This window comes from Vitis riparia, chromosome 4, assembly GCF_004353265.1.
Source record: "Vitis riparia cultivar Riparia Gloire de Montpellier isolate 1030 chromosome 4, EGFV_Vit.rip_1.0, whole genome shotgun sequence".
NCBI classification, from domain to species: Eukaryota; Viridiplantae; Streptophyta; class Magnoliopsida; order Vitales; family Vitaceae; genus Vitis; species Vitis riparia.
The window spans coordinates 23,586,686-23,699,913 of NC_048434.1; the positions used below are offsets into that span (position 1 = coordinate 23,586,686).

The window sequence follows — 113,228 nt, forward strand, 5'->3', positions numbered from 1 at the left end:
TCCCCATCTCCATCAATCAATAGTAAAAATGTTCATTATTTCTTGCTAATTAGCTAATAATCAAATATACGATGTCTTTTTCCCCATCTCCATTAATCAACGATAAAGATGCTCATCATTACTTGGTAATTAGCTAATAATCAAAATGTATGATGTTTTTTTCCCCATCTCCATCAATCAACGATAAAGATGCTCATCATTATTTGGTAATTAGTTAATAATCAAATGTACAATGTCTTTTTCCCCATCTCCATCAATCAATGATAAAGATGCTCATCATTACTTGGTAATTAGCTAATAATCAAAATGTACGATGTCTTTTTCCCCATCTCCATCAATCAACGATAAAGATGTTCATCATTACTTTGTAATTAGCTAATAATCAAATGTACGATGTCTTTTTCCCCATCTCCATCAATCAATGGTAAAGATGCTCATCATTACTTGGTAATTAGCTAATAATCAAATGCGAGCTCATCGTTGAGTTTAACCCTAATAACCCTAGTTTGATCATAGTTTAGAAATATGAGTAAAGTTTATACTTGGATTGGGTTTGGGACTTGTAGGAAGTAGTAAAAGTTTTTGATTTCTTTTATATATATTTCCTTATGAATGTGATTTTTCATTTTTGTTTTTGAATTGAACAGAGTAATTTGTCTTACTACTCGATCTTACGAAAAGGGTTGGTGCATAGGGAGGCATTGCTTTTCAAGGAAGCGAATGTTGACATGCTTCGATCGTTTGTAGGCTATTCTAAACTCTTACTCTGATTTGTGATTTTATATTCAATTTATTGTAATTATCATGGATTTTAATTATAAAAAAAATTTGTATCATATTAACAAAATACACCTGCAATTTTTTTCTAGCATAATTGTTCTGAATTTTTTCTAGCTCATGAATCAATCTCTCCAATAGATTTGCCCCTCATTAGTTAGTAGCATATACATTCCCATGATCCCTAAAATGAACATTTGGGGAGTTTGGTTACCCACATATGCTGTGATAGGCTTTAAATCTTGTATTCTATTACAGATAGTGTTTAATTTATTTTAAAACTTTGTAATGATATAACCTAGAATTACTATTTTTTTATTTTTTTTATTCAAGAAAATATATGTGATTAATATCATTAATTTTATGAAAATACAATCATGCCATTGTAAGGAAAATAATACTCTTTTTTCTTATCAACAAGAAATTAGGTATATTAAATTGAAGAAGATTAAAATAATTATGATCGTTGTACTTAAACAATTTTAAAAAAAATGATGGTAGATGCACCAAAAAAATTGTAACAAATCTTAAGGCTATGTTTGAATTCATACTTGTGGTGTGTGATGCCATAGAAAAACTTTAGTTTTAGGCCATGTTTAGTTCTCCGAAAATTTGAGAAAAATATGGAAAAGAAAATAATAAAAAAAAGTAAAAGAAAAGAAAGATTGAAATTTTTTGTAAATAGATTTAAAATCAATAAATTATTTTTATATAATATTTTAAACTCATTTCACTTATTTTAATTTATCATAAAAATTAAATAATTTGAAAATATATAAGTTTCTAATTAATTTAATTATATTTTATTTTCTTTGATATTTTTCATAAAACAATTAAATATGATAAATTCATTTTCTTTGATTTTTTTTTCTTTAATACTTTTTGAGAACCGGACATAATATTAAATATTTAAAAATTATGTATATAGCAAAATAATTTACAAATGAAATTACTATGAAGTAGATAGTGATAAACATTTTTATGCATATCTCTAAACTATGCAATTATTTTGAAATTTTACAATTCAAATTTAATATTTGAAAAAGAAAAAATTGATTGATGGAGTGAAGGTGAGGGTTTATGATTCATGTTGAGGGCCAAGCATGGGGATTCAACATACACGTATACAACATAGTCATGATTCATGGGATGGATGTGGTGAGACACACTTTGACTTCACTTTGAAGGAAGAAGAAAAGAAAAGAAAATTAAAAAATTAAGTAGGAACCAAAAGAAATTTCAAGTCCACAAGTCCACCAACTCTCGCTCTCACTAAATAGTAAATATCCTAGTTAAGTACGGATGGAGAATACACATCAGAAAATCCTATCTTGTTCATATTCAATAGAAATATAATTAATTATTTTTTTCTTAAATTTTAATTTTTTCTACTCTCTCTCTTTCGGTTTTTATATTTTTTTCACTTTTAATATATGTCTATATATACGCATATATATATATTAAAAAAATCAATGATATAATATCAGCAAAAGGTTGAGAATCTGAGTCTGCAACTCTGGTGAGTGTTCTCTCTCTAAAACTTGTCAATTTTCGGATTTTGGGTTGTTTCTCATTTGGGTCTTTGGTTCTCTTATCTGGGTTGTGTTTGGTTTTCTTCTTCCTCTGTTTGGTTGTCGAGAAAAACGACGAAAAGAAAATGATTGGAAAGAAACAAGTTTTGAATTTTTTGTTTTGTGGCTACTCAAGTGAGCCAATTGGTTTCATTGGGCAGTGTTGATTCCAGGTCTTCCAAATGGTGGATTGAGTTTTTTGTTTTTTTTTTAAAGATTCTGTTTGTTTTATTTTGCTCCATCTTCGCAGAAGCCAAACGAGCCCAATTCGGGTGTAAAAGTTCACGTAAGCAAATACTTTCGCTGAATGCTCTTGATCAATGTTCTATTTGTTCAGAGGCCATATTGGTTAAGATTTGTTTATAAATTATTTGATGATGTGCGACAATTTTTTTTCTTTGCTGGTGCTTGTTTCCAATGGTTTGGGACTCAATTGTTGGAGGAATTGATAGGATTTTGCAGGGTTTTTAATTAGAGATTATAATTTTTCAGGAGTAGTATTCATGGCCACAGCTAGTTCCTTTGTTTTGAACTGGTTGATTCATGGTCCGGTGTACTGTAAACCTCAGCTTTGATTGTTCAAAGCACTTTGTGATATGAATCAGTCTCTATGGATGCTATTTAATCAACTGTAGCATATCTTCTGCCACCATATTGATTAAGATTGCTATATGATTGATTTGGTGATGCAGCTCCAATCTATTCTGTGTTTTATTGTTTTACAGAATGGTTTGAGGTTTAATTGATGGGAAAATCAGCAACATTGTCCTGACTTCTGAGTTGTTGATGAGAGATTGTTGTTTTGTAGGAGCAATCAATTTTTAGATTGGTCATAGTCAAAGCTAGTTCCTTTCTTTTGCTTTGATTCTTAGCCCTGTCTATTATATAGATCAGTTTTGGTTTATTCGAATGGTGTTTGCTTTGAATGGTTTGAGTCTCAATCGGTGGAAAAAAAAATTGATAAAATTCTCCTAAGTTGTTGTTTAGGGATCCATATTTTAAAGGAGGAGTGGATTCCTAGAATGTTCTTATGTTTGGGGATCCTTATTTTAAAGGAGGAGTGGATTCCTAGAATGTTCTTACTCAAGGGTATTATACATTTTCTTTTTCATTTTTGTCCCCTGTTGCATTCGGTTAAATTTTTGTATTTGACGAATATCTATGTTTTTGCTTTCAGCAAGATGATGCCATCGGGACCATCAACATCAATTGGTGGTTCCCAGTCTGCCTCGGCTGCACTCCTGAGATCGAACTCAGGGATTTTGGCTCAAGGTGGTCCACAGGGAGCATATTCTTCACTTTCTTCAGTTCGGCCACAGTATGACATGAATTTGGTCGGAAATGCACAAAACATCTCCTCTGGCCTCAGTCAATCTCTTGGAAGTGGGGGTTCGAACTCTGGCCTCTCTCATTCAGGGAGTTTTCAACATGGAGGCCTTGATACAGGGCCTGAGTTTGATGCGCTTTCTATTGCAGCAAATGACATTGCTTTCGCTCCACCAGCTGCATCATTTCAACAACTGAACAGTGGGAATCCTGGCTCATCCAGCCAAGTTCAAAACCAGCATACTCTAAACTCTTCTGGGAATCAGGTATTGCCAGATCAACTGCAATCTCAACTCCAACAGCTTGAGCGGCAGAAATTTCACCACGGACAGCAGTTGCTGCAGCAATTCAGCCAACAGCAGCTACATCAATTGCACCCTCAACAGCAGCCATATCAAGCAACTCAAGGTGGGTCGGGGGGTGTGGGTGTGAATGATCAAAATTGCCCACAGCAACAGTTGCAATTATCACAACAGAACCAGGTTGGCAGAGGTATTCCACCTGTCAAAATTCAACCTAATCGTTTAGACCAACAAATGTTTTTGCAGCAGCAACAGCAACGTCAACAATTTCTTCACATGTCGAGGCAGTCTTCTCACGCTACTGCTGCTCAGTTGAATCTTTTGCAACAGCAGCGTTTGTTGCAGCTGCAACAACAAAAGCAGCAACAACAATTGTTGAAGGCAACTCAGCAGCAACCTCAATTGCAGCCCCAGTTTCAACAGCCAAATCTGCCTGCAAAACTGGTCTATGAACCTGGAATGTGTGCTCAGCGTTTAACTCAGTACATGATTCAGCAGAAGCATAGGCCTGATGTATGTTCTTTTCAACTGTGGAATGAGTATTTCTTATGCATTTGGTGTTATACTGGTCTGATTGTGGTGATGATTTCTTATTCAGGGCAACAATATTGAATTCTGGCAGAAATTTGTTGCTGAATTTTTTGCTCCCAATGCGAAGAAAAGATGGTGTATATCACAATATGGAAATAACCGACAAACAAATAGCCCTTTTCCTCAGGTATGTTGCTAGATAAAACCAGTTGATTAACAATTCAGAAAGGGAAGGATTTCATTGGTGGATGGCCTCTCTTGTGATGTCAAGCTTTACCACAATGAACTATATTCGCTGTCACATAATGTTTTAAGATGCATGTTTTTGGCAATTGAAGTTCCTGCCTTGGTGCGCATAATTTAATCCTCTAAAAGGACATTGCCTTTAAATTCTATCAGGTTTCATACAAACCTTGAGGTCTTTTTTTTTATTTTTTATTTTATGAAGGTTTCTGGTGGATTTAGCTTCCCTTTATGATCCACCTGAGATTTTTGTGGTGATGCAAGTGGAACAAATATTCAACATTTAAATTATTTTTTGTAGGATACTGCTATTCCTTCCTTCCTTCTAATCAAAGTGAGATGACATTATAATCTGGATAAAATATTTTGCAGGATGTCTGGCACTGTGAAATATGCAATCGCAGGCCTGGTCGTGGTTTTGGTATGTCCTTTTTTTTTTCAATATATATATATATATATTCTTCAACCTTTTGCTTTTTGTAATTCCTTAAAGAATACCATTTTATGAATTTTACTGCATCTTCGTTTTTTGGATTTGATGCCCATCACTATGCGACTAGGATGAAAGATCTAAAAATCCAACATATTAGGGTCATTTCTTACAGGGTGGGAATTTGGAAATTTGCATATCTCAATTCGGTTCAGATTGATTCATTTTGCATATGCTGAACTTATGTGGCATATAGTAGAGGAAAGCTCATGCTTTGTTATATTTCAAGGAGCTGATGTTTTTCTATGACTTCTCATCTATTATATTCCTGTTAGCTGCAAAATTCATTCTTGTGCCAATTATCATGATGGCACAATGAAACTATGGATATAGTGTGACAAATTGAAATGGCAGCAACTTTTCTGTACAATCTGTTGTCATCTCTAAGGACCGCCCCTCTCATAATGCTCAAACTTTTCCCCATGCTCTCCTAGATTTTTCCCTTTCTTTCACTCAAGCCCTCACATCCCTCTTCTTTTATGTGTGTGATTGTGTATCTATTTATCTATGGAAATGAAAGAGAAAAAAATGGAATTATTGAGTATCCGTTTGGACACACTTCCTATTTTTTGTTTTTGAAAATAGAAAATAGTAGTAACTTCTATATAAAATACAAAAACTCTTAGAGGCTTACATTGCAATGATACTGATTTTTTTTAAAAAAAGAAGTATTAAAAAATTTTTACTAACTCAAATTTAAAAATGTTTGAAATTAATTTTTAAGGACGTAAGGTAAGTCTATGCTTTTTGTATAAGAGTTTCTACTTTTTATATAGAAGTTAGTATTCCTTTCTAATTTTAAAAACAAAAATAAGGAAGTGTATCCAAACAAGATCTAAGTGAACTCTTCCCCCCCCTTTTTTTTTTTTTTTAATTTTGATTAAAATTTAGAACTTATTAAAATTTTTGTATAGAAATATTAACAAATTCTTAAATTATTAACCGAGTATATACTTGATGAAAAATGAATAAGTTGCATTTTTCTTTTGACATTTTTGAGATTCAAAATCTGATGGAACTTCATACTTTCTTTTTTTGGTTAAATGATTTTGTTATTGCACTTCAGAAACAACTTTTGAAGTTCTCCCCAGGCTATGCAAAATCAAGTATGACAGTGGCACTTTGGAAGAGCTTCTATATTTTGATATGCCCCATGAATATCAGGATGCAGCCGGTCAGATTGTACTAGACTTTGCTAAAGCAGTACAAGAAAGTGTCTTTGAGCAACTGCGTGTAGTTCGTGATGGGCAACTTCGTATTGTTTTCTCCCCAGATCTAAAGGTTGGTAAATGATCTTCTTGTACAAGAGATTTCAGCTTAAAGTAAATCTCTTGTGCTCCTTTTCCTTCTTTTCTTCTTCTTTTTTTTTTTTCTCCCAACTACTTATATTTTTGTTTATATATATATTATTTTTTAATTTTCTAGATCTGCTCTTGGCTGTTTTGTGCTCGGCATCATGAGGAACTTATCCCTCGAAGATCAATCATACCTCAGGTAAAAAATCCAGTGCTTTCACTTTCTTGCATAGAATAATGCTCTTCTGATTAGCAATAAACTTGTGAACTTACTATACATTCTTTGGGGCCTTCATTTAGTGTGGTTAAATGGTTTGATTGAGCCTTTGTATGTATGGTTTTGCTGATATATCTACTCTTTGCTATCCATTGTTGAGTGGGCCTTCCTTTTGATCTTTTATAAATATTGATAGGAATGCAACTCATAGAAAATGAGAGGGAAAAAAATAATAATAATGAGGAGCCGGAGTGATAGTATTTGTCCTTTCTGCAAAAGTGCAAGAAAGCTAACTTAAAGTTGAGAGCTGAGACTTGAAACATAAATGTTTGAACTAGAAAAAAGCATAAATGATTGAACTAAATAAGGTGCTTCTACTTCTGACTTATCAAGTAAATGAGCTTGCCAAAGAATCATAGCCACCCTCGTACTGGAGGTAGAGTTTGTGGACCTGTTGGAGTCAAGTAAGATGCTTTCCTAATAATCAGGAGTCTGGAATGTCTCAGGTAAAGTGATTGCAGCAGTAATCATCAATTTGTGCATCTTATCATGAATCCTTTCCCTAAAATTTTTTTGTGTTACTTATCATACACAGTTAAATCTTGAGAGAATATACAGAAAAACAAGTAAACATGCATGAAATACATTTTATCACAAGTCTGAGGCATAAGCCATATATAGCCCTTTTTTGAAAATATTTTGGGGTTGTTTGATAAAATAGTCCAGTATGAGCACTGAAATTTTCCATGCCAAGTTCTTTAGATAACAGATTACAGTAATCACTGGAATTTCCTTATTCACTGTAAATGAGTTTGAAATTTTCACCTGGAGTGTGCTAGCTTATTGCAAACTGAATATCTTTCCTATGTGGGGTTTTAAACTATCAAATCAACATAAAAAATTTGCTCTTGTTTTATTGGCTTAACAACATATTTGTCATTTCAGCAGTGATAGGGAACTTATTATAATTATTATGGTACATGAATTGAACCTAGAACCTCTCTATCCTCACTCTGCCATTGCCAGTTGAGCTAGGGCTTAGAGGCACTCACTTGTACAAATTCGGCACCCAAGTTTTCCAGTACCAATATTTACTTTTATCAAACTTGTGCATGGCAGCAAGGCTAAAACATGCTTCAATTTGTGCATGTACAGATGTGACACACTAGAGGTTAGATGAAATATGTGTAATTCAATGTGATAATTCATTGACTTAATTTATCACAAAATCAACAAGTAAACTCTTTAAAATTTCATCTATGCTTTAAAGTTTCAACTAGGCTACTACTATCAACTGTCTATTGACCATTATACCAAAGCTTCCAACTATTAGAGACCAACATACCAAAAGTAAACCGTTGACAAGTAAAAATAGACAGACTAGGGATGTTGAAACCACAGAGTTCACAAAATTTGTTGAAAAAATTTGTATCATTGGATTCTTGCTGAGATTAGAAACACAAACAGTTGGAAAGAAAGAAAAAATGTTAAGACACCAATATATATGAAGGCATATATGAAGTTCATGGAAAATGGGAGAAAGTACAAAACAGAGTTAGATGCTAAGTGTCAGAAGAAGAATTTTCTTTTCTTTTCTTTTCTCTTCTTTTTTTTTTTTTAAAAAAAAATATATTTTAAAGAGATTTAAAGAAGGAAAATGATCCTATTACAATGTTTAAAGTACCTTTGAAACCTAGCTGCACCTTGTGCCTAATTCCTTTATGGAAATATCTCTTGGGGGTTTATCTTCAATTTTCCCACTCTTTTTATGGTGATTTTGCTCATGTTACGTTTCTACCGTTTTATGTTTGATTCGTTCTCATCTAGTGGTACTGTTGAGGTGGTATGATGGTTGTGGGGTTATGATAAAATAGTATCATCTCACAGCAAAGGGATGTTGACCAAAGTCAATGTTGTTCCAGGTTAGTCAGCTTGGAGTTGTGGCGCAAAAATACCATGCTGCTGCTCAAAATCCATCAAACGTTTCAATGCAAGAATTAAAAAATAACTGTAATACGTAAGTTACTCTTTTAACATTTGTTACCTTGCTTTTGTAGATTAACTGAACTCTACTTGTTGCTATCTTATTTGTTAAGGTGCTACGTGGCTCTTCAAATATTTCATGTATATATTCAGTTCAGAAAATTTTCCTTTTTCTGAATGGTGTAAAATTTGGAAGCTTGGTTTTTTCTGCATCTAATGCTCTGCTCTCTCTGCTGTGTGTACATGTGCCCATGAGCATCAACACAGATTTGCATCCCAGGGTGCATGCAAACAACGTATACACATTCCTGTATGATGCAGGACAGTTGAAAAACCATCTAGAATAGCATGAATCAAAAACTCTCCTTACTTTTTGTCTCATGAATGTAGAGGTTTATATGTGTATGAGAGTGTACACATTTCTGCTTGTGTTAGCTGATACACAAAAAATGCATGCATTCTCAATTGGTGCTGGACAGTAAAGCCACCAAGGAATGTATGACTAAAAAACTGGATTCTCTTTCTCTGTGAAAAGTGCAAGAACAGTTGTGCAATACATTTTTTGAAAAGCTACTTACAAGTTTATGACTTGAAAAGTAACAATTCTCTCTCTTATGTGACCCATCATGAGTTCTTGCATGGTTATCTACAGCCTGAGAGCCAACAAGGATTGAATAGCTTGAAGACTTAACCTGGCAAAGCCTTTTCTTTCCCTTTATTTCCCCCAATATCTCCACTTGGCTGCAGGAGTCCTATTTTTCCATTCTATTTATTCAGGACTCATTTTCATATGGCTTTGGCAATGGTGTTATGCTGGTTCTCATCTTAGGTTGAACTCCTTTCTCACAAAAATGGGGAAGGGAGAGAAGACAGTAAAAGAAAGGGAAACAGTGGATAACTTGTGGAATTAACTCATGCATTTTAGGCATAGTCAACTTTACCTTCATAATTTGTGCCATCATCTTGGAGATGCAGACTAAGAAAAGGAAAATCTGTTTTAAGTTCCCTTGGGGCATGATTCATAATTCATACAACTTTTTTCGATGGTATCCTTTAGTTTTAAGTATTAAGTCAGTTTTATTTGTTTGGATAACTGTGTGAGTGAGATGGAAACTATATTTGTATAGTTAATGACTGAGTTGTGCAGTTCTTGTTTTTCATCATATTTTTTCTTTCTTCTTTCTTCTTTTGTTTTGTTTACATTGATCTTACCCTTAAGGCAAAGGCAGCATTCAATTTTTCTATGATTCCTGCATTTTATGTTAAGATTGATGAACTTTTCTAATTCTTACATTAAATTTCCCTATTTGTATGTTTACCAATTATTAAATGCAATTTCTCAGGTTTGTCTCATCAGCTCGTCAATTAGCAAAAGCATTGGAAGTGCCATTAGTTAATGATTTAGGATATACAAAGAGATTTGTGCGGTGCCTTCAGGTATTATTTGTTCTTGATGGACTCTGATTTCCAGTTGGTTATAGCCATGATTAGAATTTGAATATAGCTCGTCTCTTCTGCACCCTGCAGTTGCAGGGTCAGAAAACAAATTTATTGTTTTAAGACTATCATGTTCAGAACATTTGGGTTGGGTTAGTTCCCTCAACCCCAACTTGGAAAAACAAGAAAACAGGTGTTGTTTTAAGTCTATCATGTTCAGAACATTTGGGTTGGGTTAGTTCCCTCAACCCCAACTTGGAAAAACAAGAAAACAGGTGGTGATTAGTAGTTGTAAAGAGTGTTGCAGAAAATTAGGAGAAAAAGAACCTTAGATTTTTTATGTGTGAACCTCTTTTAAACATTCAGCTCTACTAAAAACTATTATCCTTTGTTAAATTGCAGATATCAGAGGTTGTGAACTGTATGAAAGATTTGATTGACTATAGCCGAGAAACCGAGAAAGGACCTATAGGTAGGCTTGGCATGTTTTCCTCTTTTGATTGCAATCTTCTTTCGCTTACCCTGAAGATATCAAATCATTGCATACAGGATGTAAATCGTGCATGCTATATAACTGAATCTCTCGTATCCTTCTCTTTTCAGGAGCTAAATAGGCTGTAGAATGTTTTACAATACAGGAACTCCTTTTGTTGAACCTATGATTATACCTTGCTTCTATTGTTGGCCCATGATTCATAAGTGCTGCTTGTTGTTCTTCATAATTCAGTTGGGCTTTCCAATAAAAAAAAATAATAATTCAGTTGGGCTTCAGATAGTAATGCTGAACTTCAGTTCTTTATTTCTTATCTCTTGTTGTTTGTTTTAAATATTTGAATACTTTTAGCTGCTTTTGGAGGTTAGATTTTCAATGTCCTGAATCCGTCTTCTTTTTTTTTTTTCTTTTTTCTTTTTTTTTTTTTTTGTGCTTGCTAATCAAGGTAAATTGTTCTTGTATTGTGGCTGACTAAAATATAAGGGCTTAAAGCTTCATCTCTAGAGTTGCACCCACCCCTCACCCACTCACCAAAAGAAAAAGAAAAAATAAGCGACAAGTAAACCTTTTAAACGAGGACCAAAATTTAGAAAACACTGGCTTTTAAAGTCAAGTTTTGTTAATGAATATGGGGAAGCAACATCAACTAGCCTAAACAACTCCAAAAATATGCAAGAGAAGAAATCTTAATTAAGAGGAAGACTAACTAAAACAGTTAATCCAACAATTGTTTTCCTTTTTTCTTTTTAATAATGTATACAACCTTTTATGCATGTTGGGCACCATCTCCCTGTTACTGCAAAAAGAAAAAGAGAATTAAGAAATAGCTAATTTTCTCGGATGTTATCAGGATTTAGGAAGTGCTGTTTCTTGTAGCACTCACTGTTGATTTCCATTCTATTTACATTGTTGACTTGGGTTGAGGGGAAAAATTTTCTAATTTAATGAACTTGACTAAATCATGCCATGATATGCGTACACCATGTGGATCATAAGGAGTTAGGAATTGTTTTCTTCTAGCATTACTTGTAATATAGGCTGTGTTTGGTTCTTGGAAAGTGCTAAGGAAAGGAAAAAATTTCTTAAGGAAAATTATTTTCTCATGTTTGGTTGACCATAGAAAATACGAAAGAAAATCAAATATAATTTAAATTAGATGGAAACAAATGTATTTTCAAATTATTTATTCTTTATATAGAATAGGAAAAATAAGTCAAATGAGTTTAAAGAAATATGCAAAAATAATTTATTAAATTTAAATTTTCTGCAAACTAAACATAGTGATAGCATTTGGACAACATTCACTGTTGAACTCCAATTGGCATATGAATTTTTTTCTATTTTCCACTTTATTCATGGTGGAACTGGGTATGGGGTGATATTTTCATGGTTTTGCTTCAGTTATTTAATTATATCAGTAAAATGTGCATCCATATATCAGCCATCGTTCTTGCATTTATTATGTACTTGCATTATGCCACATGGTGGGAGTTCCACTGAACTTAGGACAGATGAGTAGCCCATTGAACATGGACCACATGGCCATAGTGGTGGTTGTTGAGACTTAGTAGCCGTAAGTGTCTCAGGCGAGAATCTGGATGTCTATGCCGTGGGAGGTTTTATCTACAATCCTTGTTATGTACTTCCTTGCAATAAAGTGGGTCTCTTCTAATGGCTATTCATATAATTAGTTCTAAGATAAAAATGCATGATGTATAACTGCAATTATTGCAACGTTGAACATGTTTGTTGAAATTTTGTAACTTGAGATGAAAAGAGCCGTGTTACTGAACAATTTATCACTTATCATTGTATGATAATTAGTGACATCTGTTTCTTCTTCAGAATGTTTGACCGAGTTTCCTCGTAGAAGCAGCCGATCATCTGGGATGCATAACCAATTGGAGGAGCAGCAACACCTTCAGCAACAAAATACAAGGCAGAGGATGAATAATGATGATTATGCTTTAAGGGGATCAGCCACTCAGGTTTCTGCCTGTAATGGTGTTCCAAGTGTCAGTAATGGCCACAGCATAACATCTACTTCAACATCTGCCACCGCAATTGTTGGGCTTCTCTGCCAGAATTCCATGAACTCCAGGCATGAAAACCAGATGAATAATCCTAATAGTCCCTTTTCCGCAACTCCAGGTCAGATCCCATCTGCTGGGTCCTCAACTACACCACCATCAACACAACTCAACCCCTCCTCTCCTTTCTCGTGTCTGACACCATCCTCATCTCACAATCCCACTCCACTTTCTCAGACTGTCTTAACAGCAGAAGCCACTGCAAACCACATCACTTCAGAAAATTCACCTACAAATATCCTTTTCCAAAAATCATCTGAGTCAAACGAGGCAGATCCAAATGAACACCTGAGCTCTGTTGAGAGAATAATACAAGAAATTATGAGTTCATCACAGTTTAACAGTGCAGGTAGCATGATCAGTGTAGGTTCCGTTGGAAACAATGTGAAAAATGGTAGTGGGATGACACAAATAAACCACAGTTCTATTGGTGGTGGCGACAGCACAATGGGAAGCAGGATAAATAGCAATTCAAGTGTTGGGGCTGCAGGATTTGGAAACTTTGATGGTGGAATTGGTGTCTCTGCCACAGCTAATAGAATCAGAGCAACCATGGGGAATAACTCTATGACCTCAAGTGTTGAGGTAGGCATGCCATCGATGCCTCAGGATGTTACTATGAACAATAAGCAACAGGATATGAAATCTCTCAATGGGGTTGGAGGAGGATTAAATGATTTCAATAATCTCCGGTTCAACTAGAAATCATCTCCTTAAGGGATTTTTTAGTCTCCTGATCTGTTTGTTTCTCAATAATGAAAGTAACCTGCTCCTACTAATCTGATAAGTTTCTGATGTTGATGAAAGGTCCTCGTCCATGGTGCATTGGTGACTGCTTCGACAACATGTGAGTTTGTAAGTTGTGATCCATAGTGACAGGGGCTTTTTCTCGGGCATGGTACTAATTTCATAGGAAAATGACACACATAGTCTGGCAATTTCCGTTTCAAACTTGATCCTCTTTCAGTTTCTCCTTCTATGCTCAGTTTAGTACCTCGTTTGTGGGGTTTCCTTTCATAATTAGTTGGTGTCTTAAGGTTTCACATAGCAGCTTCTCTCATTGTTTCATAATGGAAGTTCAACTAGAGGGACTACCGTTTTAGGAAGTTTTGAGGTTTCTTTGGTCCTTGTTGACTATGGTATAATAACTCTGCTGAGGTATAAATTCCATGGACTATGTTTGTGTTTCATTTTAGTGAGGAAATCATAATGGAGGTCAGGCATTTGTTACATATCCTTTCCATTTGTTTTCTGTTCCATGCCAGTGGACTTTACTACTACAGTTAAAATAAAAGGATCCTGATTAGAAACTGAATGCTCCAAACCATGGTGACAAATTCAGGTCTCCAACCTGGGTGATGCTCAAGCCATTGGTTGGTACTCTTAAGGAAACATTCAAGAGTATTGGCAGTTGTGATTTTATGAGATTGTAAGGTGCTGAGATGCCCTTAATCATGTGGGTGATATTCTTCCTCCGGATATCACCAATTCTTTTCTTTTCTTTAATTAGAATCTTATGAAATCATCTAAGGAAAAGAAAGAGAAATCTTTAGATTTGATATCAGAGATTGGGTTCAACAGGGTTGTCTGATGGCATATTAATGTGGCAACCTTGCCCGGATATGATGAGAATGCACTTCCCACAAATTGTCAACTATCCATTTTGGTCATCATTTTTTGGGGCTTTTAAAAGATCAAACTGCCTTTGATTATCAACAAAGTTATTAAATAATAATAATGATAGTAATAACAATAATAATAATAATAATAATCTTATATATTTGAATTGCTTGTTATGAATTGGAATGCTTTTAAGAAGCAGTCATCAAGTAACCTTCCAGCAAAGAGAATCTGAAGTCCCATTAGTTGTGAACTCAGCACACTAATAATAGAGACTTTTTAAAATCACTGAACATAACTACTAAAATAGTGCCAAATCTGAACTATCCATAATTTTGCTGTCTTCATCCTGACTTCATCTTCTGATGCCAAATACGCTAGACATGAATGTGCAGCCAAAATGATTAGCAAGTGATGTAAGCCAGTGTGTGTGAGGAGATGTGAGTAGTTGCAAAATGCGGCTAAGGCAAATATGTTGGTAAAAGATCTCCTGCAGGCGCTCTAAGCACCAGTTCTGCATCATCAATTCACAATGGTGCAATCTAAATACCATTTCTGCATCATCAATTCACGATGGCCATAGTAAATCTTTTGGGAAAGAACTGCATAAAAACATTGCTGCAACTTCAAGATAGGACTGTTGAGAAAGAAAGCAGGGGAGAGGAGAGAACATCTGGAGGCCTTGCGACTTTCAGAGACAGGATGTTGCTCTGATGGTTGGCAAAACAGTTGTTTCCCCACTTCCTAGTCATCATGATTCAACTAAAGAACTAGTTGTGTGCCCTTTTTATCAATTCATTTGAACTTTGGACAAATTAAACAACCTACACATTTATATTGACATCATATGCAATGTGGTGAAATACAAATCCATTTCAGATAAAAGATACAAAACCCCTAGGTAGTTAGGTATCAGGATAAGTACAATAAACAACGGGGAATTGCTCTCTCATCCTACAGGAACATAAAGTCAAAGGTGTTTTGCTCTCTTACTTATTATATTCAGGAGTGAAGCTGGTGGATCCGATGGAATTGCAGAGGATTTTGGCATGGTCTTAGTTAGATCAACCCGGACTACTTTGCCCCTGCCTTGTCCTTCACTTGGTGGAGCTGTAACTCTGATAGGGGAAGGTGCTGATGCAGCATTCTTAGTGACTTGGGATGGCCCCTCAATGGAACTGATAACTGATGGAGGTGGGGCTATTGATGATACCACTGCTTCTGATGCTACTGCTGATGGTGATAGCGGAGCCACGTTTGCTGAAATGACCAAAGGTGTTGCTGTGATAGGGGGAGGTGCTAATGCAGCCACCTGAGTAGACCGAGACATCCCCTCAAAGAAATCATCTGAAGGTGATGCTGAGGTAGGGGGAGGTGTAGATGCACTCTTGTCAATGACTTCAGATAGCCCCTCAGTAGGGTTGATGTCTACTGTAGTTGATGATGTCATTGCTTCTGATAATACCATAGGGGGTGATGGTGCTGTGTCTAATGGAGTAGCTAGCGATGCTAATTCAGCAAGAGGTGTTGAAGCAGCCCCCTGGGTGACCTGAGCTAGCCCCTCTAATCTTACAGTTGCTTTTGATGCTACTCTTGGGGATGGTGGTGGTTGTGACGATGACCTGTCTACTGGAATTACTATGGGTGTTCTTACATTTTCTGTTGGACCAGACAAATGACCATTGCTACTACCTCTACCTCGACTTCGCTTTCTAATTGAAGAAACCGTAATTGTTGTAGAGAGAATAGAAGAAGCAACCTCCTGAGCAACCTGTGATGGGCCCTCAATGGAGTCAGGATCTGATGGAGTTTGTGGTTTTGGTGAGGCTGCTGATGCTGTCATTGCTGCCAGAGATGGTGCTAAAAATGGCTTATCATCTCTTGCTTTTACAGAAGCATCAGGTAGTGATATCGCAAGTGTGGCTGGTGAAACTAAGGACGAAACTGCTGCAGGGTGTATTATGCCATGCCTTCCACCATGAGCTCTACCTCGACATTGCTGTCTAACAGGTTCTCTGGCCACACTTGGAGGTGGAGGTGCAAGCTTGTGTGCTACCTCAAGCTGGCGACCTTCACCAATCAAGCGCAAGACATCACTACAAATGGTTTGGATATTTATCAACGCACTATGTGCATCATCACTGTTGAAAGCACTGACTGTCATGCCACACTGTTTATGAATATTAGTCAAGCTCTGAACCTGTAATTTCAAAAACAAATAATCTCATGATTTTGAGTAATAACAAAAACATATACACAAAACAATGGGTTCAAACAAGCCATACAAGTAAGTGTGTGGTCACCGCTGTAGGCTGAAAGCCCGTATTTGATCTGTCAGCAAGAGGAGTAACAAATCGACGAGTAATGCTACGGTACCACTCCATGTATGGATCATAATGAGACATTGGTTGTTGCTCTGGCTCGCCTGACACAATACTCTGTTCACGTGCTGCCCATAGATCAAAGTACTGAGCATGATACTGCCGCCAACAATAGTCATGTCTTCCTCGCCTGTCAATAGAATGGAGTTTTAGATTGGTATCGCAAGGTCTAGGAATCCCCTGGCAAAAACCAAATTGACGAAGAACTCGATCAGGATGATGCCACTCAACAATATCAAAGCAAATAAGTGGTGCCACTGTTCGCCACACATGCTGGTCTGCAGTGCATATTTCTGGTAACTGTGAAAGTATTTCTTGTGTATATGGCTGCCATATCATCTGGTTGTATAGTGATTGAAAAAAAAAAAGTGTGAGCCAATACATGCATTCATAAAATTGATAAAAAAGAGATTAGTCTTTATTGACTGACCTGATCATCCTTTTGCTGATCAAGCTGATCTCTATAGAGCATTAACACACCATGGGGATTCTGGATGCGAGACAAAGGAACCCGCCACCTACATTCAATGCATGTTAGTTATTTTGAATAAATTGTTATATAAGCAGATAAAGTCATAGGATTTCAGCAATATGGTACCATACATGCATCCTAATGGATCCACGGGTAATGTTTGATCATTGATGACTGCCCCATCTGCAACATCCAGAACAGGTGGTTCTGCCCCTACACACTCCCCCCTTGGTATAACCATATGTTGACTCCGGGAAACTCGTTTTTCAGGACGACCAACATGCAATCGCTCCCATGCCCATAGCTATAACAGCTATTAACTTAATAAGAAGACTATGCATATTATTTATGTGTAACCATGCTTTAAGTGTAACACAAATTCATAACATGATTAGAACACATAATATATACCTGTAGAAGTATAAGAGGGCCAGCAATTTCTGATGCCCCTGCCTTACTGGCTCGACAGAGCTCTCGATATAAGTGGGCCAACGTGGCACTACCCCAACTCAGTCGTCCCGCAGCCACAAAATCCCTAAGTAAGGGCAAAAATATTAACTGGACATCTGATCCTGACTTATCTGCAAAGAGGGCACCACCTATCAATGCCAAGATATACGCCCTGGCATACTGTTGCACTATAAGATCGTCTGCATCTGGAGGTGGCTGCAAGAAATGCATCCGTAACCAACTAAGTTTGAGAGCTGACCCCTGAAGAGAATTGCCATCAGGTCTCCTCCCCAACAACTCCTCACACAGGTTAGGCCACTGTACATCAGTGGTGCCGGTAACTGGATCACCATGTACTCGAAGGCCCAATAATACTGCTGTGTCTTGTAGAGTGACAGTGCTCTCACCCACAGCAAGATGGAAGGTGTGGGTCTCCTGTCGCCATCTCTCTACTAAAGCTGTAATTAATGTCCAGTCCAACTGTATAAATCCAACTCTGTATACCCCATAGAATCCAGCTTGGATGATGTATGGACGCACACGATGATCTAGAGGCCACTCCCGCATAAATCTGGCCAACCTCTGTCTACATGTCAAAATGTTGAGATTCTGCAGGGTTATATAAAGTACAGCCATCAATTTAGAGTACATTTTTATAGAATCAATGAAGTAAACAATACACTACTAACTTGTCCTGTCCAAATTGCTCCAGATCTGTGCACATGCTGTAGCACAAGCACAGAACCATCAATAGGCCCTGGATTAAACACGTCCTCCTGTGTTGTATTTGCTTGACTATCAATGCGAATCGGCACTTGTTCCAAATAAATTTCTACACAATGCACTCCAGGATTGCATGGCACTTCCAACATAAGATCTACTGACTGATCATCCTCTATTGGCACAGCTATATATTCCATTAATGTTACTGGATACCTGCACACAATTTTCAGTTCAAACTGCTTTCTGTCAAACCCACTAATAGCGTACATCTTATCCAACAACTCATTGTGGGTTATTCCATGGTTAACCCTGATGGGCCTTGGAGCAGCACCTTCGTAAGCAATGCCATGTTCTCCTTTTGTCTTCTTCCCATTCCAGTAACACAACAGTGTGACACTCCCCCTAGCCATACTCTAGCATTTGCGCTCACAACCACTGAAAAAGTTATTATATCAGCAATGCTTGAAACATTTACACTTGAATGCAATGCAAAGTTTGAGTCATGTGCATGGTGAGATACATATTATTAGATTATGTACAGCATGCAGTAGATGCTGCAAATTGTTAAAGGATAAATCATTGTTGAGCATCCAATTCATGAAAAGAAAACCGAAAAAGAAAAAGTCCATTTCTTTCCATCAGATTAAACAATTTATATGTGTTTACATACCAAACATTAGCTCAATGGCGTTCATTCACTTTCCTAATTCTTTTGCAGCTTCTGTGTGAAATAAAACACAATTGGCATTCCCAGAATAACAAATTTCCCAACTGATATTCACATAGAAAGCATAATTGGAAAAAATTCAATTAACAAAAAAAAAAAAAAAGTAGTCATAGCAAATCAAACATGTGAATGCAAATCTAGGTCCATTTGCCTTAACATGCATTGAGACCCTGGTCCATCCCCATCAACCAAAGCAGAGTCAAAATAAAAAAATCAGAAAATAAAAATAAAAAGAGGAAAAAGAGAAGGAAAAGACAAGACGACAACGACAATAACTGCAAGAAAATCCAAATCAGAGTTTCAGAGTCTGTCAAAATCACCTGTGATCCACAGCCAGGGCAATTCAACTGCAAAACACAAGCAAATCAACGTTCCCAAGCCATTCCACCGCACGCCCATTTCACATCAATCCAATTTTGGCGTGGTGGAAGTGTTTTTCTTGCTTTTAAGAACGAAAAAAAGAAAGAAAGAAAGAGAGCAATTTTTTGCTTTGGGGAGCAAGAAAATCGCTTCCAAAATCCCAACCAAACTCCAGAGGAAGAGAGTACCCTCTGAAATGGTGGACACCCTTTTCCCTGCCTTTTTCCCTCCTTTTCTCCGCTGCTTCAATCAAGACCCGCCACCAGCGCTAGCGCCTATTGAGGTCAATTCAAGAAACCCATTCAAGTAGCGGTTTTAGCTTCATTTAAGGAATGGAAACAGCGGTTTCACATAGTGATGTTTTATGTTTAGGTCTTTGGCCAAGGGCCACATGGGTTATTTTATAGACATATTTAATTAAAAATGATGAAATAATCCCTTAATCAGAAATCTAATCCATCCCATGTTTTTTTTGAAAAAATAACTCATTTTTTACATAAATATCTTTTTCTATTTCAAGTATTTACAGTTGGTTTTAAAAGAAATGATTATTTTTACAAAAATATAATGAGGGTATTTTTGTCCAAATGATACCAAAAAAGGATGGGAGGTTAAATTTCAAAATTTGGGTTTTGAGAAGCCCTTTTAATCAAATAACATTTTTTTATTCCGGCTAACCGTAACTTAACCATGTGTCTAATTCTTGGGGTTTGATCACTTTGAATTTTATTATCATTGATTGACAAGTGTTTGATCAGGTTGAACTATTTGACAGGTGTACACAAATCTAAATTAATTAATTCAATTTCAATCTTTTTAATCTTTGCGTTTGTAAATGAAGTTGTAGAGAAGTTTTTCAACCAAAGTGAAGACCTTGAAACTTGTAAGAGACTAGATTTAGGATTTTTATTTTTTTATTGTTTTTCTTTTAACAACTTTCCATATGAATTTTGAGGAGGAAATCCTTATGTACCTAACCTAAATTGACCTAGGCTTCAAACTACCATGATCATACTTCTCTAAGCCTTGATGAAGTCAAACTTTTTCAAAGGTTTTGATTGGTTTTAACCATGAAATTCACAAAGCAAATTCTTGCTTTAAGAACATGGTTGGACTAAAACCCTAGATAAAAACATGGTTGAAGTTAAAGTTTGTGGCTTAGAATACTACTCTCAAATCTTGAGAAAGAAGAGTTGAAATGTGGTGTATTAAAGAAAATAAGAGGAGAAAGTTCTCTAAATTCTTAGTGATTAAAATGAGCAATCAATTGACTAAAAATTAATCATAGAGAATATTAGAGAATGAGAGAGTTCCTACTTTCATTTTCTTGTTTCCTCATAGTGTAAATGTTGTGACATCTATGATAAATGCCACTAGAAGGGCTTTCGCCATATCAGTCCAAAATATTCATAGGGATATTTGGGTATGGTTATCTAAAGGTTCATTACTCCAGATATCACTCTACCGTCCACCATCTCCTCAAGACATTCTCAAGCACTAGCGGTGTGTGATGATAATAATGGAGAAATTTTTCTCAACTAACCTGAAATTAACCTCAAGAATTGTGGCTCTATAACTTAGACCCAATGAAGAAGGAAATCACTCACTCACCTCACTTAATTCCCTCATTTACTCTATTGCCAGTAAACTTAAGTAAGGGAGAATTTTCCACTTGACATAAAGAACTATGCATCAACTAAAAAATTTAAATTCATATAATCCTAATAGTAACTAAAAATGAAAAGGACTTTGCGTTGAATAGGAAAAAATTTTCAAAACATGACAATTGAACTTTTTTGCATAAAAGAATTAAGTGGTCATTTCGATCAATGAGATGATTGTGCCTTATTGCTAAAAAAAAAAAATTCTAACTAAGCTTCCATTAACCCCGCTTTCTCTTATTTACTTTCTAACTACGTTCATTGCTCCCTTCATGATTGATATTTATAGTAGAAAAAACTAAGGTAGGAAGACAGTCAACTAAGAAGACAACTAGAGTGTCTCTTTACCTTGCTAATCTTCAACAACTAAAACACAAGGTGACCTTCCATGCTTGTCTGATGTCATGCATGCCATGGTAGTTGGAGCTTGTATAGCAACTTTGATTCACCTTCCAATGCATTGACAATTATCTTAGTGAGCTATACTTGAAGAGAAATAAGAGATGAAGGATGGGAATGGGAAGGTGTGGGTGAAATTTAGTGATTTAATGTTCAAATCTCTACTAATGAGAAGAGATGGCGAGTATGGAATGAAGAAAAATAGAGTTAGGAAGGTCAAGAGGCTATTTAGGTTTGAAAATTCGAGAAAAAGCATGGAAAAAATATAGAATTGAAAAAAAGGGTCATCCTAGTTGCTAGGCTCTTAGCCTATCAAAGCATTTTCTTGGTGGTTTTTGAAGCAAAATTAAGGGGGTATTAAGACATCTTCCTTCTAAGATTGCTAATCCTTCCAAAGTGTCACATTTTAGCCATCTTTTGCCCTTATTTTTCTTGCAAAACTTACAAAATGGTTAAGGCACTTTTATTGATAAATCAGGGCAAATGAGTGTTTAACACATGAAATGTTGTGAGTGTGTATAATTTACTATGCTAGTTAATGAACAATTTCAAACTAATCAATGTTGAAAATGGGTTGAGTGCCCAAGTAGGCTCACCCAACTAAACTCGACATAATATAAATGAACAAAAATAAATAAATAAAGAAATAGAGATAATAGATTCCGAAAGTTTTATAACTATCCAAAAACTGCTAATATACTCTCTTCGAAAAAAAAAAAGTAGAATACAATTCTTTTCTCTCCAAACAAGTCTTCTTTTGAAGATTTATGTTTTCTTCGTGAAAATAAAGATCAAGACTCTTGTGCTGTAAAAATAAGAATGGTTATCATATTAATAATTTCATTCACAACTAGAAATAGAAAATTTTTTAATAACTTAATGGAACATTCAATCTAGGTTCTTCTTGTAAACCGAAACTTCTTCTATCAATATGTATTAATGTATTTTGAATAATAAATATATACCATCTTTATGGGTGCCTACAAATAATAGAAAAATAACAAACTAAAGGAATGAAAGAATCGGAATTACATGGAAAAATAGGAAATTTTCTAAATTTGAAAATAAGCTAATAATCAAACTTTGACTTCTCTATCATACAAGGATTCTTAATTGATCTGTCAACACTGCCCCCTAACTTGTAAAAACTAGTGCTTATTTTAGGACAGCTTTTGACCTATTGCATGTCCAAACCTTCATATAGAAGGTAACAGATCTAGTACCCCTTGTGTCACATTGTTGCAAGTCTATCCAACAAAGAAACAACAACAACCTGAATAAAAGCAAGTCTTAAGAATCAGATCATATGAGGTACTGAATTGTTTTCTTTTTTCATATGCTAAGAAATGGGTTAGGAAATGTTATTGATTCTCATGATGAACTTAGAAAAGAACTTGAAAAGTGTATTCAACACCCTATTTCCAGTTTTCCCATGTTTGAAAGAATGGTATAATAGAATGGGTAAGTTCAAAACTTAAACAAGAAATCATGATATGATGCAAGAATAAATATCATTTTTTCACTTTCATAAACTTTACTTTCTAGCTCAAGAATTCCAAAATATATTGTGCCAGTAGATAAGTCCATGAGCTTAAAAATCAAGAACTATATTTTCACATACCCAATTTCTTTTCTTTTAAAAAAAAAAAATAGCGACTGTTGTAAAAGGATAAAGAGTGAATGCATCTTGTTGATCTTCTTCACATCCACCTACATCTGTCAAACCCAAATTTTAGCCTCAACAGTTTTCCTTGCCCCTCCCATTCCCTTCCTTTTCCTTCAGTTCATTTAGACTAAAAAGAGAACTCAAAAGCTGAAACTAAGGGCCAAATCATAATTAACATTCCAAATATTCAAAGCAATTTGTTTAAAATCCATAATCATTCTATCAATTTCTAAAATTATAACTATGCCCCTAACTTTCCATGAGGGCCTTAGAATTTCCCTCTACAAATTCAATACTTAAAGATTTAATAAATATGGTTTGTAATAAAGCTTTTGTCATTTCTTAATTGCCAATTCTATCAAACATCTCCTAACCTCTCTTTAAGAGAAAAAAAAAAGTGAAATACAAACCCTTTTTAAAGAAAATATAATCTTTTTAAAATCCTAAAGGTGTTTGTAAAATGTTCTTGATATATAAAAATGAAATGGTCACTAAAAAAAAAGTATTTATTGAAATTATGAACTTTCTAAACTTGAATCATGAGTTCTACTGGGACATCTTGCAAGATTTATACATCAACATAGAATGCATATACCCAAGTAGATAGGTAGTTGGGGTTGGAGTAGGACCCTGACCCTGGGCATTGCCAATCTGCAGCTGCCTTGAATTGAGACTCCGCAATCGTTTTAAACTCTCTTATAATCTATTATTGTTGGTGAATGTGTTAGGGACTTTGCAGAGGGGATTTCAATAGCAGGCAGGTTTGCCCTATGAGCGTAGTGAAAACATGGTACTGAAGCATTTATTGGCTGCTCTAAGTGACTTCACAGACAAGCAACTGGTATTTTTTTCCCCACACATTACAAGGAGGGTTCCAAGCAGAAGCAGAAGAAACAGGAGGTAGAGAGAAAACACCTATTTGAGCACATATATCACAGTATGCATTCTCCATCTCTGTCATTTGGCTTCAATGTCTCTCTGTGTCTCCTTTAATCAGTCACTTTTTGTCTCTTCTTGCTGGGCTCTATCATCACAGCCTCACTCTGCTAGTTTCATTTGTTCTTCTTCCCACCAGCAAGGATACGTTGGATCTGAAGTCCTCTGCTGAATGCTTGGTTGAATAACAACCTGGTTTGGAACTCTGAGACAAATGGGAACCATGCCAGGATAGCCACTGGTGCAAAGATCGACAGCCCCATCATGTATTCGTATCCTCGTCCTAGAGCTTTTACAGACCCCCACATTCCTAAGGCCTTCACTGCTGGCCTCAATGCTTGTGATATCTGTCATGCAACAGCATATTTAGAGTATAAAACAGTAGAAAATAACACCGAAATTGCAGCTGAATCTAACAATAAAAAATTTTTTAAAAAAAAAGGGTAGTTATTTTTTGAAGTCTGTTAAAGAGATATTAGTATTGTTATTGGATAAGGGCTAGTTTAGTTATTTTGCTTTGTACGGTCCTTGACGAATGAGACACTCTTATTTCCCATATCCAACATGATATGGTATCAGACCTCATTTAGCGGGAGGTCTAGTGTTTGAACCACATCACCGCATGTTTATTTTCTCAATTTATTAAGCTTAAAAGAGACTAATTGTGTTTGTTTGCCTATGGGCTTATGTATCTCTCCAAGTGTGGGTATGGGGCCACAAGTGTGGGAGGGTGTTAAAGGTCATGTTATACATTGTAAACCCAAGTCCCACAAGCTTAAGCTTTTTGGCAAATTGATAGATCAACAGTCATCATGGAAAAATCTATAACTGAAAAAGAACCCTGTCACATGAATTTTACTCTTTTTTTAATTGAATGGAATATAACATTTCATCAAAAAGAAATCTCAAGATTCAGAGATATCTATTAATTACAAAATGGTGAAAAATCAAAGCAAAGTTTAAAAAGTTCATAAAAGATATTTTCAAAATCAAAACAATGCATATGAATGCAAATATGCTGCATATACCATAATACAAAGTTTAGCAGTGTTGCTTAAATGCAGTTTCTTTGAATAATCATGCAATATGCAAAATGAAACATAGAGCATGAGAAATGTACCCCAAGAAGTGCCCATCCAGTTGGTATGAAGGCCAGTAGGCTGGCAAAGATGTCTCCTACTGTGAGACTCAGGAATACAAATAGTATCACCAGGGTGCCTATGAACCCAATGAACAGGATCAGCTTCAAAAGCCTGAACATCAGTTGGAAATCTGCACTGAACTTCTTCCTACCCATGGACACAATCTGCAGTTGCAGGATGCATAAATTAATGAAATAAATTATAGAAAGATGACCAGAAATCAATGAATCAGAGTCTTCTCGTTCAGGATAATCTTTATCACACAGGTTCGCCGTTTGGGATGTGAGTACTGACCTTCAAGATGATAATCACAGCAGCAATGACCAGCCATGAAAGACCATAAACCTGAAATGATAGGGAAATTAGACAAAAACATTATTACTGTATTAATTACATCTTAATCATCACAATAAACAAGCTCAATAATCTTGCAATCTGTGTTAAAGCAATTAACTTTTTAACATCTTAGCCTAGTCAAAGCGCACAGCACCATAAAGGAACTCTATCATGACTGAGTAGTCATCATATCAGAGATTATTTATTAGGCTACTGCAATCACCCTGCTGTTACAATCTCGACCTGACAAGTAACAGATAGTTGTGTGCATCCTTTTTGTGCACCCATAGATCTTAATTGGCAACATAAGGGTTTAATTTTGATTCAATAGCAATATCAATTATTTTTTAAAAAAAAAAAAGTCAAAAAAAGATCACAACTATTTCAATGATAAACCAGGAAGGACAAAATTTTTAAATGGTTGATAATCAAACTGAAATTGTGAAATTTCTGAAAGTCGGTTGAAAGTTTTCTTGGACAGCATATAAAACCAATAAAACCCAATATGCCAATATATAGGTGATATACTTACAACAATGCTTTTATCACCATTGGCCACATGTAGATGATAAACAATTCCATACTGATAGATAAAGAAGCGCAGAGAAAGAACAATCTCCCAGAACCGTCCTAGAAATCCAGTGTACTGAAGATGCTCCTGCTCCTCCTCCCACCAGGACTCCCAGCTCTTGTTTGCCGGAACACCAATACCCCCTCGGCTGTTCATCCACTTTGACCAATCATCCCAATCATCCACTATCTTCTGCCATTCAAATCCTGAAGGGTTAAAAAGAAAAGGAGCAAACAACCAAGAAGCCACAAGGAACCACATTGAGCACGTGAAGAGAATATAAGTAGCAGGATCACTAGCTGCTGACCCATAAACCTCATATGCTATAAGCAATATCATCAGCTCCATTCCTTTCACGAAATGGCTTCTTGAGTACATTCTATAGTTCTCTGCAAACTTCTCATGCCGTACAACAAAACCACGGCCAGTGGCTCTGTACTTAGCCCCACCATGTAAGACTGTGCGCCCAAAATAATGCACCTTCGTTCCAAGTGAGAAGGTGAAGAAGACGGAGGCCAGCTGAAGCTGCATGATAATCATGTCACCTAATGCAGTTCTGAAGCCCCTTTCAAGTCCAATCTCCATGAGCATGGGCAAAGCCATCAGAAGACCTATTTGAACAAGGGATTGTGAAGCCATAACTGTTCTCAGAGCATGATCTCCTTTAGACCTAGCAAACTTAATTATTGCCTCCTCTAATCCACTCAGTGATAGGTACAGTTTGCCGTACAAGAAAACATAGACAGTAATGACAACAATCTGGAAAGCAGAAAGGAGTTTGTGTGAGTTGAAGAAGTGGAAGAGAAGTTATGCCAAACAAAATTGGTAAACTTTCTCATAATCTGTCCATAGTGTTCTGCATAGCATATCATACAGGGGAGGAAAGACACCCCCTCTGTCCAAACTCCTAAAAAAATTTCTAGAAAATGGAGGGTAGTACTAATGAGGGTTTCATGCAAACCTACAGAAATCAAATTTTCAGTTAGAGAAGTGGTTCAAAATTAAATGGTGGTTGCTCATAGAGGCAAAAATGCTATCTAAATAAATATTTGTTTGGGTTCTAAAAATCCCTCAGTCGCCTCTTTGAAACAGGGAAAAGAGAAGAAATGAATTGCAAATGTGCTAACAGTCCATGTATCTTGAATTTGCAAGCATATCTTTTCAAGTGCCAGACAGTAAGTGGGAATGGACAGCGATGAACTATTTCATACAGTCTTCCTTCAGTTCATAAGATACTTCTAAAAGATGCTTCATGGACTTCAATGCAGACCAGTACATAAAATTCAAAATGGCATGACCACATCCAAATTATACGAACATAATAATTGTAAATCTAAGATATAAACAAACTAAAAGAACAGCCTAAATCAAGAATGTGCACATATTAATAAGGAAAGAGACAGCTTTATAGTTACAAGTTTAAATCCCAGTGTTGTTACACTGTGTTTCCAATTTAAACCCTTGCTGTTGTCGTCGGTTCCCTTTGAAGTACAATTTTTATAAATTGTTCCATGGTTACCCTTACAGCCAGCATATCCAAAGCAACTAGAGTGGCAAACATATGCAAAATTAAGAATTCTATCCAAGAGGTGCGAGTTTTTGCAACCTAGCTCAAAAGTATTAAGTGTTTATTTGGGCTTATATGTATACTAATTTAGTAAAAAAAAAAAAAAATGTAACCTATAACATAATTTGGCTTCTAATTCAAATATTCAGAGCAGATGTCCAATTTTCTTCCAGATTATAATGTGTTTGTAAACAGGAGTTACCATTGAGCTGACGTAAAATCCCACTGTTGTAAAATAACATGATAGCATGCGGAAAAAGTCGAAACGGTGACCTAATCGATAGACATCTCGACTGAGTGTCTGCTCCCCATTGCCACAGGCCACTTTTGCTTCAAACAGTGAGATTTGATTGAGCCCAACATCACGTCCCTTCCCCACTTGAATATATTCATGGTGAGTAACATTCCCACGCCTTAGTGTTGAATTGAAACCTATGGAGGAAAAACAGTCATCAATAAGTAAACTAAATTACATTCCTCTAAGACGGGGGATGCATTGAGAATGCTACCAGCAAAGATGTCCTCGCTCAAATTAATGCCCGCAGAAGCCTTGCTAATTCCACCACGAGTAATGTGGAAAAGTCTATCAAACACATCAGGATGACCATAGTGGAATCGAACCCTAAAACCAACCAATACAACTTTGAGAAACAAATAAAATTCTGTGACCCGGATAAAATTAAATGGTTTCATATGAAGGAAAGCAAAGAATATATCAGTCTCCTTCTAAGGCAGGTATTATAGGCTGTTAAAACTCATCTGCAGAGATTGAGGAGGATTTAGCGGTGAAATCAAAATGATGCAGCAGGGAGCACAGATCTTTTTGTTGGAATAATAAGACACATGTTAAAGGGTTTCCAAAAGTTTTTATATGATTCTGGTCGTACATCAACAATCTTCAATATAAGTGTACCATCACACAATGATTGTATAATCTTATTCCATTTATTTTTTGTGGGTAACATCAATGCTGCCATCACATAACTTTCTTGAAATGATTACCAATTGTATAACATGAGAAGGTAAATACAGAAGAAAAACGTACTTCAAAGGTCTTGCAAGCACTCTTTGTCCAATGGTGACAAAGCTTGTTTCTTGATTCGACATGAACCAAGCCAAAGAAGACACACTGCAGTGATGATGTACTAAAATGTCAGAAATAATAGAAAAAAACAGGATCTTACTTCCAAAAAAACAGCTCATAGTTCCAAAACAGGAAATGGCCATCCAACCTTCCAGTAAAGATATGCTCACGAACACCTAGAATTGAAGGTGGACGCACTCCATGATCCTCCTTAAATTCTTCCAGAAGGTTACGCATTTTAAAAGCTTCTTCCAAGTAATTGTCCTATAACAAAAGTAGGCATGGTGAATCATGACCAATTGCCTGAAACATCCATAGTATAACTTTAATGTTATTCACATTTCTAGAATTTTACCTGATTCATGTCAATGGTCTGAAGAGCTTCACCTCGTGTAAAAACTATAGCATGGTTCTGATTTTCAGGCTTCCCTTCTCCTACTTTTGCCGAGCCCGGCAATTTTATACGGTAGATTTCCTATAGGATAGGAAACAGAGGCAATCAGCATTCATGGTAAGTGAACAAGGTGGTTTTGTTATGGTTTTAAGGATAATTACCTGATCAAGTGTATCAACAGCTTTAACCAAGACCGAGTAATATACTTTCTGTACCTTTCCATTTTCTCCTTCTTCAACTTCATCAATGTATGCTACTCGGAGAGCTGGATTGCTGTAGAAAACCACCAGAATCAGGTTCTCAAATAAATGGAACTTATAGAAGAAAATTTTCAACGAAGTTGGTTGCAGGAGAACTTCACTAGATGGACAACATACTTAACCATCAAATTCAGAATGTCTGTGGCACGGCGATCTCCACTCCGCTTCTGATTCCCATAGTTCTGACAGGTAGCCACATATGTGAATTTCATGTCGGCAACAGCCTCTAATTGGGCATATGTGGATCTCTGACTTTTCTTATCTTCTTCTGATGGAACTGTAAAAGCTTTGTAGCCTTCCAGAATCTCTGATCAGTTCACAACATAACGTGTCAGGAACCAATACCTCCAAAAATAACTCAGTGGACACCACAAAGCATAACCTCAGTGATGTAGATTTAAAAGCATACATATACACAAGGCAGACACCACAGGTTGAAAACACTAAAAAGTTATATGCCAATACATGCTATACTTCTTTAGAAACCACAGGTCAAAGCTGTTTACCTTAGATGTTTGACATCAAATCATAAACCTAATTTTGTTTTCACTCTCTAGAATCTCTTAAGCTACTAATTAATTTGCTATGTTTGGTTAAACTAAGATAAGAGGAAGAAAAAAAAAATGGTTCTCTCCTTATACAAGAGACAGTAAAGGGATTTTATGATTGCACAGATTAATGGAAACAGTAACCTCATGATAATAAAATATGTTGATTGCTGTGAGTTCCCTCACTAAAAGCCCAGTTCTCTCCTTGAAACCAGAGGCCCTGATTTTCTGTTTCTTAAAGAATACACCTATTATTTAATTGTTTCAGACAAGTAGGCACATTTCTAGATTTTGGTTGCAAGATACCGTCCAGCTTATTTGTCTTATAATAATTTGATTAGGCTTTAACTGCAAAACATCTCAATCAAATTTTTCTCTTATACCTGTTGCTGAATTTATGGGAAGCTTAGGATCTTGAATTAGGGTGCATGGAATCACAGAGATGCTTCGTACTTGGTATTAACAAGTTGAATCTTTCATTGAAAGACTTTGTATTTCTTTTGGTACTCATCTTATCTCTATTCATTTGTTTATTATAAGAAAAGAAAAAATAAACAAAACCCAAAGGCGCAAGGAGTAGAAAAAATGATGATTCCCCCCTCTCACATGTCAGACATTCTAATATTGTCAGAAAAAGTTTTCCTACTCTCTAACCTTTTTCAGAAGCCATGTCAAGAAAGGCCTGAAGCCTCAGTGCCCTTCGGTAATACATCATCCCTCTAACTGCAAAAACAATATGTATTAATAAGAGACAAATGTGAAAGACAAGCCTGAAGGTGATAATTAAGAATCTACCTGTTCTACAGAGGGTCTGTCCTCTTAAGGACACCCAATGACGTAGATGCAAAATGTTCTCTTCATTTTCCCAGACCTCACTCTCTTTTTTACAATTCAGCCGCTCCATGAAGTTATTCCATTCATCTAAGAAAGTTACAATATATCTGACAAATCAGTAATAGCAACCATATTGAAGCCATTTAAAACAAGAGTTCATCATATGTGAATCAGAGTGCTGCTTCAGAAGTTTATTATATTTGAAACCTGGGAAGATTTTTTGTAGGTAGTATATGATTGATACACCATCTTCATTCTCCATCTCAAGGTCACTTTTAGAATAGACGGTCTCCTCACTATAATATGGAGTCATGACACTGCCAATGGCAAGCAAAATGTTTATAAAGATGTGACAAGTGAAGAATTACAATAGCTGAAAAAATTAACAGCACCAGGATGTGGCCAACAACATAACTGGACAAGTTTTGTTCTAAATCAATAAGTAATTCTAGGTGGCTTTTACAGATTTATGATGGATATGATAGCACTATATGCTACCATTTTTTAATTAAAAAAAAAAAAAAAAAAGAAGAAGAAAATTAATAAAAAGCAACAGAAGCATCAACCATAACTAGCTATACATAGATCTTTTCCTTAGCTCATGCAATCTTTAGGTGCTCCATTATTCTTGAATATGTGCAGGATGGAGAAGATGATTGAGCTCAGAGTAATTTAACAAGCGGGCATATCCATGAAGAAAGAAGCATTTCTGACAACCCATTGTCTTAGAAAACGTAGTCTTACCAAATCAACATATATTATATGCCCATACAAAGGAAACATGATACAGACCTGAATGAAAGCATTTTACGGACTCGAGGAGCTCGGGGCATATCCATGAACAATGAATTAGCAAAGAATGCAACTCTTCTTCTTGCTTCAAGGTTTGTTGGAACATCACTGGCTGATTCTTTTACCGTCAAGAGGAGATAGAGACGTCTAATCTGAAACAATAATAAGCAAACCAATATATAATCTATTAGGGAAAACAAGGGTTCAAGAAATATAGACTGGTTTAAATTATTTTACCTGTTCTTCCCATTGGGCTGTAACGATAGGAGGGAATATTATAGCTGGTTTTGGGTTGGTACCAGCAAAAAGTTGGTTTCTAGAGATAGAATCCTTGTTACCATGACCAAGTTCCGCCAATTCACTGACAAATATTACATATGAAAACGCAAGCATTGTAAAGATGCAATGATATAAAGACTTTGTCCAGATAAAATTCTAAATGCAAATCAAAAGAATAACTGTAATCCAATTATATCAAAGCCAGTTCACCAACCGAATCTCATTCACCATCATATCACGGGTTACTACTTCTAACATGTCTTGTAGCAATAGCACCACAGTGTCTCGCTTGGACGGGTCACCATCTTTCTATAAAATAAAAGAACATGGTAAGCATCTATACATAATAATGAAGATGTTTATATTTATTAATATATAAAGCAGAAAAGAATAGCATTTTTTGAAACACAACACACCAAGATCTCCACAAGTTCCACAAATTTCTTGCAAAGAGTAGGCAAAGGACTCATTCTAAAATTTGCAAGAAACGTGTTCTTTGAAATGTTGCTTTCAATTTCTTTAATAATGATGCCAATCATCCTGTAACATAAAAGAAAGAATTAAAAATACTAATACCTGAACAAGAGAATGAAAATGACAGTATTTATATGAATCAATATGAAATAGACATAATAAAGAAAATCTTCTTTTCAAGTTCTAATCCTGCAGGATGCAATGCTACTCTTCAGAATATCTGGTTCAAGCATCAGATTGTACTCAAGGAGGAGATAAACTATGGCTGTCAGTGACCAAGCAATTCAACTTCAAAAAAACACGATTATGTTGTAACTGTTAAGCCACCAACTGACCTAAAAGCTTGGCCAGCCATGGATCACAAAGAAATAAATGAGGGAATATACAATAGAAACTCAAACGTTGGGACCCCTAGCAAACCAGAGCTCTAATACTATGTTAATCCACCAATTGACCCAAAAGCTTAAGCTATTGGGTAACAAATCAAGAATGCATATCAGACTAACAATAACAAGCAAACAAGTGCATCCAGGCCATCTAACATGGCCAGAGAGGCAAAAAATTTAGAAACCTTTATGATACATTATATTTCTTTTACCAACTTAGGTATAAAAAGAATATACATCTGAAAAACTATAAACATATATTGGGATTATAAGCTGAACCATGGCTCTAAGGATGCCACTAAGTTGAGCATTTAAAGGATGACATAGACCAAAAATGAGATACACTTGAAAATCAGAATTTCTTCAACTCTTGGTATTAATCTAGGAAACAAATCTTATGGAAGACATGTCTTACTAGAAGGATCAAATAATGAACAACACTTCATGCTAGCAAATTGCTTGCAGAGAAAAGTACCAAAGACAACCTTTTCTCATTTTCTCCAACAACCAAAATGTTCAGGAGATATTTGAAAGATTCATAGCATTCAATCACAGCACATTTCATATATTCATCCGCACATATACGCTTCCAAAGATCAGCATCCCTGGATCGAAATTGAGCAGCCATGTCCAGTGCTATAGGGATCTGCAAAGGTGATTGAAACGTTACAGGAGAAGAAAGTAACAAATATCAGAAATTTTAAGAGGACTGTGCCGACCTTGCTAGCAAGTAAAAATGGTGGCCATTGAATTATTTTCAGGCTAGGATCTGATGAATAAGGAACTAACAACATATCCATCTCCCTGGATCAAAACAACACCCAGTTTAATTTCAGCATAATAAACAAAAAAAATTAATAGGCTGAACAGAAAAACCATTCAACCCAATGGAGGCCTTGCCCGTCACTTATGAGGTCTTCTTCACGGAAAGAACATATCACTTCATTCCATATCTGAGCGAATTTTGCAGCTTCACTTCTCCTGCTTGCTGGAACCTGTTCAGATATAAAGACAAAATTATTATATCCAAAAGTTTCTCCTCATCTTAGAATGTGCTTAAATATTAATTTTTTAGGAACAAGAGATTCAACCTCAGCAAAACGTTTTGATAAAGAAAATCCCCTTTTCTTTGTCTTATCAGAGGGCACCAAACATGTGTTGAAAGCACCAGGTAGAGACTGGAACCGAGACCTTAGCATCCCTAGAGTTCGTATCTGCAATAAATACAGCTAGCAACACTGTTAATGTATTAAAATCATCACAAGCATCAACTAGTCAAAGTGTCAATGTCATGCAAATTACATTATTTACCCTTTTTTTTTGGTCGGAAACAAGATATATATTAGAAAGGGAAAAAGTACAAGAGAAGGATGAGAGGTCCTCCCCTCTTACTACAAAAACCACACAAAAGAATAAATACCTATGCTGTACAAGGAAGACTATACATATAGACAACCTCAAATCTCCTCAAGACTCAAAACTCTCTCATAATATCCACCTCTTTTGAATTCCAAACCAAGTACCAGCTGAGTTGAATAACAATGAGTAGAACACCCCTAAAGGTGAGTGTGCAAGAGGCCCACAAGGATAAATAAAAGTGAGCCCAGCTGAGTTTGTTAAAAACACACAAATCTAAAATTTTTGTTTTTAAATTTAAATAAAATGAAATGATATTCATAACCCATCCTTTCCTCGGAAAGCCAACCTAATGGCTCAAGCAAATACTTCGCCATAAAAGTAATTAATAATATGCTTGAATATGAACCAATTCCCATGTCTAACGATTCTATAGCAAGTCTATGACAATTCTGACATTAGAGATGGAAAGGGAAACTATATTGGATAGGAATAAAAAAAATGAAAGATTTTAACAATCAGAAATTGATTATGATAACCTTGGATCTAATACAAGAATACGATCTCTTAATAGATCCCAAAGATGTCATTTCCCATCTAACACCATCTCAAGTAGGATTTTAAACTTATATCACTCCAGCCCCAGCAACTGTGACTCATGTTTTCACAAGTGACAATGGCAGGCAAACAATCCATTCCAAATAAACTAAAAGAATACCTGCCTGTATGGGCTGAGAACAGTTGATAAAGAGTCATAAAAGAATATAGGAAACAACATTCAAAAAGACTACCTCTCCAAGACGATCAAAGGCCCCAACAATACCACCATACAAGGTTGAGTAAATAGCATACCAAATTTGAGTGTCCATAAAATAAACCTGCATAAAACTTGGAAAATCACATGAGATACTTCACCATGGACAAGATATGAATCAAACAGAAGCTGAGCCAAGTAATGAATGTTTGAAATTAAAAAGGAAATGATAAGACACACCAAAACAACTGGTGCCCAGAGAGAGACAACTGCACCATAGTTTTTTTTAGCTGCATCGACAGAGTTATGTCAACATCAAACCACAAACAAATAAAAAGGAAGCCAACAACAACAATGACCAATAACAGATGAATACCTTGAGGGAAAAATTCATGCCAAGCATAATGAACAAGGTTGATACGCATTATAGATTTTGTTGGCTTCACCAAAGGTTTTATCTGGAGAAACAATACATAATGGATTAAAGAGAACCCACCTGCCTCACATATCTCTATTCTCTATGAACCATAACAATAAAAGATCTGACAATTACCTGAATAAAATAGCTAAATGCAAATTTGGAACACAGAAGTAGAGCCCAAAATATAGTATACCTAAAACAGAAAATATATTTAAGTGGAGAAGCAAACCTCAACCAATTAAACCCCAATAATTTATCAATCCAGATCCAAGAAAAGAAGAATTCTTTATTAAACTCACTTTAGAAGTGCAAATTGACTTTCATGCATCCCCCTTCCAACATAAATCCTGGGCTGTAGAAAAGAAACAGATTCATTTATGAGATGAAGCTATACATGTTTATACCTTAAGAAAATGAAATATGAGAGCACAGAACCAGGCAGTGGTTATAATCCTGAAAATGTTATGCGAGGAAGTACCACAAAGTGTTAATAAATGATTGTCTGTTTCAAAAAATATTAGGCTCTCTAATAATTTAACATATAAAGTATACACATTTTATTAAGTACTAGAAAATACTTTTACAAAAGTTATGATGCAGGCTCCATTTCATGCATTCATCTAATCCTGTGAATATCAATTGTAAATTGTAAGCACATTCTACTAAAGCCCCACTGAAGATTAACAAAGATCCATATACTCAATATCTTTTGACATCAAAGGAATAACTGCAAAGCTAACCTTTTTATTGATACAACCGGTTAATTTATTATGCTCAATTTCCCTAAAATGGCCATCTAACAAATCTGCATGTATTTATCTATTGAAAACCTACATTCTTATATTAGTAATATAAAATAAATCTTGCAAACATCATTAAATAGTAAAGAAAAAGACTATTACTTGTAAATCATGGCACCAGGTTGGTTTCATTAAAAAATTATTAGTATATAGAATGTTGTGAAACCTGAATCAGTTAAGAATAAATACTTGATGCAATGAAGAGCAAATTGGAAGCTCCATTTCATAACCATGAGAGAGGCTTGCAGTTCTAGCCAGAAACCACTTCAATTTCATTGAATAGACATTTTAGTTCGTTATGCAATTTCTATATCCATGACTGCAGCAAGCAAGTGGAAATTACTAGCAACTTTGCAACTCAATATTGCATAAATTCTTCAATTACTAAATCATTTATATAAATGAGCTTCTCATGTGAGAAAATTTCTTACTAAGAACAAGGTCTGGTAGCTAAAGGAAAATCTTTAAGTCCTTCCTATATCAGATGTTTGAGTTCAAGACTGCATACTATATAAAGCCCCAGAATTTAATAACTGGAAGATAACTCTGCACATGAACTGCTGCTCAATTATGTACATAATTCGGTCAGAGATGCTTCTTAGAAAATAATATTAATTTTCACTCATAGGGTCTTGGTATGCTTTGATTCCATATTTTAATTAAACAAACCAAACCACAATTCTCTAACAGTTAAACAATCAGACCTTCGATAGATAAAAATGATATATAAATAGATGAAAAATAGAAAAGTAACCCAGAGAAACATGGATATATACCTGTGACCACCACAAAAGAAACCTTATGATATGCCAGTCTGAGTTCTCAATCCAACGTCGGAGCATTGGAAAAATAAACAACACTGCTGCCAGTAAATTTGGAAGCAAATATAAAAACACAGCCACAACATATAAAGTAGGAATGCCCTTTATTTCATGAAGCCGTGACAGCACATCTCTAATTTTGTTAGGGGCCACAAAGGAATGCACATAGAACAGTGGAAGAATGACAGCCCATGCAAGACTAACAACCATCTTGAGAATGTTTCTCAGCACATCAGTGAATTTCCACCTATGATAGCCCGGGAAGTTCAGAATAAGGTCCAAAATACCTAAATTATAAAGACAGAAATAAGAAGAACCAATAAGAACATTTCCTCAATACTTCAAACTCAATGCTTAATCTGAAAATGAAGATCCACAAAAATGGTAGCTTTTTCTTTTTTCAGCATTATCACTAAATGGCACCTTTTCCTTTTTCAGCATAATCACTAAGTGGCATTCTTCAGACAACTAAATATATCCTACATATCTGAAAGAAAAGAAGCAAGCTATGACTCCAGGACATTCCTGATGAAATGATTTAAGAAATTCAAACATATTTAAATTTTCCAGTCATAACTATGTAGATTCTCAAGCCAACTAACAAAACTTTTCATCTTTCTTTGCTTTGTCAAGAATAAAAATCCTATAATAAAAAATAAATTCATAGGTGATAAGCGGGTGCATATGTGTAGTCAAGTTTCCAACAGTACATAAATTTGCAAAGAAACAAGATATTTTAATGGCACTATCACAACCAACAAGAGGAGGAGGTTTAAGGGATAATCTTTGGATGCCCACTCTGCTTCAAGGAAGAGTCATTTTTTATTAGACCACCCCAAAATAGGCTCCCCAACAATTCAGTAATCACTGAATGTGCAAATCACAACAAGATACACAAAAACAAGTCAATAGTAAAGCAATCTGCTTTTTGAAAATGAAGACATGGACCTTTAAATTGAATACTCCTGGAAAAAAAAAAAAAAAAAAAAAAAACAAATGGGGTGTAATTCTGAACATACTTCCAGTAATTAATTTAAATTATAAACTTGAAATTCCTTGATATCTTTTTCTACATAATTTCTTTAAACAAACAAAATCTCTATAGTCATTATATGTTTAAACCAAATGTGTATCCAATAAACCAAAATATTCAGTTTTACAAGGCTTTCAGAAAATTTTCAAGATTTGCCCCTTTTTATAATTTGTCTATAAATATAAAAAGAAATGATGCCAAAACATTGAAAGAAAATTTTCTAAGACATAATCACAGATAAACTAATATCTGTTCCACCACATGATACTGCATCAATCATTTAAGGAACTAGCATTTGAACACAAGTTGAAATATGACAGTATATATTCATTTATTAAATTTTATAGCAGAACTCAACCAAGTTTTTTTATTCAATTTTTTCCTCCTTTTTGCTCGTTTCATCAACACATAGGAATCTGTGTGATTTAAATTATGACTATATTAAATTTTTTGCTTCATTATTATGTTATTCAAACATAAAATATTGAAGGAATTTTAACAAAGAATGCATTGTACTAGAAGTCATGCTACTTAAAATCTTTGGATTTATTATATCTAGCATCAACTGTAACAACATTTATTGGATTCAAAATGCTTCATTATTGATGTTTCAACTTGAGCATAGTAGCAACTAAGTTAGAATATTATACTTTGAAGGAAGCGAAGGAAGGATGCTGGGATGAAAATACTGGAAAGGTTATGCAGCATATCCGTTCGAAAGATGTCCGATAGTGAAAGATTATCATGCCATGCAATAATTATCATTGCCTGCAATAAAACAGTTTCAAATATTTCATTATTAATAAATGTAGCCAAAAGTAAAGAGAAAAGATAGTGTCTCTTAGTATTTATATTCTGCTGCAATTAAATACCTGCAGAGCCAGTATATAAAAGGTCCATAAACGATCAAAACTTCGAAAGATGTGCCAGAATGTCCGTGTCTCAACAAAATATGATTTACCCGTGCTTCCAGATTTTCTATTGGATCCCTTTCTTCCCTGGCAAAGTAGTTATGTTAAGCCGTGAACCAATAGACTAATTTGAATTAAGGGGGAGAAACTTGCAATTATGCGAACAGTGAACTAGCAAACTAACTTGAGTAGAAGAGTGGTGAGAGGGGATTCTGCTTAGAATTTAAGAGTACCTGAGCCACCATGTCACGCGTTGATTTGAAGAAATCACCATCATCGCGCATAGGCCAACCCAGAGAGAAGCAATCAGACGACCTGAGTGATATGTGGAAAAAATCAAATTTTAAAACAAATGAAGATATCAACAATCCAATAGAATTGAAGATTTGCCATTAAATTTTTCCACACCAAAAATACTCATTAAGATCATCATAGTTGCACCAAGATGAGTGAGGAGCTTTTCCATGTTTACTCTTCTTCGCTTCCTGGAATATCATAAGTATTAACCACCTCCACATTATGTCAAGAATAGAAACTTAAAGATTGAAGACATCTAATGTTTCCCTTAACATACCTTTTCAATTACACGATAAAGTGGCGTTATAACCTTCCGCAGGAAAGACTCATCATCTCCACCATAAGAAGGCTTAATGTTTTCTCCAGTAACGATGCTGACATTTCCAGCCAACAAGCCATGGAGCTCATATGCCATCTGAATGTAGATAGGGGTATTGCTAGTAAACAAGTAATACAGAATGATGCTTCACAGAAACGCATAATAGGTTAACAGGCACCGAGAAGACAGACCCAGATAAATGAACAATACTCACATTATGAAAAATGTAGCATAGGCATTCTGGCATGAAGCGCACATTAGCTGCTTCACCCCAGATTAGGAGATACAGACCCATGTAAAGCATCTTTCGTTGCTGAATTTCTTGTTGCCCTTGAGGAAGACTATTAGCAATAACATTTGTATAATTTATTATCACAAATCTCAAATCACACATAAAAAGCTCCAATTCAGCAAATAAGAGCACAATCATGCATCACAAGAACACTAACAAATGTAGGACACAACTCACCGTAGACTGTGTTTACGTCCCAAAAACTTGCACCACGTTTTGTAGTTCTTAAACAGCTTGTCCATGATTGCATCAATAGCTCGCTCATCGAGCTGCACGAGAGAAAGGGGTTAAACCACTGTCCAAGTGTTGAGAAAAATATACAGGAGAAGTTACCAGAAAGATGGAATTCAGAATGCATTACAATAACATATTTGAGAGGAAAAATCAACAAGGAGAATCTAACAAATTTGTCCCGAGGGTGTGAGAAGTAACTACCTAAACATGCAAAAACATAACCCATTTATTTGCATCTAAATCTTTAGTGATGCTATTGTTGTCATCAGTATTTGAGATGAAAAAGCGCAAAAATGTTACAACTTCAAAGGAGAGGTCTGTGCATGCCTTATTAAGAGGCTCAGGCTTGGGATGCAAAGCTGTATGATTATTGGCAAGTAACAAAATCAAATGCTCCCTCTGGTTCCTGACATTGTCTCTCTGCAATCACCAAATTAAAACAAAAGGCCAATAGAATCATTTCTTCATGCTCATATAGAGAGTAAATGATTAACATCTCATCCTTCATGCAAACACCACATGCCTGGAATCCAAACATGGCCCTGAGCCAGTCAAGAAGGTCTAGATCTCCTGCTTTCTGCCTGTGCCGCTCAAATTCAGTAGGCCAGTTCAAGCCACGAGTATTCCATAGTGCACCCACAGCAGCCTTGACCTCTTCAAGCTGCATGATAGACTGTGTGGCCCCAGCAGAATCGAGAGGAAGAATGTTATATGGTGCATAGATTTCCTTCTTTTCTTGGACATCTGTGGCAGCCGCAATAATCTGCTCACAGAATACAAAAACAAAAGGCAAAAGGATTGGCATACAGAAACTCTAGGATAATACCAATTTTGGAAAACAAAGAAAAACAAAAACGTCTTCGAGATGGGACTAACCTCAGGAGCAACTTCTTCAACTTTCTCAGTCTTATTAACTGCACAAAGCACTTCAAAAAGCACCCCTGCTGTCTGGTAAGCTTTGCCCAGTTGGGCTCTGTCCAAAAACGGGAAATCGTATTACAATGGGAAACATTCATTCCATTTGTTGTCACGTGGTAACCGAATTATGCCTCCACATTTGTCCCCCTTTGTTAAACTACGGCATTAACCCAAAAACTTAAACGCTTAGCTAATGGGCAACAATATATATGCAGCCTCTCTCAGGCGTCACGCCCAGTGAGTGGGCTCAATGAATGGAGAAAGAGCTGAAGAGGTTTAAACCCCAGAAACCCAAGAAACCCGTAAATCAAGGCTCTGATAGTGATACCACGACCAAGGCAGGACATATCAATACTAGGCCCTTAACGCCCTTTTTTCTTAATCCAATTCTATTGCACAATACTAAATCGAGATTATCAATGCCATGCATTCACTAGAAAAAAAAGGGATAATTAAGAAGAGGGTATACCTGTCAGCCTGCTCCCCCTTGTCCAGTGCTCTAACATAGTTCTGATAGTATTGCTGGTAAAAGCTCTGGATTTCTCTCGCATCCGACTTTTTAACGCGAGAGGCCAGACTCGACGAATTTTCCTGACCACCAACCACTTTCTCATTCAATCAGGGGATCATTCTTGATCTTGAGGATTCTCATAAAACCTAATTGAAATTTTAAAACTACACATTTCCGCATCTCATAGATTTTTCAGCAAGAGTGCCAAACTGCCAACTACAGAGGCACAGGTGACTACTATCTCATTCCTTCAAGCTTATTTCATACGCATTTCTCTAATTAGGATTAGTGAGGGCTGTGTCATTAATTAATGCTAATTCAAAAAGAGTGCATTTTTCTAACACATTAGGAACCAACCATTTAATAACACGTGTCAAGCTCACATAGGCTGTAGCTTATAGAATCAGCTTTTAAACACGTTTTCGACGCTTGTGAAATATCATCATGCAACGATGCACTGACTGTGTCTTTGTGGTTGGACTCTGCGTAGCCTCCGTTTGGATGCTGAGAATATCGAGGAAAATTAAAGATGGGAAAAACGGTGCATCCTTTTTTCCCATTAGACGCTTTCTCGGCAACCAAACAGAGGTGATAATATCGAAGACGGAAAACCTAATCTTACCCGCTCTAGTCGCTGCAGGAGACCTGTCTTGAACTGCCTGACACCACGACCGCTCGAGTTCGGATCCAAGCGATCCGCCTTCTCGAACGCATAGAACCGACCTTCCAATCCAAATCAGAGAAGAAAAAAAAACACACACAATCAAAAGCCACGTAGAAACAAGGTGGAATAGGCCATTACCACATCCAAGAAATCCTAATGCGCGATGTTCAGCAAGAAATGGAGGAAAAGAAGAAACAGAATCGAGGTAGTGGACTGACAGAGATAGGCGACGCGCGGACGCTCGGGTTCGATCTCCGTTGCGACGCGGAGGATTGGTACGATGGAACCGAGGGAAGAGGGGACGACCTCGTGGTCGAAGACCTCGGTGGAGAAGGTGGTGGTGGCGGAGCTGCGGGAAGGCCGCCTTGTCAGGCCCTGTGGCCCCGAGTCGAGGGATGACATTCTCTTGCCACCTCAAGCTCACAACCTAACCACAAAAACGCCTCCGATCAACACCCAGCATCACAAAACCAACCAAAAGAAAAAACAATCTCCAATCCAGATATAAACAAGAAACCTTTCAATCTCGGGAGCCGCCTTCAGCAAAAATCGCCTTCAGTAAAAATCCAGATCAAGACTCCAAGAAAAACACCATAGTCTTTCACGACACCCAGCTCACACCATATTAATAAACCACAAGAACAGTTCTAGCACACAAGATTGAGTCTGAGAGAGAGAGAGAGAGAGAGAAAGAGAGAGAGGTGGAGAGGTGGGAGAGGGGTGTTGGGTAGGGGGTTGAACTGGAAGGTGTAAAGTGGTGAGAGGGTGCGTTGGTGAAAGAAGTGGAAGCACACGATTCACGGAGACAGTGTGGAATGTATTTGAACGCTTCCACTTCAATTCATTGGTCCTCCGCCTTTCTCTTCTCTCTGTCTCTTTTCTCTCTCTCCCTCTTCTGTTTCTTCTTATCATTTCTTGCCAACTGCTTTTTCCCCTCCGACCGCCCGCTAAAACCACCCCATGCAATTGTCTTTCCACTTTCCAAATATTTCATTATTTAACCTCTCTTAATGATTTTTTTGTCATTTTTAAAAAATAAGTATACAAATAAATTCATTAAAAATAAAGTAATAAATATAAAAATTATCTTTAAAAATATTAAAAATATTTCAAGTTCTCGAACAGATTTTTATTTTACAAAATATCATAACTATTTTATAAAACAATCATCAAATAAAATATTATTCAATTATTTTTACTTATTCTTTAAAAAATATTTTAAAAAACAATTATACCAAAAGAATAATTAAAAATAAAATATTACATATAAAAATTATTTTTAAAATATATTTAAAAGTATTGAAAACAAATTTAAAACATTTTAAGTTTCAAATCAACTTTTCTTTAAAAAAACATCATAAAATAATTTTCAAAAATCTTTTCTAAGTAATGTTTTCCTAATTGTTTTGGAAACACTTTCTAAATAAAGCCTAAATACTTTCAAATCATATTTTTGTTTTCTAGAAAATGAAAACAAAAAACGATATAAACAATTATGGCCTTTTTGTTGGGTACATTCTCTACATGGTTAAGCAAATTACATTGTAAAACAAAAAGTGTTGTTAAATATTTCGTCTTAATTTTACTCCACACCCATTTCATATTCGTTATTTTGAAATAGAAAATGCATTTGAAAGGCCAAATATGCCCTTCTTCTCATTTGCACTAAAAAAATATTATTTTTATATTAAATTAGTTATGGATTAAAAATATATATTTTGGTCTTTAGGTCAAATTTTATTTTTCAATTCATTTAAATAATTATTATTAAAAATAGAAATGATTTAATTTCATATTCTTTTTTCTTTCTACTATAAATAACAAACATTTTAATTTCAAAATTTTATTTATTTTTTTTTTTTCTTTCACTTCCACATTGCTTCTTAATCATTTTTAACTGAATCACGATTATTTTTAATTGATTTGAAATATTAAGGCCAAATAAAATTTTAATTTTCTTATAAGTGATCATATTAATTTTATATATTTAGCTTGTTATAGAAAATTTTTAAAAAGAAGAAATAATTAAAATGTTTAAAACAAATTATGGATTTTATTCAAGTTTTTAAAAAATAAATCTATTAACAATTTTTTTAATTTGAGTTTTTAAAAAGTAAATCAATTATCGATTTCTTTTTTAGTGTATTAAATTTAAAAAAAAAATTAAATATTTTTTAATTAATTTTAGTAGATAAACTTGAAAATTAAAAATATTTATTCTTTAATTTGTATTTTAACCGTAAAAGAAATAAAAATATAGAAAAATAAATTAATTTCTTATTTTATAATTAATTGATGTAAATTAATTTTCAATACAAAATTGAAGACTACGAGAAATAATTTTTCTAATTATTATTCAATTTAAAATAAAATAGTAATTATTTGTATAATAAAAGTTTTTATTTATTAATTACAAATGATAAAGAATAATGTAATTTGCAAAAGAGAAAAAATGGCATGACATCTTCCATGTAGATAAAATAAGTTCTTTTACTCTTTTCTATTTTTAATATTTATTTAAAAATAATATAATACAATGTTGGCTAATCATCTTTTATTAAGAAAAACATCAAGGGAAATAAAATATTTTATTTTCAAATTATCATATATTTTAATTTAATTTTTTTAGTTTTCATTAAGAAAATTTGAGGAAAAAAATATTTCATTTTTTTAGTTATTTAAATTTTTTTATATATGTAAGCCATACCTTGGTTAATCAGTTAGAAAAAGAAAAGAAAAGAAAATAAAAATAAATAGCAGAGAAGGGAATAAGGAACAAAACCGAGTCTTGTGAAGTCACAATTTCCTTAAAACAAATTCACCTTCTCCACTAGTACTTTGAGATTTGTAAGACGTCTATCTCCCATGATAAAACAAATTTCGAGTGGTAGCAATAGCACCTTACAGCCACTCCCTACAAATTGAACTATCTAACTTTATCACAACAGAAGAAGGAAAATAAGGTTTTGATGACTTCAATGCCAAAATTTAGGAATTTAACCTCTTTGACATGTTATTTCAAACCTATGAAATATTATGGTGTCAACCTTAAGTATACTTATATTGGAAAACTCATATCACTCCATTCTTATACCCTGGATCTCATAGGATGCATGCATTTATCATTAGGCATCTCTAAATCTATTGCAATGGAATAAAATGACAATAAAAACCATTATTAACTATAGATCTAGAGATATAATACTCATATTTGGATTTGGATGTTTCCAAATCAAATCCTCATAGTGAAAAACATGTCTAAATAGTCTGGAAGTCTCATACACCCAAGATCTTTCATCTGATGAGTCAAATCATAATCTTAATACTCCAAAGTGTAGGCTTTGAAATGGTGGAAACCTTGGCTCTCTTTCTAGAGGTGGAAAACGACTAACAAAAGTCATAAGAAAACCCTAACCCCATAAATGGGTGATTATAAGGTTTTCCTATTGGGCTTAAGTGACTTAAATCCACTAAGGCTTAAGTCACTTAATCTAGCCCAAAATGAATCACAATTAATTAATTAACCATATACAATCATCTAATTAATAAATTAACTCAATCTAAAGACATTGGTTCACCATCCCCTATGCAACCTTTTGTAATTAGCAAAACGCCTTTATGCATATGAGTAACCTAAAGTCAATCCAACCCTTATAAGTCGTGTCATCATGATATATGACCTCAGAGCAAGGACCACAGAACCCATAAGAGTATCAGCTCTCTTGGAATATAATTCTAAAGTTAATTCAACATTCCACTAAAAAAAATCAATGACACTTCAATACCCTATGTAAATAACAATGAGACGAAAATCGAGTTATATCCTACTATCTATTGCATGTAGACTCCTCATGAACTAGTGTTTATAATCTAACAAGGTAGTGTTATCACCTATCAAGATTACCTTACAAATCCTTGAGTTATAAATCTCACTTATTATGTAATCAACTAACATACTCTAGTTCCAATGAGCATATGTCAAATTCTACTAAATGAATTATTGTGACCACATACTTCATGATCACATGTCCTTTCATCACTCAATGGGACACATTATCTCAATCTTATGAGATATCATGGTGTCTCTATTAAGAATACATGTTATCACCACTCTTCATCAACAATGACACAATTCATATGGATATATGACCACTTCAGGATTTCACTCATAAGTTAAATTCTCCTGTTGATTTAAGCACAGACTCAATATTCTCTCAAGGTTTAGAGTCCATATAATATAGCAGTTTGGTGAATCAAGACAATTTATAACCTTAAGTCATGATTCACCATAGGTCTTATCCAATGTGCATCACAAACACTAGTATACTCATCATGGGAAACCTATTTCGATGGTTAAGACAAGTCATCCCTCCAATTAGGAGGTAATCCACTACAGTCTCTACTGGATTGCCCAAATTCATGAACTAACTGTAAACAATTTATCTACTTATATGAAACTCATGGCTTGTATCTTGTATGCAACTCCTAATGCACTCAAGTCATGTACAATATAAGAGATATAGGATGAATGTTTAAATTAATATTAATGCATAAAAGGGATAGCAAGGAGGTAATTAAGTCTAATTTTGTTACATCATGTCTTACTTTAAGGGCTCAATCTCAACAACTTATTGCTACCAACCCCAATTAATTAGTGACCTAATGCATAAAGAATATATAACCACCTTAAGATCTCACTCGTAGGTCAAGGTTATTGAAAACTTTAACACTATTTCAATATCCTATTAACATTAAAAGCTCATACAATATAATAACTTGATGAGATAATAACTATTTAATTACTAATGTCATAATTTACTGTAAGTCTTGTTCAACGTGTAGTTATACATACTAATTTACTTACCATGAGAAAATCATTTTGATGACTAAGACAAATCATCATCTCTATTAAAAGCAATGTTTTCAGAATTAGACCGGTCATTAAACCAGAAAAGTTACCGGTTCATTATTCACTGGTCGGATTAGCAGTCGAACCATAGTCGAATCGGTGACGTCATAAATATATAATATATAAATTATTAAAATTTAAAATAATTATAAAATTAAAATAATAATTTATATATTATTTAAAAATTAAAATTTTATTTAAAAATCAAAAGAAAATTAGTTTCAAGTTAGAAATTAAAATTAAAATCATAATTTTAATTTAAAATTTAAATATTTAATATTTATTTTCAAATAAATAAAAAAACTTATTTTAAAATCATAAATTTATTTAAAATGGTAATATTTTTCCCATTAAATCATATCTCATACATATAAAATGCATTTTTTATATGTATAAAATTTTAAAAATTAGGATAATCGATTAAAAGAGATGAAATCTTCCCCGCTTTAAAAAACTAACCCTTCACATTTTTTCAACTTAAAAAATACCAATTTTTGACAAAAACGCCCTCATTTTTTCTTGCATAAGTAACAATTTCTTTTAAAACACATATGTAAATAATGAAAAAGTTGAAAGGTATTTATGTCAAAAATGGGGAATGTTTTTCAAATTTGGGATGTTTTCATCATTTTTAATCAATTAATCTTTAAAATTTTCACATTACACATTCGGACTCCAAAGGCTCCATAAGCGCGAATTCAATAACCCCAACACGTTCGACAACACCTTCCTTGCCAAGCCCTTATGGTTGCTCGTCGTCGTGTCTTGTATAATCTCCGCCGCCAACTCTTCCCTCGGGACATCTCCGTTATTGTCCCCCGCATTTGCCTCCTCGCACCCATCACACGCCGTCGGGGCATGGCTCTCCGGGGCAGCTTATCAACAATACAACAGTCAACACGCTCTTTCTTCTTCCCTCTGTCGTCGATTCGGGACGGGCCGAGAGACAAGCTTAGCTGGTCATCATGTAATTTTTTAGGGCATTTGCTTAGAGAAGATCTTGGACAGTTGAGTGTTAAAGAACTGCAAAATCTTGAGAAACAACACTGTGATTTGGAGAATGAGAGTTGGGAAAGAGGTTTTATATTCTCCAAAACAACGTCGTTTTGATGCTGAAAAAAAAATCAAACCATCTAGTTCAGAGTGAATCGACCGATTCGTCCGGTTCACCGGCTGGACAGTCAGTTTAGCCGGTCTAATCTCGGTTCAACCTGTTTTCAGTCTAATTGATCGGATCAAACCGAAACCGTGACTAGCCGGCGGTCGAATTGGCCAGTCCGGTCCGGTTTTTTAAACCATAATCAAAAGGTAGTACAAGTGTAATTTATAACCTCAAATGGATTATCTAACTCCATAAATCAGTTGTAAACAACTTATCTACTTGTAATGAACTAATTCATGACTTGGATTTTCCATACATCTCCTAATCCACTCAAGTCATGTACAATACAAGAAATATTATGTCTAAATGCTTGACACGTTATGTCTAAATGTTTAGAAAGTATAATGCATGAACAAGATTAGATAAATTAGGAAACTATAATCAAACTGTTAGAAAAAATAGGTTAATCCAACTTGTGGTAATCACCCTAGAGGGGGGGTGAATAGAGTGATGGTCTCTTTTTGCTAATTTAAACTATGTGAATGTAAGAGACAATTATATGCAAGTATATAATAAACAATATAAAGACAATTGCATATAAATTAAAATGGTAGGGAAGAGAAAATGCAAACACAAGATTTTATAGTGGTTCGACGCAACCCGGCCTACATCCACTCTCCTCTGGCTTCAATCCCAAGCTTGAGGTTCCACTAATTCAAGGTTTCCAAACCAAGCCTTCAAGCAGTACAATTGGATTATGGTTCCAATTCACCCTCTTGGACTTTTGGCTCCAAGCACTCTTTACACTTCTCAAGAGATATCCCACTCTTGAACAACCCCTCAAGTGATACCTCACACTTGAGAAACTTCCTCTCAAAGATTTACAAATAAACAATCTCACAAAATCCTAGTACAAAAACTTTAAGCTCAAATGATACAAGAAAACTAGGATTGAATGGTGCACTAAAGATATGAAAGTTTTAGAATAATTGTGCACTCAAAAACACTCTTCCAAGGCTCAAATATATTCAAGAAAGGTTTGGGAAAGTTAAGTTCTTTAAGCAATGAAGATTGAAGCTTTTTTATAGAAGAAAAAAAGTCAAACTAGCCGTTGGGAGTTCAACCGATTGATTAGCCATTAGCATTTAATGTTTGGCAGGTGACCGTTGGGCCTCAACCGGATCTCAACCGGTTGAGGTTCAACCTTGACCTGTTGAACAACCATTCTGGAAGAAATAAAAAGTTTTTTGCACCCTCGATCGGTTGAGCTGGGGGTCTACCCGGACCTCGATCGGTTGAGTTGGGGGTCGATCAGGACCTCGACCGATTGAGCTTGCGGTCAACCGGTTCCTCATCCGGTTCAACCGATTAAGCCATTTTTTGGCTCAACAACCAACTTTTTCAACTTAAAACCTTTTAAAACAAGTTTGAAAAACATTTAACACAAGGTTTTAGTTGAAAACATGAAATCATCCAATTCTTAAAATATTTAAAACAAAATAACTATTGAATGATTTTGGTGCATAAGTAAAAAATGTAATGTATCAAAATCCTAGTGCACCAACAACCTTACAAAGAGATTTTATGAAACTTGGGTCTTGAAAAACACTTTTCTTTGAGGTGGTCTTCTTCTTCATGATTTCTCTTTGGTTTGATTTGTCTTTGTGATTGCCACTTTGGAAATCATCTTGCTTAATCACACTGGAAATATAATCATTAGTTCTAAACCTTATTTTGTTATCATCAAAATCAAGATTAACCAAACCTTAGTTTCACACAAACTATAAATAATAAATTCATTCATTGTTACATCATGTCATGTTTTTTTAGAGTTTTATCCTAACAAGTACATATCAAGCAATCATCCTCATTTATTTCAATTTTGTCCCTAATACCATTGGCTCTAATGCCAAATTGTCACACCTTAAAGTCGAAAATCATGGTTTAATGTCAAAATCCAAGTTTGATCCACAAGCAAACACTTGAAGTGTGAATTAAGGAATAAAAAATGATGTATTGTTTATGTTATATTATACTAATAATTTATTTACATATTCAAGAATTCTAATTCCAATGTACCAATATTTCTTGAGGTTTTTTAAGCATTATAAAATAATAATCATATTAAACTTTATTGTAACAAGTTTTCAGACAATTATTTCATTTAAAAATATAGATAACATGGTCTAATAGGTTAGAAGATTTCAAATCATCTAGTATGTTGACTTAGCTTACCTAATTTTGCTAAGTATGAGAAATTGGTCATTTTTTAAAGTTTCTTAATTTGTAATAAGAAGTCATGAATTTGTTGTTTTTATATTGGTAATACTAAAAATACATTTTTAGGATTTTTATCCTCAATCATTTTGCTTGGGTAAACATCTTTTCGTGAGCAGCTAAAGAAAAAGAAAGTATCAATTAGATAGAGGTTGTCTCCTTTTGAAGACATATGAGATTATTTATTTATTTATTTTTTATCCCATTATATGAATGTTTAGTGGATATTTTTTTGTGACTTTGATAAAGTTTGTAAAAATTACATTTTGCAATAGGCATTTTAAAATTAATTACATTAATTAATTTAAAATATATTTTCAAGACATATATATTGTGTGTATAAATAACATCATTTTAATTTAAAATTATAAAATAAGCATATAAAAGTTATATATTCAAGATTATTATTTACTAATTAATACTCTTATTTGTGTTAAATTAGAAATATATATTTTAGCAAAACGCCTTTATGCATAAGAGTAACCTAAAGTCAATTCAACCCTTATAAGTCATGTCATCATGGTATATGACCTCAGAGTAGGGATCACGGAACCCATAAGAGTATCGGCTTTCTCGGAATACAATTTTAAAGTTGATTCAACATTCCATTAAAAACAATCAACGACACTCCAATACCCTATGTAAATAACGAGACAAATATCGAGTCCATATCATACTATCTATTGCATGTAAACTCCCCATGAACTAGTGTTTATAATCTAGCAAGGTAGTGTTATCACCTATCAGGATTACCTCACAAATCCTTGAGTTACAGATCTCACTTATTATGTGATCAACTAACATATTCTAGTTCCAATGAACATATGTCAAATTTCACTAAATGAATTATTGTGACCACATATTTCATGATCACATGTTATTTCATCACTCAATGGGACACGCTATCTCAATCTCATGAGATATCATGGTGTCTCTATTAAAAATACATGTTGCCACTAGTCTTCATCAATAGTGACCCAATCCATATGAATATATGACCACTTCAGGATCTCACTCATAGGTCAAAGCCTCTTATTGATTTTAGCACAAACTCAATATTCTTTCAAGGTTTAGAGTCCATGTAGTATAGGAGTTTGGTAAATCATGACAATTTATAACCTTAAGTCATGATTCACCATAGGTCTTATCCAGTCTGCATCACAAACACTAGTATACTCATCATGAAAACTCATTCTAATGGTTAAGACAAGTCATCCCTCCAATTAGGAGGTAATCCACTACAGTTTCTACTGGATTGCCTAAATCCATGAACTAACTCTAAACAATTTATCTACTTACATGAAACTCGTGGCTTGTATCCTCTATGCAACTCGTACTGCACTCAAGTCATGTACAATGTAAGAGATATAATATGAATGCTCAAATTAATGTTAATGCATAAAAGGGATAGCAAGGGGGTAATTAAGTCTAATTTTGTTACATAATGTCTTACTTTAGGGGCTCAATCCCAACAACTTATTGCTACCAACCTCAATTAATTAGTAACCTAATGCATAAAGAATATATGACCACCTTAAGATCTCATCCATAGGTCAAGGTTATTGAAAACTTTAGCATTATCTCAATATCCTATTAACGTTGAAAGCTCATACAATATAATAACTTGATGAGATAATAACTATTTAATTACTAATGTCATAATTTACTGTAAGTCTTGTCCAACATGTAGCTATACATACTAATTTACTTACCATGAGAAAATCATTTTGATAACTAAGACAAATCATCTTCTCTATTAAAAGGTAGTACAAGTGTACTTTATAACCTCAAATGGATTATCTAAGTCCACGAATCAGCTGTAAACAACTTATCCACTTGTAATGAACTCATTCATGACTTAGATTTTTCATACATCTCCTATGCTCTCAAGTCATGTACAATACAATAAATATTATGTCTAACTGCTTGAAATGTTGTGTCTAAATACTTAGAAAGTATAATGCATGAATAAGATTATATAAATTGGGAAACTATAATCATATTATAAATAATAAATTCATTCATTGTTACATCATGTCATGTTATTGAGAGTTTTATCCTAACAAGTACATATCAAGCAATCATCCTCATTTATTTCAATTTTGTCCCTAATACCATTGGCTCTCATACCAAATTGTCATACCCTAAAGTCGAAAATCATGTTTTAACGTCAAAATCAAGTTTGATCCACAAGCAAACACTTGAAGTGTGAATTAAGGAATAAAAAATGATGTATTGTTTATGTTATATTATACTAATAATTTATTTACATATTCAAGAATTCTAATTCCGATGTACCAAAATTTCTTGAGGTTTTTTAAGCATTATAAAATAATAATCATATTAAACTTTATTGTAACAAGTTTTCAGATAATTATTTCATTTAAAAGTATAGATAACATGGTCTAATAGGTTAGAAGATTTCAAATCATCTAGTATGTTGACTTAGCTTACCTGATTTTGCTAAGTATGAGAAATTGGTCATTTTTTAAAGTTTCTTAATTTGTAATAAGAAGTCATGAATTTTGTTGTTTTTATATTGGTAATACTAAAAATACCTTTTTAGGATTTTTATCCTCAATCATTTTGCTTGAGTAAACGTCTTTTCGTGAGCGGCTAAAGAGAAAGAAAGTATCAATTAGATATAAATTGTCTCCTTGTAAAGATATATGTGATTATTTATTTATTTATTTATTTATTATCCCATTATATGAATGTTTAGTGGATATTTTTTTGTGACTTTGATAAAGTTTATAAAAATTACATTTCGCATAGGCTTTTAAAAATTAATTACATTAATTAATTTAAAATATATTTTCAAGACATATATGTTGTGTGTATAAATAGCATCATTTTAATTTAAAATTATAAAATAAGCATATAAAAGTTATATATTCAAGATTATTATTACTAATTAATACTCGTATTCATGTGAAATTAGAAATATGTATTTTAGCATAATAAAATATCTATATATTGAAACTTAAGATTCTTGTATTACTTCAACAAAAATATTTCGAAGAATAAGACAAATTACTATTTTACTTATCATTAAATTAATAATCTTAATGCATAATTTAAATAATAAATTGATAAAAATGAATAAGACAAAATAAAATTTCGATATCACATTGCTTCTATAAGATTTAATTTCTTTGCTTTTTCATTTATTTCTCACAAAATTCCTTATCCATCTTCTCTACCCAAAAATTTTCCTACATACTACTTTTTTATTTTATTTTTTATGCTTTTTGCTAGTACATATTTTTCTTTTTGGTATATGATTTAAAAAAATTAATCTGAGAATGCTTTCAAGAGAAGTGAGTAATCATTGCTTTATTTGATAATTATTTTTGAAAACGGTTCTAAAAAATATTTTTTTAATTATTTTATGATATTTTGTAAAACAAAATTCTATTTGAAATTTTAAAATATTTTAAAATTTGTAAATATATTTTAAAAATAATTTTTATATCAATTATTTTATTTTAAATTATTTTATATGTTTGTATAATTATTTTATAAAACAATCTTTAAAAAACAAATAAAAATAATGAAAAACAACTAAACAATATTATCTAAAAACACCTTATTTTTTATTTTTAATAATAAAAAATATAAAATTGTTTCTAATTGTCAAACATATTTTTTTTTAAGATAACAGAAAACAATAATTAAAAATAGTTTTCAAATTGTTTTAAAAACAGTTATCAAAAAATGTTTTCATTTTCCATTATTAACTGTTTGAAATTTTGAAAACACCTCCATATTCACCGTTTTCCAATGTTGGGCCATAAATGGAGAATTCAATAGCCAACACGTGGACGGTCTGGATCATTCCTATTGGACTCTTTGTTGACGCTTTTAAAAAAGTGTCACCAAAGCCCCCATATATTTGTACATAAAACGGCCTGTTCATTTTCATCCCAACCCCAAATCGTTCTTTCTGCTGAAACCCTAGTAATTCTATCACCATGTCCGTCACCGATTCCACCATCTCTTATCAGGGTTGGATTTCATTTGGGTGATTTGCTCAAGACACTTGGAATATTGATTTTCTTATATATGAATTTGAGCATTTATAATATCATGTTTAGGATCATTTAGGTGTAGCTTCCTTTTTTAATATGGAATTTGTGGGGTTTGTTCAAAATGTGATTTGTGATATGGGTTTGCCTGTGAGAAGGGTTTTGTGATGTGTGGAGCATGTGGGTATCTGAGTGAAGTTCAGTGACCCAACCTTGTTCTTGCAAGTATGCAAATTTCGGTCTGTCTTAGAATTGAAATTTCTTTCTGGGTTTGTTATGATTTTGCCCTCTTTTCTTGTTTGTAAGTTTGATACCACTGTTTTTGTATTTCTAGGGTTTCAATGTTTTTCTAATTGTGCATATGACGGTGATTTTAGGAAATGTTTTTAATTTTTTTAGTGTTTAAAATTTTTTATCTTTCAAGTATTAAAAAGATTAAAAACACTTCCTAAAATCACAGTCCAACGCACGCTTAGTCATTGTAACATTTGTCTTTGGGTTTCGCAAACTAATTTGATTTGATTAATGGGATTATACATCGCTTCATGATTTTTGGATATGGAGTTTTGGGAATAATTAGGTCTTGTTTAGAAACTATATTTTAAAATAGTTTTTCTATTTTTCGGAACAAATAAAATAGGAAAACATGTTTGACAATCATAAAACAAAAAACATTTTTCCGTTATTAAAAACAAAAAAACATGATATTTTAAGTGAATATTTTCTAGTTGTTTTCACTTAGTTTTCGATGATTGTTTTAAAAAATAATTATGCAAATGTGAAAAATGATTAAAAATAAAGCACTATGAATAAAAGTTTTATTTCAAACATATTTAAAAATATATAAAATAGGTTAATAACATTTTGAGTTCCCAAACATATTTTTGTTCTACAAAACATTTCTCAAAAAATGTTTTTCAAAAATATTTCCTAAACAAAGCCTAAATTTTTTTCTGTTTTCCAAAATGGAAATCAACCAAAAGAATGTTTCTAAACACTGTCTCCAAGAAATGATGCAGCCCCATTTGGTAATGAAAATCTGGAGGTTTGTTTCAAGGCTGCTCTGCTTCCAATAAATTAAGAAAAAACAAAACAAAATAAAACCGAGCATGTCCGAAGTTTTGATAATGTTCTTTCCATGCATTGACCAATTATACACTCAATTTGTATGTATGTGATGATTTTTTTGTTTACATATAGGCTAAAAAAAAAAATCTCTGACCCATTTTAGAACCACCTCCTTGATGGTGGCAGTGAAGGCTATGCCAGTGATAATGGCAATTCTGGTGCATCTGCTGGTTTCATATTTCAATTTAAACAAAGCAGTCTTGTCGGTTGCAAAAATTTTCTGAGAAAATAATAGTGAGAAGTTTTTTATTTGATGACCAGTCTGAAAGATCAGGCATTAACCTTGTTTCTCTTGTTCAATCAAAGGATGAAGTTGACTTTCATTGTTTTTCTTCATGAAAACTTCTTACTTCCTTACTTATCATGAATGCCATGACTAATAAAATTCTTCCAACTTAATACCTTATGATTCGAAGGAATTCCTAATGTGTAGAGCGCATTCATGGTGGACCTGAGGAGCAGGGAAAACATTATGTCATCAATTCGAGACAAATTCAGATTATTCAAGAATACTCTCTTCAAGTCCTACATTCTTCCTTTCAAGGACCAGGCCAGTCACCTCAAGCAGCCACCATTAGTCTACAATTACATCAAGCTTAATCAATTTGCCTATCAGAAAAACGAAAGAAAAAAGGCAGGGAAAAAAGAAAAACAGTAACGACAGTGGAAAAGAACTTCTTACCTGATCTATAGCTCAGTTTCAAAGCTGACAAGAGATATTGTTGACTCACTTGTGTTTGGTTTGATGGTGGGATTGAATTTATAGCACCCTTTTAAAGCAATGTCACTTCATGCTTTATATTTTTCTCCTGGATTTTTGTTTCTTATCAGTAAAGTCCGTGTTGTATTCAGCTAGTTTACCTGCAAAAACTCCTGTTGTATACCTTAACACGCCATGGTGCTGCTCTATCTAACTTATTTACGTAAATTTTTGTCAATTTTAGTGGCGGAGGCCAAAATCATTTTGGATGCATATCCTATTAGTGCGGTGTGAGGTAGTTCCCAGACATCTTGTTGTTGATCTCTATCTGGAATACAGCAATCAAAGTGCATTAATAGAAGTGTGAATCCCAATCAGCTGAGAGTTCTAATAGGAGCATTCCTCAGAAGAAAACTTGTGAGGAAGATGACAATCCTTCCTCCATTTCTATCTGTGGACTTGTAAAACCAAGCTGTGCACAGAAAACTGCAGACTGTTTATTGAAGACGAACCCAGATGAACTGGTCTGTGCTCCATTTAGCCTGGGGTAAATCGTTTGATACTTGCATCTTTATTCTGTGCCTGCATGATGCATGAATGCTGTTTTGGTCTCTAACCACAACTTCAGTAACTCAAACTAGCTTCTAATTTATAAATTTATAGGAATTACTGGCCCCTGGTTGTGTTGCGAGTGCAGTGCCCATGAGAAATTGAAGGGAATGGAGTGAGCACAGGCCTAAGGAGCTTGTCTGCTTGAGGCCCAATGACTAGTGGTAGGCTTGGGTTGGGTTCAAAAACTCTTCTATAAACTATAAAGTAGTTTTGGCATCTGGGTACCTAAATGTGACCATCTTCAACATGTGTTCTCTTTTGTCAACCACGTTTACCATAAACTAATCCTTACTACTATGGTTTTTGAATAGGGTGTTTCCCAATCCTTCTAGATTAATGATAACATTAACTAGATTATGCGCTTAAATTATTAATATTCTCGTGGTCGGTCCGACTAATCGTATATTGAATTGAGATGGCTTGTGTTCATATGGGACCCTTTTTTTTTGTTGCTTAAATCTACCTAATGGAAGGAACCAAAATGGAGAATAGATGACAAACCCAAAACCATATGCCACATTAGGAAATTGGGGCCTTTGCTTTGTATTCATATGGTACCATTTTGTGATTAATTATTTATGATAAGATGGCTTTGTCACCAACCTTTGTATTTTTCATTAATAATAATGTTGCCAAGGAAACAAATCATAATCCTTTGTTGCTATGATTGATGTAATTAAAATCAGACCATCCTACCACCCAATATTCCCAAGCTAATTTATGATTCCAATCATGCCCACATCATGTCTTTCTATGATCTATCATTGTATCTCATTCCACAAGCTATAGTTTTAAAAAATGAATTAATATTTTCTTTTGAGGAGGTATACCTCAAAACATTTGTTATTTGGGGTGGTCGGAAGTACTCTGAAAGTATGTTTGAGAATGATGTTGAAAAGTGTTTTTAGTTTTTCTAATAGTTAAAAAATAAAAAATAAAATATTATAATACTTTTCAAAATCATTGTCTAATTCACTTTTAATTGAATAGTTGTTTTTCATAAGTATTTCAAGTATCTTTTAAAAAGTATTACAAGTGATTTTTTAATATTTTATAAAATTTGTCAGATGTCTCATTTTTCTCGGTTATGTTAAGAAATGTTTTTTGAAATTACTATCAAAAAAATTCTTGATACCCCTCATTTCTTAAATTTATGTATGACTTTTAGATATTTTGTTTAAATAAAAAAAAAACAAAATTTTGGCTATATTTGATTTCTCGAAATTTTGAAGAAAAATGTGACAAAAAAAATTAATAAATTATTTTTATACGTTTCTTCAAACTTATTTTTCTATCTTATAGTAAGATTAAATAATTTAAAATATATTAATTTTAATCATATTTAAATTTCTTATAATGAAATCAAACATGAGAAAACTATCATTCTTAGCATTTTTATTTTTCGAAACTAAACATAGTGACAAACACTTTTATTGAATCACCTTCAAACCCACCCTAATTCACCAGTCTTTTTGAACATATCTTTATCGAGAAATTAAAATAAAAGGGAAGGCATAACCCATTTTCTAAAATGGTGAGGACCAAGCAGTCACGGGTGAAGACTCACTCCATTTAAATATTTTCCTCTGACCCAAAAATAATAATAATAATAATTAATATAAATAAATAAATGGTCCAATTTATAATTGGTCCACCCATAATCAAAGGGTTTGCCACTATTACATTTTTTTTTATCACATACATGACTAGGTCAGAGACTTGGTCAAACAAACCGAGTCTACATAAAGTCCTAGTAATAGACCACTCTAAAAAGTGTAATAATTTTGCACAATTTCATTTTCTCACCATACCAAAATTGAAATGGTCTTAGCATTTAAATATAAGTATATGGTGGATAAATTCATCTGTCTTTTCAATTTCTATTGGGTTGACCAAGTGTGATTCTTAACCAAACTAGAAGATATTAAAGTTTGACCTACCTAAGAATTTTTTTTTTCTTGTTAAATTAATTTAGTATTGATTTTTTTTATTTAATTTGGATGTTTTTTTTATTTCATTTGTGGGTCCACATCATTTTCAAAAAACATAAAAATTAATGATATTAGTTGGAGGTCTTTATCATTCAATTTAATGTTGATATTTAGATTCAATGTTTCTGAATTATTGATGAAAAAGACTTTTTTTCTTTCAAACATTAGTTTAAATTTATTTATTTATTTATTTATTTTTTCTGATTGAACGGTGAAACGAATAACAGCATAAATATATAATTTATATATCATTAAAATTAAAAATAATTATGAAAAATAAAAATAATGATTTATATATTATTTAAAAATCAAAATTTTATTTAAAAATCATAAAATTATTTGAAAAATGAAAAATCAGTTTCAATCATAAATTAAAATTAAAATCAGAATTTTTTTTTATATTTTTAAATCAAAAACTTATTTTAAAATAAGAAATTTATTATAAAAAATAAGAGGTATAATATTTTTAAAAATTTATTTAGAGTGTATTTGACAGTAATTTTAGAAAATATATTTAACTTTTTTAACACTTAAATAATAAATTTCTTTTAAGTATTAGAAATGTTAAAAAATATTTTCTAAAATCACTATCAAACAGATTCTTAAAATTATTATGTTTAAAATTATAAAATTTTAAAAAATAAAAAATAAAATAAACAACCATGAAAATAAACTAATAAAGTAAATAAAAATAAAAATCATAAAGAAAATGGAAAATGAAGGGAAATAGGTGCAACGTCAAAAATCTTCTATTTAGGTTGGAATTACAATTACCACGAATAATAATTTCTAAAAAAATCAAGTGAAAATATTAAAATAAAATTTCAAATCCTATAAAGAAAAAGACAAAGGAAACCAACCCCACATTATCCTCAACTTCTTAATCATGCCTTTGCCTTCCGGCCCATTGATTTTGGCTTCTCGTGCCTTTGGGTTCAAAAACGGAGGCGATGCTCTTCGATTAAAAAAAAAAAAAAAAAAAAAAGAGATATATATTAATTCTCTTAATGTAAAAAGTTTAGCAGAGCAGAAGAAGGACAAGTTGAATGGTTGACATCAGGAAGAAAATATCAGCACAAACATTAATGAAGCAATTATGTAAAGCCTTTTAATGAGGGAATGCACTGACTTTCTGCCACCATACTTTCCCTATTCATAACTTTCCAAGATCAATAAATAAATAATATTCATAGAATTATTATAAAAAAAAAATCCATGTGAAATTAATATTTGGTCATATTGTAAAGAAATTGAACCAATTTTCCTTACAAATTATTTTTTCACAAATGTAATTTTAAAAAAAATTAAAAAATTAAAAAAAGAAAAAGAAAATTGCAAAGATGTGAAAGAATGAGATAGTATCATAGTAGTAGGTAGAGACTAGAGAGGTATGAAGGAATATTTCCCAAAAGGTAGTCATCCAAAATTCAAATGGTAGTTGGGCAGTTTGTGACCCACAAACCCATCCCTCTACTTAATTAATTTGTGGCCTCGGGGCACTCAAAAGGACAATTTAGGGACTCTGAGGTCTGAAGTCTGAAGTCTGAACACCCCCATATTAATGTGTCCCTCCATACTCAAGGGCTCTACATTTTATTGGCCTTTCTTAGGTCACACTCATGAGATATTGCTTCATTTACATTTCCTAACCCTTTGTTTGGTTTTTTGGAAAAATCCAGGAAAAATGGAAAGAAAATAAAATAATTTGAAAAAAATACTTAATTAATTATATATGATTTTTTTCATCTTTTTCAAATGGGTATCCCTTATTTTTAAATTATTTTAAACTATATCAAATTTTAATTAATTTTTTATATATTTTTAAGATAAATCAAATATGAAAAAAAACTATATATTTAGTCGGATAAGATAAAAGGGGTATCATATTTTATCTCATGTTCAACCGAGCATTAGATAAGATAAATAATGGGATATATTATCCATCATTTTTTTTAACCATTCTACGTGAGATATGTTAATCTCTTATTACGATGATATATGTTTTATATTATTATTTTTTATTCATTTTATAAATATAAATATGATATAATATAACGTAACATATCTATTTGATATATTATTTTATAACATCATTTCCATGTGTATATTCAAGTATATCATATCCCCTTCAAATCATATCCTAAGATAATATTTCCTATCAAATGAAATATGATATCCCTAAGGCCATGTTTGTTTGACATGATATAACATGAAATATATAAAAGAGGGGATATTATATCATATTTAATGTTTGGTTGGTGCTAAGATAAGATAAGTTATCTCATCACTTATCCTATCTTAAATTTAACTAAACATGTGATAATATAAGTAGTAAGATATGTTAATCCTATGTTAAGACATGAGATATGCATATCCCATTGATTATAGATTTATTTATTTGTATCGATTTTTAATTATTTTATATACCAATTTTGCATAATAAAAAATGTTTATAAAATAATATTAATATATGATATATAAATTATTTTCATATGTTGAATAAAATAATATAAAAAATTTTATTTATAAAGTTTAAATATTTTAATCATGAATATTGTTAAGTATAAGATAAATTTTATTTTTTTTAAACAAAAAATACTGGAATGTGATATAATTTATGTTTTTATATATTTCATTTCATTTTTTTTTTATTGATTTCATAAATTTAATATAATATAATATATCTTATAAAATATATTAATTTAAAATATCGTGTTATATCTAATAATATTATATTTCATTAAAAATTTTATTTTATTAAAAAATCACATATTTAAAAATCCAATATAATATCATATGATATATCATTCGGGAACCAAACGTAGCACGTTATGGTACATAACAAAAATGGGAGGGAGTTAAAAGTGATGGAGGGAGAAGCGTGTGATAAAAACTAAAATGCTTGGGGAGGGATGAATTGACTTATTCCAAGGGAGAGAAAATGATTAAGGTTAATATTTAAATTTATTTAATTAATCACAAATTAATTAGTCAACGAGCACGTGACCACACGCCTTTCGCATATATACTAAACAAAGCCGCGTGAGTGAGTGTGTGTGAACCCCACCAACCATCCCCACCGCCCCAAACACGCCCTTTTCTCCTTTTTAACTAATCTCCTCTTTTTCTATTTCTTCTCCTTTATCTACTTTATACACCTCCCTTCTTTTTCTTATTGTGTCATGGGTATCTTTAAAATCAAAACCCACTCTTATCCTTTCATATGGATGTTGAGATTTTTCATAAAACCTTTATAGAGATACATTTATTTCCTTTTTTTTTTTTTTTTAATGAATCATGATAGAAATGATTATTTTATATCTAAATACGGGATACTGTAATCATCTTGATACAAACATAACATCATTGTGTCTCATAAATTATGAGGTTGAACAGACAAATAATCTTGATGTTAAATAAATAGTCATTTACGTTTGATTGATAATTAATTTTGATATCATTTATAATTATGTGTATCTAACCGTTTAGATGTTGTCCATTTAAAATCTAAATGATCTACATGACTTTAAAACACTTTTATGAATTAAGAGTTTTATTCTCCATCTAATACAAAATATCATAATTTTATTATTGTAATGACTAAAACAAAAGGTTAAATTATAATAAATGCAAATTTTCACTTCCAATATGCTTATTTTTTAAAGAAGATGATTATGGAACCTTATTATTTGACTAACCCCTCATGTTTTTTGTTTTTTTTTTTTAATCTCAACGGCAAATTGTGACTTAACACCAATGCAATGAATAAGACAGTAAATTAATTTCATATCATATTTAAATATTAAAAATATTATAAACATTTCTTGTAATCATTGTCAAACGAACTCTTAAATGTTAGCGATGACTTTGAAATCGGGTTTGTTACATTAATAAAATTGGTGAGAAGTTGGTCACCCAAATTCAAATCACTCAAATTTAATAACAAAAACCCTAAAATTAATCAATGGAAAGGCATGTAATCCTTCATTAATAATTCAAATAATTGGTTTGGTGGTTAATTTTATACCCATCAACCTAATTCATTGTCATCATCTCTATACTCTCATCCCACGCAGTGGAAGAAGTCATTGGCCTTTCTCATAATTATTAAAAAATAATAATAAAATAAAAAAATTATTCCCTAACCTAGTTCTTTCACATTAACCTTTTCCTCTCCAACGCCCACTTTCTCTCAATACGAGTAATCATTGAAAAATGTTGTGAAAAAATATGTTTTAAAATTAAGGAAGTGGGTCCCATTACTTGTGACATTTTTCATTTGATGGTTATAAGGTCAAGTTCTTCGTTGCCTCCATAACATAAGTCAATTATTATATTATTATAAATATGGTATAAATAATAAAACGGTAGATAAATATTTTTAACTTGTAAATTGGATTAAAATTTTAGAAGGTACCTATGACGTCACAATACGTGTGCGATGATGTGGCATGTGACGTCATGCTGGTACACACGAAAAAAAGGTTGTTCACTGTCACACATGATCTTTTTTCTCACCTTTTATTACTCCATTTACGTGTTATTATTGATTTATTTAGTGTGGTTTCTCACTCTAGGGTCTAGAGAGAGAGGGAGAGATGCACAATGACCTAAAATGATTCGAGGATACACAAATATGAAATACACAGCAGAAGGGGGTGGGACCACCACATGAAAATTCACACGTCAGCAAGGGGTTGGGGGTTTAATCCAACCAGCGGCTGCCGTCCCAAACTGGCTTAGCTGTCTCTCACTGTTGCTTGACCCCCATCTAAAAAAACTACACATGTCTTCTCCATATCTTCATTTCATTTTTTAATTTATTTTCTTTTTTCTTTTTTCCACTTTTCCTTCTTCCTGGCAGCTTCCTTGCTATATAAATCAATTGCAGACTCCCAAATCAAGTTTTGCTCTCCTCCTCTGGGATTGTAGGATTGGTATTTGTTGAATCCGTTAGGATTTTTTTTGGTGACTTGGTTGAAAAATGCCTGCTTGGTGGGGGAGAAAGTCGAGCAAGTGCAAAGAAGAAGTGCAGCAGCAGAACCCAGAGAGCACTCTCTATAATATATCGAAAATCTCGATCAGAAACGAGAAGAAGAATGGCAAGGACAAGCCCAAGAGCTTCGATGAGGGGCTGTTTTCGCGAAATTCGCCCAGGAGCAGCAAGGACTATGGGGCGTTGACGGGCAGCGGTGGTGGTGGGTCGTCGGGGTTTTCCGGGTTCGATTCGGATTGTGGAGACAAGATCAGGGGGCACCCACTGCCTCTGCCGTCGGCGGGAATTGAACATGGGGTGGGATCTGGGTCGGGGTCGGTTTCGAGTGTTAGCTCTTCTGGGTCGTCCGATGATCATCCCAGCCCTCATGATCACGCTCCCTTTGGCGTATATAGGTGGGTTTCTGGGGTTTTGGTTTGAATTTTTTAAAATTAGGTCTTGGGTTGTTGTTTTGTTGTTGATTTTATCTTGGGCTTTGGATGATCGATTGATTGATTCTTATCGATTGATAGACTCTTATTGATTGATAGATCGATCAACTATGATGTGGATGATCATCAATTCATTAAATTGCTATCAATATATAGCAACTTGTCATTTAACTGTTCACCCAAAAAAAGGGACTCACCATCTCTCCAATTTGGTCTGTTTTCCATATCTGGATCTTTCTCTATAAATCGGTGATTAAAAGTATGTGGAGTTCTAAGAAATTTCGCATGTTGATCGATAAACTTGTTAGAAAATTTAGTGTTTTAGTTAATTACTCATCGTTAGGAATCCATGGTTTTGCACCATTAGCAATAATGTTAGTTATCGGTTCTATCGGTTCCATATTGCATTCTTCTGGTTTTACAAAGTTTAGTGGCCGATTAGGCTATTATAAACTTTGTAAGTAGGAAAACTTTGAAGATGGAGAAAACAAGAGCACTGGACTTTAGTTCCTGCTTCTTTTGTGCTACTTCTAACGGAAACCGTGTTGATCCCAGAGGACAGGGGGAAACCAAGTCCAACACAAGATCAAGAAGTCCGGGTCCAGGGTCACGATCTGCTACATCACCGCTTCATCCTCGGTTTAGTACCTCGAATATAGATTCTCTGACGGGAAAGCAGGAAGAAGGGAGGAGCTGTCATCGGTTGCCCCTTCCGCCGGGTTCTCCTACCAGCCCTTCTACCTTGTCCAGCACTAGGACTTGCGTAGTGACTGAAAGCACAACTTGTAATATGTCAAAGTGGAAGAAAGGGAGGCTTCTAGGAAGGGGGACTTTTGGGCATGTTTACGTTGGATTTAACAGGTGATGATGATTCTTCCTATTTATTGCTTGGTAATAGAAAAATGAAGAAATTGAAAATTAATTCACTGTTCTTGAAATCTGGGGAGAGTTTAATTATCGAGTTATAATGTTATATGAATGAACTATTTTGAAAAACCCTCAAAGTTAACACTAATGATCATTCTAGTTATGCTTAATGACACGTCTGGTGTAATCATTTAAGAATAATATCAGGTTCTATTCATGGCTATTTCAAAAACCCATGTTAAATGGTAAGGAGACTATATATTTGTTGCTTTATTCAGTTTATTTTATTTTTCTAAATGTTGTGTATGCAATTTTAACAGTGAAAACGGGCAAATGTGTGCGATAAAAGAAGTCAAGGTTGTTTCAGATGATCATACATCAAAAGAATGCCTTAAGCAACTGAACCAGGTAGTTCTTTCATTTTTTTTAGAATTAATCATGGATAATGCTTACATCTCATCATATTTAATTTCTAGTTGTCCGTTATACAATTCGATGGGAATTTTGCGTACAAGTTTCAATTTCATATAATCATTTGCAAGTGGTGGATCTGTAACACATTTTCCTTTTGTCAACAGGAGATAAATTTACTCAGTCAACTTTCACATCCAAATATCGTTCAATACTATGGTAGTGAAATGGTATGAGCTACTCTCCTAATGTTTATGAAAGTTAGGGTTCATGCATCTACTCACCCATGCGTGAGTGCACACACATGAATGCTATCCTTTTCCCAATATGCAATCTCTTTCCAATCTGTTCATTCCAAGTGAGTGGACGGTGTATTTGACACTGTTCTTGTAACATTCTGGATTGTCATGTTGTCAGGGTGAAGAAACACTATCAGTTTATTTGGAGTATGTCTCTGGTGGCTCTATCCACAAGTTACTTCAAGAATATGGTCCCTTTAAGGAACCTGTCATTCAAAATTATGCTAGGCAGATTATTTCTGGGCTTGCCTACTTACACGGGAGAAGTACTGTGCACAGGTACTGGGTTGTGGTTATGATTACTTGTATGAGATTGCTGATTCCTCTTATTTCTGGCAACTCAGATAAATATATTTTTTCATGGCAGGGATATCAAAGGGGCAAACATATTAGTGGGACCTAATGGGGAGATCAAGTTGGCTGATTTTGGCATGGCAAAACATGTATATCTCATCTTAGCCTGTAGACAAAATTCTTATTAGTAGAACACTGAGAAAAATAGATGTGAAAATTCATTTTATTACAAGATCATACAAATCTCTTATTCCATGCTGCTCAATTTGGTTGACAAGAAGACAGAGGACAAGGAAAGAAAATCTTGAATGTTGTTCGACCTCCAATTTCAAATAGTTGTAAGATTCCAACTTATCCTTTCTTTTCCTCTGTTATCTTCATGACCAAATGGAGCATAAGCATGGAAGAGCTAACACATTGGCAAGTGAAGGAAAGTATTTTGTTTTGTTTTGCTTTTCAGTTAATTATTATTTTTTTTTTTGATTGGAGCTTTTCAGTTAATTATTGAAGCCTGATTTCAATTTTTACTGAACCAGATAAATTCTTCTTCTTCAATGCTCTCTTTCAAGGGAAGTCCCTATTGGATGGCGCCTGAGGTATTTACATACAACACCCCACACCCCAACACCCCTTCTCTCTCTTTCTCTCTCTCTCTCTCACACACACAAAACAAGTAAACACACAGATAAACATGCACACTAGCTTCAGTTATGTTCTTTTTATTTCCTTGCTTCAATGTTTTTTCTCCGTGAACACCAAGTTTCCTTGTGTTTGTGTCCAATCTCAGGTTGTAATGAATACAAATGGCTACAGCCTTGCGGTGGATATTTGGAGCTTAGGATGTACAATTCTTGAAATGGCAACATCAAAACCACCTTGGAGTCAATATGAAGGGGTGAGATAGTGGATATTTGGGCCATATTTTATAGAAGTTATTTTTGTTAAGGTCAGGTGTGAAATGTTCGTAGACCAAACCATTTTGTCATGTTGAATGTGACAGGTAGCTGCAATTTTTAAAATTGGAAACAGCAGGGATGTCCCTGAAATTCCCGATCACCTTTCTAATGATGCAAAAAGTTTTGTAAGGCTATGCTTGCAACGGGATCCATCGGCACGCCCAACAGCCTTACAACTACTAGATCACTCTTTTGTTCGAGACCAAGCCACAACAAGAATTGCTAATATTGCTATAACAAAGGATGCCTTTCCTTCCACCTTTGATGGAAGCCGCACACCGGTATGACCTTACATTCTCATGTTTTCTGGTCAAGTATTAGATTGCTTTTATATAATTTCTTATCAGGAAAAAGAAGAGATTGCTTTTATATAATGTCTCTAATATATTAGACCCAAATTTTTGTAATGCCTATTCTGAAATAATTCCGTATTTTGTTGCAATGCTAGTGTGAGAGATATATTTGGGAGAGTTTTCTGGTTTGAAGCCACAAAAAATGTAAAAGGAAATCTATATTATTATCATAGTTTTATGTTAGGGAATTCCTTCAATGGAGATTGTGCACATGAAACATGATATGTGACTGACTAAGCTTATCTCGGATCCTAAGTTGAACTGAATTGGGTATTACATGATCTCATTAAGTCTTCGAATGAGTGAGGGATGAGAAAACCTTGCAGTAAGTGCAATAATGCAATCCAATGAAAAGAGGAACCTTTCCTCTCCCTGGCTATTTTGAGTTAAGAAGATGTGAAAGCTTGTTTCTTTTGTAAGAAGTTTGGGCTCGAAGTACGAGAGAAGGGATTCATAATTGGTTTTGAATAACCCTTCTTTACAATGATCAATTTTTTTTTTTCATATTTAAAAAGTAATAAGAATGAGAGGTGTTAATCTTTTTATCATGCTAGCTGAAGATTTATTTAATGGTTGGGATTTGATAATTTTATCATAATATGCGTGTGATTAGGGTGTAATTGTTTTGAGTGATCAGAGCAGAGGAGCACGTCATTTGTCAGACAATGTATTGCATAATATAATTGGTGTTCAAAATGAAATTCACTAGTTTATGTATATGAATAACTGCAGTATTTAACCATGACATGTTGGCCCATGCATATTTCCTTTCAAATCCTTATAACATGTTACTCAAGTATGATGAGTGTAACTGCAACATGTTTCTGTCCTTCTCTTTCTTTTCTTTGTCTATTTTGGGTGTTCTTTGTATCTTTCCCATCCTGTCTGTACCTTTTGATATTCGAACTTACCCATAAAGGATTATTTTGTCAATAAAATAGCCAGTAGATTTATGTCTTCATTTTAGTTTCATTACATGTATTCTTGCACATGCTTCACCAAAACCTTCTATTGCTCTCCACATCAGATTTTGAGCCACTCATGGGAGGATTAAATGTCAATAAAAATAAAGGTAAAGAAGTGACATCGCCTGACTGCATTGTTGTATCAAATAATCGGATATCCTCATTAGCATCTTGTCATTCTAGAAATGTAAAATTAAGTACTCCTTGAAATGTATTTATCCGTAAGTAAAGCTGAAGTTCTGATTTCTTTGTTACTTTCTGAGCAGACTGCATTAGAGCTTCATTCCAACAGAACGAGTCTTACTTTATTTGATGGAGATTATGTGACAAAACCAGTGGGCACGGTTTCGAGAGCTGCAAAGAACTCAAGGTAATAAACCACTGCTCTTTTCCTTTCCACCCTGTTCACGCTTAGAATCTGTTCACACCTTCAAACTAACTCTGCCATCTTATTTCTGTATGCAGGGACAGTGTGAGAACGATCACATCTTTGCCTGTATCTCCATGTTCAAGCCCACTACGGAACTATGGACCAGCACACAAGAGCTGCTTTCTTTCTCCTCCTCATCCATCTTATCCTATAGTGGGACAAAGCAGTTACAACTCAAACGATTACTCACTATATCCAACAAGAGCAATCACAAGATATACACATGACCCTTGGTCTGACAACCCCCCATTCAGATCCCTAACACCTAATGGATCCCCAAGAACAAGGCCCATTTGAATTGAGTAAAAACCAAGAAGGCAAAATCCTTCCAGATGGGCGAAAATGCCTGGTTTGCTGGAGTCACACAACATTTTGGGTAGCAGAAATTGGTAATGGCATCTTGCTCCCTTGCTCATTCCAAAGCCTGCAGTTGGGTCCAAGGATGAGGATTGTAATATGGAAGAGCTTAGCTCCCATAGTGAAGGCATTATATTGATTATTTATAGGTTGGGGTTGAAGAGGGGAATGTCTTATGGGTAAAGTGGAAACTTGGATATATGGGAAAGACGTGGGTATATCTTCTTGTAAGTTGTGACAGGCTTATCTCTGTAGATGGAAGATGTCATTCCTGTTGTACATTAGGATGTTTTTTTCAATGTACCAGATAGTTTGCTTGTGCCACACACTCTGTTCTTTCTCTTTTATTTTTTTCATGTTGGAGAAAATAATTGTTATGTGCGAGGTCTTCTCGAACAGGTATTATTTAGCAGGATTATCTTGAATCTAATCCAACGTACTAATGTTGATTCCCATATATCATAGAACAGAATGTGATGAAATCCCACAAAAAGGAAGAAGGCAAGCTGAATAATGAATCAAAATTTAGGTGTTGGATCATGACATCCATTGTGAAAAGTTGTGAGCAGCTTGTGAACATTCAACATTCAACATTAGAACACAGGATTCAGAAATGGAGCAAGCTGTTTGTTCTTTCCTTCAAGTCAAGGTTTAGCCTTCTAGATTCATAATGTATGGATGCATGCAATTATTGAAGGCCTATCATAAAGACAACACTCTCTTATCCTTACTACTGAGCCATCTGAAGAACATAACCAAAGTCTTCAAGCCTAACAGATGAATGCCTTTAATAGTGGTACCCAAATGCACTAGAGTCCATTGGCATTTTTTGTTCATCTCAAATAAATGATTAATGAAATAGACAGGAATAGTAAGCGGTTCAAAAGCTGGGGAAGGGGGAATGGATTGAGTCACTGAGTGATGGTGACATTTCCACGTGAAAGAAGAAAGAAGAAAGAACAAAGAAGAAAGAAGAGGAAAGAAGGGCGGATGGCTGGCACAGCGACTTCCCTAAGGTTTCTAGACACTTGATATTTAATTATTCTATTTCTTTTTTAAAGAAGATCCAAATTTGATTTTGACATCTATATTTTTAAGTTATGTGATTCTATTAACGTATCTGCCACGTCATGCTGACACCGTGGCGACTGCAAAATTTGAGGAGCGGATGATTTCAGGCTATCATTCCCAATCTTCCCCTGCAATTTTCCCACCTATTTCCCCTTATAAATTTTTCCCTCCCTCCCTCCCAACCATTCTTTCCAAATTTCTCTGCTCTTCGGTTTTTCCATCGTATTTTCTCGTACCATTTCTCCACCTTCCACACACCCATAACAAATAGAGGATGCCAATAGAGATGCCCAGAGGCCTACCATTCTCAGTGGACACATGGACTCCATCTTCAAAGAAAAAGAGGCACCATTTTCTCACTCATGCCCACAAAGACCACTCCTCTGGCATCTCCACCCACTCTGCATATCCAATTTACTCTACCCACCTCACCAAAACCCTAATTCTTCAACAATATCCCCAGGTTTGTCTCACTTCTCATTTTCATTTTTTTTGGTTAAATTTGATTGGGCTTTAAATTTGGGTCGATTTTGCAGCTTGATGATTCATTGTTTGTGGGTATCGAGGTGGGACAGTCGGTGGTTGTTGACGACCCGGATGGCAGATTTGGGGTCACGGCTTTTGATGCCAATCACTGCCCTGGTATTTGAATTTTTTTTTTAATTCGATTGTTTATTGGTTTTTTTTTTTTAAATTGAATTTCGTTTATTTATTTTATTGTTTTGCTTATATGGGTTTATGGAGGTTGGGATTTTGTGTTATTGTTGTGTTACTTTCATGTCTGATTGGTTTTGCATGTGTGGGCTAGCTTAAAATTGTGATCTTGTATCGTCATGAGGAGTTTTTCTTTTGATGATTGCTTGCTTGTCAGGTTAGTTTCTGTTCCGTTTTTATGTCTGTGATTATATGTTTCACAGTCCATTTGTATTGACATTATCATCTTCTGCCACCTGGTAGAAATCACAATCACACACACACACACACACACACACACACACACACACACACACACACACACACACACACACACACATATATATATATATATTTATTTATTTATTTGTGTTAATCTGCCTATGTTTTGTTTTGTTTTCTTAAACGTGTCCAGTTATTGTTTCAATTCAAGTTGTGCTAATTTTTGGTTCAGTAGTTCTAGTTCTAGTTCTATGTTAATATGTATGTATGAACTTCAACTAGATTGGATTAAGTTACACAATCGTCAATACAATATCCTTGCTCACCATTATGAAAAAGTGGAAGACATGTGTCCCACCTTTTAACAGGAGTAGATAGGTGGATTAGTTCCCTCTTGATTCCACTTTTTAAAATATAAACAATAAAGAAATTGGACAATAACTCCCTATTTTTCAAAATGGGAGTTAGCCTCACTGAAAGAATAGGTTTCTCTCAGTTAAATAATATAAAATTTTGAAATATAGAAGGGGGAAGAGGATGTTCCCAAGCTAAATTTTGCAATTGGGTGGGGCTGTTTATTTTCCCTTGAGACAGGTTTGATCCTTGTGATCAATATTTTAACCACAATTGTAGACATCCAACAGGTTTGTTTGTTTGTTTGTGTTTCTTTTCTTTTGACCAACTATTTCAAGGAAGCCTATGGTTTGTCAGATGGGACAATGCCTTAATTTTCAGGATGTGAGACATGGAAAGGCACCTGGCACAATTATTCTTGATGATCATTTTTAGCAGATGACTACCCAATATCAGAATTAAGACCATTATTGGGTCAGGAGATTACATGGTATGGAGATGACAAGCATGATATGAAAATTCATATATTTGAGATTTATGGTGGATAGCAAGGATATACTTACCTACTCTATACATTTTGTTGAGTTGCTTATTGAGGATCTCTTGATGGATGATGTGCTGATCCTCAATTCTTAGAAATGCATGCGTCTTTTGTGCTGTTATAACTTAAATTTTTTTTTAATTGCATGAAATACTGGCAAGCTTCTTCATTGATTTCTAGATGAAGCTCGATTACTCAAATGTTTATCATTAGTTGAGGTGTGTTCTTGGAGGATGTTGACCCACAAGCTTGAATCCTTGAATTATAAAGAACTTTTTTTTCACTTGCAATACATTGCAGAGGAGGAGACTTTTTAGCCAGTGACCCTTTTTTTTATTTTATTTTATGAATTTGGCTGTAGTTGAATATAGAAAAATTGAACTCTGTATTTAATGAACTTTATGAAGGAAAACGATGACATTTTACTTTAAGAGCTGGATATGATTCTAATTCAAAGACATGGGGTGTTTGTCGATTTTTTATAGGAGTGTTGATGTGTGAGAGTTCAAAGTTTGCCAATTTCTTTTTTTTTTTTCCCTAAAAAAGTATCAAACATCTACAAGTTGGGGGGGAGTCTGAGGTACTGGGTCTCCTGTCTTTGATTACTTGTTCTGTATTGTGTTTTTCTGTTGTGGTAATTCTTTTAGTGCTGTGTGATTGTGAACTCTACATTTCAAGCTCTCATATTTTGCTTTTCCTAAATTACCCCCGGAGGGCTCTATAGCCAATCCTGAGCTTTCAGAGGCTTATCGTATCAAAAGCCAGCTGGCAGATTTGCATAATGCAGAGGTCTCAAAGCTGTCTATTATGGTGATAAATTAGTATAGAAATGAAGGGAGGAGGCAGATGTTGGTTTGCAGTGGATTCAAAATCGTTTGAAATCTCTGTAGAGGTGATTGGGGAGAGATGTAGGGGAATCATTGTGGAAAGGAGTAGAGGTTTTACTTCGTGGGTCAGGTTTGGAAGTCTCAGCTTGTGCTGCTTGCTGGAAGGGGTGGAGGTTTGCTGTAGGGGTCTTGTTGTGCAGGGTCTGGTCAAAAGGTGGGAAGATGGAGGAAGGAGGTTTAAGTTGGAAAGTCGAGCAAATGAGGCAGGTAGGTTTTTATTGTGTTCCGTGGTTGACCTGGAATCAAAGAGATATTGTTTAGTGTTTCCAGAAGGAAAAGGAATTTTGGGAGGATGGGTTCTGCTGGCTGAAAAGCTTCGCTCTCTGGGGGTTATTTCTCGGGTTGAGTCTAGGGGAAATGTTACTTCTTATGGGACAGGGAATACAGTAGGGGAATCTGAAGGAAAAGCCCAAAATCCTATGTCGATGTGGTGAATTCAAGAGTGAAAAAGGCAGGGGAAACACTATGGTTACAGTTGGGAGAGAAAGACATCTCAACTGAGAGGAAGTTAATGGACCGATGTCTGGTTGGCAGATGGGGACATAACCCTCTGTTGGATTCAGAAATGCATGCTCTTGAAAGTTGGGGGAGAACCTGTTGGAATATTAAAGGAGGACTGAAGTTCGCAAGGCTAGGGGGTCCTCTCTTGCTGATCGAGTTTGAGAATAAAGACGAGGCAGACAAGGTGCTTTTAAGAGGAAACAGATGGTTCAAGGAATCGACTATGCATTTGGACAGGTGGGACCCAAAAGTGGGGTGTTCTCAAAATGGCGAAAGAGCCAAGAGTGTTTGGGTAAGAGTCATGGGATTGCCGTTGCACCTTTGGAGTCAGGAAGCCTTCAGAAAGATAGGAGACTGTTGCGGGGGATTCGCTGAAGTGGATGCAAATACTGCAAATCTCAAGGAACTAAGGTGGGCCAGAATTTCAGTGAGATATGCAGGCGTAGAATGGCCGAGTACCATGCAAGTAGTAGTGGGATCTTTTTGTTATGCTCTCCAGCTATGGTGGGAGGTAAAACCAGGCCTGTCGGAAGTGGTTCCGGCCATTAGAAAAGATAAGGGCAAGGAGCGGGAGGTCAGGGATGACGGAGAAGGAGTTACACGCGCTGGATTCATAAGGGTGGGAGAAAAGATGTATGGGGAACCTGCAAAAGTGGCTGAGAGGTACAACGCAGAAGAAGGCAGCTGCAGCACGAAAGTTCAGCCCTCTGGTACTGTGCAGGGAGCAGCATCAGAGACTGACGGGTCAAAAAGAGACCGATCTTCAGCTGGGGGGAAGAGTTTGCACTCTGGGCCTGGAGATTTTATGCCACTGGGCCGGCAAGATGATTCGGGCTGGGAAAGAGAGCCCACTGAGGAGGGCCAAGGGATTAAAAACCAGAGGTAATGGGCCGGCCCAATTTAAAGCTTTTTAAAGGCCGGACGGGGGAGAGAATATCCATTTTGGAGAATGCAAAAGGGGTTAGGGCTCCCGATGGGCGACGCAGTGGTGGCGGAGAGCAGGAGGGGGATTTGATTGGGTTCAAGCTAGGATCGCCTCGTCCGGTCGTCAATTCCTTAGAAAACACTGACGAGGCGTTATTGGAGGAGGCTTCCAGGTATTCCGATCAAACCTCTTCTCCTTTCTCATCTTTGGGGAAACGGGATATCTCTCTCTTTTCTACTCCTTCTGGGTGGGACGGGAAAGGTGTCGTCATGGCAAGGACTTCCGACCGGGGAACAGCTTCTGATGACGAAGGGGGTGCAGTCATGGACCCGCTACGAATGATTTTGGCGGACGGAAGGGAGGCTGAGGTTTCGGACATGGTGGGTAGAGAGGCTGGGAATACCGAGGAATTATCAGTGGGGGTTTTGGGAAGAGATAAGGAGGAGAGGGGCAAAGAGGGGGATTTGTGTTGGCAGTCTAGTAGCCTGGCTAAATTTAGCCGTTATCTAGGAATGCCGACGGAGGGATTTGAAGGGGAAATATTGTTCTTGCTCAAGAGAATGAAAGAGAGGAAGATTCAAAAAGGCAATTTGGATGGCACAAAGAGGAGAAAATTAGAGACGTCAAAATTCGAAAGAGAATTGAGAAAATTGGAATGGACTGTGAACTATATTGGAGGTGGAGGAGGAGGTGAAGGAGGGGGAAGCACGAGTAGGTCTAAATGAAGCTCCGAATGCTCACCTGGAATGTAAGAGGGGCTAATAATTGCGACAAAAGGAAGGTGATCAAAGCTTTGATTAGGAAAAATAGGGTGGACTTGGTTTGCCTACAGGAAACCAAGATTCAGGAAATGACCACGGGCATTGTTCGGAGCTTAGGAGTGGGTAGATTCATTGAATGGGGAGCTATAGACTCAAGGGGTGCAGCCGGAGGAATAGTGGTGATATGGGACAACAGGATGCTGGAGTTGGTTGACATGCAAAAAGGATTGTTCTCTATTACGTGCACTTTTAAGAGCTGCGAGGATGGTTTTATATGGACGTTTACTGGGGTTTATGGGCCAATTTTAAGGAGGGAGAGGGAGAGTTTTTGGGAAGAGCTGGGGGCCATTAAGGGGCTTTGGAATGGGCCGTGGTGCGTTGCAGGGGACTTTAATGCCATCCTGAGTCCGGAAGAGTGTAACAGAGGAGGGAGATTGAACTCAATTATGAGAAGGTTCGCAGAAGTGAAAGAAGATCTGGAGTTAAAGGACCTGCCCATGGTGGGGGGCCCTTTTACATGGACTGGAGGAGCGGGTAATCAGTCTTCTTCAAGGTTGGATCGTTTTCTGGTTAATGAGGAGTGGGATAGCCATTTTGGAGATGCGAGGCAGTTTCTCCTTCCAAGACCCGTGTCCGATCACTTCCCGATTCTTATGGATGGTGGGGGTATGAGAAGAGGCCCTATCCCGTTTAGATTCGAGAATATGTGGTTGAAAGCTGAAGGTGTCAAGGATCTTCTGAAGCAATGGTGGGAGGAAGGCAGATTCAGTGGATCTGCAAGTTTTATCTTGGCTGAAAAATTAAAATTTATGAAGGCTAAGCTGAAGGAATGGAACAGAAACAGTTTTGGAAGGGTTGAATATAGAAAGAATACGGCACTGGAGCAGATGGAGTATTGGGATGCAAAGGAGAAAACCAGCAGGCTGTCATTGGAAGAGCTGGAAGCCAGAAACGAAGCGAAAGAAGAGTATAAAAAATGGGTCTTACTTGAAGAAATCACGTGGAGGCAAAAATCCAGGGAAGTGTGGCTGAAAGAGGGAGATAGAAATACCGGTTTTTTCCACAAAATGGCCAATGCACATAGGAGGAGGAATAATGTGGACAGAATTAAGATTAACGGAGCGTGGCTCACGGAGGAAAATGATATCAGGGAAGGGATCGCCAATGCTTTTAAGACGTTGTTGTCTAATCCGGGGGAATGGAGACCTTCTGTTTCCGGGCTGCAGTTTGAGATGTTAGAGCCTTTGGACGTCAGTGCATTGGAGTCTCCTTTTATGGAAGAGGAGGTGCGTGACGCCCTAGAAGGCTGTAATGGGGATAAAGCCCCGGGGCCAGATGGATTCTCTATGGCCTTTTGGATTTTTGCTTGGGATTTCGTGAAGGCTGATGTGATGAGCTTCTTTAAGGAGTTTCACGAAAATGACAAATTTGTTAAAAGCCTAAATGCAACATTTATGGTCTTAATTCCAAAAAAAGTAGGGGCTGAAGCTTTAGGGGATTATAGGCCTATAAGCTTGGTGGGAAGCTTGTACAAGTGGCTAGCCAAGGTATTAGCCAACAGGCTAAAAAAAGTGGTTGGAAAGGTGGTCTCAAAAGCTCAAGGGGCGTTTGTGGAGGGTAGACAAATCCTAGATGCAGTGTTGATAGCCAATGAAGCCATTGATTCGACCCTTAAGAATAATGAGAGCGGCATTTTGTGCAAATTGGACATAGAGAAGGCGTATGATAAAGTGGACTGGAACTTTATTCTCACAATCATGAAGAAAATGGGCTTTGGGGAGAAATGGATTAGGTGGATTCGGTGGTGTATATCCACTGCAAGCTTCTCAGTGATGATCAATGGAACCCCTACGGGCTATTTTCAAAGCTCCAGGGGTTTGAGGCAGGGTGATCCCCTTTCCCCCTACCTCTTTGTCATTGCTATGGAGGTCTTTAGTGTTTTCATTAAAAGGGCAGTAGAGGGAGATTTTTTATCTGGTTGTAGGGTAAAAGGTCGGAGCCAAGAAGGGGTCCTAATTTCCCACTTGCTGTTTGCTGATGATACACTGGTGTTTTGTAAACCTTCTCAAGATCAGTTGACGTACCTCAGTTGGCTCCTCATGTGGTTTGAGGCTGTTTCTGGATTGAGGATAAATTTGGAAAAAAGTGAATTAATTCCAGTAGGGAGGGTGGAGAGTATGGATGATCTGGCTGAGGAGTTTGGATGTAGTATGGGTAGTCTTCCAACTACCTATTTGGGGATGCCCCTGGGTGCTCCTTTTAAGTCAGTCACAGTTTGGGATGGAGTGGAGGAGCGCTTCAGAAGAAGGTTAACTATGTGGAAGAGACAATATTTGTCCAAGGGAGGAAGGGCGACTCTCATTCGTAGTACTTTATCGAATTTACCCATCTATTTAATGTCATTGTTGTGTTTACCAAGCTCAGTTAGACGAAGATTAGAGAAAATTCAAAGGGATTTCCTATGGGGTGGGGGCAACCGGGAGCATAAGCCCCATTTAGTAAGATGGGAGTTGGTGTGTTTAAGCAAGGTGAAAGGAGGCTTGGGGGTCAAAAGCCTATCCCTCCTTAACAAGACTCTTCTTGCTAAGTGGAATTGGCGTTTCGCAAATGAGAGAGAGGCTTTGTGGAATCAAGTGATTAGAGGGAAGTATGGAGAAGCTAGAGGGGGATGGTGCTCGCGGGAAGTGAGAGAGGCTCATGATTTGGGTTTGTGGAAAGGAATTAGGGCGGATTGGAAGTTGGTGAGTGATAGGATGGCTTTCATAGTTGGTAATGGAAGAAGGGTGAGCTTCTGGAGGGATAGATGGTGTGGGGAGTCTCCTCTGTGTATGACCTTCCCCTCTCTTTTTGCTGTGACGGTTGAGAAGGAAGCGAGGGTGGCAGATATATGGGATCCTTTGGCTGAGGGGGGTTGGGGGGGTTGGAACCCCTGTTTTTTAAGAGCGTTTAATGACTGGGAGGTTGAGGAGGCAGAAAGATTTATGGAGAGGATTCAGAGTAAAAGAGTTATTGAGGATGTGGAGGATATGGTATCGTGGACTGAAACCAAGAGCGGTAAATTCTCGGTCAAGTCTCTTTATATAGCTCTTGAAGCGGGTGGTTCATCTTTGTTTCCTTCAAGCTTTATTTGGAATGCGAATGTGCAGCCCAAGATTTGTTTCTTTGCATGGGAGGCCACGTGGGGCAAAGCTTTAACATTGGATCTAGTCCAGAAAAGAGGATGGGCCTTGGCGAACAGATGTTTTATGTGTCTTGAGAAAGAGGAGACCATAAACCACCTCCTTCTTCATTGTTCCAGGACGAGGGCTTTATGGGATCTTCTCTTTGCCTTATTTGGGGTGTCTTGGGTTTTGCCCTTTTCAGTTAGAGAGACCCTTCTGAGTTGGAATGGCTTCTTCATGGGTAAAGACCGCAAGAAGGTGTGGAGAGCTGCTCCTCTTCACATTTTTTGGACGATTTGGAAGGAGAGGAATCGTTTGGCATTCAAGGATGAGTCGGTGTCAATTCAGAGATTGAAACAATCTTTTATTCTTACTTTATGGGCTGAGGCTAAGTTGTTCATAGACGATTGCCCTCTAACTATAGCTAATTTTATTGATTGGTTGGGCTCTAAGTAGGCTTGTGGCTATAGGTTTTTTGTCTTTTGGCCTTTGATGGCGGGTGTATAGGTTTTGTATACTTAGAGTCGCTATTTTAGCGTCTCTTTCCCCCTTTTTTAATGAAATTCATTTACTTATCAAAAAAAAAAAAAAAAAAAAATCTACAAGTTGGGTTCCCAAGTGGAAAAACCACGATTGCAATATGGTTGGAAAGAGATCCAAGTGTTGTTTTTTACATGGGTATGGTGAGTTGTTTTTTACCCTATATTCCTTTGATTCTCTCTTAATTTGAGATTGTCTTGTGTGTGTGAGTTTCTCATTTGTGCCCACTACCACTCTCTTCAAACCATTCTTGCCCTCACTCAATTACATTCTCTCTTCAAACTTCCATATCTCATTGTCTTACATTATTGAATTCCTTTGACTAAGAAATTGATGTAAGCATTTTGTTGACTCACCAAGGGGGTGGTAATATATTGAGATGGTGACACCAAAGCTTTAGTGTTGGGAAAGTGAGAGATGACGTAGGGTTGGAGAAAATGGCATTTGTCTTGTATGGGAAGTGTACTTGTGAGACAATCTTAAATTCAAATACCATCTTAAGAATCTGGTAAACCAAGTTTCCGATTATGTCTTCCTTTGTTCTAGGAAATGGAGCCTTTTCTATAATCTACTAAAGATAACTCCCTAAATAATTGTCTTATGTTGGCGTGGAAACCTCTTTTGGTGTTGTGTATCCTAGAGAATGTTGGATCCCCCAACTCTCATTCAAGTTGAAACAGGCATTGATGCATGCCAATCTTGTCCTATTAAGCCTCCATCCTAGTCACCAAATCAACTCGGACTAAGTTATTTATTGGTAGGAGGGTCAGTCCTACTAAGATGCACCAAGTCTACATTGAACTTCCCGAGCCTTGCTCTTTCCTTGACAAATTTGTTTGTAAGAGAGTGTTGTATCAAGGTTGATACCTTTGAGAGAGCATGGGAGATCGTTTCTTAACAACCGTCCTAGAGCCTTGCTCTCCAAATAGGCCCAGCTCTTTGATTGCCTTCATGCAAGCGCCCACCCTATGGAGAAGAGGTTGGGCATCAATCACAGCATCACCCAACAGAAAAAAGAGAAAATGACTGCTTTAAAAGCTTAAAAAAACTACATAACTGAAGAAGAAAATGACCAGTTGGTTCTTTGAGCTCTTTACACATAGAAGATCAATTTAATTAACATATTTTCTCCTTATTGAATTTCTACTATCAAGAACTTTCCTTTAGTCTATTTCCCGCACACTTGAAAATATGAAACCATCTTGGATGCTACAAAAGAAACTCAAACTTCATCATTGAAGAAACACTGATAGATTCTTTCTCCAAAACAATCACCTTCTTGCCTCCTACTGGACTTCATCAGAAGAAAAATTTTCTAGGATTGTGAGCATACTCATTCCTAAAGTTGAGAATTCCTTATAAATTTAGATCTTAATGCATTGATCACGGAGGCACTGCAGTTGCCTTCTGATGGGAGAGTAACAGTAAGGAGGGCCAAGGATGAAGGCATCCCAAGGAAGATAATCTCAATGCTTTTGGACTGAACTCACCGGACTTAAAATGTTTATTGATAAACATTAGTGTATACTCCAGTTGTACCAGTAGCAGATACTCCATTTTAATATACCCATTCTACCCATGCCTTTTTATTGTAATAATGAACAAGTCAAGGAAAACCTCAATAAGAAGTATTGTTGTGATGGCGTTATGACCTTTTAAGCCATCTATAATTTTTTTAAGCATGGGGAGTCATGCAATTGCGCAAAATTACTGATATAATTCAGAAGAACTATACAAAATGTAACTAACATGTTTAATTTGTTTAAATTTTGTTCTGATGCTATCTTGGGTTATTTTTTCAGTTAGTTTTTAAATTGTGTTATAGAGATGCCTATTGTCATATATCTTAAATCTTTAGTGCATTTTTTCTTTATTTCTATTTTTCTTGTGTGTGTGTGTCTGTGTTGAGGATGGGGAGGATTTTTAGCAGGGAGTGGGATTGTTGCAGGTGGGGGGGAAGAAGGGGAGATCGTGTTGGCTTAGGAAATTTCTCTTGACATATGATTCCTTTTTGACCTGGATCTTCAGGAGCTGTAATGTTCTTGTTTGAAGGCGATTTCGGTAATATCCTGCATACAGGAGATTGTAGACTCATCCCTGAGTGTTTGCAAAACTTACCACAGAAGTATGTAACCAAGAAAGGAAAGGAGCCAAAGTGTCAGCTTGATTATGTTTTCCTAGACTGCACATTTGGGAGATCTTCTCTGCATATCCCCAGCAAGCATTTGGCTATCCAACAGGTAATCTTGGTTGCCCTAACTTGAATTATCTGCAGGTATATAAGCTGGTCTTCAATAAGTAGTGTAAAGTGTTACTTTAGGGACTATTGAAGCTGTGCTCCTGGTCTTTGTCCTTTTTCCCTTTTTCTCTTTATTTCCAATCCTATAGGTATTCCAACAAAGAGAAGTGAGCTTATGCATGCATACACATGTGTCCATACTAGTACATATATGTTTGGCTTACTTGGGACATTTACATGGTAGTAGCATTATTTTTAGAAATTGCACTTATTGGTGCATGAACAAAGGTTTAATGAATTTAATGATACTGTTCTTACATTTAATTGATGCAGGCATAATGCATTTTGTTATGCAAATAATATTAAATTATAAAAAAATATTTTTGATATTTTAAATAAGCAAAGAAACCTGACAATGTTGTACAAGAATCAGTAGTGTACTAGTGCTAACATGCGTCTGGTACTTTGTTCAACATGGGGACTAAATTCATTTGGCACCATCTTTGCTACATAATTAAAACCAATGTATTTGTTCAGGGTCATGCTAAGGTACAGGATTCACCTTTTTGATACCATACTCACCTCAAAGAGCGCCATTATTCTTGTATTAGTGATTGAACTGTTGAAACTTTTAATGAAGCAAAATCAGCTATTAGTTATCTTAAATGATTTATAAGTCCCTGCCAAATTTCCTTCCCATGACTTTTTCTTATCATTGTCATTGACTCTCTTGCAAAAATGAAAGATTTCATTACTATTTCTCCCTTCATCACCACACATCTTGAAAATCTCTCTCCATCATTGATTTGCAAGATGGAATAAAGGCTTCTTTACCATAGAAAGTCCACAACCAAGGGGGTTTCTTCTTAGCTATGCTTTGATTGCCAATGAACCATTGTTTGCTATTTGGCTGTCAAAGAGGTCAAGGAAGTGAAGGAAAGGGAGAGAATCATTGGTTAAAGCTTCTTGAAAGGCATTAGTTTTAATTTTAATTTTTTATTTTAGTTTTTCCATTTTTGATTTTCCTCTAGTTTCTTAGCAACCAAATACCTCATTTATTAGAGTTCTGATTGTGACAAGTTTCCCTTTATTCTTTGTACACTTTGAGTTTTTCCATTTCTTGGTATTTTCTTAAAACAATGCTAAAATATGGTATCTCAGCAACTATGTACCTCATTTTTTTTTTTGTTTTTGCATCAAATACATTTTCTTTCTATCATTGCTTTGCTTTCTTAGCTAACTACCTTTAGAGATTTTTAATTTGATTAACCCTTCCATTTCTATTTCCATTTTTTTGATAACAAAACATCTTATAGTATTTTTCTTTCTATTTCTCTCTATTTTCTTTGGGACCCTACACCTCATTTTAGGGGTTTTCATCATATATATATATATTCATTTTGTTGTCAACCAAACATCTAAGATTTTAATTTTCAAGATTTTGATTTCAAATTGTTGCGAGTTAGGGTCATATGATATGTACTTTGTTAAAGTGAGATAAACTCAATGATCTTACTTGGGCATTAATATTATCCTTCTTTTATGTGTCTATTGGGTTTTAAGTCATGAAGCTATTGATAACATTTTTTGTCTTTGATTATCTTTTCTTTGAAAACATGGGCAACAAATGAAAGAAGAGTGGGTTAGTCCCAATAGGGAGGGTTTACAATGTGGAGTTTGTTTTTGTGCTGGGTTGTAGTGTGGGGGAGTTTCCTTATACTTATCTGTGTCTGAGTTTGGGTGCTTCCTTTAAACTGTCAATGATTTAGGATGTGGTGGAGGAAAGATTTCATAAATGGTTTATTATGTGAAGAAGAAAACATTTGTCAAAATGCGGGAGGTTAACTTCAACAAAAAATGCCTGTTGTGATATAGGCCTGTTGTGACAAATAATCCATTTTGCTGCCACCTCTAATCATTCTTGTGACAGTTAATTCTTCCTTTGCATGTCCATTATGAGATATCCTAAAACCAAGGAAACAAAAATACTCAAAATAAAGCAAGAAAAATTTGTCTCATCTGTAAATCATGAAGGCAGAATTTTAGAATTTTAGATATGAAATTGACCTAAATCTGAGTAGTAATTAATTAAAGTATGCATGTATCAAAGAATTACATCTTTATCTATTTTTTCCACTTTGGATGGGGGAGTCTTGCACTAATACTGGTTTCTTCAGTATCAGGTTTTAAGGATTTATCTAAAAAGAAAAAGATTTTGTCACTAATCCTAATTCTCTAGCCCCTTTTGGTGCTCATTTTATAAAATCCTATGTATCAGGAAGAAAAAAAGGGATATCTTTATTAGCCACTAAGATGAACCAGTCCCCTTTGTCTCTGGATATTGGTGTCACTGCAAGAATGTCAATTAACCTCATTTATCATGCAGTGATATCTATATATCTCAAAGCCCATCTAACATTTCAATTGTGCACCCATGAAGCAGGTTATCAATTGTATATGGAAGCACCCTGATGCCCCTATCGTGTATCTGTGCAGCGATATGCTAGGTCAGGAAGAGATTCTTATCAATGTGTCCAGAATATTTGGGTCCAAGATATTTGTTGATAAAGCCAACAATCCTGAATGTTTCCAAGCTTTGACGCATATGGTTCCTGAAATTCTCTCTCATGATCCATCTTCCCGCTTCCAAGTATTTGAAGGATTTCCTAAGCTTTGTGAAAGAGCACAAGCAAAGCTTGCAGAGGCTCAAGCTAATTCCCTACCTGAGCCTCTCATTATCCGCCCTTCAGCACAATGGTATGCATGTGAGGAAGACTTACCAAAGACTGAAAGGCGAAAAAAGGAGAGCTTTAATGAAGCTGTAAGAGACCAGTTTGGCATTTGGCATGTCTGTTACTCAATTCATTCATCTAGGCAAGAATTAGAGTGGGCTCTGCAGCTTCTTGCACCCAAACGGGTTGTATCAACTACTCCCAGTTGCCGAGCTATGGAGCTGAATTATGTGAAAAAACATTGCTTTAGCAGTCACATAACTTCCAGTGACCCTCTCTGGAAGCTTCTAGACATTGGTGTGGAAGCTTATTCAAATCTGGATGCATCGGTTAAAGTTGTAGGTTGTTCACCTATGATGGAAGGTTCCAGCAAAACTTGTGCAGAATCTCAACTGCAACTGGTAAAAATATCTGCTGCTACCCAGAAAGAACAGTTAGATTTGTCTACTCCAAGTGAAAGGCCACCTCTCACACTATTTGGAAAAGCTAGATTTGGTTTCCAAGATTCTACTTTTCAGCATGAACAGGAGAAAACAATGGTCATGAAATCTGATCCTCAACAAATAGTAACTAATAGAGCAGAAAATGAATCCTCAAGCCAGGATGTTGAATTGGAATGTGAGAATTCCTTGGAGAAAAAAATAGAGGTAGATGTTACTGAAGTACCAAGTGAAAAGTTAGTGGAGAAAGAAACTGAAGTTTGCAAGATCTCTTCTCAGGCTCCCATCATATTGTCAAGGGGCTTTAATGAAAGCTTGAGAAATTTGTACAGGTCAATGAATGTGTCTGTGCCTCAGCCTCTTCCCTCACTGGTGGAACTTATGAATTCCAATAAACGTGCCAAGAAGATGCGTTGGCGCTGAAAGAACTGATCATCTTTTTAAATAGTGCATGGGGTTACTCTCATTTGCATATGCAGTTCATTCTAGGTGAGATATCATCCCAGTTGCTTGAAGAGGAAGAGTAGAAGTAAGTTAAAAGAATAATGGAAGCCCTCAGGATATGGCGGTTACCTATGTGACAGAACAACATTACATTGTGGTTCACCCAGTTTGCCTGGTGGAAATAGCTGTATATTACATTGTATATCTGATTCTTTTCTCCATGAATAAAAGACTCTTAATTTGAATGCTGTGATTATATTTTATCAATAATTTTTCAATAGCATAAGAACATGGGTGGGATATAAAAATCCTATTTTCTGGTTTGATTAACAGTTGGGATAGGATAACTGGACTGGCCAGGTTATTTTTTGTCCCCTCCACGTGGGATTGAAAATTCCTTTTCAACCCGTTTTACCCCTAGGAAAACACCTGATTGAGCAGCTGCAGAGTATCAAATAGAGTAGCTGTAAAGAGGCAGTCTCCATCTTAATCACCAATCAAGCTGCCATCTTTGCAATTGATTCAGCTTCTATCTTCACAACTAATGCTGAGACATGGAGGTACGATGGAAATTTCTAGTGTTCTCTTGATTTTTATTATTCTAAATCATTTCTTCTACACCACCCCCCCCCCCCCCCCCCCCCTCTCTCACTCTCTCATGTGTGTATGTTTTCTTTTCACATGATCTCTATAACCAAGAAAATAATGAACACTAAGGGTCTATTTGGAAACTATTTTTGAAAATAGTTTCTGTTCTTTAGAGCAGAAAACATTTTTTTAACTTTAAAAATAACATTTTTCTAACTTAAAAAACATATTTGACAAACTTTTTTACTAACTTAAGTTTTTTAGAACAAATTTAAGGTGTTTTCATGTGTTTTTTTAGTGTTATAAGAAACAATTGAAAACACAGACTAAACTTTGGGAGCATTTACATTGTACATAAATGCACAGTATCTTTAATATTGGTTTCAGAATATGATGAGGTTGAGTTTGATATTACTTCCTCATTTCTAAATGAGAGAAGAAAAAATGTATGATCTTTTCCATTGTTCATAAAATGACGATTTTCTCATGTTAATGGGACAATTGGTGGGGAGTTGTCTTCTCTCGCCTTCAATGGGAATACTGCAGTTTGCAGAGTGATATGTGGAGTGCTTTCACAGTGATTTTGGGATTTCAAGCCCTCTGAATTGGATTAGATGAGTTCCAAATACTGCTATAGTGTATCACAGAAAAACAGGATTAAAGAAAGTAAAATCTAAGGAATAAAAATGTGTTTTTCCTTGTTTAGTGGAATGCCAAATGAATGTTGAGGAATATGGCAATTTATGTGTAACACAGAAATGCACCTTTTTAGACATATCATTTCTATGTTCCACATGATTCTATTCACATCATGAAAATGCTAACCATGAGTCATGGCATAGGAAGAGGGATGTGATAGTTCTTAGAATCAACAATGAGAATGCTATGGTATCAATAAAACCAGCACAAAGGGAGAATTCTTTTAGAAAGAGTAATATCCATCCTATCATTTAGCAGTGAGATATGTATTTGAAATGTACTTCAATTTATTATTCAATAAGAAACATACAAAAAAAGAGATGTTTTATGTCCATGGCTTCGCACTTATCTTTTTTTTTATTTTTTATAATTTGCTACTTCTTTGCTGGGTATTTGCTAACTTCCAAATATAAATAGATAAAAACCTGAGATCTCTTTGGCCATTCACTTCATCAATAGGCACATTCTTTTTAGTAATTTTTGCCAGAGACTCAATGTTCTCATTAGTGTTTTTAATCATAGTTCTTCCTTTATATGTCAAAGAGAAAAGAGAACATTTCAACCAAAATTTTTGAAGATCCAATATTGCCTTTTTCTTGAAGAGCAGCAGATACTAGCTTAGGATAGCAATGTGATTTGGTTGGTAGAAGCCTTATTTATTTATTTTTAATAACATTTTTCTTACTGTAGTTGCCAAACTACACAAAAAAATGTGCTGGCCTTTTGATGGATCTCCTTATCCATTCAACCCTTTTCTGTTGAATGTTACATCTGGTTCCAATTTATACAACTGATTTCTTGGTTTTGGTTCCACTCTTTTTTCAGCAGATTCAGATTCAGATTTAACGCCAGTACCATAAGGTTTTTACCTGCTCGTTCAGCCTATTGAAGTAAGTATTCCTTCTCTTTTAAATATCTTGAAGATACCAACTATCAATCAGCTAATATATGTGTTAATTTGACATACATGAATTAGTCATGCAGGAAATACTGTTTTATCTTCAAATACACGTAGACTCTAGTTACAGGAATGAGTCATAAAAATTGTTTGACATGAATGTTGTTTCTATGCAACAGAATTTAATTAATAATAATTTTGTGCCATACAAAGGAACTTGTAACTAGAATGTTTGCTTTATACTGGATAGTATAGCCGGGAATTAGCTAGGAAGTTATTAATTTCAAGGCAGTTTAATTTCATCATCCTCAATGTCTTCTTGACTTTCTGTCTATTTTAAAACAGATGTGGCCTTAGCTCTAGTTTTAGTTTGTTTTGCCTTTTAAAAATTGATTATTCTATTGAGGGGACACAAATTTTGGATGTAGTTCTGATTGCCAATGAAATGGTGGATGAGAAAAGGCATTCATCCGAGGAAGGGGTTAGTCTTTAAAATTGATTTTGAAAAAGCCTAGATAATGTGGATTGGGGTTTTCTAAATCACTTACTAGAAAGAAATGGGTTCAACACAAAATGGAGGTCTTAGATGAGGGCTTGCTTGTCCTTAACCTTTGCGATCCTAGTACATAGAAATGACAAAGGATGGGTTAAGGCAACCAAAGGTTTATGACAAGGAGATTCTCTTTTTTTTTTTTTTTGATTGGAGACAAGGAGATTCTCTTTCCCCATTCCTTTATAACATTGTGGCTAATGTCTTAAGTAGGATGTTGCTGAGAGTAGAGAAGCACCATTTATCAAAAACCTTCATAGTGCGTAGGAATAGAATTAGAGTATTTTTTTACCTTTTTTCTCAAGCTGATCTTATTGGTCTTTGGGCAAATATCAAGACTTAAGACCAGTTAGACAAGAGTACTCTCTTTGGTATCAATTCAAGTTAAGATCTGATTTCTAGGTTGACCTTGATGCTTGAATGTAAAATCTTAGATTGGCTTTTAACTTACCTGGGTCTTCCATAAGGGGGAAATGGTTTGGGTCACCCCTTTTCTTCTCCAAGGAGAGTTGGGCTTGTTGCTTGTCGAGAACAAAGGTATGGAAATTTAGTGCAAAGAGGTTCCCTAACAATAGTGCCAATTCTCGGCTTGGGTTGACTCTTGGTTTAAACAAAATCTAGAACAAAATTTCAATGAGGTTCTACTAGTTCAAAACTTTAAACCAAGGTGGTCATTGAAACTCCTAGTTTTTGAACCAAAAATAAAAAGAATTAACAACTATATAGTGGTTAGGCCATCTCCACAAGGACAAACGTTGTATCAACTATGCCAAAGGTATAAGCTTGGGGTTGTGTGAGCAAAGTGAAGAAGGAAACAAAAAGGAAAAATGAAACAACTATAATTTTTTTTTGTAAATTTTTAGGATGGGGAGAAAATCTAAAAGAAAAGAAAATGAACAAACTTCAAAGCAAGAAGATAGTTGAAATTTCACCTCTTAGGCTCAACTCATACACAGGGTCTTGAACCAACGCTTGCGACTTGTGGGTCAAACCAAAGGTTCACACCTAAGGGAGTAGGTTCTAGTTGACAAGAGCATCAACCTCCCCAATAAAGGATCCACTTAGTCTAATTGCTTTTTTTCGAGTTCTCGTAGTTAGATGATCTAGATGGGTTAATCCTCACATCAAAAGGCTTGTTTATGGTCTATTAGACTAGCAATGAAGAAGCGGGAACATGCGGCTTCGGTTGTGTGGTTTGGGCCTTCGCAACCCAAACTGCATATCCTTGTTTCTCCCCAGAGGTACTCCTTTTGGTCCTCGTAGCCTTGATTTGGTTGAGTGGAAACTCCTTTTGGTCCTCATGACCACTCACCCAAGAGAGACCCCTTTTAACAGTAAATAGCTAAACCAAAAGTAAGGTGACTTGGGAGTTGAAGATTACAACCCCTTTCATGATTAGTGAAGTAAACAAACACAAATAGAAAAACAAAACACAAGAACATGAAAATTGAAAGATAAAATTCTATATAAATAAAAAGAGCATTACAAAAAGAAAAAAGGAACCACACCTAAACATCCTAACTTATTGCTCTCCTTTGGAAGAGAGAGAGAGAGAGAGAGAGTAAACTATCGACTCCTTATTATTCTCATTCTAGATAGATTAAACTATTGACTCCCTCTTATTATTCCCCTCTGAGAGAGTTGTGTACTATTTATAAGTCTTCTATTTATAGGTAAAAATCTCCTTCCTCCCTTATTGCTCTTAAGCTATCCCTCTTAGCTATGCCTCCTGTCCATGCCAACGATGTAACATGTTCATATAGCCATTGATTACAAAATGTTTGTGGGAAGTGTGGGACTGCGACTCCTTTCTTTTCAGTGCAGTGACATAGTGGTATGGATAGATTGATCAAATCTTCAGGGGCATTATTTAGTTGTGTAGCCTTGATCAGTGCATAATGATCGAAAAATGTGGTTTGACGACAAGGTGGAGCAATTAAGGCAGTGCGCTGAAATGTAGGCTTTAAGGTGCGGTTCATAGGTGGATGAGAGAGAGGGCGCTTTAATGAGGTGTACTGTTATTGACCAAAATTGCATGCCTCGAACTATTGGTGTGCGCTACGTTTTATTATGAACAATAGTGCAATTATGGTTGTTGAGATGCGCTTTTGTGAGCCTGATGCAGGTTGGAATGAAGTAGTGTGCTCCCTTCCTTAGCGTGCTTGACATTGCACAGTAGTGATCACCCAAGGGAAATGGGTTATTCACTCGCGCATCCTTACACAATTTGGGCAGAGTCCCTTTAATGCGCTTGGTGAAGCACACGGTGTAAATTGGGCTTCTAAGTGCGCAATCCAAACTGCCATTGGAAGGTGTGAACTATAAGCGTGCTTCTCTCAATGCGCGATTAGAGTTAGCATTCCCAGAGCACGCAATTTAGACTTGGCTCATACTAGTGCACTTTTTGGGGAAATTGGTGCAAATTAGGGTGTGCTATGAGTGACAATGCACTCCATTTAGGTGCTTTTTGTTCATGAAGTGTTGGAAGTGCGCCAAACGTGTCTTAACTTTGCAAAATTTTCACAAAACACATCAAATGAATTTTTCTAAGGTTTTAATAACAATCTGAAGTTGGGCATGTGACATGTCATAAGTGCCTCAATCATACTAAAGTTAGCTTTCTTGGAGCCATCTTAATATACAATCTGAGTTCTCATCAAGGAAATCTAAAGGTAAGCGTGTTTTAGGATCTAATGATTAGCAAAATTTTGAGGAGATTAGATGGGTGGAAAAAAATCTTTTTGTCCCTAGGGCATAGAATAACTCTAATTCAATCATACTTGTCTCATGTCTCTAACTGTTTCTTATTTTTTTCGAGATTCCAACATTAGTAGCTTTAAAGATTGAGAAGTTGCAAAGCGATTTTTTTGGTTGGGGGCTTGGGAGGGCAAAAAGATCATCTTATCAGTTAGGTTCTAGTGTGTTGGTCTAAGGAGCTTGGAGGTTTAAGGTTTGAGAATATTTTTGTGAGGAATTGTGCTCTCTTAGAGAAATGGCTTTTAAGGTTCCTTAGGGAAAGTTCTGCCCTTTGGCATCAAGTTTTTTTGAGTATTTATGGGATACATCCTAATGGATAAGATGCTAATATTCTAGTCATAGGGTCACATTGGTGTCCTTGGAAGTATTCCAAAAGTTTTTTGTACACACTCGTTTTATGGTGGGTGATAGTGAGACTTTGTTTTCAAAATATTTTTGGTGGGGAAATCAACCATTTTATTCACAATTTTCAAGTCTTTATAGAGTTGTCATTGTTAAAATTTCACCATATCAACTAGCCTTTGTAACTCTTCTTCTTTTTCTTGGAACTTAACTTCCATTGCAATCTTACTTATTTGGAAGTTGAGAACCTTCAAAGACTCATGTCTTCACTCACTCTTGTGCATTTGTCTCCATTTGTCTCATATGTGAGAGCTTGGTCTTTATCCTCTTTAGGCTTATTCTCAATAATATCATTCTTTATGGTTTTATCCAAAATATCAGATCTAATTGCTATCTCTCCAACCAAATTTTTATGACAAGACCTTTGCTTGGTTAGTGGTGTACAAGAAAGTAAATACTAATGACATGCTATAGTCGAGAAGACTTTTCAAATTCCTTAATCTTGATTGGTGCATCTTACGTATGAGTAGTGGAGAGTCGATTGACCATATTTTTCTGCATTGCCCGATTACTTTGGGGCAATGACACAATTTGTTCATATAAACTAGAATGGATTGAGTTCCAACTAGGAGTGTATGCGGCATGATGATCATTTCATATAGGGATTTTGGGAGTCCTATTGGAGGCAAATTGCTTGTCTCACATTGCTTTGGATTGTGTGGCGAGAGAGAAATGCTTGGATCTTTGGGGATAAGTGGAGAATGGTAGAGATGTTGTGGTATCTACTTCACTTTTATTCCTCTTTTTGGACCTCTCGTACGGATGCCTTTAAATGCACTTCTCTCAATGTTATTCAACTCAAGTGACATTTGGTGTGTAAAGCAAAAGGGTTTGGGCAACAATGAGAGAAACTTAGTTAGGGATTCAGGAGATGACATCTATGTATATCCTTATGTAGAGTAAACCATTTTGTATAGATATCCTTGTATAGTGGAGTTTAGTCATACTTTGAACAATTTTTTGTAAATTCTGGGGAGGACTCGTCATCCTTCTCATGTACTTTTTATCAATAATTAATACATCTTTTGTTTTTTATATAAAAAAAATGATTATTCTGCCAGCTTGTCCATGTGGAGCTTGAATCTAACTTGGTGGTTCTATTTCTAGATTCAGTTGTATTTTTAGCTATAACTTATTGGGTCATGCTGTTTATGCATGATCGACTGTGCTTAATTCTATATACGTAATGGAGCTGGTTTTTGTAATTTAGCTTATTCTTATTGTCTATTTGTTACATTAACTTGGAGCTTGTTGGTTAACACATGGTTTGATTAAGATTATTGAATTAAACTTGTTTAGGTGAAATCACAATGAGTGTTACTTTTCAGTGTGTATCTCTACTTTCATGAACATTATAGCTCTTGTTGATGTCAATTTCATTCAATTAGTAAGCATTTGTTTACATGTGTGAGTTTCTATAATCCTATGTGGCTACATGTTTGATCCTTTACATCTAGAAATTTTAAAATACAGAGGCTGAGAAGGGTCTCAATAAGGGGTATTGACACTTAAAAAAAATAGTGATAGGGGAAAAGAAAGAAGAAAGAAAAATCAATTAGAAATCAATCAAAAGAAAAGACATCTTTAAGTTCCTTACCTTCACTTGTTCACTTCACCAGCATCTTCTCACTATATCAATAGGATGTCTTTAATAGTTATGTTCTTACTCCAACAAGAGGATATATCTAATAGTTGTTTACATGCTCCTCCAAGAGGGACATCTCCTTATCATATTATCATCATATGAAGATATCTTCTATATTTTTGTGGAAGATGTTTAGTGGCATAGCAATCAGATGCTTCATGCTTAACCAAGCAGGACAAAGAGAGCCCAATTGAGCTTTGGGCTTGGTACACCATAGTGGTGGGCTTTGCATGCCTTGCCATTGGGTATGTGAGATAGTCTAAGGATTATGTTTTTCTGGCCAAATTTGGAGGCTTGCTATATGAAATAGGCCTAAATATTGTTAAGTTCATTTGGATTGGATTGAGAGGGAGATAAGACCATTTGATGGGTCACATTCCACATTCACTGCATGCTTCTCTAAAAGAATAAACTAAGTTTAAACACGATCCTGTCCTATTGCTTCATGTAAACATGGTACCATCTCATTGTTTCATGTAGATGTGGCACTATTTTCTTGGTTGGTCAGTTAATTAGCTTTTCTCCATAAAATCCTTATAAATAGGTCTAAGAAGTCACCATTTCAAAGATTGAAATTCTTGTTGTCGAAAATTAATTCTTTCCATTTCAAAAGTATATTGATATTAACTACAATTTTCTTAAACCCCAATTAAGTTGTCTTTCACTTTGCTCAACTTTCAAAGTGGTACACCTCATCATCCATGTGGTTGACCCTGTCTTATAGTAAACATTTTGGTGACTCCACCAAGACACTTGAAGATAGTGACAACACAAAGTAGCGCACAAGATAATGAGGCAGAACTAAATGAGTCTTCTCATCACCAACCTTGTGCCCTAGACTACTTCAAGGTTGATTGTGACCTAGTTCAAACTCTTAGATAAATTAAGAGCCAAATCTTGGAGCACCTTCAGTCTCAAAGTTTCTTAAGTCATTGCTTCTGATGGTCTTTCTGCTATTAGAACACCACTGCTTGCAGTTGCTTCTCATCATCCTAGAAGGGATACTCTCAAAGGAGTAGTTTACCCAAGCTACACTAAAGTACAGGTCTAAGTATAAAGAGAGAGAAAAAGACACTTAGCTGCTACAGCTTGAATATGACATTTGTTTATCATATCCCATTGAACCAGCTAGTCACCCCTTCTTACTTGGGTATTTCACCCTGACCTTCATTCCATCCAATGGTCACATCAACAAAGCACATCAGCATCTTCACAATTTATTGATGCTCTCAGTATTCATGGTTTAAATCATGACCTTCACTTTAGAAAGTTCTTCAAGTTCCTTATTGATAGGACATATTCATGGTACTCCAACTTAAATTCTGAGTTAGTTCACTCACAGGATCAAATTGAAATAGTGAATCTTTTCCATAGCAAGTTCTTTAATGTAGAAGAGGATCTCATGGTCCATGTCAGCGGCTTCCATCACAGGGCAATGGATGGTTATCAGCCTATCTTTGAGAATTGTGCTATGCTTCAACTTCTAACATTCTCTAGGTCTATGAAGCTCGAGCCTCACTAATGCTTCCATCAATGGAAAATGAAGTAGAATTTGGGAAAACGTCACCTTATGTAAGTTTGATTGTTAGTGTTCAACCTTGTGTGATGAACCATTGGTTAAAGTTTCATGAAGACCTAGCATCATCTCACCATCATACATTGAAGCCCCCCACCCCCCTCCTTCTCCCAAACTTGTTACTTACCAAGCTTTAAATGCGAGTTTGACAAGTTTGAAGACTTTAACCAATCACTTCAACTCTTACCAGACCAGTAATTAGTATCTTCGAATTTTTTAGCCTTTTTGATAGGTTTTGGAAGCTCAAAAAGAGCAGAAATGACTTAGCTTAATGGTGGAAGTTGAGCTGTAGGAGTAAAAATAAGCAGTCCACCCAATCAGACGAAGTAAACCCCTTTGGGAGTTCTTGAGGACTTGTGTATCCCAATGGGCAAACTTAGTTATAGTGCTAAGAATGATCAGTATCAATTCTCAGTCTGCCTGAGTGGACTTGTAAGCCTCAAGGGGTGAGATTAATGAGACTACCTGCCATCATGGTTTCTGAAAGGAGAGACTATAGGCATGCCCAAAGAGATGTACTTCACGATGAGCAAAGTGGGGATTAGTGCTCTTTCCAACACTTCAAGACCTTGTTGTTTGAAGTGTTTATATTTTGGGTTCTGGGCTGCCACTTGTTGCAAGAAGAATGGTTACTGGATAACAAATTTTGTTACATATGAGGGAAAAAACGGGTGTATGAGAACAAGTAGAAGACAGAGTGAACCAAGAAGCTTAGGCCTTACACTCCTGTTACCTTCTCTTTTCTGTATTGGACTCCTTTGTGTTTTTAAGTAATAAGAGTAGTTTCCTTTTACTGTATTCTTCTTGTTTTTCTGCAATGGGGAGTAGCTAAACTCTCACTAGTTGGAGCTTGGGGAAGCTGTGATTGCAATCTGCTATGGGTATTGCCACTTTGTTTATGGGTTTAGTGTTTGAACTTGATATTCTGGTTCAGAAAACTAATTTTTAGAAAATTGCATTGTTGTGGATCAAAATTAGTGTTAAGGGTTCCACGAGATTTTGGTATTGCTCTTAGCTTCCTGAGGTTGAGGGAATATCAGTGTTTGATTAAACCATTAACACCTCTTTTGAATCTGGTTGCAATTTTGACTTGAAGGGATCATTCTGAATTAAATCTCAGGCACTTTTGTGTTGATTTGAGCTTAACTGAATATATTCCTCTGCCTCTAACCTGACTATGGGAGGTACAGAGATTCTTTTTAGGAATTGAGATACTCCAGTGGGTATAAGTGGGTGGTTCTGAGTTTCAAAATTCCACAACATGATCCATCTATTTTCCTCCATCTTTGTTTTTTGACTGTTGGAAACAAAATCCCTGTGGTTACAAAACTTCTGGGTACTATAATTGAGGTCTGTGTGCTTAGGGATCCAGCATCTGAGTTATCATTTGAAGTCTAGTTATACTCTGACATGTGTATTTGATTCTCTGATTCAAGCAAATTTATCAAACAAATTCCAAATTTTTTGACACCAATGTCAATATGTGAGAGATTCACCATATGCTACTTCGCTCTAAGGAAATTTCTGTCCCTTTTGTTACTCTGGTTCCCATGTTGGCTTGTCAATTCCATGATGGTCATATAACATTTTCATTGCTGGAGCCACTTTGTTTCCGAGCCTCCGTTCTCTGTACTACAAATCTCATCCTCAATCTGAAAATCTTGCCAGTCAACCACATGGGACAGATCTAATTCATATTTCCTGAGCATAGATACATAGAACACATTGGGGCTGGGTTGCTTGGTTGTTTTTATTCCAAATCTGATGGTATCTTTACATGAGGATGCTTTCAGAAACAACCACAAGCATCAAAATTTTGAGGATCTCCTTCTGCGATCTATGTAGCTCTTTTGGCGATATTGAGCTGTTTTAAGCCCATTCTTAATCACTCTGATCTTCTCTGTGGTTTCAGGGACAATTTATGGTCCTATCAAGTGGCTATCTGATGACTCAACCCAAGGGAGGTCTACAAGGTCTCCCATAAGCTTCATTTAACAACATGCCAATGCTTGTTTGAAAACTGTTATTATAAGCATACCCTGCTAAGAGTTGACAGTCTCTACAACTGCCTACCATTATCTCCAAAACCTGAATAACTGTTTCTTACTGACCATATGACTGAGCATATCTTCCAATGTGAGCTCTCACTTGTTTTCTTCTTCATCATCTTGTACATATTCATCAGTTAACTCTCCCTTTTGAGTAAGGCTTCTGAGACTCTGACTACAGTTTTGTGATGAATAAGCTCTGATTAGTGTCTATCATTCAACACTTGTTCTGCTTCCCCAAAATCACATTTTTATTTTTGAATTATTTAATGTACCATAGGAATTCTGTAAATAACCTGGGAAGGCTGGGAGGGTATCCATAGATGGCGTCATATTGGTAGTGTGCTGATGGAGCATGATGCGGTAACCTCCATTAAGTTTCACCTTCACATTCCTTTTAGCAGGTTTACTATGATATTCTCTATTGTCTTGGATGCTAACTGCTGCTAAACCATGTCAGGTTTCAAGATTTTTGCCTGCGAAATGGAGATGAGGAAAAGGCGATGGAGTTCTTGAATGCTGGCGCTGGATGCAGCTGCAGTGGTGCTATCATTAGTTATCAGTTATCAGGATCACATGAAATATTCATATTCAGGGTATGAACTAGCATTGATGCTCAATTTGCAGACTTTATTCAACAGAAATTCGTTGGCACTTTGAGCTCAGTCCCAAACTTTGAAGTATGCATAATTGCGTCACTCTTGTTTCTCATCGATCATACATGCCTCCTTCAATTTGGGGAAACAATAAATACAATCAGGTTATAATCTTTTACAAAACCAAAGGGTGCACTGTAGAACACTTACTGCTAGATTGGTTGCCTGGAAAATGCCAGAAACAAAATGAAAATTTACATCAGTTTTCATGTTTTTAGAAATTTTGCAGATTTTCTTTGCAGTAAATCCAGTGAAGTGATTAATTACATATATCATGGATGGATCCAATAGAAGATGAGTAGCTGATGCTGATGAAGAAAGCCACGATATCTGAGGCCTGGATAAGAGAAGGCATGGTGTTCAACTTGGAACTGCTGAGATTCCACCTCAAAGCCTGGATTACATTCTCTCATAATTGAGCTTATCTGACTGCAGACAAGCACAAGAATCAGGTAAATAATGATGACTCTCTGAGAGCTCTTATAAACAAAGCCTCAACATCGATTCATGTGAAATTTTTTTGACAATATTTGCCACACAGCCCTTATAAATAGAGCTCAAAATTCAAATTTGATTAATTAAAAAACCAAACTTGAGCACATCAATGCTCAACCTTATTAAGACAGAAATTTAATCAAACGTTTAGGTTATGTTTGATTCCCGAAAAAACAAAAATAAATCTTTATATACTATTTAAAATTCATTATCTTATTTTACCTTTTAATATGAAGATTAAATAATTTGAGAAGGTCGATGTTTTTCGTAGTAAAACCAAAAATGGAGGTGAGGAGGAGCAACCATGGTAAATAAGGGGAAGAAATGTAAGTAGTACCTTGATAAGCATATCTGTTGGCAGCCAAGCAGGAGCAGTTGGAATCCCAACCCATGCAATCTGTAAGAGAAGTAGTAGTGTTATAGTCAGTCTAGATACAAAACTGAAAGAGATGGAGCTTTCAAAAGATTTGAGATCATTCAAATTGGGGGGTTCTTGTTTACAAGGGATTAAGCTCTCTTACTGTTGAGAACTGTAAGCTAGTAAAACAAATGAAGAAGACATGGAAGCAAAAGAAAAGCAAATTAATCAAATATGAAAGAGTAGAGTGAGGATGAAAGTTACTTACAAGGGCATACTCTCCTGTCTCAAAAATACGTAAATCCAAGACCTGAAACACACATTGAGGCATCAAGGCAAAGCAGTTAAGAAGTATAATATACTTGAAATGGGCTGCCTCCCTGTCTCAATTCTGAATTCTCACCTCACCCCGGTCTTCATAGATGTAGTCCAAGCCCTTGTAATAAGGCGGATGCCCAACAGACAAATACTGAAATTTGAAGCAAAGGATTTTCAAAGGAATGAATGAATGAATGAATCAGATATTTTGTATAAACATAAATCCAAAGGCACTCCCCCTTCCTTCCTGAGATTAAACAAACAACATGCCATTTCTTCTAGACATTGATCAAGTCAGCTTACATTGATACTATTAAGATACTTCTCCTTGTCCACCCTCACTATTTGGCCTTTCTTCACTGCCCATATCACAAATCAAAACTGAAAAATAAGAACCCACCCCACCATCAATTTTAAAACCAAGAAAAAAACAGAAGCCCAGAGATACTCACTGGAATAGACAGGTTTCTTGGGATACTTGGGAGCAGTGGTGGGAGGCTGGGCATTGGAGGAGTCTTGCTGGGTGTTGGATTTTGCAAGCTTCTCCTTGTCGGGTTCCGCGGATTTGACTGCCCTGATCGAAGTGAAACGAAAAGGGCTTGGTCTTGGGGTTTGTGGGAATGAAGATGAGAAGCATGACAAGGAGTTGTGTGAGAAAGTTGAAGAGAAAGCCATGGAAGATGATGAATGAAGCACTCCTAACTTCCACCTCAACAAGCTGTGATTTTGAGTCTTGGGTTTCAGATAAGCATTTTTAAGGTAAAAATCCGTTGCTTCGCGCTAACTTCAGCCAATCAATTTCTACCAACCACATCACCGTTTTCAGGGTCTGCTTAGTTATTATGAGAAATAGAACGGGGTATTATTGTGATTTCGTTCCTTGGACATAATTGTGATGTTGACGTGGCACATTCTAATTGGAGGACGTGGAATTAACAAGTTTGTAAGAGGAGCCAAAGCAGCATAACTTTCCTTTTTTTCAACACTCAAATCTGAAATTGATTTAGGAATAACAATGGGGTGAGTTTTACTGACAACCTACTTTGTCTGCTTCTAATGGGATGAGTTTGAAATTAAATAAATAGGTTAAGGATAGATTTGAGATTTTTTTCAAAATTCCGGATGGATTCATGATGAGATCAGATATTCTTTTATCTCTTACCTCAATTATATATAAAATTAATTTAATTTGATTTGTATTTTCTTATTTTTAATATATAATAATAATAATAATAAATACTTTTTAATAAAATAGGATATAAAAAATTATAATATTTTAATTATTTATAAAATATAATTTTAATGTAATTAAAAAATTTTAAAAATTTTGCAAAAAATTAAATGAGGTGGAGCAAGACGGGTATGAGAATTTCCCATACCTACCCTGTTTAATTTTTTCTATGGGATGAGAATGAGAATTATTTTGAATAAATAGGGTAGGTTTGGAATGGGGGTAACTCATTTCGAACTCGTCCAATTGTCATCCTTAATTGTTGTATATCAAGAAGACCTTGGATGAAAATTTTATTTTGGTGGAATTAACAAAATAATAACAATAAATAGGAAAATATCTTTTAAGAGAAAGGTTAAGTGAGGTGTAACAAAAATAATTGATAAGAAAAATTGTAGAGTATTTATTCGGTATATATTATGATTTAGACCAAAGTATATAATGAAATTTAAGTACAAATATATCAATATCAAATTATATATAGAGGTTTAATTAGTAAGTTTATGAACTCCCATTTTGCCAAGTAAGAATGAGAATTGTGCAGGAAATAAAGGTTTAATTAGTAAGTTTATCACTTGATGTGAGATGTGACATACAAAGTTTTTAGTGTGCCATTTTGAATCTTCTCTCCAACTAAATGGCAATCAATTTCTATGTGTTTGATGTGTTCATAGAAGATTGGATCGACTAGAGTGTGTAAAGCAGTTTGATCGTTGCAAACAACATCACAAGTTTGTGATACTTAATATTCAGATCCTTTAAAAGGTTGAGCAACCACATTAATTCACATATAGCATTAGCCATGGACCTATATTTAGCCTCGATGGAAGACTTCGAAATAGTATGCTGCTTTTTAGACTTCTAGGAAACTAAAGAATTTCCAATGAAGTTGCAGAAGCTACTTATAGACCTTCTACTGTCTGGATATGAAGCCTAATTCGAGTCTACAAATCCTTTTAGCTCCAGGGTAGAAGATGATCCAAAAAATAATCCTTGTCCCACCGTTCTCTTTATGTATTAGAGTACACGATACACCGCTTGCAGATGTGGAACCCTTGGCTTGGCTAGAAATTAACCTTATAATGGTGAGATACAACATCTTTCCAATTATTATCCTATATTGAGTTGTTGTCTAATAGTCAAGTCTAGCAACTCTTCCTCATCTTGAGATAATTTTACATTAGGTTTCATAGGAGTTTTATGCGTATTATAGTCAAAGTAGCCATTGTCTAATAAGAGCTACAATGCATAGTGACATTGGCTAAGAGAAATGCCCTTTGTCAATTAAACTACTATAAGACCTAAGAAATATTTTAATTAACTAAGATCTTTAAGCTTAAAATGATCATCAAGAAACCTTTTAATCTCTTCTATTTGTTTGGCATTATTACTAGCTATGACTATGTCATCCACATATACCGAAAGGGAAAGAAAAGAAGTTCCAATAAATGAGGGGTAAAAAGAGAATTATCAATGACTAATTGCTAAAAACCTTTGTCAAGCAACATAATGGAAAACTTGGAGAAACATTGTTAGGAGGCTTGCTTCAGGTTATATAGCAATTTATGAAGCTTATAAATGGCATTAGTGGGCAAAGGCTCCCCTTCACGGCAATAACCAAGAGGTAAGCACATGTATAGTTCCTTCAAAAGATCATTGTGGATAAATGCATGGCTTTCATCGAGTTGGGTGATACTCCAACCAAAAATAGTAGTAAGAGAAAGAAAGACTTTTGCTACAATAAGCTTAGTAACAGGAGAAAAGGTATTTGGGTAATCAAAACCTTCTTGTTGAGTATGTCCATCGACCACAAGACAAGCCTTGTACTGTTCTAAAGTCCTATCGATGTGATAATTTTGTAAACCCATTTACATCCAACTATGTGCTTACTTGGAGGTAAAAAGGCGATAGACCAGGTTCCATTACTTTTAAGAGCCTACAACTTGGTAGCCATGGCTTGTTGCCACTTAGGAACAACAACTTGGGAATAGATGGTTGGTTCAACATGAGAAGAAATAACATGAATAAGGACACGATGTGTTAGGGAGAGTTTGTCATAACCAAGACCTTGAGAGAGTGGGTCAGAATTCGAGCAAGGAGAGGAAAAAACAAAGTAGAAACATAGTCATAGAGATAGGAGGGTGATTTGATAACTCGACGAGATCGAGACTCGGTAGACTTATTGTTGTTATGAGAAGAAGATATTGGAATTGAGCCCCTAAAAACAAGACATGATGTAGCAAAGTCAGACTTGCCCCAATTAGGACATTGAGTCTTGTTTATATGTTAGCAATTTTGTTTCAATTTATGTTTAAAAGTCTTTTTAGACAATGACTTGCTCTCCATTGAAGATCAATGATTGTTGTTCGTTCAACCACAGACACGTTTAAAAAGGTTTGACTTGTGACATATAAAACTTATTTGAAGTATAAAAGGTTCGGTATCATTTTTTGACGTAAATTGTTTCAAAATGATTTTTCAAAAGTAATAGGGGTTGCTCAAGCAGTTAATCTCACTCAAGCGATCAACCCGCTCAAGTAGTATGGACCGCTCAAGTAAAGCGCTTAAGTAGTCTAAATCTGCTCAAGTGGTCATGATAATCCTATCAAGTTTAGAAATGTATTTTGAATGAATTTTACTCAAAACTCTAATTTGAAAACTTAAGATACCGAAATCCTAATGGCTTTTGCCTATAAATACCTCTTTTATAACCTTTTAAGGGTTAGAGATTCAGGTAAAGAGATCATAGAGATCTTAGAGTTTAGAGACCTTTCATTCTTGAGAAAGAGATACTCCTTATGAGAAAGCCTTATTGGCACACCATTCCCGATCTCTCACTTAAGGATTTGATTCTTTGAATTGTGGGTTGAAGACCTTAATCCCTTCGGAGTGACCGAATGATGTATTAGGAAGCAACAGGGAGTTACCACGTAGCGGACGTGGATCAAGTTATAGGTGTTGGAGAGTAAGTCTTTAGGGTAAAATGACCAAGTAAATTTGTGTAACTTGATTTCAAATAGTGGATTTAGATTGGTAGGTCTTATGCCTCGTGGTTTTTTTATCTCCACAACTTTGTGGGGGTTTTCCAAGTAAAAATCTTGTGCCTCATTATCTACATCTTTTATATTTGATATTCTATTTGAATTGCCTAGAATGGGTCAAATTGATTAATCCTAATATATTGTAGGTCATTTTAAAAAGGTGCATATCTATTTATTCTTGCTTATATTTTGTTTGATGACATTGATCATCTTAAATGGATTGGTTAATCGATTATTAAGATTGTTGGATTGGTTATCTTGGTGATTGTGGTAGTCATACCTATAACTAATCATTGATTGATTTTTTAGGATTGTTGTTGAGTTTGCTAGGTTGGTTATTTTTTGAGGTTATTGTTATCTTTAACATATCTCAACATATATTTTAGATATTAATAATTATATTATCTTTATTCCTAACTAATTGCAGGGTATCAATCATATTTTTATATACCTAAAGATTTTAAGTACAATCATTTATTTATTTCGAACATCCCTATTATCTCTCTATATAAAAAGTTGGTTATAATTTACAAATATTGTTTTTAAAAATTTTAAATCACCCATCACACACACCCCATCCCCAACCCCCTCATTTAGGTGTTTCCTATTGGAATTTTGGTTATTATTCGAGTAGTATGAGTACGATACCATTTTTTTAACCCCTTACCATCCCTTTTATGCATTGACATTGATTTGAACATTCAATTCATATGTCTTACATTGGACATGACTGGGGTGCATTAGGAGTTGCACGGAGGATAAAAGTCATGAGTTCCTTGTATGTAGATAAGTTGTCCACAATCAATTCATGAATTTAGGCAATTTAGAAGAAACTGTAATGCATTACCTCCTAATTGAATGGATGACTTGTCTTGGCTATTGGGATGAGTTTCTCATGGTGAGTGCACTAGTGTATGTGATGCTCATTGGATAGGACCAACAATGAATCATGATGTAAAGTTATCGATTGTCATGATCCACTAAACTACTATACTGTATGAACTTTCAATCTTGAGCTAAAATCAGTAAGAGACTTTGACCTATAGGTGAGACCCTAAAATGACCATGTATTCCTAAAAATTGGGTTACTATTAATGGAGGCTGATAGCAATAGGTATTCTCAATAGAGGCACCATGATATCTTGTAGGTTTGAGACAATATGTTTCCTTGAGTGATCTATACGACATGTAATCATGAAATCTATGATAATAGTAATTCCTTTATTGGAATTTGATATGAACTATTTGAGTTAGAATATGTTCGTTGATCACATAATAAGTGGGGTTTGTAACTTAGATTGGAGAGATAATCTTGATAGGTGATAACACTACCTTGTTAGATTATGGACACTAGTTCATGAGGAGTCTACATGCAATGGATAGTAGGTTCTAGACCTAAGTTTCATTTTTTTTATTATTTAAATAAGGTATTGGAGTGCGAAGGATTCTCTATAGCGGGATGTTGAGTTAACCTCACAATTGGATTTTAAGGGAACCAGCACTCCTGTGGGTCCTAATTATCCCTGTTTTGAACTCATATACTATAATGACACGATTTATGAGGGTTGAATTAACTCTAGGTTTACTCTTGTACATAAGGGCATTTTGGTAACTACGTAAGATTGCAATGGGGATGGTGCAATTGGAACCTTAAACTAGTAAAACATTAATGTGTAAAAATTTGGAAAGATGTTCATACTATTAGATTTTGCCTTTAACAAATACACCCAAGTGAAACGTGTATAATCATCAACAATGGTGAAATAATTGGCAAGACAAATCAAATAGAGATGAAGAATTGAAAGGCAAATGGCATTGTTTAGCTAAATAAATTATACATTTAACATTAATATATGTGTGTGTATTAGAAGTGTTTTTTTGAAAAACACCTATCTTGTGTTTTTTCAAAAAGTACTATAAATAATTTTTCAACTTTTTAAATGTTTTCTCTAAATTTTGTCAAACGCTTGAATTTACTTTATTTTTTTATTTTTTATTTTTTCATGCTAAAAATGCTTTGTAAAAGCACTCCCAAATAGACTTTTAACCTTGGAGACTAATTGTTCCTTTGATGGTGCTTTTAAAAAATACTTTTAAAATTTACAAAAATCACTTCATGGAGAAGCATTTGATAAGAGATTCTTTAAAAAAAAAAAAAAAAATCAACTAAGTATTGTAAATAGAAACATTCTTAAATGCATTTGAGGACTCAATCCTACTAATATGCAAGGTTTTTCGGAATTTTTTGGAAACCATGCATCCCACATCGGACAAGTATACTATCAAAGCAACATCCAACTACCTTATGCCAAAATGTAGCCTAATGATATGGGCAAAAACTTTGAGCAAAAGTTTTTTTTTAAAAAAAAAAAGAAAGAAAGAAAGACAAAATTAGGCTAGGTTGGTTCAACCATTTCATGATCCAATCATTGATCAATCCTATTTAATACTAATTTGGTCATTCTCGGTATAGAAGGCGAATCGAAGTGGACTAGGTTTAGTTGATGTTTTAATTGATTGAACTAATCGATTTGGTTCTATTTCTAAATCATTGATGCCAACAATGAACTAAGTATGATAGTGTGGACACATATTTTTCACCTTCATCCAAAGGTAAATCAATGGGTCCTCATTCAATGGTGACACCAGGACCTTAAAGGACGTTAATATAAAAAAAAAAAAATTAAATGGTTACTGGTTTGGAATTACCACTTATTTTATTTATTTAAAAAAAAAAACAAAATAAGATAGGAAATCCTAAAAGCAACTCCATGAATGGATAAGGCGAGTTCACGAACCAAGATACATTCAAGTGTTTGTTTCGAAATGAAACGGAAAAACACTTAAGAACAAACACAAAGATCATAATAGAATCTGATGATGATCATGTGTTATAGGAAGGTACAATCATATGTTGTAGCACCCTCTAAGCTTGTACACATATGGTATTCAGTAAACGAGTGGATGAAATAAGACGTTTCAACAATTAACCACTGAATTTATAACAAATGATATATTACATAAAGACACAAAGGTTATGGTGGATTTCATTTAAATGAAGAATAAAGATAAATGGAATTTATACACATCAATTACTAGCAATGAACCAACTAAGTGTCTGTATTTTCAATCTCCATATTTATATAATTATTTTTTAAAATAATTTATAAAAAAATAAAAACCATTAGAATATATTTTCAGAAAACACCATGTTTATTTTCTATTAAAAAATATCAAAGTGTAAGTTTGTTGTTTTTAAGGAAATAAAACTATTTTTAAAAACAGTTATCCCAGTAGCCCGACAACAATCCAATGGGTGGGTGGATGTTTTTCGTGTTTTAATTTATGGTTATCCAATCTAATTCTAATTGATGGAGAAAGTTCTTCGGTTTCATATTAAAATATAATATTATTTAAAATTGATTTAGAAATGAATTAAAATTAATTTATAGTTAGCAATAATTAAATTATATGTGGTTTTAAAAAATTGATTTAGAGCTTAATTAAGAGTTAATTAGAATTACACAATTATTAGAGATTAGATTATAGGTGGTTATCTAAAATTGGTTTAGAAATTAATCAAAATTAATCTAATCAAGTAAAGTATCTGTTAATTTAGAATTAATTTGAGTTGAGGACAATCTTGGTATTTTGATAAGAAAAATTGGCTAACTCAATACTTGAGTCCTTTATACACTGCTAAACAACATATTAAATAATTTAAAATACAAAAAAGTGCATTTTGACTCACTAATTTGAAAAAGTATAAAAAAAAAAAAAATCAAACTTTTATAAACTAACTTTATTTGGTATATTTAAAAATATTTTAAAATACATATATTTTTTCATAAGTTAAATAATTATTTTCTAAAATACAATTTTAATTGATAATATTAAATAAACTTATCAAAAAATTAATTTATCATTTTAATTTGATAACAATATCTTACAGATACAAATCATTATAAAAAGATTCTCCAAAATTCTCAATGTCTATATTTTAAACTTTATAAAGTTTTTTGAGTTTGAATTGTATTTTTAATTTTTAGAATTTTTATTTTATTGATCTCAAATCAATTCTCACAATAAATAAAAAAAAATAAATAAATTTAATAAGTTGTTTTCTATTATTTCTTAAATTTATTAATCTTTTATACAAAGTTGGTCGTGTCCTCTTTGATCTTCTCTCTCTCCACGATTTTGCAAAAATGGTAGGTAGTGATGGAGAGAGAGAAATATGTATTTGATTATGTCATTAACCCCATACCCTGATCCATGGGAGTAAAAAGATTGTGAAGCTGCGTGGTTGGTGGTTAAATTTCGTTTCTCTCTCTATTACATGCTATGAACTACTCTGCTCTCAGCCGCTCCTCTGCGCTTCATCTTCCTAATCTTCACTCCACCAACCCCACCAGGTTCCGTCAATTCTCCTTTTTCTCTAAGCTTTCAGCTGGGCATTTCTTCGAACACGTTGACGTGTTTTTTTTGTTCTGGGTTTTCTATTTTTTTTCAGGTCTGTTTCTCTCTCTATTAGGAGCTGCATTGTCACTCAGAATGATGCCATTGAAGGGCAGAGCCTCAACTACTCGGTCACCACCCGCCTGGGCCAACTCACTCCCATTCTTAAGGACTGTTCAATTCGGATTCCTTCCGGACAGTTGTGGATGCTTCTTGGCCCCAATGGTTGTGGTAAATCTACGCTTTTGAAGGTATATTGGATTTTTATTGTTTTAATTGACCTTTTGTTTTTGGTATGGATTATGTTGGACTGTTGTTTAGTATATTGATGTGCTTGTTGGAAACGAAGGTACGTTTGCTGGATATGATTTTTTGGAGACAAAATCAAAATAACAATACAAAACACAGAAATCACATAGCAAAAGCAAAAGCTGGTATTAAGAGGCATGGATTGCTTGAATTGGGCATTTGATATTTCACCTGTATAAATGTAAAGGAATAAATAATCATAGGTTGCACTAATTGGGTTGTGATGCTAATTCTGCAGATTTTGGCTGGGCTTCTGAATCCGACCAGTGGAACTTTGTATGTGAAGAAGCCCAAGAGTTTTGTTTTTCAAAATCCCGACCATCAGGTCAGTTTTTCACATGCAAATGTATATGTGGGCGCACACGCGTGGGTCTGCACACACACACACATATATATAGGGAAGATGTAGAGTTTGAGGGTATGGTGTTGCAAGGTTCAACTAGGGGATGGTGGATGTGGCCACAGGTCTTCCAATTTAATTATATCAAATGCGTTATAAGGTACTTATTCAAAGATCAAGATGTTAAGAGTACACATGGGTGTGTATCTGTTAAGAATGGGATTTAAGCTTGAAGAGTTACTAAAATCCATTTTTTTTCTCCCTACAATCTAAGAGCTATGAAATTTGTATGACTTTATGGTTGTGCTTAGTTGTATTGCACAGAAAGGATCAGCTTGGGTATTTTAAAAGGTTCAGAGATCAATCTGGGAACTAGGAGAATTAAATATCTTGTAATTATTAAATCAATATCCGTATAAAGGTCCTAGTATCAGCATAATGCTTTATCCACCTTGGTCCTTTTTGAGGGGTTTCAAAAGATTGAGTGCTATACCTTTTTTTGCCAAAGTTCTTGAGTCATTTCACAGCTAATTTTAGTTCTTGAATTCTGGAAGGGCTCAAAGATTGAGCCAAAATTCAAAACATTTCTATCTTTTATGCATTTCTGGTGAATTTTCATTCAAGTTAAGAAACAGATCATTCAATATCAAACACATTTACACTGAATTTGTCTTTTTATTCATTTTCTGCAATCAAATTAGTAATGGTTGAGTCAGAAACCCGTATATTATTAGTATCACTACCAATCTATGCTTATCATTTATCAAGTCAGTTAAAATATAATTAAGATTTCTGTAAAATTTTCTTGCTACCAACAACCCTATATTTGTTTTTTTATCTTGTATATATGTATTAGTCATAATTTCTTTTGGCTCGGTGTGATTCACTCACTTGTATGATTTGTTCAAATATTCTGCTTGTAAGTGTCCATTCCTTTAAGCTACTTTAGATAGCAATGATTGGATTTCGTGAAAGGGTTTGATGATAAAATTTTCAAACCTTTCCATTTCTATGATGGACTCATATATTCATAAATTAGAAATAAAAATGCCATGTCAAATTAAAGTATAGTTTGTTAAGTGTGCAACAATGTTGCTCCTGGGAAAAAAGGGCTGTTGAAAAATAACCTTGGGATGAGCTTGTAAGGCCAGAGATGGTTAGACACTGCTATAAGCCTCAGGATGAGTCCAGGCCTTGAAATGGCTGTATTGTGTGGGATACGTTAAGCCCTACTGTCTACCTCTGGATGATTAAGTCCCAAGTTGACTCTGAACATCAAACCACCTAAAGAGGATTAGCTTGACCTCATTGACAGCCAATTGGTTTTTAGATGAGATGGCTAAGTCCTTCATCCTGACAAGTGGTATCAAAACCAGGTCATAGGTTCAAGTTGTAGGAGTCACATATTGGGGGAGGAATTGTTAGGTATGCAACAATGCTACTTCTTGGGAAAATTAACAAAAATGACCTTGGGATGAGTGTACCATATAAAGAGGATTAGCTTGACCTAATTGGCAACAATTGGTTTTCAGATGAGATGGATAAGTCCTTGATCCTAAATAGTTTTTATCTGGGTCATATTTTCTTGATAAAGATTTTGGATTTGATATGCTAAAGTTTGCAGCTTCTTGACCTCTCATGATACTAATAGAGAAAAAGAGTATGGCTATGTGCTTTCTATAACAGTTTGCAAATGGTAGAAAACCACGATGAACTTCATCTGCATTGTTTTCCTGCATGGATCCTTTTAAATCTGGGCGCCTTCCATACCCTTTGTCTTCTTCCTTTTGTTCACTCTTTTTGGATGTTGCTTGTCTTATTTGTCTCTCATTGGGTTGAGTGACCCAAATTTACCTGAACAAGCAATACCCCACTGCTATAAGGTTCTTCCTTGAACTCTTTTTCCTTACTTCCGGCCACTTCATGAAACTGCTCTTTTACTTTTGTCAAGTTATGAAAAAGCTGGCTAAGGTCAAGTATACCTGTAACTGATAAATTTAAGCAGAAAGGACCAAAAAAAAAGCGCCTCTTAGAGCTTGAATTCCATATTTTTTGTTTTTTTACTCTGGATGGGAGTAAGATTTAGTTGGTAACTAATTTTAATATTGTTGAGTGTCTTTTTTGATATAACATGTGGTGACAGATGCAAAGAACTCAAGAGAAGAGTACCATATGATTATTTTTCAATTTAGTTCTGGGACCTGTGAATGAGTGAAGATTAGATAATCCCTGCTTTTCTAGGGAATGAATTCTTCCGAAGAACTTAAAAGAGAATGAAATTTCATTACAATTATCTCCATTATGGACTTAAAAATTCTGCTGTCTTGTTTCAGGTTATAATATGACACTAGGTTTTAAACCATCATAGACAACATGCCCAGCATGACCTTTCATGATTTTTGACATTCATATAGATTGTGTATCTGGTTTGTTACAGGGGATGAAATTTTTTCTCCCTGTACAAATTTGGGAGCTAGCTTGGGGTTTGTCCACATAGTTGTCCTAAATTTGTATTCCTTAACTTTTACAGAATTTCTTTTTCCCTCTATTGCTGCTGAAAAATTTAATTGGCAGTCTCTTTTTATTTCATCCTTCAGTTATCATGCTGCCAGGTCAGCACAGATTATTGATGGCCAGATATTAGTTTCAGTTAACAAACAATTGGCATTAGATACCTTCTATATTGTTTTATAAAGCCTGTCACATTTCACTCCAGCTCAAGTTTTTCCTCCTTTATAATTGCCTCCTTAAATATATGTTCACATTTTAATAAAAACTGCTTAGCAGCAGTACTCTGCTGATGCCACAACCACCAGCACCATTTCCTCTGCTGCTGCCACTACCACTGCTAGAACCATCCCCTCCCTTCTGTCACCGCTCCACCACCGTTACAGTTGCAGCTGCCACCCATCAATACCACCCTGCAATTGTTTCTGGTTTTCAGAATTAGAAATGAGATGTAGTCATTAACTTTTTACTTTTGCTTCTCAAAGAATAAGCAAATAAATAGTTATTGTTGATTCTCTGGAAAGAGGATGAGGAAAAATTTGGAAACCTACCTCCTCCTGCCTGTTTTGGTGCATTTGGAAGTAGAATAACCAGAGGATTCTTGAAGGGGTAGAGATGTTTAAAGGCTAAAACACTCTTTCTTGGAACACGGTTTAGTGCTCAGGGGCTTTTTCTTTGAGGAGAATTTGTCTCTATTAGATTTCTTAGACAGGATGAGGATTTTTCACTCAGTTTGTGTGGCTGTGTTCTGCCCTGACCTTTTTTGTTTCCTGTCTTGATTTTGGATATTTCTGTGTACCCACATGCACTAAGGTTCTCCCCCTTGGGCGATATATCTATATATATTCTTATAAAAAAAAAAGCGTAACTGAATTCTGAGTTTCTGATTCATTTTTCTTTTTGAACTTTTTCTTGACTGAAAGTAGAGAATACCAATGAGTTCTAGTTCCTTTATGTTGGAAGTCCAATCTCAATGCTCCATCAAGGCACTTACCTGGTGATAGGTGTTCTCTTCAGCATAATAGGTTTGGTAGACATAAGATAGGGTAGGGTGGGGCAGTGAAAAAAAAATCAAAATCAAACATCAATGTGGAAAAAGGGTGAAACTTGGTAGCAAAAATGAAAATTTTGATAAGAAACATAGGGAAATATGTTTTGTTAGATTAGGTTGGGGTGAGATAGGTTGCCAAAAAGAGGATGCCAAACTATTCAATTCCATGCCTCATACTGATTGGACATGCTACTAATATATGCAGTTCACTTCCAAACTAAAATTATAGAAACTGCAGATCACAATATGCATATTTTGACTGGTTGGGATCCTTTTAAGGCTGTTTTTTGGGCCTGTTGGTTTTTGGGTCTCTTTCTTTTTCTTTGGCCTTTTTGGTGGTGGGTGTATAGGTTTGTATACCTTGAGTCGCTTTTCTGACGTCTCTTTATAAATGAATTTATCTTTACTTATAAAAAAAAACAATATGCATATTTTGACCTACAAAATACTTTAACTGGGTCAGCTCACACTTTATGCCTCAAATGATTTTAGGTAGCTATTAGTAACAGAATAGATGACATGTTCATGTGTCTTTGTTGAAGCTTAACATGAAATTCTCACATTAATTTTATCAAGGCAGCATCTTCCATGTTCTGCAGGTAGTGATGCCTACAGTAGAAGCAGATGTTGCATTTGGCCTTGGTAAGTTCAACCTGACAATTGAAGAAGTCAGGTCAAGAGTGTCGAAAGCTCTGGATGCTGTGGGCATGTCTGACTACATGCAAGTAGGTTGTATATTATGCTCTCAATTATAGAAGCATAAATTATATTTTATGATTACTTTTCTTCTGTTGAACTTTTCAGCGACCTGTTCAGACACTAAGTGGTGGTCAGAAACAAAGGGTTGCCATTGCTGGTGCTTTGGCAGAAGCGTGTAAAGTACTATTGCTAGATGAGCTCACAACATTCTTGGATGAAAATGATCAGGTATTATTACTTGATAGACTGAGATTTTCTTTTATATCTTCTTGGGCATCTTTCTGCTTGGATGTGCCTTGGGCTGCAACTGTATGTGCTAGGTGCAAATTTAATACAATTAATTCCTTGTGATGTGATCTTTTGGTCAGAGAAATCACCAACACATTAAAATTCATTAGAAAGAAAAAGATATAAATGACAAGTTTTTTGAAAGTGACAAGTCGTACAAAAGATGAGTTTCCTTTTCTCTCAAGACTAGGAAAGTTTTTTGTTTTAATGGATAAAATGACTACATACTTCTGCACTAATATTTTATTAGAAGAATATCATGTTTGTTGAAATAACAATGGGTAGATCTTTTAGCCTCTAGTCATGAGGTGTAGGGAGGGTATAATTGGACTGCAGGACCCTGATATAGTGTTAATTGGCTACCTGCATATATGGCTTTCAATTTTCTGATGTTTACCAGAATTTACATTCTTAAGGAAAACTCGTTTTGCTTGAAGAGCTGTTCTTAAAATAAGTTTCCAGAGAGTGCTCATCCAAACACATCTCCAGGTTTCCACTCAGCATTTTTGTTCTTCGATCCTGCCTACACTCTTTCTCTTGTAATGAGAACAGGGATGAACGGTTGTATAGTGTTTAACTTCTGTAAGATATTGGCATTGTGCATACACTTCACTGACATCAAAATTACCTGTGACATCTTTATTATGAACGAAGATCCATCTAGTCACCGGGCCATAAAAACCAAAATTGTACCACTATAAGCATTGTCTAAACAAGATGGTCTGCCATTTTTTACCAGGTTGGGGTGATAAAAGCAGTGAAGAACTCTGTGGATAGTTCAGGAGAAGTGACAGCATTATGGGTGACGCATCGTATGGAAGAACTTGAGTATGCAGATGGTGCTGTGTACATGGAAGACGGGAGAGTTGTAATGCATGGTAATGCTGCAAGCATAATGGATTTTGTTAAAGCCAGGCAATCCTCCTACCTCAACCAATTGAAACTTAAATGACATTGTTCTTTCTTGTTCTACTCATGCTTCTCTGTTTTGTTCCTCCTTCATTTCCTTTCAATTGATAAAGAGAACTTACAAGAAAAGCAACAGAGGAGGTGTAGCCCATGTAAAAATAGGGTGTATGCCGGATAGGACACATGTGTTGAGTGATAGACACATGCATGGGCATCAAAGATCAGGGATATTTGTGCCCTTCGACGCAGATATTTCTATTTATAATGTGATTATTTTCATAGTTGAACTGTGCTTTATACTCTAGAATGGGTTTGGTGAGACTCCATATATAGAGGAGTTCACTTTTTTAGCATATCACAACCACTATATAGGAGGAGTTAGTGGGTATTTGCCCAACTCTTGGCTTTTGTGTTCTGTTCAAACTCTTGGGTCTTGGGTGGGGGTCACTACCACCACCACCACCACCACCACCATGATCACCAACACTCAAAATCTCAAATATTTTTGGCAGATTAGTTTATTATTCTATTTGGGTGGGTGACACACTCCTCCAATCACATGACAAAAAGGTGTTCCAAAATTTGATCAACTTGGGCGAGTGGAGATTCAACAATGGTTGGCCAACTGTGAGTTGATGA

The 113,228-nt window shown here is 35.1% G+C and overlaps 7 protein-coding genes across 13 annotated transcripts; 4 read left to right on the plus strand and 3 right to left on the minus strand.

Annotated features, from left to right (window-relative positions):
• The first annotated feature begins 2,193 nt into the window (after window positions 1-2,193).
• On the plus strand, window positions 2,194-13,987 carry LOC117912929 (transcriptional corepressor SEUSS-like). Of its 3 annotated transcripts, XM_034827737.1 has the most exons (11): window positions 2,319-3,334; window positions 3,386-3,437; window positions 3,526-4,489; window positions 4,575-4,694; window positions 5,123-5,171; window positions 6,307-6,521; window positions 6,666-6,734; window positions 8,675-8,769; window positions 10,079-10,172; window positions 10,575-10,644; window positions 12,511-13,987. In XM_034827737.1, exons 3-11 carry the CDS (start codon window positions 3,530-3,532, stop codon window positions 13,455-13,457), a joined length of 2,619 nt encoding a protein of 872 aa, XP_034683628.1. In that variant the 5' UTR covers window positions 2,319-3,334; window positions 3,386-3,437; window positions 3,526-3,529; the 3' UTR covers window positions 13,458-13,987. The 3 variants fall into 3 exon arrangements, with proteins under 3 accessions (XP_034683629.1, XP_034683628.1, XP_034683630.1); XM_034827738.1 differs by lacking the exons at window positions 2,319-3,334; window positions 3,386-3,437 and adding an exon at window positions 2,194-2,296; XM_034827739.1 differs by lacking the exon at window positions 3,386-3,437 and having other exon boundaries at window positions 2,319-2,634.
• A 1,201-nt stretch (window positions 13,988-15,188) lies between these two features.
• LOC117913597 (serine/threonine-protein phosphatase 7 long form homolog) lies at window positions 15,189-19,818 on the minus strand. 4 transcript variants are annotated; one of them, XM_034828603.1, is made up of 7 exons: window positions 19,677-19,818; window positions 18,368-18,836; window positions 17,640-18,287; window positions 17,360-17,532; window positions 17,187-17,274; window positions 16,661-17,095; window positions 15,189-16,575 (listed from the first exon to the last, which is right to left on the minus strand). In XM_034828603.1, exons 2-7 carry the CDS (start codon window positions 18,809-18,811, stop codon window positions 15,346-15,348), a joined length of 3,018 nt encoding a protein of 1,005 aa, XP_034684494.1. In that variant the 5' UTR covers window positions 18,812-18,836; window positions 19,677-19,818; the 3' UTR covers window positions 15,189-15,345. The 4 variants fall into 4 exon arrangements, with proteins under 4 accessions (XP_034684494.1, XP_034684495.1, XP_034684496.1 ...); XM_034828604.1 differs by lacking the exon at window positions 19,677-19,818 and adding an exon at window positions 19,449-19,658; XM_034828605.1 differs by lacking the exon at window positions 19,677-19,818 and adding an exon at window positions 19,072-19,414.
• A 3,881-nt stretch (window positions 19,819-23,699) lies between these two features.
• LOC117913110 (callose synthase 5) lies at window positions 23,700-42,961 on the minus strand. Its single transcript, XM_034828038.1, has 42 exons — window positions 42,666-42,961; window positions 42,367-42,575; window positions 42,107-42,207; window positions 41,443-41,564; window positions 40,932-41,028; window positions 40,579-40,818; window positions 40,383-40,475; window positions 39,999-40,090; window positions 39,744-39,870; window positions 39,488-39,625; window positions 39,322-39,398; window positions 39,147-39,228; window positions 38,875-39,000; window positions 38,653-38,770; window positions 36,925-37,256; window positions 35,648-35,700; window positions 35,481-35,541; window positions 35,304-35,385; window positions 35,168-35,217; window positions 34,965-35,051; window positions 33,909-34,031; window positions 33,718-33,812; window positions 33,537-33,621; window positions 33,303-33,463; window positions 32,374-32,497; window positions 32,172-32,266; window positions 31,916-32,039; window positions 31,679-31,830; window positions 31,094-31,203; window positions 30,848-30,973; window positions 30,707-30,775; window positions 29,622-29,811; window positions 29,406-29,517; window positions 29,206-29,325; window positions 28,999-29,114; window positions 28,812-28,895; window positions 28,276-28,388; window positions 27,969-28,198; window positions 26,161-26,958; window positions 25,587-25,637; window positions 25,271-25,456; window positions 23,700-24,497 (listed from the first exon to the last, which is right to left on the minus strand). The coding sequence occupies exons 2-42, from the start codon at window positions 42,548-42,550 to the stop codon at window positions 24,267-24,269; spliced, it is 5,757 nt and encodes a 1,918-aa protein (XP_034683929.1). The 5' UTR covers window positions 42,551-42,575; window positions 42,666-42,961; the 3' UTR covers window positions 23,700-24,266.
• A 20,729-nt stretch (window positions 42,962-63,690) lies between these two features.
• Window positions 63,691-69,663, plus strand: LOC117913566 (mitogen-activated protein kinase kinase kinase 3). The gene is made up of 11 exons (XM_034828564.1): window positions 63,691-64,286; window positions 64,878-65,183; window positions 65,510-65,597; window positions 65,768-65,830; window positions 66,018-66,178; window positions 66,267-66,342; window positions 66,730-66,789; window positions 66,981-67,088; window positions 67,194-67,430; window positions 68,734-68,837; window positions 68,933-69,663. Exons 1-11 carry the CDS (start codon window positions 63,880-63,882, stop codon window positions 69,192-69,194), a joined length of 1,872 nt encoding a protein of 623 aa, XP_034684455.1. The 5' UTR covers window positions 63,691-63,879; the 3' UTR covers window positions 69,195-69,663.
• Window positions 69,664-70,286: 623 nt separating this feature from the next.
• Window positions 70,287-85,026, plus strand: LOC117913567 (5' exonuclease Apollo). Of its 2 annotated transcripts, XM_034828565.1 has the most exons (4): window positions 70,287-70,788; window positions 70,862-70,967; window positions 80,939-81,150; window positions 83,593-85,026. In XM_034828565.1, exons 1-4 carry the CDS (start codon window positions 70,600-70,602, stop codon window positions 84,742-84,744), a joined length of 1,659 nt encoding a protein of 552 aa, XP_034684456.1. In that variant the 5' UTR covers window positions 70,287-70,599; the 3' UTR covers window positions 84,745-85,026. The 2 variants fall into 2 exon arrangements, with proteins under 2 accessions (XP_034684456.1, XP_034684457.1); XM_034828566.1 differs by lacking the exon at window positions 70,287-70,788 and having other exon boundaries at window positions 70,886-70,967; window positions 80,841-81,150.
• An 11,501-nt stretch (window positions 85,027-96,527) lies between these two features.
• Window positions 96,528-98,470, minus strand: LOC117912331 (NAD(P)H-quinone oxidoreductase subunit O, chloroplastic). The gene is made up of 6 exons (XM_034826884.1): window positions 98,208-98,470; window positions 98,059-98,114; window positions 97,841-97,906; window positions 97,706-97,747; window positions 97,417-97,476; window positions 96,528-97,013 (listed from the first exon to the last, which is right to left on the minus strand). Exons 1-6 carry the CDS (start codon window positions 98,428-98,430, stop codon window positions 96,984-96,986), a joined length of 477 nt encoding a protein of 158 aa, XP_034682775.1. The 5' UTR covers window positions 98,431-98,470; the 3' UTR covers window positions 96,528-96,983.
• A 7,750-nt stretch (window positions 98,471-106,220) lies between these two features.
• LOC117913682 (ABC transporter I family member 10) lies at window positions 106,221-112,881 on the plus strand. The gene is made up of 6 exons (XM_034828733.1): window positions 106,221-106,442; window positions 106,541-106,736; window positions 107,033-107,119; window positions 111,293-111,418; window positions 111,498-111,620; window positions 112,420-112,881. The coding sequence occupies exons 1-6, from the start codon at window positions 106,372-106,374 to the stop codon at window positions 112,630-112,632; spliced, it is 816 nt and encodes a 271-aa protein (XP_034684624.1). The 5' UTR covers window positions 106,221-106,371; the 3' UTR covers window positions 112,633-112,881.
• The last annotated feature ends 347 nt before the right edge of the window (window positions 112,882-113,228 follow it).

Coding starts and splice junctions, on each gene's coding strand:
- LOC117912331 (XM_034826884.1), bottom strand. CDS start 98,430: ATGGCTTTCTCTTCAACTTTCTCACACAACTCCTTGTCATGCTTCTCA. Junction 97,907..98,058: donor AGTATCTTAATAGTATCAAT/GTAAGCTGACTT, acceptor TTCAAATTTCAG/TATTTGTCTGTTGGGCATCC. Junction 97,748..97,840: donor TCTATGAAGACCGGGGTGAG/GTGAGAATTCAG, acceptor TGTGTGTTTCAG/GTCTTGGATTTACGTATTTT.
- LOC117913567 (XM_034828565.1), top strand. CDS start 70,600: ATGCCAATAGAGATGCCCAGAGGCCTACCATTCTCAGTGGACACATGG. Junction 70,789..70,861: donor TTCTTCAACAATATCCCCAG/GTTTGTCTCACT, acceptor TCGATTTTGCAG/CTTGATGATTCATTGTTTGT. Junction 81,151..83,592: donor AGCATTTGGCTATCCAACAG/GTAATCTTGGTT, acceptor CCCATGAAGCAG/GTTATCAATTGTATATGGAA.
- LOC117912929 (XM_034827738.1), top strand. CDS start 3,530: ATGATGCCATCGGGACCATCAACATCAATTGGTGGTTCCCAGTCTGCC. Junction 6,735..8,674: donor GAAGATCAATCATACCTCAG/GTAAAAAATCCA, acceptor ATGTTGTTCCAG/GTTAGTCAGCTTGGAGTTGT. Junction 10,173..10,574: donor GATTTGTGCGGTGCCTTCAG/GTATTATTTGTT, acceptor GTTAAATTGCAG/ATATCAGAGGTTGTGAACTG.
- LOC117913597 (XM_034828603.1), bottom strand. CDS start 18,811: ATGGCTAGGGGGAGTGTCACACTGTTGTGTTACTGGAATGGGAAGAAG. Junction 17,533..17,639: donor GCCCTCTTATACTTCTACAG/GTATATATTATG, acceptor TAGCTGTTATAG/CTATGGGCATGGGAGCGATT. Junction 17,096..17,186: donor ATCAGCAAAAGGATGATCAG/GTCAGTCAATAA, acceptor CTATACAACCAG/ATGATATGGCAGCCATATAC.
- LOC117913566 (XM_034828564.1), top strand. CDS start 63,880: ATGCCTGCTTGGTGGGGGAGAAAGTCGAGCAAGTGCAAAGAAGAAGTG. Junction 66,179..66,266: donor GGGAGAAGTACTGTGCACAG/GTACTGGGTTGT, acceptor TTTTCATGGCAG/GGATATCAAAGGGGCAAACA. Junction 67,089..67,193: donor CTTGGAGTCAATATGAAGGG/GTGAGATAGTGG, acceptor TGAATGTGACAG/GTAGCTGCAATTTTTAAAAT.
- LOC117913682 (XM_034828733.1), top strand. CDS start 106,372: ATGAACTACTCTGCTCTCAGCCGCTCCTCTGCGCTTCATCTTCCTAAT. Junction 106,737..107,032: donor GTAAATCTACGCTTTTGAAG/GTATATTGGATT, acceptor CTAATTCTGCAG/ATTTTGGCTGGGCTTCTGAA. Junction 111,419..111,497: donor GCATGTCTGACTACATGCAA/GTAGGTTGTATA, acceptor TGAACTTTTCAG/CGACCTGTTCAGACACTAAG.
- LOC117913110 (XM_034828038.1), bottom strand. CDS start 42,550: ATGTCATCCCTCGACTCGGGGCCACAGGGCCTGACAAGGCGGCCTTCC. Junction 31,831..31,915: donor CAGCCCAATGGGAAGAACAG/GTAAAATAATTT, acceptor TTATTGTTTCAG/ATTAGACGTCTCTATCTCCT. Junction 29,812..30,706: donor TGACATGGCTTCTGAAAAAG/GTTAGAGAGTAG, acceptor TGAACTGATCAG/AGATTCTGGAAGGCTACAAA.